Genomic DNA, 106,919 nt, shown 5'->3' with positions numbered 1-106,919 from the left:
GGTTTTGCTCACACAGAGATTTACGCAGGATTACATTTTCCACACAAGACCAGTGCATCCGCCACAGTGATCTGATTGGCTACAGACTGCTACATTCCAGGGAAGATGACTTTATCACTCCAGGAGGGGGGGCAGTGATCTACGGGGGTCTTATCTCTGGCGCCATTTGGTCTTATTTACAGGAAAAAAAAAAAAAGAAGCCGCAGCTGCGTGCTGCCTGACTCAGGTTGCATGGCCACATTCCTCTTAAGGCTCCAGATAATCTAAAGTTCCAACAGTTTTTTAAGTTCGAATTATTTACTTTCACAAAGCCAGGAAGCAAGACTTGAACTTCGTGCGGAGACGAGACTTCTGATGAGCACTGAACAACTCGTGAGGTCACGATGTAGAAGGCCAGGTGCTTGTTCTTGTGCTCAGTTGAACTGACAGTTCCTGCGTGCTCTTTACCTGCAGGCTCACCCAGGTAACAGGTACAGAAAGGCAGGAAAAGGAAAACTACCAGGGTAATAATTGAGACATATTGATAATGAGACGACTTTCCTATTAAATTGTCTATATTCCTGTCAGGTAGGCTGCAAAGGCACCGTGCTCAGGACACGCTGGAGGTGCCCAGTAACCCTGACACTCCCACGTCAGGGCCGCCTTGGAGCGCAGGCTGAAGTACTTATGCCAATTGTCTGATGATTAAGGAAAAACAAGCATCTGCACGCATCGATCTAGTGTATACTCGGAGCCATAGCTAAATGAACAGAGCACTTTTCCCTCAACAGTTCCTAATATTCAGAGACCCTTTTGATCCCCTTGCAGGCAGGAATGTAAATCTGATGCATGAAGGGAAGTCTCTGCATAATGGCAGCTTCCTAATCAGAACCCTAAAGGCTGACTGCAAGCATGAATTGTACTTTATCCAAGTATTATTATTATCTTTATCAAGGCTAAAAGGCTGCCTTTTTCAGGCATGGAATGAGGGTGAATGATCTATAAAAGCCACAGAAAGAACCGGGGCCAAGTGGGCTCCAGGATCCACACACCAGTGCAGTGGACAAGCCCACACCCGGTCCACAGCGATGCTAGGTTGGAATAATTTTAGCTGAAGGCGAGGAAGACATCATGAAACACCAAATATGTGCCAGCAATCATTACTCAATGTGTAGAACTTCCCTAGAAAGCTTGGGACCTGAGAACCTTATAGAAAGTTCTAGACACACAAATTTATATAATTTAAAATAACAAAAACTTGAATCCCCAATGAGATGTCCTCAATAATAAAATATACCTAGTTTATACAAAGATGAAAAATGTACATTTTGAATGGGATAGTCTACAATTTTTAGTTAGGACATTGTGATAACTTTAGGTATCCATCTGACCAGGTTAAGGGATACCAAAATAGCCATTAAAGCATTATTCCCGGGTGCTTCTGTGAGGGTTTCTCCGGAGATTAGCTTGAGAGTTGGTGGACTCAGTGGGCACCAGCCAGTAAAACGAGCCCAGATGGAAGGAAAAGGCAGAGAGGACCTACACCTGCTCCTGCTCCCGGAGCCACAACGCCTGGTTCTCCAGCTCCCGGAGACTGGACGGGCACCACCCTGTTCTCAGGCCTTCGGTCTTGGACTGATTTCTCAGCCTCCTCCACCGAGTGGCCAACTTCTCATAAATCCCTTCTCATCCTCCCTCTCCATAAAGCCTCTGAGCCCTGTCTCTGGAGAATCTGACACAGACACTGTCAGAGAAACGGGAGCACAGTCCTACCACTGACCCAGTGCCCAGGACAGCGTCGAACAGATGTCTGTTGTGAATTTTCACAATGTGTATATACTAGGAATTGTTGATAATCTGAATTCAATTCTTTTCAACAAGAGGCAAAATAAACAAAAGTAGTTCCATTACACCACAGGTTGTCCTGCAAGGAAGCAAATCATAGCTACTAGGTTATGTGTAATCCAACCTGTTCAACACCAAGAAAATTACTCAAATATTATAATGGAGTTAAAATGTATTTAATAGTTCTAAAACAAAAAATTCTTTGAAATGTAGGTCTCAATTTTAACATTACTAAATTGTTTATAAAAATTAACCCAGGTTTCTGCCTAAAGCCTATGTAAAGGGCTATTTCCTTTTACGATTTTATTTTGAAGATTTTTTTCCAAGACAGCTATTCCAGACTGCTTGTTTAACAGTCCAGGGAATGAGAAATCTTTACCATATTCCATTTATATCCACTAAAGTTTTACTAAAACCCTGGTAAAACACTGCCCCATCTGGGTGGGTGAAAGGTCCCTCAAGCAAGCTGGTGAGGTAAATAAGTTTGCCAAAAAGGTCAACTTTTCCAGATAAATTCCTTGCTCCTGAGTGTAAGGAAAAACTGACATGACCCGTTTTTCTCCCTCAAAGATAAAAATACCTCTGAAAGAAAAGTGGGAAGAATGAAGAAAATGAAAAGAAGTCTGACTTCCTAGAACTGTCTTGCTGAGAGAAGACACATAACAAAACGAGCACTTCAGGTTGTTTTAATAAACAAATTTGTCGACAGTTCCAAGGTACAACAGCAGCCAGTTCTGCAGGAAGGGGCAGCTCAGTCCTTCCTCAGGGGAACCGTCTCCTCCCGGGTGCCGTCTCTGGTCACAATGCAGATCCTGAGCGCGTCCCCGGTGTACACATCCCTCTCGGCCGCAGAAATGAAGACGTCTTTCACCAGCCGCATGGCTCTATCCAAGGACAGCGGGACGTGCTCCACATTCTGCATGTTCTTAAAACCAACCTGGTGGGGCAGGAAACCCAGTTGAGGAGTCACATGGCAGCACACACAAAGGAAGGTTCAAGTCCCCCCAAATACCCTCAAATGCCTGAGGATTCACAATCACATCAACACAAAATTAAAATTGAAACCCTTCCAGACCCTGCTGGATTACACACACCAGAAATCTGACGAGTTCCATGCAAAGTTCCACCTCTGAGGAACACATGCTCTAGAGCTAGAAGATGTGCTCTGACCAGGAAGCAGCCAGGAGGGCCCGGCACAGCCCCGAACAGAGTCTGCTCGGAGAAGGGCTTCAGCAGGGAGGATGCTGGGCAGGCAGGGACGAGCTGCAGCTGAAGCCCAGGCACCCAGAGCAGATGTGGGGTGGAGTCAGGAAGAGCACGTCACCGCAGGGAAAAGCAGGTCCGGGGGTAGCGTGGGATGACAGGAGACAGGCAAAGGGGTAGCGAGACAGGACACCCTTAGAAAAGTGAGGGAGGAACCAGGGAGGTGTGGAGGCAGAAAGGACAGCATCGTAATTCGGTGATGCAGGCCTGAGTCTAGCCAGCAGTAACGGAACACAGGGACAAACTAAAAATACAGTTGACCTTGGAACAACATGGATCTGAAATTCTCAGGTCCACTTATACAGGGGTTTTTTTTCCAATAAATATATAGGAAAACATTTTGGAAATTTGCAACTATTTGGAAAAACTCACAGTGTAGCCTAGAAATATTCAAAAAAATTAAGAAAAAGTCAGGTATGTCACGAATGCATAAAATATATGTACATACCAGTCTATTTTACCATTTACTACCATAGAACATGCACAAATTATAAAAAGTTAAAACTTATCAAAACTCCCACTTGCAGACCGTACGTGGCACTATTGGCAGTGGAGGGGACAGGAACAGCAGCACCAAAACATAACCGAAAGGACGACTGCCGCACGCTGTGCTGCCACAGTCACTCCACAGCCACCTGGGTTGCCAGCACGACGCAAATGCCACGAGATGCCTGTCATCTCCACGAGTCACTCACCTCTCCTGTCAACTGCTGCTACAGCAGAAAGTGATCTCTCTGGTTCTCACTATTTCCCATCATGTTTAGCACAGTACCATAAACTGTGAGTAACACCATGGGACCCCTACCCAGTGGTACTAGGGACTGGAAGTGCTTCTAAGAACCAGACAGAAGTCATGATCTTACAAGAAAAAGTTGAATTGCTTGATATGTACTATATACTGAGGCCTGCAGCTGTGGATGCCCATTTTAGATAATTCATCTTGTAAACAGACGACGTAAACTGTGTTGACAAATACAAGACAGCGCTGTAAATACAGCTTCTCTTATGATTTTTGTAACATTTTCCTTACGATTTTCCTAATAACATATTTTCTCTTACATCTTATTGTAAGATACAGTATATAATACATATAAGATACAACATATGTGTTAACTATTTATGTTATTGGTAACTTTTTAAGGAATCAAAGTTGTAAGTGGATTTTTGGCTGCTCATGGAGTCGGCAGCCCAATCCTGGCATTGTTCGAGGGTCAACTGTACACATAGGCAATAAAATACAAAATGAAGCAACATGGCAATGGTAAGGGGGAGATGACCTTCATCGTAAGGTGATACAGATGCCAAGAGGAGAACTGAACACACAGACCAATCACTGCAGACAAGAGAGCCTCAGTCACGAGGATACAGGAACAATCAGAGCCATGGAAGTAGGAGTGGACCCGCCAGAGAGCAGGCAGAGCACACACAGCGAGACGGGAAGGTGTGGATGGACAAGTCAGCAAGACAAACTCGGCAACAATTTATGAGAAAGCCTTTCTATCCATCTCTGCTCTCCTAAGCTATTGATGAGAATGTGGAAGAAGGCACTGCACACGAACACAACAACCTGGACACAGCGTATTACCTGGTTATCGAGCAGAGGCTGCAGCATGGCACTTGCTGAGCCTCCGGCCTTGAAGGAGTCTCTCTGGTAGGACCCCACTGGGTCAAAGCTGTACACAGCTCCCTTTCCTTAAAGAAGAAAACAGTCTTCATGAGGACGGCACCCTGATCATCATCCCAGAACGTGGCAAAAATAAACCCAGTCAAAAAGACACAAAACGGACCACCAACTTGGCTAAAGTTTCTTTCAGTCAATAGAACAGTCACTGCGGCACAGGTGACAGCTGGGACACGGTCGCTGTGGCACAAGTGACACCCAGCAGACAGCCTGGCTCCTCAGGGTTGCTCCACCACCTAGAGCTTGGAATGTGGTCAGAGGCAAGAGGTTCCACACCCTGTCACTCCTGACCACCAGAAACTTTAGGTTCTCTTTAAGCTAATGTCACTGATTACTGTCCTGTGTCCCCACAACATGTACGTGGTTTCACAGATGTACTGGCCAATGCTTACAGGACCTGTTGTGAGTTCTGACCAAACTCCTCATGACATTCCTAGAAAAACAAACTAGTGTAGTTTTGTACAGATTTGATAGTCATCAATACTATGAAAACCAATATATAATAAAAAAGGGATTTCAGAAAAACAAAAATGCCACATATGAAAGAACACCTTTGCCCAAAATGTAACTGTTGCTTTGCGCTACCAGAATTATAAAGAATCACTGCTTTTTTTCTATAAGAAAAACAGGATCTGAATTCACCCATTCTTAAAAGAGAACTGTGTGTAGCTGGGGAAATGGGTCTCTCAGACTTTCCTGAATTAAGTAATAATTATGCTGTTTTAAGAGCAGCAGAATCTATCAAAATGTAAAAGTACACACCTTATGACACAGTAATGATCTCACTTATGGAATAGAATTTGCCCTACAAAAATGTTTATGTAAACACATAAAGCAATATGAACAAAGAGCACATTTCTGTATTATATAAAAGAGCCAAAAATTACAAGCAACCCAAAATCCATGAGTGGAAAAGTGGCACACCTGCATGATGGAAAGCTAGGCAGAGTGAAAAGGTACGACAGCAAACCCAGGAACTAGTCTGCTCAGGTGCAAACCCTGCCTCCACCACACTGACTGTGAGGCCTGATGAGGTTGCTTTTTTCAGTTGTGAAATAAGAACAATATTTAATACAATCACCTCAGAGAGTTATAAAGTGATGTTAATTTGCATAAATAATTTCTGATACACCGAGCATGTTCCTTGTACGTTAGATGTGCACATTACTACTGTTTGGTAGCCTAGGAAGACGAAGACTTATATATACGTGGGGATTTGGGAACACATTCACAAAACAAAGTAAAATGAAGAGAGTGCTGTTATATGTACAGTACAACCCAATTTTTGTTTAAAAGCCTAAGAAAACTGTATATATGTTTGTATTAATATAAGCACAAAAATAGTACAGAGGCCAGGCACAGTGGCTCACACCTATAATCCCAGCACTTTGGGATGCTGAGGATGGAGGATTGTTTGAGGCCAGGAGTTTGAGATCAGCCTGGACAACATAATAAGACCCTGTCTCTACAAAAACGTCTGGATTGCTAAATAGCAAACTATAGTTCGTTATTTTGAGAGTGGGATTGGGGACAAGAAAAGAGAGGATTCATTTTACATGTTTCTGTATTATTTGAGTTTATTACAAATAATACATGTAACACTGCAATTTTTAAAAGGGCCTTTTAAAAACAACTGTGTTCTGGATGTGAAATATCATGAATCGTTCACAAGATATAACTTAAAAATGACATAACTTCTTATTTGAAATAAGGAAAAAATATACATATAACCGATTCTGAAAAGACATTACATGCCAGAACTGAAACACTGCAGTAGTTTCCCTGGGAGGTGTGAGACAGGGACAGTCTCCCTGCTATCCACAGGAAAACCGCCACTGTTAGTTTTGTGTCTTTCTTCTGCAGAATCATGTAGGATTGAATTCCCTGCTGAAGAAGGCAGCATCTGAGGTCACCTAAGAAAATCTGGGGAAGTATTTTTGCAAGCTTGGGACAAAAAACAGGATCACTGTGAGCAGTCCACTAGCCTCAACATACACAGACAGAAAGGGATCTAAGGTGTAAAGGAACCAATATCTTTCATGAGGCTGATAGGCCACAAGTAAAATAAGGCCCAAAGGCTTTACCCAAGGGTAGAACCAATCTTAGAAAATCACACACCAAAAAGAAAGAGTGGGATATGTTCAAGAATAGAATTTCAAAGACCTTCTAGAAAGAGCATGAGACACATTTGTAAAATCAGTGCAGAATAGCATAAATCTTGACTATCAATTGTTTTTCCTCATCAAGATAAATTTCAAAAAGCCTAATGATTTCAACATAAAAAATAAAATGAGACAAGTCTTATAAAGAAACACAGGTAAGCTTCGGATGGGGAAGGCTTTTCAAACAAGGTAAAAACTCAATACTATAAAGAAAACATTGACAGATTTGACTGTATGACACTCAGAAACTTCTGTATAGCAAAAGACAACCCCAAAAAGAGGCAAAGAACGTTCTTGGGGGACATCTATATACTCATGACAGAGGGCTGACACATCTGAATGTAGTTCTTGAAAATTTTAGAAAAAACTAAACTGCAAATAAAGAAATGAGCAAAAGTTAATATATGGGTCTTCTAAAGAAGAGATGAAAAAAGTCAATAAGTATATGAAAAGGTGCCCCCCCTCCCCAATATACATACATAAAGTAAAACAATAAAATATGGCCGGGCGTGGTGGCTCACACCTGCAATCCCAGCACTCTGGGAGGCCAAGGCAGGCAAATCGTTTGAGCTCAGGAGGTCAAGACCAGCCTGAGCAAGAGTGAGATCCCATCTCTACTAAAAAAATAGAAAGAAATTAGCTGGACAACTAAAAACATATATAGTAAAATTAGCCTGTAGTCCCAGCTATTTGGGAGGCTGAGGCAGGAGGATCGCTTGAGCCCAGGTGTTTGAGGTTGCTGTGAGCTAGGCTGACGCCATAGCACTCTAGCCTGGGCAACAGAGTGAGACTCTGTCTCAAAAACAAACAAACAAAACAAAAAATAAATAAATAAATAAAACATTTAATGGGCAAAGGTATGTTTACAATGTTGATTCTGACACCGGGAAGGTTAGATAATAAAAGAGGCACTAATGCCCCCTGCTGGTAGAGTGCATTGGTACACATCTCTGAAGGACAGGCCAATAATGATCAACAAAATGCAAAAGGAAAAAAAATCCTGACCCAATAATTCAATGACTAGGAATTTATTTCAGGAAGATATGCATAATTGGAGAAGTACACAAAATGTATGTATAAGGAAGTTCAACATATTATTTATATTAAGAAAACTGGAAATAACCTAAATTAATGCCCTTTAGAGAATTATGGTATAGCGACATACTGTCTCATTCAGCTATTAAAAATCATTATGGGCTAGGTACAATGACTCATGCCCGTAGCACCAGCACTTTGGGAGGCTGAGGTGGGAGGATTGCTTGAAGCCCAGAGTTTGACACCAGCCTGGGCAACATAGTGAGATCCTATCTCTAAAAAAATCAAATAAAAAAATCAGCTGGACGTGGTGGTGCACACCTGTAGTCCCAGCTACTCAGGAGGTTGAGCTTGAGCCCAGGAGTTCAGCGCTGCAGTGAGCTATGCTATGATGGTGTCATTGCACTATAGCCTGGGAGATACAATCAGTCCCTGTCTGGTAAAAAAAAAAATCATTATGCATATAGCTTAAAACTATCTCCATGACAATACAACCAAAGTACAGTGACAGAGAAACATATATACTGTCGTACTTACATAATAAAACTGCTTGAGTGTGTGTATAAGTGTGTACTTGTTTTCACTGCAGAGTAACTGAGACCACCATGACAGCGGCTAGGAGGTTAAAGACACAGAGGTTGGAGCAGAGAGGGGCTGACAATGAGGAACAGCTGTGGCCCCACAGCCCTGACATCTCGGGAAGGAGCACTGCTCTCCACTGACACAGAAGATAAAACATAGTCTCTCCAGACGTCAGCAGAGGCTCTGGATTGGGGGCCCAGGCTCAAGAGAAGTAAAGGGGGAACAAAGCACAAGAAACGGGAAGCTGACACACACAGAACAGAGACCTCGCCCTCCTCCTCCTCCTCCTCCTCTCCCTAGAAAGCTGCCAGTCATCCTCCCACAGCCCCACCCATCCCAAGCCAAAGAGTTAAGGAACTTTCATCAGAAGAGGATGCTGGTAGACACAGACACGCAACATACACCGTCACAATCAGATTGTGGTATATCACTCTCCAGTATGAATGGATAGGCAAAAATCTACAGAAATCTGAAGGAAGCCTCTAACACATAAGACAGAGGCCAAAAATAAACACACAAAATTTAAAAAGCAATCTGATGAAATGCACAGAACACAAGAGAACATTGAAGAAAGTACAAAAATATCTAACAAAAATATAATTAAAAAAAATAAAGCCAGAAAATAAGAAATAGTTGTTGGAAATTAATGATACCAGAAATATAAGCAATCCATGAAGTATGAAAACCTAGCTGAGGAGATCTTCATAAAGTAGAATAAGGCCAAGAGGTGGACAGCATGTGGGCACACAATAAACACAGGGTCAAGTGGTCACAGTCCAGGTGGCTGTGGAAAAGGTGGGGGGGGGAGGCAGAGAAAAGAGAAAAGGCCCCAGACAAGGAACGTCACTATGAAACTGCACACCAGGGTAAAGAAAAGATCTCAAAAGCCAAGGTAAAAGCAGAGTCTCGAAAAGGTTTCCTGATTACTTTCTTCAGAAATCTCTTCAGAAATAAATGCCCCCTGGGGGATGGGCATGCTTGAAGCTGACTCAAGGGGGTAGGGGGGACATGGGCAATATATATAACCTTAACGTTTGTACCCCTATAATATGCTGAAATAAAAAAAAAAAAAGAAAGAAAGAAATGCCTCCCAAATAAGGAAATAAGCTGAGAGGAAAGCATGGGGTCCAGCAATCAGGGAGTCAGAGCCAGGAGCAAGGCAAAGGGAACTCCTGCAGGGATGACCAAGGAGCCCAGGGTGGCAACTGGTCCCTCCTGTAGTAAGGGGCAGTGGAGCCCCCAGATGACCTGCATTCAGAGCATGAAAAGAAGTGATGGAAGGTTTAAAGAAGCCCAAGCCAATCAGAAAGAGAGTTACCTCCCAGTAAAACAAAACTATTGTATAACAAAGGAAATATCATAGTATACGATTATACTTGGCACAACAAACATCAATATTTACCTGGTTATAATAAAAACATTAAATACATGTTTTATCAAAAGTATGATGTGTTATGGGAGGACGCTAATGATCCATCATCTACCAGAACGGAAATCAACAGATATCCCAACAACAAACGATGGTATCTCAATAGATTGCAATATAAATACAGTATTCTGGAAATGGAGGTAAGTAACAGAAAATATAGGTAAAAGAGCTGAAAACTATCTTGGGCAATGGAAAAAGAAAACAGGATTGCTTCATTACCCACATAAATTCTTCTATAAAAGAACAATTAAAGCATACCAGATAAAGATTAGAAAGATGGTTGTAAAGATGTCTGAGACCACCACCAAAAGTACTGAAAATTAAAGAACAGGGCTCTGAAGTCAACGTACCCAAACCCAAATCTCAAATCTTTCCTGGATTAGTCTGACTCTCAGAAAAACTCAAAGGATGTTGTCTGGCCTGTGGAAATTCAATGGCAGCTATTTCTTCTGTTGCTAAAATCCGAATCTATGACTCGCGCATTCATGAAGGCATGTGTGAGTCCAAAGGCACATGCTGCATCCAGCATGCTAAGTGAGGCAAACTAACCTATGGCTAAAATTTAATTACCCAGATTAAAGGTAATTCATTTCTATTTACCATTTCTATACTTCATACCTTCTTAGTTTTCAAGTAAGGTTGAAAGCCTTAAAAAGAAATTATGTAGGCCTAATTTGCCTACTCCCAAACCATGGCAGGTAAAAGGATCAGAATGCTCCCAAGGCCCCACATCGGGTAGAGTTAAGAGTCAGAGAGAGAGAACAAAGAAAAAGCTCACGGGACCAAAAAGGACAGGAGTAAACACCTGGGCTGTAGGGAGCTGAGAACCACACAGCACTGTCCCTCAGTCCCCTGCTTTCTTTCTGTGTCAACTGAGAAGCACACAGTGCCATGACCACTCTATGACCCAGCCAGCTGCACGTTTCCCCCTGGAGGCCTGAATCCAGGCTAGGCCCTTGAACATTCCCAGGCACCAATAAAGCCATTCAAGTTGTTGCCTGAAAACACTGAGAGATTAACCCTGTTGCGAAACTAGCCCCAGGTCTGAACCAAATTCCTTAAACCTCCATACAAACTCCATAACCAGACCCTCTCATCGTGGACATGCTTAGGTAAAACATCTCTTTTCTTCACTGCCTGCCACGGGACTGCTGCAGCCTCTGCACGTAAGTTTCCCTAGAAAAGGCTTTGGATGGGTCACCCTGGCATTCAGTGCTTCCTTCTTTGGACCCCAACTACGCTTGGGGTAGCCCCTTGTGTGAACTCCCCTGCCACCACTTTAGGGGCAACTCCAGCCACAGGTTCAGCCAGACTGAACATAGAAAATGGACTTACTCCAATGATAGCCTGATCTAGATACTTCTGTAGCTTCTCATCACAAAGCACTACTCTATATGGTGGCACAGATCTGTCCTGGCAGACTGTACTTGGTTTCTGGAAGCAACCAAAAGCCAATCCAAATCAGAACTCATGGAAAACACTGGTGCCCATGTGGGTAACATAGCTTTGGATCAAAAACAGAATAGAAATGTCAGGTAACAAGACTAATTTTCTCAGGCATACCTGGTCTGATTCACAGAAAATCAAAGAGGTGTTTAAAAATGTTCTGAGCTGGACACGGCGCCAAGCCTATAGTCTTAGCTACTGGAGAGGCTGAGGCAGGAGGATGGCTTGAGCCCAGAAGTTTGGGGTTACAGTGAGCTACGATCAATCGTGCCACTGCACTCCAGCCTGGGCAACAGAGTGAGACTCTATCCTTAAAAAAACAAACCCTAATTACCTGACATCTCAGAGACCACTTTTAAGTAACTTCTTTAAGTGCATTTGTTAATAACTGTCAATACTCAGAATCATATTTAGGTCAAGTTTCTCAATGTCAGATTCCTTTCTGTAAGGTAAGAATGCTAATTATTTACTTCTAACTCATGCGAGATCCTGAAAAAATAGTAAAATAACTGGCTGCTCCACATTCACAATTAGAGCTTTAACACAGTATTGTTTTGTGCCTTTGGATACCATTTGTTTTCCTTTTAGCTTCGGTTTTTTCATCACTTTCATTATCAGAAAATGAAGTAGTTGCACTAGATGTCGTTTGTGGTTCTTTTCGACTCTAAATGGAAACTCCTATGTCTAGGAAATGCAAACATCCCCTCCCCCCAATTTTCCAGAAAGAAATCATTCTACCTTCTTCATCAAGTCCACCGATGATGTTGTAAACATAGTATGGAAAGAAGCGCCTTGAATACAGGATCGTAGACAGCATTGCAGCAATTGCCCCCGTGGTCATGGCCTTATTATTGGAATGTTTATACATCTGCAATTATTGGTAAAAACAACAGGCATGTAGAAGGCAGAATCTGTTATAAACTACAACGAACAACAGTATGAAGAATAAATGCACTAGCACTCTAGGAGGCCGAGGCGGATGGATTGCTCAAGGTCAGGAGTTCGAAACCAGCCTGAGCCAAGAGCGAGACCCCGTCTCTACTAAAAATAGAAATAAATTAATTGACCAACAAAAAATATATATACGAAAAATTAGCTGGGCACAGTGGTGCGTGCCTGTAGTCCCAGCTACTCAGGAGGCTGAGGAAGTAGGGTCGTTTGAGCCCAGGAGATTGAGGTTGCTGTGAGCTAGCTAGGCTGGTACCACAGCACTCACTCTAGCTGGGCAACAAAGTGAGACTCTGTCTCAAAAAACAAAAACAAAACAGAGTAAATGCAGCACTCTGGGAGGCCAAGGCGGGCAGATCACTCAAGGTCAGGAGTTAAAAACCAGCCTGAACAAGAGCGAGACCCTGTTTCTAGTAAAAATAGAAATTAATTGGCCAACTAAAAATATATAGAAAAAATTAGCTGCGTGGCACATGCCTGTAGTCCCAGCTACTCGGGAGGCTGAGGCAGGAGGATTGCTTGAGCCCAGGAGTTTGAGGTTGCTATGAACAGGGCTGAAGCCACGGCACTCTAGCTGGGGCAACAGAGTGAGACTCTGTCTCAAAAAAAAAAAAAAAAAAAAAAGAGAAGGAGAAAGGGGGAAAGCGGGAAGGGAAAGAAAAGATAAAAGTTATAAAAAAAATTCTTGGCCAGCATGGTGGCTCACACCTATAATCTCAGGACTTTGGGAGGCCAGGCAGGAGGATCATTATCTGAGGTCAGAAGTTCAAGAGCAGCTTGGGCAACATACTGAGACTCTACCTATACCAAAAAATAAATAAACAATAGCCAGGTATGGTGGCAGGAGCCTGTAGAGCTAGCTACCCAGAGGCTGAGCCAGGAGGATCACTTGAGCCCAGAAGTTAGAGGTACATCACTGCACTGTAGCCTGGGTGACGATGCAAGACACTGTCTCACCCCCAAACAAAAATATACTAATATCATTTCATTTCAAAACCAAGCACCAACATTTATTCACTTAAGCAATAATCTAGGAAAGAAAACATTTTAGGAATGGTGTGTATTATGTGGAACTCACTGTTCTTTGAATTATTACATAAATATGCCAATAAGTGGAAGTCATTAAATTTTCCAATGTAAGTAAATGTTCTAAAAAGATACCAACAATTGATAAATATGAAGTGAAATCATTTCTACACATTCAAAAAGCCAAGTGTCAGTTAAATAAACACATTACATACTCCAATGACTATGCCATCACCTGTGAGTGTAAACAATCTCAAGTGTTATTCACAACAGGCAAAAGACAGCACAACCACCTGATGACCCTTTGTGCAGGCTGAGAGGCCCGTCAGGTGATGGGTGTTAACGGTTTCTGTTTTGCCTTTTCCCCCTGGCTATTCCCTACTGTTCCTGCCTGTGCGTTCTGCCAACTAAGAGCACAACGCTGTAGGAAGGAAAGCTCAGCTGATGGCAAACCAAGCATCATTCTGTGGCCGCCTGCCACAGAAACTGGACTGCTCCATTTTTGAAGGAAGAATATCTTCAGAAGAACCCCATTCAGGCAACCTGTGCAAAGGTGGAGAACTCTTTGCATGGTGCAGAGATCTGAACAAATAGAATGTGCTGCAGTTTCACACTATGATACTTTAATGATCCCGCAGTGATGGCATTTCACCTGCTAACTTAGTACCTTTCCAATTATTCTGTGCAACAGTCATGCTGAAGGAGTAAAAGAATAAAAGAATCTCATGGAATTGCTGTAATGTTTTTTTAAATGTAGATAGGGTCTTGCTCTGTCACCCCAGCAAAAGTGCACTGGCATCTCTGTAGCTCACTGCAATCTCCAACTCCTGGGCTCAAGCCAATCTCCTGCCTCAGCTGGGACTATACATGCATGCCACCACACCCAGCTAATTTTTCAATTTTTTTGTAGAGACAGGGTCTCGCTGTTGCTCTGGCTGGTCTCAAACTCCTGACCCTCAAGTGGTCCTCCTGCCTCGGCCTCCCAAAGTGTTAGGATTACAGGTATAAGGCACTGTGCCTGGCCTGCTATTAATTTTCAATAAAGCAGTCATGTACAAAAGCATCTACCTTTAGTCTTGCTTCGATAATCTTTGTCAGGGTAAGACAGTCTCCATGAAAACCACTGCATCCAATGACTGTTTTGTCTGTTCTGTAAAAAGCACATTTCAGGAAAATGAGTTGGTTAGACAGTAAAGTAAAACATCTCTTGGGGGCAATTTTAAATTTAAAACTATTACCATACATTAGCCCGCTTTTAGGGCGGGCTGTGTGTGTGTGCGTGTATTCCTACATCTCACTCCTTACATCAAATGAATTATAGGCAGATCAAAATGCCAGGAAAAAGGGCAACAATGAATAGACTAAAGAAAACATGGGTCAATTTTTTACCATCTTGGGCTCAAAAAGGCAGATTTAAACATAACACAAACCAAAGGCCACACAGAAAAAAAATCTGACTACATAAAAAGTCAAAACTTACACAGAGAAAAATACTATGAACAGCTTTAAAAAACTAAGAAAATATATCTATGGCACATAAGATCAAAGTCTGATATTAATTTCCACAGTCTACAAAGAATTCCTACAAATAAGAAAAGCATTAACAACATAATGGAAAGATGGGTAATGTTCTACAGACAGACAAGCACAGAAAGAGACAGTCACCATAAACGTAAGAAAAGCACCTCCATGTCACTCAGAAATCCAAATCCAAACAAGAGACAACTTGAATCAACTAGACTGGCTATTAATACCTAACCAATGCTGGTGAGGTTGTGGAAAATGGGGACTTTCAGATACATGGAAACAGTATTAACTGATCTAACTTCTTAGATAGGCAATTTGGCAGTATGTAGTAAAAATGCAAACTCACATTACTTTCACTCAATAATTCTATTGCCAGAAATCCATCTCATCAATACACTTGTACAACTTTACAAAGGTAAGCTCTAGGATCACCTCTAATTATAAGACAACCTAAATGCCCACCAGTATGGAAGTGATTAAATTTTGGTGCATCCATACAAATTCAACCCTGTATCTCAAAAAATTAGTTCCTAAATCTTGATATCAATCTATGAGGAAACCTACCAATCTTGTCAAGAAGTATTTGACGGAGGTCACATGATAAACTCCTCCTTTCGGAAGCTTATGAATGACTCACAAACCACACCTGTCCTACCAGGGGAGTAGTAGATACCGGTGGGCCATCACTTGCATTCCCAGATCTACAGCACAGCCCACCTCTCGGCGCTGAGTTACAGACCTCCAGTTGCCTATAAGGCTTTACCACTTTTACTACCAAGATGGGCTAGCAATACCAACAGGGAAGGACAAAATCTTAGAACTTAAGATGCTTTTCCCAAATATCCAGATGCATCAAAGGAATGAGAGTTTTCATGCAAAGAATAAAGTCTCAAACGGGTGAGGAAGAGGCAGGCCTGGCTCCAGTCAGCCCCAAAGGACATGGGATGAAGGCTATATAGGTATTCGTTAATGTCATATGTTCCCTACATCCAAAGATGAGCAAAAGCCTATACAACATGGTATCCATAAAGTTATGTTTTTAAAGTTTATGTATGATAGAATATTTACAACTTTCAAATTATACAAGTTACCTTTTTCTCTTAGAAGAGAAAAAAAGGTATTATGGGACCATCATGAAATTAATGGAAAGGAGAAAAGGGCATCAAAATATGGAAACAGGCTGGGCGCGGTGGCTCACGCTTGTAATCCTAGCAATTTGGGAGGCCGAGGCGGGCGGATTGCTCAAGGTCAGGAGTTCGAAACCAGCCTGAGCGAGACCCCGTCTCTACCAAAAATAGAAAGAAATTAATTGACCAACTAAAAATATATATACAAAAAATTAGCCGGGCATGGTGGCGCATGCCTGTAGTCCCAGCTACTCGGGAGGCTGAGGCAGAAGGATTGCTGTGCCCCTGAGATTGAGGTTGCTGTGAGCTAGGCTAACACCACGGCACTCACTCTAGCCTGGGCAACAAAGTGAGACTCTGTCTCAAAAAAAAAAAAAAAAAAAAATGGAAACAGAAAGAAAGGATTTTAGGAAGATGAAGGCCAACTTCAGCTGGTTTTTAGGTGAAGACATGGGCCATCCCTGGAACCAGGAAAGACATAGCTGTCTTTCTTCACCTACTACCTACATACCACAAGGCCCTGTCCAAAGGGCCCGCACCTCATCAGTCCTACTCCTGTTACAATTCAGGTTATTAAACCTATTAGCACTTTTGTGACTAAACTAGGCATTAATGACCATTTATAAGCATTTCCAAAACTGTTAAATACAAACCACTGCTAATTTGAAATATGTACTGAGATTAATACAGGTATTTCTTATTTCAGTATATATGGCTTTACTTTCATGTTTTAGAAAAAATATGGCTAGCCGATTAAAAATGTGAGCTGTGGATGTAATTGCTTAGGATATATCTAAACTGAATGCTTCAGATAAAAAGGGGGGGTATAGATTTAAAAAAAAACATTTAATGGATTACTGGTGCTACAGTTTGAATGGGTGTCCTCTCCAAAACTCATGTTGAAATTTAATTGCCATTGTGATGGCAGTGAAAGGTCATGGATGCTTTGCCCTCCTAAATGGCCATTACCACAGGAGTGGGGTGGTCCCCTCTTGTTCAAGATCTCTCCCTCTCTTCTGCCCTTCCACCATGTGAAGACACAGCAAGAAAGCCCTCACCAGATGCCAGCCCTTTAATCCTGGGACTTCCTAGCCTCCAAAACTGCGAACCAATAAATTTCTGTTCATTCTATATTTTACTAAGTTTGTGGTATTATGTTACAGCAGCACAAAATGGATTAAGACAAATGGATAGAAGGATGAAAAGATGTGATAAAGTGATTATAGTGAAATGCTAATGATAAGATCTAGGTGATGGCAAAGGAGTGTTCACTGTGAAATTCTTTTATCTATTGTTGTATATTTGAAATTTTTTATGATAAAATGCTGGGGTGAAAACATTTACGTTATCATAAGCACTGCTAGTACCCAGATATAGCAAATATTAAGACTGCGCACTAAATTATTAGGAAATATTAACTTAGAAAATGGTTTTATAGCAAAAATGCAAGATAAGCTCCCAACAGGCACCCTAAAAGCGCATGAAACAAACTGTTTAGAATTGGATTGGCATCTCTTGCAGCATTAAGTCATCAGAAAGACATTGTGAAACGTGTACTTAGAAATGTTTACTTACAATTTGTAACATTTGGGGCTGTCTCGGGTATGAATTGAAAACCCTTCACTCAATCGAGTGTCAGAAGCAACAATTGAAAAATCTTCTCCAGCAATTGCCAATACAGTACTGTGGAAAAAGAGAAAGAAAAAAAAAAATAATTCTTCAGGAAGGCAATCCTCTCCCTCCAAATAAGAGAATGCTGCAGAGTAAGTATGCGGATGAAATATACTCAATATGAACAGGAACAGGATTCAAATGGAGGGGAAGGACTCCTGGCCACAAGTCATCCAGAAAAAAACATAAACCTATATCAGGGCAAAGGCTCCTTGGAAGGAGAAAACTGAAAAGGCACAGAATTATCATCAAAAAATTAAATACCTACCTGTGCAAAGTTCTGATAATACAGAACCATGTCTGTGCCCTTGAGGACTAAGTATAGACAGTCAGTGGTACAAGGAAAGATACACCCTTTTCTCAGGTCAAAGAAGAGATTGTTTTTTTTTTCTTTTTCATTTCTTTATATGGAAGTCCTTGTATAATGTCTAGTATTCAAGTATCTGTTGACAAGTGAACAAAGAACAAACTTTTCCCTGTGTGATTGTACAATTTATTAGCACTCACTGAAGAGGCTCACGGCATGAACTCCAAAAGCTGACTGCCTGGGTTCTAATTCTGGCTCTCCCACTTAGCACAGATGAGGCTGTGGGTAAGCTACTTCTCAAGGCCTCAATTTCCTTATATACAACAGAGATCTTAGCAGCAGCCACCTCATTAAGGTGTTGCAAGGATTAAATGAGTAAAGCCCTTCTAACAGTCCCTGGCATATAACTGGTCCTCTAATAAGCGTTAGCTATTATTTTTGTGACATTACAGTGTGATAACTGAGCACTTGGGCTCTGGAATTACCTGAACCAAAGGCTTACTTTTTTTTTTTTTTTTTTTAAGACAGAGTCTTGCTTTGTTGCCCAGGCTAGAGTGAGTGCCATGGCGTCAGCCTAGCTCACAGCAACCTCAAACTCCTGGGCTCAAGCAATACTACTGCCTCAGCCTCCTGAGTAGCTGGGACTACAGGCATGCGCCACCATGCCCGGCTAATTTTTTCTATATATATTAGCTGGCCAATTAATTTCTTTCTATTTTATAGTAGAGACGGGGTCTCGCTCTTGCTCAGGCTGGTTTCGAACTCCTGACCTTAAGCAATCCGCCCGCCTCGGCCTCCCAGAGTGCTAGGATTATAGGAGTGAGCCACCACGTCCAGCCAAAGGCTTACTTTTGACATTTAACTGCTGTGTGACCTTAGACAAATTCTCCAAGTTCAAGGTAATAACAGCAGTGCCTGTGTTATAAGGTGACTATGGGAATTAAATGACATATTCACACAAAGCACCAAGCACAGTGCCTCACAGAACCTAAGCACTCAGAAAATTTTAGTTACTACTTTTACCGAGATGGCATTTGTGCTAAAGCTCTGAAGCAGAAAAGGATGACATTCCAAGTAAATGAACAGAGGGCAAAGGGAAACAGGTAATAATTTAAATAGTGCAGTCTGGGCACAGTGGCTCACACCTGTAATCCTAGCACTCTGGGAGGCCAAGGAGGGAGGATCACTTAAGATCAGGACTTCGAAACCAGCCTGAGCAAGACCAAGACCCCATCTCTATTAAAAATAGAAAGAAATTAATTGGCCAACTAAAAATATATAGAAAAAAATTAGCCAGACATGGTGGCTCATGCCTGTAGTCCCAGCTACTCAGAAGATTGCTTGAGCCCAGGAGTTTGAGGTTGCTGTGAGCTAAGATGACACCACGGCACTCTAGCCAGGGCAACAGAGTGAGACCCTATCTCAAAAAAAAAAAAAAAAAGAATTTAAAAAAACCCAAACAGTACATTTAAGCAACTTATTCAGGTAGCCCTTTTTGTGTAAACAAGTAGAGGGACATAGCCTTATGTGATGTACAGGATTCCAACTGTAGAAGATCCTAAATGCCAAACTGAAGATTTTGGAATTTTAGCAAGGAACCATGAAGGTTATCTGAGCAATGAGAAAAGTTCCATTTGCAAAGTGGGGTTTTAAGAAGTCTACTCTGGGCTGGGCGTGGTGGCTCATGCCTGTAATCCTAGCACTCTGGGAAGCTGAGGCAGGAGGACTACTTGAGGTCAGGAGTTTAAGACCAGCCTGACAAGATCAAGACCCCGTCTCCACCAAAAATAGAAAAATTAGCCAGGTGCAGTGGCAAGTGCCTGTAGTAAGTACCTGCTACTCAGGAAGCTGAGGCAGAAGGATCCCTTGAGTCCAGGAGTTTGAGGTTGCAGTGAGCTATAATGACACCCACCCTGACAATGACATAATGTGAAATGGGATGAAAACACTATCCCAACAAGACTAACGCCATAGTAAGGAGCAGGATGAACAGGAAGAAACAGGTAAATTCAAAATCATCACAAACACACAAAATGGACACGGTTTTGTATCTATTCAAATGTGTTAGGAACTGGCAAAACCAATTATGACATTGAAGATTATAAATTTGGATGAGTTGAATGATGGCATAATTATAAGGAGTATTTTAAAGAATGAGATACATTGAGAGGAATTAGCTTGCTTTTTGTTTTGTTTACTATCTTGAGTAACAGTGAGAGCAGAAAATCCAGGTGGACATGTTTTACTGAAGCAGCTAGAATTGGGACTCATGAGAGGCAGAACTGAGGAAACAGATTTGGGAATTATCCTCCCAGGGATAAGACACGTGAGAATGCTGAGTGATAAACATGGAAGTGTTTACTTGGTGTTTAACTACATTTAAAAAATTAGAGGAGAAAAATGAAGAGAATTAAGCCTCATTTTGTGGAAACAAAGGCTGCCCAAGAGCCAGCTACAATAAATACATAAGAAAAAGAACAAAGATTGAAAAAAGGCAGCTTGATTGAACAATCAGAAAGTTGTGGCAAAAGCTGCTCAAGAGCCAGCTGCAATAAATAAGAAAAAGAACAAAGATTAAAAAAGGTAACTTGATTAAACAATCAGAAAATTGTAAGTAACTTTTAGGGCAGTAATGGTTTAAACTGGATTACAAGGGCTTAAAAAGTGAGTAATGAGTACTCAATACTGAACAGCTTAAAAATTCTTTTTTTTTTTTTTTTGAGACAGAGTCTCACTGTGTAGCCCTGGCTAGAGTGCAGTGGCGTCAGCATAGCTCACAGCAACCTCAAACTTCTGGGCTCAAGCAATCCTTCTGTCTCAGCCTCCCAAGTAGCTGGGACTACAGGCATATGCCACCATGCCCGGCTACCTTTTTCTATATATATTTTTAGTTGGCCAATTAATTTCTTTCTGTTTTTAGTAGAGACGGTGCCTCACTCTTGCTCAGGCTGGTTTTGAAGTCCTGACCTCGAGCGATCCGCCCGCCTCGGTCTCCCAGAGTGCTAGGATTACAGGTATGAACCACCACACCTGGCCTAAAAATTCTTATTAGGAACTGCCTTATGAAATGGGTCTAATAACCCACCTTATACTATACTTAATTAGCACAGGAAGTGTTAAGAACTGTAATGGAAAAGCACATAGACTCAGTGGAGAGACAGCTATGAATCAAAGGCCTGGCTCAATTGTATGTTAGCTTTGTGACCAGAACAGTTTAACTCCCTCCGAATAAGAGAGGGATTCAACATTTACCTATTATGAGGATTAAATACAACAATGGCATACATGTGTCTCTTGATTCTTTCCCAAAACTATGAAGATAAGGAAATTTAGGTTCAAGATGTTGATAGGTGCCCAAAGACCACACTGTCCTTTAGTGCCAGGACCAAGGCTACAATTGGTCTTTCATTCTCTAACATACTCCAAAATCTGCATTAAAATTTCAAATTTATAATGCCCTGATAAATATTTTTGGTTCTTAAAGAACCATCTGTTTGTTCAAATTGGGTGTGCATGTTGTTTTAATGTACAAAGTTTGATTGGTAAACTGTAACCACTACTTCAATTCATAGTTCTTCATTGTCAAGAGACTTAATCGGAGCATCTTTCTACAACCCTAATTCTTCAGTGTACTACCAAGCAAAAGCATCACTTAAGATAAAGCTAGTAATTAAGAAAAAAAGGCCATGCAAGAATACATGTATTAAAAGGTCCCTGAGTATTTTTTTTTCTGAGCTTAAGCTAAACGGTTTTCTTTTTTTTAAAGCACTGATCAACGAAATTAAGTCTGGCAAACCAATCCCACTTTACTTCTACTTGAAACAACAGAAAATAATCAAGTTGGTTGATCAGACGTTTCGGCTACAGACACAAGTATGCATTGAACACGGACCAAATAATCTTAACTTTTAATCTCAGATGCTAGACCTCTCCCCTCGCCTGCTGTGGCATAACATGTTTAGACGCTACGAAAAGGAAAACTACGTTTTTAAAGGTCTTCCACAGAGCAGAAGCTATGTTTCAATTTCTACTCTGCTGTCTCACTGCAGCAAGGAGCAGGCTGTCCACAGAAAGAGTGTTCTCAATGGCCCGGCTATAAGGCGATGCCCTAAAAACCAAGGCTGTACTCCAATCAGCAGGCGAACCCGAGCAAGGCGGGCAAGACGAGGGGAACACAACCGAGAGGGGACGGCACGGAGGCCCGAGGGGGACAGGGCAGCGCCTTTCCCGCCGTAACCCATCGGCTCAAGCAGAGAGGTGGGAGGGCGAAAGCGAAAGCAGCGGCTCCCAGGGACTTTTACCCTCCGTTGAAAGCGTAGGGCGAAAAGCGCAGTTGCAAAGAGCCCGCAGCGCTGTGCGGCTCCATCCACTGCATCCACTGGTCTCTGCCGGGACCCGAGTAAGCCGCTGCAGAGGACAGCATCGCGCAGCTGTGGTTGAGTCTCCTGCTGTCTCACGGCGAGATGGCGGCTCGGCCGGACGTGGCGCCACTTCCGGCTCCCCCCCCCGGCCTCTCTATCTCGCACTCGTCGTTGCTCCTGGAGGTCAGCGCCCCCGCCTGGCCGGTTGCTATCCAGAAAGCTGACAGAGATGCAAAGGGTTCTTTCCCTAAGAAAGCACTGATACTCCTGATGGACAAAAATTTTAAAGTTTGACCATACCAAAAATTGACAAAACTATTAGAGCCGCAGAAACTCTAGTACCCTATTGGTAGGAGTGTCAATTAGTACAACATTTTGAAAAGGAACTGGCATCATCTGGCAAAGTCGAACATGTACATACCTTATGACCCAGCAATTCCACCCGTGGGTTTATACTCTACCCAGAAGACATGCACGAGAATGTCCACAGAGCATTGTTATTAATGTACTCAAACTGGAAATGAGCCAAATGCCCACAAACAGCAGAAAGGATAAATTAATTCAGTTATAGTCATACAATGGAATATTCCATAGCAAAGAAAATTAACCAACTACAGCTAGCTAGGAGACACAGGGAGGCTACATCAACACGGATGAGTCTTATAAACATAAGGTTGAGCAAAAGAATACATACTACATAACTTAGGGGTATACAATGGCAATGGATAAGAATCCAAACTGTAAAATAACCTAAAGAGGGTTTATTCTGAGCCGAATATGTGCAACCATGGCCCAGAGAGCAACACCCAAGAAGACTTGAGCAAGTGGTCTCACTATTGCTGGGTCACAGTTGATTTTATACATTTCAGGGAGGCAGGAGTTACATGCAAAGTCATAAATCAATACATGGAAGGCTTACATTGGTTTGGCTCAAAAGGCAGAACATCTTGAACCAGGACATTACAGGTTATAGATGGGTTTAAAGATGCTTTGATCTGTAATCAGTTAAAGAAATGAACCTTTTTCTAAAAGCTTGGCATGTTTTAAGTCAAGGAAGTGTGTTAATCAGAGACAAGCCACCGGACATAGACTCAGACTCAAGTGATCTGCTAAGTAAATTGGTGACTTGCAGGGGTGGTTTAAGTTTTGCCTTGCACAGCCGTAGGCCACTTAATGAGTTCCAAAGGATAACTACAAGAAGGGCGGGGGGCATGATGAGGCATGGCTGACCTCCCTTCTCATGGCTATCAACTCAGTTTTAGGAGGGGCTCCATTCGGTCAGCAGGTGGGGACGAGCCTTAAGATTTTATGTTAGTTCACAGTACTTATTCAACTCTCTCCATAGGTTAACACAGTGCAAGATACTGTCCGGGATACAAAAAAGTATATAATATTTCTTATCCTTAAGAAGCTCACGGCCAGGCACAGTGGCTCACGCCTGTAATCCTAGCACTCTGGGAGGCCAAGGAAGGAGGATCGCACAAGGTCAGGAGTTCAAAACCAGCTTGAGCAAGAGTGAGACCCCCGTCTCTACCCAAAAAATAGAAAGAAATTAATTGGCCAACTAAAAATACATAGAAAAAAAATTAGCCGTGCATGGTGGTGCATGCCTGTAGTCCCAGCTACTCGGGAGACTCAGACAGAAGGATTGCTTGAGCCCAGGAGTTTGAGGTTGTTGTGAGCTAGGCTGACGCCAAGGCACTCTAGCCTGGGTGGGCAACAGAGTGAGACTGTGTCTCAAATAAAACCAAAAACGAACAGACAAAAAAGAAGCTCACAACCTCACTGATAATGCAAAATACAAATGAAACAAACAGCACAACACATGACTATGACTACATGAACCATAGAAGGGAGAGATCAAGGCTTGCTAGAGTCCAGTTAAGCACCAGGAAGCGGACCAAGAACTACAGATAGTGTCTGTGACGAAAGTGGCAACACTAACATAAATGAATCTATACACACAGGCCATTTGTTTTTGTTTTTTCTTTTCATTCTGCATGCTTGAAGATCGGCTAACAACATTCATTGCTAACATGATAAGGAATACTGGCTACCCCATGCCAGGCAGTGCTCATGCATTTACTTCATCAATCTCCCAACATCCCTAAGGTGTAAGCACTATTATTATTCTCATTCAATTTTACGGTAGAAACCGCAGCTGAATTGTCAGATAACTTGCCAAACCGCTGGTTGGTTAAAAAAAAAATCAATATTTAAAAATCATCGTCTCGCCTACGTCCTCAAAGAACCAATTAGAAAAGGCTATGGCAAGGCGGCCCCGCCCGGGAAATCCTGAAGAGCTAGGTCCCTGGTTTCCCATAATCCAAGCGCCTAGGGAAATACAGGAAGCGACTACGCGCCAACACTTCCTATGGCTGCGGCTTCAGGGCAGGCAACCTGCTGAAGCCCAATGCACAACTGGCGGAAGTGACATTATCAATATGCGCCAGGAGTTCAGTGGGGTCGGACAGGGTCGCCGTGGCGGGCGCCTGGGCCGCCTGCAGTTTAACTTCGCTTCCTCCCGCCAGTGGTGGTCTCGGTAGTGACTCCAGGTAACGACTCCTTTAGGTTTTCCTCTTTTCTGAGGCCCGAGGCAGAGGCGGCCACTGCAGCGCGGCCTGGAGGCGCTGACGGGCGGAGACGCGGAGTGGTCGCGCAGGCCCCGCGGGGAACGTTCCTCCGCTCGTGCGGCCGCCGCTGCGGCCTGTACCCGCTGCTGCGGCCTGTACCGGCGGTTGGGCCGCAGCTCCCGCCGGTGCCCTGCGCTGCTGCGGTTTGAAGGGGGCTTTCCGTCCTAGAAGTGTAGGGTCCAGGGCGCTTGGAGCGGCCGGGACAGGACAGTCTGGCGCATCCAAGACCCGGAGTTTCCCCTGCCTTGTCCTGCCACCTGCTTCTCCATGTTAGAAAGCAGATTCACCCAGGCCTGCACCCGCCTGTTTTGCTGCCAACAAGGGTAGTTTTATTATAAAGGTGTGCTTGCGACTTTTAAACATTTTGTCAAAAACCTGAGGCTTCTGGCACGGTAGCAGTGAAGACACACTTATTTACAAGGCCTCCATCTCTAGGCTCACATCAGTGTGGCTTTCCAAAACTCTAGGTAGGTTTTTCTGTGAAAGATTATGCTTCATTGAATTGTGCCGACAATAGAAGGCTATGCAGAGTGAATTTGATGCTTCAATTTCCAAGAGGTGAAGACACTCTGAAAACAACTCTCTTTTCTGAGGATAAGTTAGTTTGGTAATCACTGATGAGATTTTATGATATAGGTGAGGAAAGGTGGTCTGTGCCATTGGTGGGAGTGAGAAATGAGCTCAGAATAGCCTGACATAAGGCCCCGACTTGATGTAAACCCAGCCAGATTTCTTCTGTAGACTCAGAGTTTGCAAAAAGTTGTCTGGTGCCTCTAAAAGGTCTGATAAATCTTTAATCATAATTATGAATGCTTTATATTCTCCCCTCTTTATCTCTTGCTTCAACAATAGTAGTGACCCCTTAAATTGATCTTCCAGTTTTACTCCTCTCAAATTCACGTACAGTATTTCTAAATTAGATCTATTTGTGCTGCACTTTATTGCCTATGCAATAACATCTAAAACTCCTGATAATATAACCCCACCTGTATGTGCTGTCTCATCTCCTGCAGTTATCTTTCATATAATCATACTAAGCATGTCACTTGCATACTGCATGCTCTTTCAATCTTTGACTCTTTGTGCTTGATTTCTCTTTTTGCCTGAAGCTCTGATTTGTGAATTCCTACTCACCTTGTTAGACCCAAGTTAGCTGGATCTAACCTGCTTTGTGAAAACAGTCTTGTCTTCTCTTCAGAGTAGTTGGCCATTAGTCTATATTCTCTTAGTATGTGTGCATTCATACTACCATCACATACTATATGTAAGGCATGGTGCTAGGTCCCAAAGATATGTATTCTGTTTTCTTAAAGAGCTTAGCTTACGCCAGGTGCAGTGGCTCATGCCTGTAAACCTAGCACTCTGGGAGGCCAAGGTGGGCGGATCGCTCAAGTTCAGGAGGTCAAAACCAGCCCTAGCAAGAGCTAGACCCCATCTCTACTAAAAATAGAAATAAATTAATTGCCCAACTAAAGATATATAGAAAAAAATTAGCCGGGCAAGGTGGCACGTGCCTGTAGTCCCAGCTACGCAGGAGGCTGAGGCAGTAGGATCGCTTGAACCCAGGAGTTTGAGGTTGCTTTGAGCTAGGTTGATGCCATGGCACTCTAGCCTGGGCAACAGAATGAGACTCTGACTCAAAAAAAAAAAAAAAAAAAAAAAGAGCTTAGCTTAGTGCTTACCTGCTATTATAGCACTTACCTTGTTTCATAGTACTTATTTGCATACTCTTCAGTTGAACTCTTAGATGCCTTTTCATCTTCTTATCTGCATCACTTCTATTGTTATAGAATGTCAAATATAATTTTCTTATGTCTGTGATATATTTGCAGAAGCAGAGCTTTTCTTTTTTTTTTTTTTTGGTCTGTGTTTTAGTGATAAGTACATAGGATAGATAGTCTTTGAGGTCTTTTGCCCTCTCAGAATGATTTCTGATTCTTCCATTCATTCAGCAAATATCTGAGTACTATGTACTGGCACATGCTTGAAGTGTATCTGCATCTTTGGTCATATGACTTGTAACTTCAAGATCTGTAAATTATATGTGAAAGTATTTTATTAGGTTATAATAAATGTTTGAAGTGAAATCAATAATAGCTAATATCCGTCCTATACTTGCTATATAATAACTAGACACTGTTCTTGTTGTGTTAACTCAATCACTGATCCTATGTTGATTCAATCAGTTCTCGCAGCCACCCTGAGCAAGTATGGGTCTGTCTGAACTGAACAAAAGGTCTTTCAGCAGTCTCTTGGTTGTTTCAAGGGAAAGTAATTTCAGATGTGTACCCAGTAAAGAGATGGTGATTTAAGAAAAGCCTAATACAGACACAATTTGCATTGATATGTTCTAAAGAGGTAAGGTCGTTACATTTATAAAAATACAATGTTTTATTTATTGTGTATCTGTATGGCTTCTTTCACAGTCTTTCATGATAGCAGGAGTTCAAGAAATGATCACACTAAAGCATATTGGGTTCAATTCAATATTCATTAAAATTTATGCCCAAGACATAGTGGTGGCTATAAAATTGAATGGAATATTTAAAAACCTGAAATTGGCCTAATAGTACTGTGTATACAGAGCTTAATAAGTGCTCTGATATTACAGTTTGCTTAGGAATTCATTTTCTCTAGATGTTTTCCTGCAAAAGTTTTTAAAGCAGGTTGTGACACCTTAATTTTGAGTATTATCTGAGTATTTAATTTGAACATGTAACAAAACAATTTTTGTTTTTTTGGCAATTTTGCCTGAAATCACAGGAAACATAAAAGAAATAAAGCTTTAGGATTATAAGGTAAAAAGAAATGTATTCCAATATAGCTTCATTGATTTTCTTTTTTGTGTTTTGTGTAACTGAAACTTGCTTAAGATTGTACAGTTTACCTGGATTCTTACATTAAATTTAGACTTTTTTCAAAGCAGCATCCCTGTTTCTTGGTGTGTGAAGATAATCCAAGGAATTGAAAAAGCTACTGAGAAGAGTGTGCTGGAGATGCTGTAGGGAAAGACTGGATGCTGAGACAAGTTCCAGTCCAAGGGCTTTGGGTTTTCCAAGAAGAAACCTAACATCATGGATCAGAACAACAGCCTGCCACCTTATGCTCAGGGCTTGGCCTCCCCTCAGGTAATGCAGCAGCAGGGAGAGGAGAAGGAGGGCAGACACATCTGCACTGTGAGAGACAGTGTCAAAGGGAAGGAAGGGCGTTTAACAATTTATTATTGAAAATGATTTTATAGATTTTTTTTAAGTCTCCTTTATTTTGTTGAGAAGATCCATTAGTCTTTGAATAGGCAAGATAGTATTTTATTTGGGGGGTTAGTTTGGAAGCTAAATTTTATATTTGTCTATAAAACACTTAATCTTTCGATAAATGCAAGAATGTTCCAAATGATATATATGGTCTTTGATTTTGAAAAGCACCCTCACCAAATCATTTTCTAGTTTTATCTTTTCCATTTTATGTTTAAAGTTTTAAATCACAGATCTAATTTAAATTTTTTGATAACTTCTGAAATATAATTTATATACAATAAAAATACCCATTTTAAGTATATGTTTTAATATTCCTGTTTAAGTTATAGAACATTTCAGTTACTCAAAAAAGTCCCTTTTTAGCCCCTTTGCAGTCATTCTCATTCTACCCAGACACATCTGACCTGCGCTTCCACCAGGCAAGGCCCGCACCACTCAGCACCAGTCAGCCTAACTATTGTTCTCCTTGCTCTCCACAGGGTGCCATGACTCCTGGGATCCCCATCTTTAGTCCGATGATGCCTTATGGCACAGGACTGACCCCACAGCCTATTCAGAACACCAGTAGTCTGTCTATTTTAGAAGAGCAGCAAAGGCAGCAGCAGCAGCAACAGCAACAGCAACAGCAGCAGCAGCAGCAGCAGCAACAGCAGCAGCAGCAGGCTGCCCAGCAGTCCACGTCCCAACAGGCAGCGCAGGTGGCCTCGGGCCAGGCCCCCCAGATCTTCCACTCTCAGACTCTCACCACAGCACCCCTGCCGGGCACCACACCCCTGTACCCTTCCCCGGTGACGCCCATGACCCCCATCACACCCGCCACACCAGCCTCTGAGAGCTCTGGGATTGTGCCTCAGCTTCAGTGAGTACCTGGGGTGATGTCCTCTTGCCTGGACCTCAGGCAAGGCTCCGAGGGCTCCTCTGGAGCTGGGTTCCTGTGCTTTGTTTTCAGATGGGGCCATTTACTTAAGGGAGTGGCATCAGGGGTAGTTATGTAACAATATGCTTTCTCTCTCCCATGAGAGGGGAAGCAGGGCTGTCTCATGAATCAATGCTTTCAGTGAAAGACTCTCAGCATTTTCAGAACTGTCAATGCTGTTTATACCCTTGGACCAATAAGATTTATTCTGGATTTCATTACTGTTATGAATGTTTCATTACTGTTATGTATCTGATTTGCTAGGTCATGACATTATGTAGTCTCTTTGCCTTGTGATATTGTATGTCTTTATTTGCATCATCAGCGTGGGTCATAGTGGTTCTTAGTTTTCTTCATTTTTACCATGGGGGCTGCGTGTAAGTCTTTGAAGATCTGTGTCCTTCCCACAGGTGAAGATGGCTGTTCTTATCCTAAATGGGTTTTTCTACCTAAATGAAGTGGGTCCTGTATGTAACAGGGTAGTAGGGTAGGAAAAAATTTCTTCTTCTTGAAAAACACGCAAATATTTCCAGACATCAGTCAATGAAAAGTATATAGGTTTTACTTTTAGGGAGTTTATGACCAAAGTAAAAGGTTCTTTGCAATCATAGCATCGCCTCAGTTTTCTTGTACAGCCATCTCCTCCTTTTCTATTCCCTTCAGATCTGGCATTTCCCATTTGCTCATAATCATCTCATTAGCTATGTGGTTGTCATTGGTAAACCATCTCCTATCATCTTTGTAACTAAGTGATGTACAATCATGGATCTTGTTACCCTGAGACTTCCATCTTGCCTCCCCTGTTTTGTTTAACCCACACACACTATTTTAAAAGCAAAATAATTTCAGTTCTAATGATTTTAGAGAAATATGCACTTGTTAGTTCACCTTTGTCTGCACTGCTTCCAGTTGTCTTGTGTGCTCATCTGACTCCCAAGGATGTTTACGTTTGCACTTTACACTGCTTTTAATCAGTCTGGGTCAGGTGTTTTTTCCTTACCGGTACCTTAACTATTCCCATGAACCATCTGGTCAGCCACATTCCTGAGGGTCCACTATCTGCTAAGAACCCTACTGGGTGGTAATTCAGTAGGCTCTAAATATTATAGGCTTATGGATAATTAACATAAATATTTAATATTTAATGAAAATGTATAGGAATACCTTTAACAGTTATGTGAATAAATTTGTGATAGATACACCAAAATTTACTTGATACAATTCATAAGTGGGCAAATGCTGAAGGTAGGTGTGTCTACAAAAGAAATAGATGGTGTAGAAATGAAGACATTCACTAGGTTTATTGATTCAGTTGCTTTACAGCTGTGTATTAAGACTGCCATTCTCTTTTCAACAAAATTATGAGCCATCAGATTTTCAAAAGTATTGCACTTGGACAGTACAAGAAAAAGAACCAGCAGCAACAATGAGCCAAGAACCTATTGACCATGCGTGTGAAGTCTGGAGTCAGTATTCTCAGGATGGCGATATGCCAGGTCCACAAGTGACAGTTGATGAGCAGTTAATTTCATTCAAAGGGCAACTAGCCCATTTCAAGTATATATGCTTTCAAAACCAGAAAAATGTAGAATAAAAATTTGGGTTTAAATTTTTATTAAAATTCTTAATAAATTTGGTTTTCACCATATCTTTATTGTTTTATAAATTATTTATAAAATAATTTAAAAACACTAAAATATGAAAAGGGTCCATTGGACCCAGATGGCTAAAGATGGTATCTATTTATCCTGATTTACTGAGGGTTAATCAGAAGAAGCAGCAGGTTTTTTTCCTTTGCCAAAGATACTACTTTCTTTTTCTTCTGAAAGATACTTATTTTTAGAGGACTGCAGAAGTCTGTGCCTGCCAGTTTTCATTATAAATAGTGACTTAGGAGTAGGGTGCTGTGGAGAGGCACACTTTGAGGAGCTCCCAGGTGAGAGCTGAGCTTGTTTAAGAGAAGGCTGGGGACATGGTTCCCTCACTTAGGGGCCCTGTGCATCCTGAGCAAAAGTTGCACTACCACGAGGCCTCAGCTCATGTGTCTGAATGTGGGGATACTAGTAATTACTACCTCATGGTGTACTATAAGTATTAAGTGAGGCAGTTTGTGTAAGATGCTCCGTGTGGTGTGTGATACTTGTTGAACACTTAATGTCAGTAATTTGTAAAAATGAAAGCTTAGTGAACGAATCAGATTTTGAGGTAATCATCTAATGCCTCATGGTGTAAAACTTAAATAATTTAAATAATCATGTTTTCTTTTCAAATTTCTTGCAGAAATATTGTATCTACAGTGAATCTTGGTTGTAAACTTGACCTAAAGACCATTGCACTTCGTGCCCGAAATGCTGAATATAATCCCAAGGTCAGATCTGTTTTAATGTATTTCAAACTATATTATGAAAAAGGAATTTACTTCTGAAATTTACTTCCTAGATCAAAGAGTTTCTGTTATGCGTAAGTTTCTTGACACCAACAAAATGAGGATCTAAAGTAAAATGTGTATTGTTTTTTATCTTGGATATTTAGCAAATAGACCAATTTCATTCATTCAACTTGTATATTATCTACAATGCCTAGGAACATAGCAGTCCACAAGTTAAACAAAGTTTATAAATACATTGTAATGGGGATCATATGAAGTTTGAGAACAGATTCTATAGTATGATGCATTTATGATTTGAGAACTATAGGATAGATTGACATGGTATCTGGAATTTATCTCAAAATAATCCTGTGGGAGAATTGGAAAGGGAGCACATGGATAAAACAAGATTGACCAAGAGTTAATAATTTTTAAAGTTGGATAATAAGTACAGGACGTTTGTTATAATCCAGTTTTCTATCTTTGTATAGTTTCTAAGTTTTTTTTTACAATAAAAGATTAGGATAGAAAAAAACTGCACAAAATTTCTGATTTTACGATAGCAGCCTGAGTATGTATTAAAGGCTTTTGCACTTATACCAGCAGAAAAGTTTTTTTTTTTTAATAGACAACATTTGCATTGGGAAACAAGTGGACACTTTTAGAGGCCCAGTCAGAACCGAGGCATCTGAGTCTGAAGAAGGTCAGGTTGAAGAGCTCACCCTCCAGAAGACAGCCCCCCTGGTGGGGGCCATTTGTCAAAGAATTGCTCAGGCACATGCAAACTTTTGTACATGGGAAACCAATATTAAATTGATTTCATCTAACAAAGAAACAATAAGTTCTAATTAAGAAAAAGGGAAGAAAGCATAAGGAAAAACTAGGGACAGTTTTTAAAATCGTCTTTCATTTCTTGAGTAAGCTGCTGTCCCTGGCAGCTGGCAGAGAGGGTGGTCAGGCTTTTCTGCCCTGTGGCAGTTATTTCTGGAAACCTTGAGAATTTACCCAAGAGTCATGTGACAGGCTGCTCTGTATATGTCTGTAAGTGTCCGTGTTAAGGCCTCTTCCCTAGTTCTGCCCAGTTAACACCATTCCCTTACCACTGCATCTGAGTTCCCCCTTTTGGTTAAACTCTCAGTGCAGGTTGGCCATGGGGGCTTCACTCTTTCTCACGTAACTTCATTAGATGATGTTGTTTTGAGGTAATGGCTGTATAGGGGCATTTAAGTGCCTGGATATTGGACAGTAGAGGAGGAGAAAATAAGAATAGTTTCGAAGATCATAAGAAACGTGGAACCTGCTTCATTTTTAGTTTGCTCGAGGCTAACCAGGAGAATAATTAACAAGCATCATCTTGGGCACTTTTAGCTAACCAAAAATTTTTTTTAATTGATTGATTATTCTGCTTTTTTTTCTCTCTACAAAATATTTATCCAGGCATTAAAAAATGAATTAACCATTGTACAATTCTCACTAGGATGGCCAATAAATAATTGTGGATGATCCTGTTACCTGGGACTCTTTTAGCCAATACATTTATGATAGTTTGTTGGGCTTCTTAAGCTTGAGTTGCTTCATTTGCCTTGTGAGCTGTAGTCTAGTCACATATTTTAGTTTAGGAACTCCTAGCCAGGGTAGAAATTTTTGTACAAACTATTGAAATCCATGTTCTTATAATCTTTTTTGATAAGTTTCCATTTCAGTATCTTAATTGTATGTATTGCCTGAGATTTTTGTTTTGAAAGCTCGGGAAACTTGGATAACAAATTTAATAGTGGAACAAACAGCAAAATATTGTTAATATTAAGGGGAAGAAGTGAGAGAAAGAAGAGGCTATAAATAATAAGACTTAAGTCTGTTCTGTCTTGGGTCTTGATTCGAAGGTGTTGAGAGAAAGCTATATTTTCAGGAGTCATCACCTTCTGGAGGCCTTTTATTTTACTTCATTTATTTTTTAAGAGGTGGAGTCTTACTTCATCACCCAGGCTGGACTTAAACTCCTGAGCACAAGTGATCCTCCTGCCTCAGCCTCCCAGCTAGCTAGGACTGCAGGTGCAAACCACCGTGCCCGGCTTCCTGAAGGCCTTATAATGAGACTTGGCTTCTGTCTCCAGGCACAACTGATACCTGATTGGAGGATTCTGAGTACATGTAAACTGGGGAAGGAATCTGTATATCTGTATCCTGATGCCTGAAAATTGTATTTTAGTTATGAGCATCTGACAGGTTTTATTCTAGGCAGTTTTGAGGCTGACTTCCATGGATGGCTTTTCCATCAAACTGTCTGCTGCTGTATATTATATGGAGGTATGTGCAGTGGTGTGCTCTTTGGAAGTGTAGCTTGTAGCTATTGGGCATACAACACAGGACACATGACAGTATACAGGATGTTAGTTTGATGGCATTCGACGAGGTCAGGGTTTGACAGGTTGAGACTGTTAAGGAGCCAGGTCACTTCTCATACAGTGAGAATTTGTGGCTTTGAGGTGTTGTTCACCTTGTCCTTAGGGCAGGAGTAAGACTTTACACCAAGGAAAACAGCTCCTTCTAGAAAATGGACTGTTTTACCATTGGCCTTTTAACAAAGGAAAGCTTCAGTCAACCAGAAAAACTGTTTATAAACTATTACTAGGTAATCATTTGCCACATAACATGCCAGTCAACAATGGACTACATATATGATGGTGGTCACATAAGAGTTACAGCCATCGTGATGTCCTAGCTCAACACATTGCCTTTTCTACATTTAGATACACACATGCTGATAGCATTGCAACTGCCTACAGTCTTTGTTACAGGAACATGCTGTGCAGGTCTGTAGCCTAGGAGCAGTAGGCTGCACCACACAACCTAGGCATGTAGTAGGCCACGCCATCTAAGTTTGTATGCACGCAGCCTGTGATGTCCACAGTGATGAAATTGCCTAACAATGCATTTCTGAGAATGTTGTTAAGTGATGCATGACCTCATATCTAATGAAATCTAAGTGGGAGCCTAGAGCCCTGCCTTTTCCTGTCTTGTGATAATTTAAGGTAAGGCAATTCTTAGGAACCCTGTGAGTTTCTCAAGTAAAATTTTCCCACCAATATTTTTGTAAAGTCTGAATGTACCTATCTGTCTCTGTCATTTTTCTTGGTGGTGGTAGCTTTTTGTTGTGTATGTGTGTGTTTTCACATGCATAAGTATCAAATTTGAAGATGGTTTTGGATGAAACTAAGCCATTTTGAGATATTTATGGTAAAATAAAGAGAAAAGATGAAGACTAAGTTTCTCCTCCCTCAGCCCTGTAAAATATTATATATATTAACTTTGTAATATCAATGGTGGCAAAAGCTATTAAGTTATTTGCATGAGCCAGAAAAACTGCTTTTCTCCTAAGGGGTTTTAATCTTACAATTGGTATTTCCTTCAGAGTCTGATTTCCTCAAAATCATTGATTAATTTTTAATGTTTTAATTGGGGTAACCACAAAAAATAGAAAACTTTTCTATTTTCATAATAAAACGAACCCCAAAAGATTCTCTACTATTAATTCAGATATTTGTGTTTGAAAGTCTAATGAGATGACTATCTTAGAATGAGCTATTATAACAATGTCTATAACAATACTTAGAAGTCACACTATAACAATATACAGTATACCTTCATTATTGTAAGCATATGAGTCATTGAGTTACTCATATTAGGATTTATCATCAAAACAAAACAAGGGAAGCTTAGATTTATTTCGATAGGTTTTTTGTTAAAGGGAAAGGAATTAAAGTAGCTTGATTTAGATTGGAATAGTAAACAGTTACACGTGAAGAAGACAAAAGCATTTTATGTATGTGTAAGGATGGTGTTTGGCAGATATAGCAGGTAAGTAATTTGTATAAACATTAGCTGTGGGTTGAGAGGAATGTTAAATAATGGACTTGGGGGCATTTCTAAATCCCTAAAACATAACCTTATCTTTTACATATAAGTGAGAGAGATTTAGCATAGGTAGAAATGTACAAAGTCTGAGTTGCTATACTAACTAGTTAAGAAAGAAAATGGCTCATTTAGTTTTGAGATGTTCCATTCTATTTGATTGAGCTAATTGAAATATGGAGAAGATCAAATATGTGTAATCATTATAGAGGCCCTTCCTTTAAGAGAATAAATACCCAGTGGCTGGGCCGGGCGCGGTGGCTCACGCCTGTAATCCTAGCACTCTGGGAGGCCGAGGCGGGCCGGATTGCTCAAGGTCAGGTGTTCAAAACCAGCCTGAGCGAGACACCGTCTCTACCATAAAAATAGAAAGAAATTAATTGGCCAACTAATATATATAATATAAAAATCAGCCGGGCATGGTGGCGCATGCCTGTAGTCCCAGCTACTCGGGAGGCTGAGGCAGGAGGATCGCTTGAGCCCAGGAGTTTGAGGTTGCTGTGAGCTAGGCTGACGCCACGGCACTCACTCTAGCCTAGGCAAGAAAGCGAGACTCTGTCTCAAAAAAAAAAAAAAAAAAATACCCAGTGGCTATTTAGGTAACTGCAAAAGTATTTAGTGGTAAAAGAGATCTAACAGTTTCATTATTTTGAGAGTGAGAATTTAAGGAAGAAAAAAAAAGATTTGTCAGAATTCTTGAATCGTGGCCAAGCGTGCTGGCTCATGCCTGTAATCCTGGCACTGTGGGTGGCCAAGGCGGGTGGATTGTTTCAGCTCAGGAGTTTGAGACTAGCCTGAGCAAGAGTGAGACCATGTCTCTACTAACAATACAAAAAAATTAGCCAGACAACTAAAAATCTATATAGAAAAAAGTAGCTGGGCTTGGTGGCTCATGCCTGTAGTCTCAGCTACTCGGGAGGCTGAGGCAGGAGGATCTCTTGAGTCCAGGAGTTTGAGGTTGCTGTGAGCTGGGCTGACGCCATGGCACTTTAGCCAGGGCAACAGAGTGAGACTCTGTCTCAAAAAAAAACCAGAATTCTTGAATCTTTTTCATCATTTAAAGCTTTTTCCTTTGACTTATTTTTTTTTCTTCTTTTTTTTTTATTATTTTTTTTTCTCAACATCGCCACATGATATTACTTTCCTCTTTGACTTTGAAATGTAATATTGGCATATTAAATACAACAATGTGTATATCATGCAGTTTATTATCAGTTTATTATATTAATAAACTAGCAATTTCTTTAATAAGGAGACAGAATATATATTTCTCTTTGGCTATTTTACCTCAGGTAGTCTCAACCATTATTATTAGTTATTACCATTAGCCAAACAATTTGGTTTTGTTTCCTCCAGACGCAAGGAAAACTATTAGAAAGAAATGACCAGGAAATGTCTAGCTATCTGTCTATCAGAGCACATTATATTTCCTGTTTGTAATTATGTAAAATAGCAGAAATGAACATGTACATTAACAGCATCCAAATGCATTTCTATTTCCCTTACAGTCATCACACATGAAAATGAGAGCAAAGGATGAATAGAAACTGCTTAGTGACCACTGTTATTTCATTTATCTTAAATTGTCCAAATATTCCAAGATTTTGTAATATTTGTCTAAGATCTCAAAGGTAATTAAGGGTCTAGAAGTCACCATATAACTACTCGTAATGAGTCTGCATGGCATGTATTTATAGCTTTATAACACTCTTTCATCTATCATAATTTTGTTTAGTTAAATAGATAATTTTATAATTTTATGATCTTTAATGAAATGATATTAATTAGCCAATAAAAATAGTAGAAGTTGTTTAGGAAATTCAAAATAATTAGTCTTTTTTGAGACTTGTGTGAATTAGAATATACTGCTAACATTTTAGATGGTGGTAAAATCACAGAGTAGGTTTTAAACTAACATTGTTAAAGCAATCTAATTTGTCAGTCATCTTGATTAGAAATATTATATGGATTTTTTTCTTATGTCACTAAAGATCATATCTTAAATTTTTGCCTGTAATCTCAGCACTTTGGGGGAGGCCAAGGTGGGAGGATTGCTTGAGCCCAGGAGTTTAAGACCAGTCTGGGCAACATATCGAGACTCTGTCTCTACAAAAAATGTTTTTAAAAATTAGCTGTGCGTGGTGGTGTGCACCTGGACTCCTAGCTACCTGGAAGGTAGGAGGGTCGCTGAGGCAGGAGGATCGCTTGAGCCCAGGAGTTGGAGGCTGCAGTGAGGATGATGACGCCATTACACTCCAGCCTGGGTGACAGAGTGAGACCCTGTCTTAATTTTTTTTTAATGTTATTTGAAAGAATTTTTGCTTTTTATCATGTACCTAGTAACTGAAGCCATTAATTCAACCCACAGTTGAAATATTTTCCCCTTCAGTTACAGTTTGAATAAGAAAAAGTTTCTCAAAGAGCTGTTTCTGCTATTTTATGTTTCAAACATAAATAGGAAAAAAGTTAAAACTTTGATTTTTTTCCCCTTACTTTGCATTTTATGTATTTACTACATTAAGATTGTTTCTAGGCCGGGCGCTGTGGCTCACGCCTGTAATCCTAGCTCTTGGGAGGCCGAGGCGGGCGGATTGCTCAAGGTCAGGAGTTCAAAACCAGCCTGAGCAAGAGCGAGACCCCGTCTCTACTATAAATAGAAAGAAATCAATTGGCCAACTGATATATATATATAAAAAATTATAGAGATGTATTCCTAGGTTTGAATATAATTAAAAAAAAATAAAAAAAGAAAAATTAGCCGGGCATGGTGGCGCATGCCTGTAGTCCCAGCTACTCGGGAGGCTGAGGCAGAAGGATCGCTCGAGCCCAGGAGTTTGAGGTTGCTGTGAGCTAGGCTGACGCCACGGCACTCACTCTAGCCTGGACAACAAAGCGAGACTCTGTCTCAAAAAAAAAAAAAAAAAAAAAAAAAAAAAAAAGATTGTTTCTAAAGGCCAGTTGGAAGTAGGATTTTATTTCATTACATATTGATATACTTGTAATCTGATTTAATAATGCCCTCAGGTAGAAAAGGCTTATCAGTTTATTTGCCTAAAAATAATACAGAAAATGTATAGAGAAGCTGGTTATGATAAGCAGCAAATATAAGGCAGAAACAAAGGTAGGTGCTGGTTTTTATTGAGAATGTAATTAGAAAACCAAGTTTTACAAATGGGATTTATCTTGTCTTGCCGGAATGCTCATGAGAAGGCGTACACAGATCTCGATGTAACTTACTTCGTAGGTACAACTGTTATTTTCTCCTGCTCCCCACCCAGAGGAGTACCTGTTGTGCGTGATGGAAGTGAATCCCATACAGGAGGACAGGACAAGTTTTTTGATAGCTACGCACTAGGTCCTTCCCACTAGCTGTGATGTTCTTTGTTAATGTCTAATTCTAACAAAATTGAGCAGTTTGGCATGATCTCACTAATGATTCTCTCTGACCATTTTAGCGGTTTGCTGCTGTAATCATGAGAATAAGAGAGCCACGAACCACGGCGCTGATTTTCAGTTCTGGGAAAATGGTGTGCACAGGAGCCAAAAGGTAGCCGTAAGGAATTCATTCTCCTGGTCTGTGGGTTATGAAAGAAGAGGTGATATCTTATGGTTTGTAGGTTATTAGGCTAGCACTTTAACATTTTATTGTTGCTTTCTTATTAAAATGGTTGATTCTAATCTTTTTTTTTTTTTTTTTTTTTTTTTTGAGACAAAGTCTCACTCTGTTGCCTAGGCTAGAGTGCTGTGGCATCAGCCTAGCTCACAGCAACCTCAAACTCCTGGGTTCAAGTGATCCTTCTGCCTCAGCCTCCCAAGTAGGTGGGACTACAGGCACACACCACCATGCCTGGCTAATATTTTCTACATATGTTTTTAGTTGGCCAATTAATTTATTTCTATTTTTTAGTAGAGACAGGATCTTGCTCTTCCATAGGCTGGTTTCGAACTTCTGACCTTGAATGATCTGCCACCTCGGCCTCCCAGAGTGCTAGGATTACAGGCGTGAGCACTCTGGAGGGTTCAAATACCTAGCTGCAGTCAAAAACTAGGGAAAAGTTGGTAACCTTCGTTTCATAAATATTGACCAAACAAAAATAAAACTCTTTAAATAAAAGACGATTAAAATGTACTTGGAGGTGTCAACACATAGAGAGGCTGTGGCTGTTTTTACTTATTCTGAACTTTGAAATTGTCTTTTAAAGAACGGAATACCATTGGTGTGGACACTGGCTCCTGGTCTCTGATTTTTTTCAGAAGGCAGGACGTGGGTCTGTCCTCCTCCTTGGCTCCAACATGTAGTAGGAACAATTTAAGAGCCTTTGTATTTGCTTGTTTTCCCCTGGATGGAACATCAGAAACTTTTGGTTTATAAGTGGATGCCTGATGTTTCTGTTTTTTCCCAAAACAGGCTTTTCATGCAGCATTTAGCCCTCTTTGTCCCAGAGCATCTGCAGGCTGACTATTGTATATCTAGTTGGATGATTATTTTATCAAGATAAGAAACCACAAATAAATTAATTTTCCTGGTGGGGCAGCAGAAGGCACTGTATGTATATGTGCTTAATTCTTGTCCTTCCTGATCCTTTGCATGTGACTCTTGCATTCATAGCCTTATTGTTTGCCTTGTGCTTTTCTGACATAACCTTTAAGTCATGGTTTTATCCAGCAAATGACATAGGAATGGATAAAGGGAGACTTGATATAAAAGACAATAGAATTAGTGAATGCATTCTCTAATAATAAATCTCATTAATATTTTCCTGTCAAAATGAAGCCTGTTAGTTACATCTCAGTAGAAATGTATGAGTTAAAATATAAAAGCAGTAATGATGACATCACACTTCACATCCTTAAAAATCTAAGGCTATCAATAATTTGGTGAATTGAAGGGGTGATCATTCTGGTAGGCCTACAGTCTTCTGTCTAGGACACAGGAATACTTGATAGGCAGGGCACGAGGGCTCATACCTGTAAATCCTAGCACTCTGGGAGGCCGAGGCAGAAGGACAGCTTGAGCAAGAGTGAGACCCCATTTCTACTAAAAATAGAAAAATTAGCCAGGCGTCATGGCACACACCTACAGTCCCAGCTACTCAGAAGGCTGAGGTAGGAGGATTGCTTGAGACCTGGAGTTTGAGGTTGCTGTGAGCTAGGCTGATGCCATGGCACTCTACTCAGGGCAACAGGGTGAGACTCTGTCTCAAAAAAGGAATACTTGATAGTAAAATGGTTAATGTCATTTTTTTCTCTTATTGGAAGGGAGTTGACCAGTTTATGGTCTGTTTATTAATTTTCTAATTTGAACTTTTTATAAGTTATTTATCTAAATAATTATTTTAGCTGGGTTTGAGTATAAATAACTCATCTTTTTCCTTTCTCTAGTGAAGAACAGTCCAGACTAGCAGCAAGAAAATATGCCAGAGTTGTACAGAAGTTGGGTTTCCCAGCTAAGTTCTTAGACTTCAAGATTCAAAACATGGTGGGGAGCTGTGATGTGAAGTTCCCTATAAGGTTAGAAGGCCTTGTGCTCACCCACCAGCAGTTTAGTAGGTAAGTCTGAAATGTGTTACAGTTGCTTTTGGCAATAATTCATTGATGACCCATTTAAACATTGTTCAGGGCCGGGCGCGGTGGCTCAAGCCTGTAATCCTAGCACTGTGGGAGGCCGAGGCGGGCGGACTGCTCAAGGTCAGGAGTTTGAAACAAGCCTGAACAAGAGCGAGACCTCATCACTACTATAAATAGAAAGAAGTTAATTGGCCAACTAATATATATAGAAAAAATTACCTGGGCATGGTGGCGCATGTTTGTAGTCCCAGTTACTTGGGAGGCTGAGGCAGTAGGATTGCTTGAGCCCAGGAGTTTGAGGTTGCTGTGAGCTAGGCTGACGCCACGGCACTCACTCTAGCCTGGGCAACAAAGTGAGACTCTGTCTAAAATAAATAAATAAACAAACATTGTTCAGGATAAGACACATGTAAAATGTTGAACGTGTAGGAACAAATGATGTCATAGTCACATGTATTGTCTCATTTTCTTCCTTATGTCCCCGGTGGTGTTTATCACCCTCATCAGCTGGAATGAATGTGATTTCCCTTCTCTATGTTTTATCATTTTATTGGTCAATAAATATACTTTAAATGTGAGAATTGAACCGACAACCTCTCGTGTCAGTGTTTTACCCTGTTTGATTCTTCTTAGTTTATAGCAGATCTACCAGCAAAGTGTAAAGTTGAGCAGTAGGAACATTCTTTCCGGTTATCTCCCTGCTACTTGCAGGTGGAGACTCGGGGCAGATCCCCACCTACCACGCAGCCTCATGCCACTGCCCTCTCATGCTGTCTGCCCATGCAGTGCCCCCTGGTGCCCTCTCTGCCTGGGCCTGCGCTCATGCTATTGGGATGCCTGGCCCACTCGTCTCACTTTCCACCTAGGAGGCTCCCACTGGAGTTTCAGGTGTCCACCGATGCCACTCTTCCTCAGTGAAGCCTGTCCGATTCCCTAGGCCAAACACACACCGTCGTCAGCCTCTCCAGACTGACAACAATGAGAGCACTAGGGCTGGAGTGAACAGACCAGTAGTCATTCGGTCAGACAGTTTAATGGGGATAGGTTCATTCTCAGGTGAGTCTCTGGTGTACCACTTTGGTTAAATTACCCAGCCACAATTGACAGCTAGAGAATATTTCAGTTTAAGGAGGTGGAATATGATTAAAAGGTAAACAGTCACTATCAGATCTTAGAAATATTATTAGTCTAAGTCGTTATACCTAAACTTGTCCATAATGAATCTTGACAAGGATCAGAAACTGCAGAACATAAATACAAAGCTCTTATTCTTATGTCAGAAAATTCAGATTCTGCAGAAACGGGGTAAGGTGAGAGCACAAACAGCTCCTGTCGACTAGCTGATCAAGTGTCAACTATGAGTTGGTCTCATTTGCTTTATATATTTTCTTCTTTTATGCAGTTTGAAGAACTGTACTTTACCTAGTGATTAGTTTGTTTATTTAGCATTTTCCCCTCATACAGGTCCTCATTTTATCTAAAAGCATGGGAAGCTCTTAATTTCTAAACTGTTTTTGCCATTTTCCTTCTAGTTATGAGCCAGAGTTATTTCCTGGTTTAATCTACAGAATGATCAAACCCAGAATTGTTCTCCTTATTTTTGTTTCTGGAAAAGTTGTATTAACAGGTAAGTTATAACAGAAAGTAGCATCTTAAAGTTGGAAAGAATGTCAAGTATGGCATTTTCTCAGTGCTGGAAGGAGGTCTCAGAGTTGGATGGTGGGCTGGCTTCTCATACAAAGGCCTCCCAGCCTGACACTCTGGTGAGAAACGTGCCCCTGGAGGGCCAGCTTGAGAGCAGGGACAGTGAAGGGAGGACGGTGTCTTGGTTGGGATTAGTCCCCTGAAGCTGTGGGATTCTTCAGTACTGTCGTGGGACAGCAGGGACGACTCAGAAGAGCTTAGCTGAAGGCAGCAGTCCAGAGTAGGACCAGGGGTTCTGCTGTCCCTGTCAGACCAGGGAGAGGCTGTGAGGACGTGCCCGTCTTGCAGAGCTGACCTGTAGAGTGGGAGGCTGGAGCCACCTGGTGCAGTGCTTTTGTACTTAAAAAATCCATTTTAAGAAAACAGTGTTTAAAAAAGAAAAACAGGATTGTGACAAGGGGTGCCACCATTAATGTTTTAGTGCCTGTGTCTGTTAGTTTGGGTATGGAGAGAATTGTGCTTGCAGCTTTGTTTAAGGGTAATAATTTTGCCTTAATATGTTTAGAAACGCCATTTCAGACTCACATCTCCACTCCAACTTGTCTTTGTAGGTGCTAAAGTCAGAGCAGAAATTTATGAAGCATTTGAAAACATCTACCCCATTCTAAAGGGATTCAGGAAGACAACATAATGGCTGTCATGGCCCCTGCCTCCCCCACCCGCTTGTTGTTTTAAACAGATACGTTCTGGTACCTTAATGTGGTAACGTCGTGAGAAGGTGGACATGCGGTTGCAGGTGGCAGCACCAGGTGATGTCCTTCCGTACGGCCCTGCCGCAGGATGCCAAGAGGGTGTCTCTTGTGCACTGAGAACACCGCGCAGGCCACCGAGCGCACCGGCTGCTGTGCTGCTGTGCGGGCGGTGCTGCCGTTTATTTATATTAGATTCTAGACACTGCTGTTGACAAGTTGGTTTAAGGGACAAAACTGCAAGTGTTAAAGCCACCTCTACAATTTATTGGACTTAATTTTTTCCCCCATAAACCACAGTTTTTATATTTCTATCAGAAAAGTAAAAATCTTTTTTAAAAGTGTTGTTTTTCTAATTTCTAACTCCTAGGGGTTATTTCTGTGCCAGACACATTCCTCCTTCCAGTATTGCAGGACAGAGTAGATGTATTAATGAAAACAAATGGCTGTACATATTTTTCTTTCTTCAGAGTACTCTGTACAATAAATGCAGTTTATAAAAGTGCTAGATTGTTATAAATGAGACCTTGTAAGAGTCATGTGATCATACTGTTTAAAAAAAGTTGTATTTTAGATACAATGCCTGAAACCATTTTGGTGTGTGTTTGCTTGTTGTTTGCTTCAGTCACCGTTTATAAAAATGGAAGAACTATCTGAGATCTCACAGTTGCTCCAGAAACAGGTATTCATTGCCTTCCCTTTGGAACACCTGTTTCCCAGGTACTTTGCATGTAGCGCTGGAATCCTCACGGAGCTGCAGGCGCTGTTCCTCCGTGAAGGGACTTGCCTGAGGTTACTGGCCAGTAAGGGACCGAAATGGGTGCTGTCCAGGCGGCCAGCACTCTGGTGTAGCGTTTTTGGTGCAAGTTTTTTTTTTTTGTTTGCTGTTTTCCTCATGGCATGTCAGGTGGACATTTGTAGGTTCTTAGGCTTCATTGTTAGGATTTTGTTGTTACTGTCATAAAAGTAAATTTTCAGTACGTTACAGGTATATAATCAGAAAGGGGAGGTCTTTCCTTCCTCTCCCTTCCACCTGTTAACCCAAGGTAACCACCAGATTAGTGCATATCTTCCAAGCCCTGTTCAGTGCAAATTCTATCCTCTGGGCTTGCTTTTGATCCCATTTTTTGGAAAAATTACTAAAGAATATATTGTTTTACAGCTTTCCCTTTTTTTATTCAGTATATCATAAATGTATTAGTATTTCCATGATTGGGAATTAAGGTTTTCTTATATACCTTCATTTATTGAACCATTCTCTTAATTATGTTCATATATGTTATCTTCAGTTTTTCACTATTATGAACAGTACTGCAGGGAACAGCCTTGTATGTGTACTTTTGTGGATAAGTACTGATATTTCTGTAGTAAACTTTTCTAGAAGATGAATTGCTGTATTAAAGACAATTTATACATTCTAAGTTTTGATAGGTTGGTAACCACACTGCAGTCCAAAGAGAAGGGTATACAGAGTGCTCTGTTCTTGCATTTCCCAGTCAGTAGTGATGCCAGCAATGTGTGAATTTGGAAAGACATTCCAGTGTTATCTCTACCCCAGAAAGAAGTGTCTTTTCATTTATGTAGGTCCATGTGTGTATATTATCAGTAAAGTTTTATATTTTTTTCATACAATGCTTTTACATTTTGTAAAAGTTAATTCCTACGTATATTATGGTTTCTGTTTTATTAATGGAACTTTTTCATGAATTTTCACTTTAAAATTTATTGTTGTTTGTCTTATTACCAGTTTACTGAACTCATTACTGTTGATTTAGTTGATTGTATTGAAAGTTCTGGCATGTAATCATCTGTAAATAGTAATTTTTTTTTCATTTCCAGTATTTCTTTCTCTTATCTCAGTGGGTAGGACTTTAATGTGTGTAACTTTTTGAAAATATTTCCTTCAACTTTGAGTTGTAAAATGCAGCACATACAGGCAATCTAGCAAATGTATGACTCAAAGGCAGACCCCCTTGTAGCATCACCAGGTCAAGAAATAGAACTTACTGCCCCAGAAGCCCCTTGTACCACCGGCCAGCCACACCTCACTTTCCCCAAACAGGAACCAGCGTCCCAACCTTTGTAGTCATTAGCTAAACACTAATATAGGTTAGTCTTCCATTTAAAGGTAATTGGTGTTTTTATGTGTTTTAATCTTTAAGTTCCCCTCCATCTCTTTTCCTTCAAATTTGCAGGCCATTGAGTGGGTGGAGCTTCTCAGAGTCTGGGTTTTGCTAGTTACAAACTCATGGTACAGTTCAGTGTCCTTCTATTCTGTTTTCCTGCAAATTGGCAGCTGGTATGCAGTTGCGAGATCTATTAATTCATTAGTGAGTTGCAAAATAATGAAATATTAATTCTTTTTTCACTTATTAGAATACTTTTATAAAGTGATGCACTTCATCATAGCAGGATAAAAGTTTGCTTCTTTCCCTAATTCAAATTCAGAACTACAGGATTTTTATTTAACCAATTTTATATCATATATACTTTTACACTAAGAATCCTTAATTTATTTATTTATTTATTTATTTTTTTTTTTTTTTGCGACAGAGTCTCACTTTGTTGTCCAGGCTAGAGTGAGTGCCGTGGCGTCAGCCTAGCTCACAGCAACCTCAAACTCCTGGGCTTGAGTGATCCTTCTGCCTCAGCCTCCCGAGTAGCTGGGACTACAGGCATGTGCCACCATGCCCGGCTAATTTTTTTATATATATATCAGTAGGCCAATTAATTTCTTTCTATTTATAGTAGAGACGGGGTCTCGCTCTTGCTCAGGCTGGTTTTGAACTCCTGACCTTGAGCAATCCACCCGCCTTGGCCTCCCAAGAGCTAGGATTACAGGCGTGAGCCACAGCGCCCGGCCCTTAATTTATTTTTTATTTCTTAGATCACTGCAATATGTAGAGAATCCTTAATTTTTAAGAACATAGGGGATAAATTAGAATATCCCATAATTACTAACTTAATCTATATTATATGTGCAACATTCTTAAGAGTGACAAAATACTACCACCAATATGATTTGCCAAAAACATTTAAACATCAGTTTTTTGCTATGATCTCTGAAATTGTCAAAGAGTGAGACCAGCACTCAGTATTGGAAGGGGAGAGAGACCTGACTGTTGCTCTCTACGATAGAGGAGCTGCTCTGGCTGAGCAGTGTCTGAGCCCAGCAGACCCTACACTGTGCAGGGGGAGCGCAAGGACTGGCCATCCACGTCTGTGCACCTGTGGCTGTGTGGGTGAGACTTGATTTGATTGTCTTGTGGTTTTCAATGTGTCTTGACATTTCTAGAGGCAAGTGAGTTGCTTAATGTATTTTTGATGTTGTATTATTTATAGTATAGTTGCCTTTTTTTTTTTAACAGTTGCCAAGTTGGTGCTGATTGGGACCAGCCTGTCTCTCTTTTGATACCACCTGTTCCAAGCAGAAAGGCCCCGTGAACTTGCAGTCATCTCTAGAGGCTGACTGGACACACTGACAGCTTGGCTGAGTGCTCCAATAAGCCCAGGGCATCCTGTGATGTCCCCATAACAGCTTTTACCATAGAAAGACCCTAGGCCAGGCGCGGTGGCTCACGGCTGTAATCCTAGCACTCTGGGAGGGTGAGGTGGGCAGATTGCTCGAGGTCAGGAGTTCAAAACCTGCCTGAGCAAGAGCGAGACCCCGTCTCTACTATTAATAGAAAGAAATTAATTGGCCAACTAATATATATACAAAAAATGAGCCGGGCATGGTGGCACATGCCTGTAGTCCCAGCTACTAGGGAGGCTGAGGCAGCAGGATTGCTCGAGCCCAGGAGATTGAGGTTGCTGTGAGCTAGGCTGATGCCATGGCAACAAAGCAAGACTGTCTCAAAAAAAAAAAAAGAAAGACCCTAAAGTCTTTGCTCTAAAAGCCCTCATTGGGCAGAATGTACACATTCTGACTACAAGGAATTATTCGTAATTTAGGACACAAAGGCCCCACTAGTCCAGTTTTCAAGCCACTGTGCTTCCCACTGAGCGTTGTGACCAACTCTTGCCACTAAATGGTGATGAAAACTCCCTCCAGTAGCCACAGCCTGCGACATACCATAGTTATGGGTGACTCCCATTGACAGCCACCTGAGGCTCAAAACTAATGCCATTCTCTAATTAAAAAGTAGCCAAGGGAATTCCATACTGCACTTACCCATAGGGTGCTATGTGTAACTATATACACATCGCTACTAATATAAATTATAAATATATACACATACATAGTCCTAGACTAATAGGCCAGGACTTTATGATACACAAGTATAGTGAAATAGCCAAGTAGCCAATGACTTTAGAAAGTGATGTTACCTTTGAAAAGAAAAGAGGATTTATGGTGGCAATGCATTTCAGAGTTAACAGGAACGTTTTATGGGGGAATGTGAGTCCATTCCCCCATAAAATAAGCATAAGACAGTTACCAGAATGAACTATCATCCCTGGTGTTCAGAGAACTGGGAATTATCAGTTGTGAAGGTAGGGCTGGAAGGAACCTTAGGTCGGAAGCATAAAGTTAGGAGCCTCTTACTTAAACAGAATGTCCCACACTGCACAGCTGATGCAAGGCCTGCCTTCCCTCCCTGGGCTGCTGCCAGGGCCAGCTCCTTCCTCTGGTTACATCCCACAGCCCCTGAAGGAGGGAAGGGAAGATGGCCTCTTGCCGCTCAGTCTCTCATCTGTAAGCAGGGCCACAGACTAACCAACTGTGAGTTAGAACCTCTTCAAATTCAGGTTTATGACCACAAAGCCACCATTTTTCCTGATACTGCCAAGTGTGGTACTGCTCCTTCAGAATTATCTTGTTCAGACCCACCAGCCTAGTGAAGTGTAGTATTTTTCTCACGTTCTGGGCTTCCGGTGAGTATGAGAGTATGGGACAACCAGCTGATGATTAGACAACAGTATGTTGGGGTTTCACCTATTTTTCTTTGTTTTAATTTTGCAGACTTAGAGGGGGAAGTGCTCTAAAGAGTGGTTTGACTTAACTTGGTACATAACCCATTTTTATTATAGAAATGCACATATAAGTAAAAAGATCATTTTACTTATTTCCACCATTCACAGATAACCAGTTCACACTTAGTCTCTTTCCCAGATTTCTGTGCACATATACATGTATAAATATGTTTACAAAAATATGGTAATATCATGAATACCACCCATAGTGGCGTCTAATGTGAATTTAGATCTGTACCTTGTTTGCTGTCCACATAAGTGTGTATCATCGAGACTGTATAGCCTTCCACTGCAGAACACCAACATTTAATTCCCTGTTGTTGGACATTTGTGTGTTAATATTTAGACACTATAAACAATACCTCAAGCAACAGCTCTGTATCTCTTGTGCCTCTATTTCTGGTATAATTATTCCCTTAGGATAAAGTCCTAGAAATGGAATTGCAAGGTATAAGATGCCTTTAAGGTGTGTCTGCTACATCCTGCTTCCACACAAATTCCTCTGTGTAGCTAGTCCCCAGGCTGCAGCTCTCGGCACAGGTGAACACAGCCAGGATGCCCCAGTCCACACTGGTGCCCAGTCTATCGGCCTTCAGGTAATTGAGCAGTTGAGGCATGACCTGGAAGGAAAGTGACAAAGTTAGAATGCTGCTTCAGGGCAGGAAGCACCATCTGCTTTCAATAGACTTTCTCGGCCAGGGTGATTATTGGGATCCTGGCCCTTCAATCTTCATACTACACAACAGGATTATAGACACTATACAGTTAACATATTTAATAATCTAAAAACATTTTACAACTTCAAAGCCCCTCTCTACTTCATCTAGCCTTCTGGTTAGTATGTCTTTTCCATTTCAGAAAGAAGTTCACAAGTGGCTGTTAAACTTTTATTACTAATATCTATTACTAATATGCCACAAAATAGTCCTGAAGCTTCTACTTGGGCAAGTCTTATTTTGTATCATACAAAACCTGAATAGCAAATATTGTGACTCTGACTCAAGAAACCCTAACCCTAACTTCTAGTAATGAATATAGAAGGGCATCTGCTGACATTTGTATAGACTAGAAAGGGATTTCTCTGAAGTGAAGTAGTCTACTCTGAAAGCACAAAGCAGCAAAATTGCCACCATGGTGTGAAACTGCTCTATACAAATCCTGTCACCTCATCCTGGGCTCCAAAAGCTTTGGCACTAAAAAGTAAACAGTTTTGGCTATGATCCTCATGATTCCTTTTTTTTTTAATCCAAAGAAACAAACATTACCTACAACTTTGTAAGGTTAGTGAAGTCGCAGCTCAAGAGCATTTCCACTAAATGTGGAAAGTCCACCAAAGTCCCCAAATAGACTTTATGCTAACAACTCCTTTGTAAAAAACACCTTAATGCTTATATCCATTGTTTTAACAAATCCACAAATCAAGATTAAACAGTAAAGGCTCTAAAATATCCTCTCACAAAGTATGAAGGCAAAGACTTTAATTAAAAGTAACCACACTGGAGGCAGAGGGCTATGCAGTGCCTCAATCTAAATCCTCATCACAACATCCTCATCACAACAATCAGTCTACATAGCCTGAAAACTAGGGAACTGACAGACACCAGAAAAAGAAAGCTAAAGAGGCCGGGCGCTGTGGCTCACGCCTGTAATCCTAGCTCTTGGGAGGCCGAGGCGGGCGGATTGCTCAAGGTCAGGAGTTCAAAACCAGCCTGAGCAAGAGCGAGACCCCGTCTCTACTATAAATAGAAAGAAATTAATTGGCCAACTGATATATATACAAAAAATTAGCCGGGCATGGTGGCGCATGCCTGTAGTCCCAGCTACCCGGGAGGCTGAGGCAGAAGGATCACTCGAGCCCAGGAGTTTGAGGTTGCTGTGAGCTAGGCTGACGCCACGGCACTCACTCTAGCCTGGGCAACAAAGCGAGACTCTGTCTCAAAAAAAAAAAAAAGAAAGCTAAAGAGACAGATAACTACCAGAAAAAGCAGTGAATGACAATTCCCTCCAGGGATACTCCCCAAGGTTGGAGAGAAAACTGATTTCCATTGCAGGACACCTTCCATGCTGCCTGTTGACCCGTGTGCATGTGTTACTTTGGTAAAGTGTTTAATGTTTAAAACATAAATCATGGTGACTACACGCAAAACAGTCCTTTTCTAAGGTCATACCTGGAATTCAAATATCCTCTTGGCACCACAGGGACAAGCTGGAATATCCTTTTCTTGAGGGATATTTTCACCAGAAATCCAGATGGGAGCAAGACCTCTGCCATATCTGAGAATCTAAAATCAACAAGGATCATGTCAAAACTGTAAGCACCTTACCCAAGTTTCCATTGATGGCATGCTGAAGATCATGCAGAGAAACCCCACACGTGTTCCCACACCTGATGGAACACTGAGCTGAAAGGCATCTCAGTTCTATCAGTGAACACCACTGATGCCGTCTCAGTTTCTCAAAGTGACTCAGAGGGTATCAAAATTACATTTCCTACATGATACTTGTTACTACCTAACATTAGACTCTTACTCCTATGACTATATGGCAAAGGGACCAAGAATAAGCCCAGGCTTCCTATCACCAGGTTCTGCATCCAAAATGCTGCCCAGAATCTGCTCACCTATAAGGAAACTTAGTTAAAAATTAAAAGGGACAAATGCCCAGTAAAACATGGTATTTTGACAAATATTACAAACAAGGGTAAATTTCATTGTAATAAGCTTGGTATTAATGACTGAGGGGTTTTCTTGTATTTTGTTAAAAAGCATATGCATTGCTAAATACTGCCTTCTTAGTGTTTGGGACCTGGATCTAGTCTTCCTAGAAGCCCCCGGATATTTATTTAATCCCAGTGAGTGGTTTATGTAGCTGAGTTTTCTTTAGTGATTTATTTATTTTTTTATTTTTTTTTTGAGACAGAGTCTCGCTTTGTTGTCCAGGCTAGAATGAGTGCCGTGGCGTCAGCCTAGCTCACAGCAACCTCAAAGTCCTGGGCTCGAGCGATCCTTCTGCCTCAGCCTCCCGAGTAGCTGGGACTACAGGCATGCGCCACCATGCCCGGCTAATTTTTTATATATATATCAGTTGGCCAATTAATTTCTTTCTATTTATAGTAGAGACGGGGTCTCGCTCTTGCTCAGGCTGGTTTTGAACTCCTGACCTCTAGCAATCCGCCTGCCTCGGCCTCCCCGAGAGCTAGGATTACAGGCGTGAGCCACCGCACCCGGCCTCTTTAGTGATTTATACTTATGGTAAGGGAAGTTAATGTGAATAATGTTAGCACGTCATGTTGGTTTTACTAGCCAAAGGTACCTATTGGAAAATGGGCAAAAATAACTTTTTTTTGTTGTTTTTTGGTCAATGATGTCAAAGCTCTGTGTATCTCAGGCAACATTTCATTCATCTCCTATCCGAGTTACTTCTTCTCATAAAACATGGCCTAAAAAGAATACTGTGGGGAGGTATGAGTTCTACTTTACCTGTTCTGGTTCAAGGGCTATTTGAGTTTTAAACTTCTGGAAAATTTTATCTTCCTTGGATTCATGTTTTGCCATGGAATCTAGTTCTTCCTCCAGTGCTTCACCTGAAAAATCAACATAACTATTACGGAAAACGTAATAGTCCCCACAACTTGCCAATTCACACATGCTAAGAAAACCCAGTTTTATAATAATCAGATGGCTTTTCCTACGTATTCATTAAACTTGGATCATCTGAATTTCCAGGTACTCCATGCAGTATTATTTAGGCTCCCATTCAGCAGTTTGCCTTAAAGCTTCAGAAGAACAGAGTGGCCAAGTCAAGGGCGTAGGACTGTGCCCAGCACATCACAGGACACCCAACGGAACGCGAGCCCTTCTTATCACTCCTGCCTGAAGCTGCTGGACTCTTAGTTCAAGTCTCTCCATGTCTCACATATTCCTTTTCCCAGCTAGTACACGCATTCACCTGCTCATCAAATGTTCATTTCCATCTCCACCTTAACTCTTGGAATTCCCGCCACCCTGGGCCACTGCTGTCCCCAATGGGCCAGTGTTTCCCAGTACAACCTTTTGTCTTTGTAACATTGATCAAAATATAACTCTGATAGACTCTGAGTCAGAGAAGCTGAAATAGCTGCTTTGATGGCCTGGGGAAGGCATTCATGGTGCTCACTGGCACCTGCCAGGTCGGATGGCAGAGAAATAAAATGCCTCAGGATCCTGTTCCATCACGTGTATGAGCAGTTTCAGTGCAACCTTCAGGGCTGTGTAAACGCCGTTCCCTCAGGCCATACAGCCTCCTGCCAACCTTTCTCCTGGGAACTCAAACTCAAGTCTCAGGACACAGCTACCTCCAGGAAGGATTTTTCTTTTTCTTTTGGAAAATTCTGAGCATATATGATAGAAATACTATAATGAACCTCCATGTACCAATTAGCTTCACCACTATCATTTCAAGTCCAGTGTTTCTTGTCTCCACCACTTCCCCCATCTCAGTTACTCTGAAGTAAATCCCAGGTCACTTCATCTGTCAATAATTCAGGTATGTAGCCCTAAAAGACAAACTTTCCCTTTATTTACCAATTTTCAAAATAATGAGTTTGTTCCCCAGCATCCTACAAAGATGATCAGCAATGTTTTTGGTTTTTTTTTATCATTTTAAACTCATTAAATATATTTGATATATTTTAATCCACTACAGTTAGTAGAACACCCTTGAGGATGTTCAAATTATCCATCTTTTGCCAATAAGAACCTTTCGCATTGGTTCTTGAGTTCTTCTGACATGACCCTATTAACCTTTGATAGCTTCTTAGATCTCTGGTATGACCATGTTCCAATGTTATTTGAACATTTCCTGACCTAGTTCTCGAACCACCACCTCCCCAAAGAGCTTGGAGTTCCATTTAGAGAGAAATGGCATTCAGACACCACCATCTGGGCACCAGGGATACCTACTGCTACTGAGCTGGCCATTATTTCTATGCCTTTATAGTGGATTAAATACATCACAAGTTCATAACTGCTAATTCCAATATAAAGTCAGACCTACAGGCTTGTACTTAATTTCATCCATCAACATCCACTTTTCTGCCGCACCCAACACCTCAGTTCTCAGTAACTCTTTTGCTTAGCACCCAGTACACACACAACTACCTCAAAGTAACAACAGCAACATTCTAGCAATAAGTTTACTGAAAATACCCATTTTTTTTCAGTTCTTTTCATTCTTGGGGTATATTACACTAAGGATGTACTGTTCTATATTTTAAAGTCATTTAGAAGAGTTTTTGTGTGGTTATAAAACTAATTCAATACAATTTCACTTACTTTTGATAATTCAGGACTGCTTTTTAAAACACAATTTTACTCTATAACCATACAAAACACACACATGGTTCCACAGTCACATCCATATAAACAAGGCATAGTCAAAGTCTCATCCCTCCTACTCTATGCTCTCTCTTCTCCTATAGGTGAGCATTTTCATTATTTAACCTTTTTAAAAACAACAATGTACACACATGAAGATGCACACACGGCTGCTGCCAGGCAATTTTTAGTGATGTCACACATCTTCCCATGGCACCCGTATTACTAGTCATCACAAGGACTTTAACTTCCCCAAGTATCATCTGGGCTCCTCCATAAGACTATGAGTGTCGTTGCTTTCTGTTGTGTCTCCCTGATCAAGCACTGTCAGGCATGAAACAGATTCTCAAATATGTGTTTTGGAACACATGACTGTTATGAACTACAAACCAGTAAGTCAACATTTTCATTGAGATTCTATAAATCTAATTTTGTGGTAGTTGTGTGTATAGCTCTAGTTCTAGAGTAAGCAAGATCTAGGCTCAAACTTGAATTGTTAAACTTAACAGTTATGTGCTCAAAGCAAGTTATACTCCGAACCTCAATTTTCTCACCTGCATTATGGGGCAGAGTTTCTGACTTATTGGGCTGTTGTCAGGATTTTAATGAGCTAATGCACAAACAGCCCTTAAACAGCATAAAGTAAGTGCTGGATAAATGTTGGCTACTATTATAAAAGAAGTCTTTTAAGTATTTGGTCAGCATAGGCACTATCCTAAAGTATGAACTCTAGGTAAAGTGACAAAATCAAACTGTTGATTGAGTTGAAAGAGAAACTTTATTTACTTTATTTATTTATTTTCAGACAGAGTCTCGCTTTGTTGCCCAGGCTAGAGTGAGTGCCATGGCATCAGCCTAGCTTACAGCAACCTCAAACTCCTGGGCTCAAGCAATCCTGCTGCCTCAGCCTCCCGAGTAACTGGGACTACAGGCATGCGCCACCATGCCCAGCTAATTTTTTCTATATATATTAGTTGGCCAATTAATTTCTTTCTATTTATAGTAGAGACGGGGTCTCGCTCTTGCTCAGGCTGGTTTTGAACTCCTGACCTCGAGCAATCCACCTGCCTCGCCCTCCCAGAGTGCTAGGATTACAGGCGTGAGCCACTGCGCCTGGCCAAAAGAGAAACTTTTAAAGGGCCCCTGCTGCATGCCAAACACCATGCTAGGCATTCACTCGCCCGAGCTGAGAAACAGACCTGAGACCCAGAGGAACTCCCCACGTTCCCAGCGTCTTGTGCAGCCCGACCCTCGGGACCATCTGGATTCCTCCTCTAGTCTTTGCAAGAAGCGAGGTCCAGGAACTATGTTTTCACCTGAGGCAATATCTGAAAACTACAGGTTACAGCCTCCAAAGTGAGAATCCTTTCCTCTCAGTCCCTCTCATGTCAACATACTCAGCCCTTTCTCCCAAGCATTGTGTTTAATCACTTGGGGAATGAAGTCCTGAAACTGCTTACTCATGCTGCCCACAATCTCTGTAGCATCTTCCTTTTCCACAACTTCAGGCTTTATCTCATCTTCTGTTTCTATTACAATTTCAAATTCCGGAAAAAGGAAGTTGTGGTCTGGAATTGCATGGTCCAAATGATCTAAAACAAAAAAAGTTATTAGCATCATTAGTAATAATTTAGATGTGAAGATAGTCTGATAGTTTTCTATTTCTGAAGTATTATATTCCATACAGCAACAGTTTTTCCTTTTTTTTTTTTTGAGACAGAGTCTCGCTTTGTTGCCCAGGCTAGAGTGAGTGAGCTAGGCATCAGCAACCTCAAACTCCTGGGCTCAAGCAATCCTGCTGCCTCAGCTTCCCGAGTAGCTGGGACTACAGGCATGCGCCACCATGCCCGCCTAATTTTTTCTATATATATTAGTTGCCCAATTAATTTCTTTCTACTTATAGTAGAGATGGGTCTCACTCTTGCTCAGGCTGGTTTCGAACTCCTGACCTCTAGCAATCTGCCCGCCTCGGCCTCCCAGAGTGCTAGGATTATAGGTGTGAGCCACTGCACCAGGCCCCTATTATTATTAATACATACAGTTCTGGCACTTTAAAATGGCATCAAATTAAATGCCTATATTAAGGCAAGGCTGGCAGCATAACTGGGTGAATAAGACCTCACAGCCTCACTTTTATAAAGATATTCATGCTGCCAGTTAGGAAACTTTCAAAATGTATTATATCTTTTCTAATTTTAACTTTAAAGTTAACCTGGACGTAAAATGTTTGGGTTGACAGAGTTATGAAACTGAGCTGCAACTAAGAAAGACGATCAGATGATGACTTACCCGGCTGTGAACACGCCTGCTTGTGTCCTGATCTCCAGTCAAGAGCCTGATGCACCTTACCGCAGTAATGTGCCTTGTGGCACTGAGAGCATGTTTTGGGGCCTAAGCAGCCACAAACCCTGCAGAGAAGAGCGCCAGACTTAAGCTTGAGACACACAGATTCTCCTGTTTCTGGGGGAGGATTCTCAGAAGGTGGCTCATATGAGTAAAAGTCATTTTTCCTGGGTAGCTGATTCCTAAAAACTAAGAAAGAATGAAGAGAAAAACTATAAATACCTTTAGTAAAATGGCAATTCAAATATTTGAGACTCTACTTCACATTAGACTGAAAAGACACCCATTTAAAAAAAAAAGTGAAAAATGAAAGTTTTTGCTTTCAGGCAGCTTATTTTCCGGAAGGGAGAAAAGCTTTTCAAATCCAGAAACTAGATTCTGTCTGGGACACAGAACTGAACTGGCTCCAAGACCTGGTTCCAGGTAATCAAACAAGAACAATTGTTAAGACAGACTGCAAAAAATATAAAAACGCCACTGGGACATATCTTTCTGAAAAATAATTTCTATTATCTGACTATACCAACCAAACCTAGTGCCAACTGATTCATCAAAACGCTGGAGGTTACGAAGGAGCGTGGGCATCGTTAGGAGCTTATTCAGTGACAACGAGGGCACCCCCGCAAGGACCCCGCAGAAGGTGCTCCCGGGGACCGCGGGGCGGAAGGCGGCAGCTGTGCTTACCGCCGTCCGCCCTCACCTGCCCGGGAATTCCAGCTCCGCGCGCCCCCAGCGTACATCAGGCAGCACCGCCCCCGCCGGCCCGGGCGCACCTCGCAGGCCGGCGCAGCACGGCGGCTCCCGGCAGCAGAAGAGGAAGAGGCCGCGGTGGAAGGCGTCGGCACGGCCCGGCAGCGGCGCGTACACCTGCAGCAGGAAGGCGAGCGGACGGCCGCACCGCGCGCAGGCCAGGTCCCCGGGCCCCGGCAGCCCGGCCTCGCCCAGCCACGCTGGCCGCCCGCCCACCTTACTCGGGAACTGGTCGCTGCGCAACCGCCACGGCGGCGCCTCCTCGGCGAAGCCGAGCTCCACTCGCGAGGCCAGCGCGGCCATGGAGCCGTAGCTCACCGCCCGGCCGGAACGCGGAAGTCGCCACCGGAAGGGAGGGCGGGAGGCGAACAAGGCGTCGATGAGAAGCGATTGGAGGACGGGGTGAGGGGGCGGGACAAAGGGCCCGGCATGGTCCCGGCCCTGGCGTCTCTACGTCCGGTCCGCGCCATGTGCCTCCCCGGGGCGGGCGACTGCTAGGGAGAGCCGAGTGGGGCTGTCCCCTCAGACCAGCCGGGGATCCTGTCCCCGGGCTTGGGACACCCGGGTGCCGGGTGGCGCTGTGCGAGGAGTAGGCGGTGGGAGGCGACGGGGCGGTAGGGCGGGTAAACCGAGGCCCGTCCGCGGGCCGCGGGCGGGGCTGCCAGACAGCACAGGGGCAGGGGCAGGGTTAGGACGCGGGCTGGAGAGGAGCAGGTGCCTCGCCGTTTTTCGGGTCTCCGGGGCCTCATCCCGCGGCGGGAGGGGGATGTTGCTGCCCACCCACTTTCATGTGCCCGGTGGCCAAGAAACTGAGTCAGCAGGTTTTCTGGCTGAGAAAGCCTTTTTATTCCGTGCACCCTAGCGGGAGACGGGAGAAATTTCTCACATCCGCCTCCCTGCGAATTCGGGAGACAGAGCTTTTTAGGACAGTTTGGCAGGCAAGGAATTAGGCAATTAGGTTTGTTAATTAGGGCAAAATTATAGAGAAGTAGAAGTCATCTTGTGTTGTTTTAGTCCCTGGGGTCACAATTCCAGTTGTGTCAGTTTCTTGGTGTGGGTTAATCAATCCAATGGAATGCTGAGCCTGGAAGATACTTTAAAAACTACCTTTAGGTTTTGAAAAGGTGATGCCATCTATGGAAAAAGTTAAGAATCTTTATGGGCACCAGCTATGAGAGAAGTTAAGAATATTTATGTCCACCAGCCGCGTGGCCCTGGAGTGGCAATTACAGGGGGACAGTTACTAATTATTTTTAGCTAGGCCTGTGCATTATTTCATGATTTATGAAAAATAAGCATACAACAATTTAGGAACAGAATTTTGGCATATGTAAGGGTTATCAGTGTGTTCCTTGAATTATCTTTTTCCCAAAAGTGTTGGGGACAAAGTTATTTAGTATTGTCCCACTTATATGCCACCTATTAATGGTTTAACTGGGTGGAAAAACTGTCTGGCTTATGCTGTATGATTTAAGGAGTACTTTGGAACCTAATTGAAATACTTTTCAACATTGAGTAAAATGTTGGTCAGTTTTGTCAGGACCATCCTCCAGGATATTTTAATTACTTAGGTATCAAAAGCACCTTGTCAGATGCTGTGACTGGGCTGGTGGTTCTGCAGCAGAGGCCAACAAGTAGTTATGCACAGACTTCAGCAAAATCAAAATACATAGACTTGGCCTAAAGACCATAAGCAGTAAAAGCCGTTACTTTGAAATTTTCTTCAAATTTATTCTTCAAAATTAAAGGCTTGATTTTCCTAAGCTAACGTTCTATTTGAGCCACTGAAATGGTGAAAGATGCTATTTTGATAAAAGGACGACTGTGTACTCTTTCCCCTTTGTGTTGGTGCATTTGCCTTTATTTGGAATCACAAGAGATAGTGAGAGACATACTTGGAGAGCTTAATTCAGAAATCATTTTGTCTTGCTTGTGTAGAAATCAAAGGAATTTAAGGAATTCCTTACCATGGTTCTTGTCTTGCACCCGGTTATCGAAGGTCTGTTTCACCGACCAAGCTGCTTGCAGGGGTGTTGAGCCCTCTGGGAGGAGGGCACCCTAAAGGCTTCATCCCCTGGAAAAGTCCCACCCTCAACGCCGTCCCCTTGGGGATTCAGTTTCCAGCACATGAACTTGGGGAAGCACATTCAAACCACACCAGGACCCCATGGCGTAACACAAAGATTAGAATAGTTTTAAGTAAAGCTTATTTGCTTCTCCAGGAGGTGAGGGGTTTGGCATAAAGGCCAGAAAGAAGTGCCGGCCCCTGAGGCTAAGGGGCTGAGAGTCTGTATGGGAAAGAAAAGGAAATAAAAAGGTGATTGTTGCCAGCTGATAGCAGAAAATGGCTTTATCTGTTTTCCCCCTTTTTTCTCTTCTCTGTGAGTCTGGCTTATCGGGCTGCCGAAAGCTGGTGCAGAAGCATCAAACTCCTATCTGTTCAGATTGTTAACAGAAAAAAGCCAAATTATTGATAAAGGCCATATGGGGGGAGGGGGGAAAGGGCATTTATTGAAACCTTAAAATCTGTACCCCCATCATATGCCGAAATAAAAAAAAAAAGCCAAATTCTGTAAAGTAATTTTAAAGAGATTTACTCTGAGCCAAATTTGATGACCATGACCCAGAGCCATGCCCAGGAAGCCTTGAGCAAGTGGACTCACTATGGTTGGATTACAGTTTGGTTTTTTGTTTTTGTTTTTTGAGACAGAGTCTCACTCTGTTGCCTGGGCTAGAGTGTCATGGCGTCAGCCTCCCTCACAGCAACCTCAAACTCCTCGACTCAAGTGATCCTCCTGCCTCAGCCTCCCAAGTAGCTGGAACTACAAGCATGCGCCACCATGCCCGGCTAATTTTTTCTATATATTTTTAGTTGGCCAATTCATTTCTTTCTAATTTTTTGGTAGAGAAGGGGTCTCACTCACGCTGGTTTAGAACTCATTACCTTGAGCGATCTGCCCGCCTCGGCCTCCCAGAGTGCTAGGCGTGAGCAACAGTGCACAGCCTACAGTTTGGTTTTATACATTTCAGGGAGACAGGGGTTACAGGGAAAGTCATAAATCAGTATGTGGGAGGCATACCTTGGTTTGGCCCAAAAAGGTGGGCCATCTCGAAGCAGGGGGTGTAAGGCTGGTGGCCGGCCCTTCCCTTCCCAAGATCAAAAAAGAAAAGGCTCATGAGACCAGACCCACCAAGGACGACTGCCCCAATGAAAACTACCACTCCTGGATAAGAAAGTTTTGGCTCCTGGATTCCACAAATACTGCCAGCCCCTCTTATTTCTCAATGACCACCAAAGGTTTCCCCAGCTCTTCCCGCCAAAAGTTGCCTGGCCCAAATGGTATAAAAGGCCTCACCCACTTCAAACAGAGGCGACTTCTGGGGCCCACCCTCTCTTGGGACCCCAGAACCTCATCCAGGAGCGCTAAATAAAGCCTCGTTGTTTGGCCCCACTCTTTCTCTGCATCTGTTTCTTTCGCTGCCGAAAAAACATGACATGGGGCTTACAGGTTGTAGGTGAGTTTAAAGATCCTTTGGCTCATAAGTGGTTAAAGACCTGATGCTTTTTCTAAAGGCTTGGAATGTTTTAACATAAGGAGCTGTTTATCAGAGACAAGCCACTGGACATAGATTTGTTGTGTAAATTGAGGACCTGCAGGTTTGTCTTGCATACCCTTAGGCCTGTTAAAGGGTTACAAAGGATGCCCCAGAAGAGGGAGTCGGGCATGATGAGGCTTGTCTCACCTCCTTCCTCCTGGCAGGCAATTTAGATTTAGGATATTCCTTTGGCCACAAGGGGGTCCATTCAGTCAGCCAGTGTGGGGGTTTGGGCCTTAAAATTTTATTTTAGTTCACAAGATCTTCTCAAGTGCTCTGAAGACAAACTTCACAGGTGGCTAGTCTTAGAGACAGTGGGTTAAGCCCTAGATGGTCAATTGAAGAGGGGCTGCTATGCTTCCATCTTTCCCTTCAAAGGGGCAATTATGTTTTCTCTTTTTTTGTTAATTTTTGTCCGTTTGTTTATTGGCAAGGCTGTCTGTCCTATCACATAGTAATCAGGTATTTAGGATGTACCATGTGCGCTTTCCACGTTCCTCGTTCAGTCCTTGGAACCACAGCGGCGGGTTTTACCCATCAGCCTCACTTTACCCGGACATTCAGTTCGGTGTCTGAGGGGCGCCCAAGATCACACGGAGGAGCTGGGAGTCCAGCCATGGTGCGCAGTCCCACGGCAGATAACCGGCCCTGACATTCCCGCAACTGCCCGAGGTCTCCTCTCTACGCACCCTAGAGCCTGGGGGCGGGGCGGGGGCGGCAAGAATTGGGAAGCGGGCGGAGCTGCCGTTGCCATGGCTGTGACCTCGGGTGTGGGGAGTAAGCCGGGCCACTGACCCGTGGGCGCGCGCACGCACGCACACGCAAACATACAACATGCGCGCGCGCGCACAGCCGCTCCCCTCAGACCCCCGGCAGGCGCGGTTGAGCTAAAGGGGCGGGAGCGTCAGACCCGAGGGAGCCGCGCCTCCAACGTCCTAAGGAGCGCTGCGGACCCCGGCCGCCCGCCCCTGCCCGGGCGGGAGGGAGGTGAGCGCGGCGGCAGGGGAGGACCCCGAGCTCGGCCCCGGCCGCACCCCCTTCCGGGCGCTGACGGGCTCTGCGCGGCCTGTGGGGCTCGGCGGGGCGCGGCCGGACAGGCGTTGGGCGACCGGGTGGGGCGGGGACGGCGGCGGGAAGACTTCGGAAACGGAATGCTCGTTGGGCGTTGCGGTACCTGGCCTCGCGCCGGGCGCGGGGCAGGCGAGGGCGGCGGTTAACGGGCGCTCGGGCGAAGCCGGGCCGAGAGTGCACAGGTCCGCGCCGGGCGTGGTGTGCGCACGTTGCCAGGCCGCGTTTGAGGTTGGTTCTTTATGCTTCTCGCAGGAGCAGACGATAGCAAAGCTCCTGGGGAGAGGGAGCTGCTTGCACTGTGCGTGGTTCCCGTGCGTGCAGGAGGTAGGTTCTTCTTGCGCACACACCTCACACAACACTGAGTGTGTGCCAGTGGGCTTTAAAAACAATAAATACAGAACTCTGAAGCCCTGAAACTAGGTACTGTTAGTCTGACGAGTTTCAGGTGTCAGGCTTCGTGCTCCCTGGGAGGAAGAAAGAAGGACGCCGAAGTACTTGACGTGCCAGCTGTCACTGCGGGCCAGGAATCGCATTGACCCAGAGCCACCGCCGGTTTGGAGCCTCCCTGAGAGTCACGTAGAGGGCCGATTGTGAATAACCGGCGCTTTTGTTGGCTTTTTGCCTTTTAACCTTTCCACTATCGTAATGTATGCGTGTATGCTACTGCTTACCAAATGTTAGAATGAATTATTCGTAGTTAAACTCTCCACTTTGAAATGATCTGGCACTAAGTCTGACATACTTTCTTTTTTTAATGTTTGAAAGTTGTTTGGAAATTTCAAATATAATGGCTTCAAACTGATAGGCATTTTTTGAGTGTAAATCTAGCATAAAATATACCAAGTGGGTAATATATTTTAAAATTTAAATCTCATTCTAGAAAATGTCCTGGTTTGCAAAAGGTACAGGATCAGGACAGCTGAGGAAATGGCAAGAGTCTGCAGCGATGGGCAAGAGAACAGCCTGTGAATGACCTGGCAGCCTCAGCACCTGCAAACTTGCTTCTGTCCTAAGCATTTCTGATATGTGGGTGCTTTTTGTGTTGATAACGGATCTTTGGCTATTTGTCATTTTCAAAAAATTCAACAGAGGATCCTCACTTTGAAATTGCATCCTCGTGGCCTGTAGCCAGGGAGGGTAGGAAAGGTTTTCAGTACAAGATGTATGGGTAGGTTAGTCAGTTTGGGATCTTGTTAGTTCTGTACAGCCACTTTTGTACCTGGTTCTGTGTGTGAGGTCCTTTTACATCTTGCTCTGATTGGCCATTGCTGACTTATGTCTGTATACAATCCTATAATGGGGTACTTAACCTAAAACAAACCTAAAATTATTTCCTGTAATATATAAATACAATTTATGTTTTTCTTTCTTCCTTTTTTTAAAGGGAATAGAATTGGAACAATCAGCATTTACACAGCATATCCCCCTTCTTTTGGTCTTTTGGACCTTGGTGGCATCATGGAGGTCCTATGTTCATGGAGATGAACAGTCTTGAACAGTTTACTCCAGGTGATAAACACATGTGGGAAAGTAATTTGAGGTATGCATATCTTGATTTTTTTTTTCTCTTCCCACTTCTGTTTACATGGCAAGAACATATCTTGATTTTTTTTTTTTTTTTTTTTTTGAGTCAGAACCTCACTCAGTTGCCCGAGCTAGAATGCTGTGGCCTCAGCCTAGCTCACAGCAACCTCAAACTCCTGGGCTCAAGCGAGCTTCCTGCATCAGCCTCCCGAGTAGCTGGGACTACAGGCATGCCCCACTGTGCCCGGCTAATTTTTTAAATGTATTTTTAGTTGGCCAATTAATTTCTTTCTATTTTTAGTAGAGACGGGGTCTTGCTCTTGCTCAGGCTGGTTTGGAACTCCTGACCTTGTGGGATCCACCCGCCTTGGCCTCTTAGAGTGCTAGGATTACAGGCGTGAGCCACCTCGACCAGCCTAAAGAGCACTTCTTAAGCATGTCTGTAATTAAATAAATTGTGTGGATCAAATTATGTATTGACAGGTTTAATTTCTATCCAGTGCTCTCTCCCTCTTTCTCCTTTTAATGATTGTCAGCAGTTAGCCTCTAGCTACATGCACTGTATCCAGCTTAATGCATGATAGAGTGGTCCATGGTGGTAGTGGTGGTTTTCTAGTGTTTTATCTGATGGAGAGAAGAAATAATAACTATCTGAGATCTTTCTTTTTTTTTTTTTTTTTTTTTTTTTTTCTCAAGAGTGAGCAAGATGAATGTCTGAGATCTTTCTGTTCCCTTAGTATTTATTAAACATTGTTTGAACATTTGTTTTCAATCTGCTACATATAAGGCAAATGATACTTTAAAAATTCTTGAGACTGTTTAAGAAGTTATGTTCCCCACAGATGTTAGTACTCGGAAGGAATAGGGAAAAGGTAGAGAGGTTGTAGGTATTAGTTTATATTGTATAAAGTAAAGCAGTTTTACTATAAAACATGTTAAATTAATCATCTTATACCTTCTCCCTAGGATTATAGCCATGTGATTTAGTTAGCCCTTCTCACTGTAAAGAGTCAAGAGTTGTGAATTGCCAGGAGAGTCCTAAGTGTATCTTTAATCAGGTTATTGCTTAGAACATATTAGATGACTATTAGGAAGATAAGCAGTTTTCACACTGATGATCATTTTTAGTGGTTACATTTTATAAGTACCAAATTTTATAAGGTGGGAGAGAACAGATGCCACAGCTATAGGTGGGGGAAAGATTTTCAGACAAAAAGTCATTGTTAAGAAAATTCAAGGTTGGCTGGGCGGTGGCTTATGCCTGTAATCCTAGCACTCTGGGAAGCCCAGGTGGGAGGATTGTTTGAGCTTAGGAGTTTAAGACCAGCCTGAGCAAGAGCAAGACCCCATCTCTACTAAAAATAGAAAGAAATTCGCTGGACAACTAAAAATATATAGAAAAAATTAGCTGGGCATGGTGGCTCATGCCTGTAGTCCCAGCTACTTGGGTGGCTGAGGCAGTAGGATCGCTTGAGACCAGGAGTTGGAGGTTGCTGTGAGCTAAGCTGATGCCATGGCACTCTAGCCCAGGCAACAGAGTAAGACTCTGTCTCACAAAAAAAAAAAAAAAAGAAAAAAAATTCAAGGTTAGCAATCTTCAACAAAATTAGTGATACCAGTTACATTCTGTTATCTTCCGGCACTGAACCAGTTTTGAATATTCTGTGGCCATAAATACACTAGTATTTGTCCAGCCAGGATAAGTTTAGAAAATGTGATTATTTAAATTATAGTTTTAACTCTAGTGAAAAAGTTGATAATTTATCTTCCTTTTTATATTATAAATTTTTGTCATTAATTTTGAAGACCTAGTACTATATGCTTAGTTCCCATAAGATTTATAATGGAATGACTTTATGTAGGTGTACTTTTTTTTATCTTTTATACAGTATTTTTACTGTTCCTTTTTCTATGTTTAGGTATACAAATGCTTACAATTGTCTACAATATTCACTACAGTAATATATTGTACAGTTTGTATCCCAGGAGCAACAGGCTGTACCATATAGCCTAGGTGTGTAGTGAGCTATACCACCTAGGCTTGTGTAAGTACACTCTATGATGTTCACACAGTGATGAAATTGCCTAATGACACATTTCTCAGAATGCATCCACATTGTAAGTGACACATGACTGTATGTAAAAGTATTTAGTAATGCCTGGCAAAACATAAATGTTCAATAAATATTAATTTCTTTCCTTTCTATGAAATCCCACAATCATGAATGTAACCATGTTGAAGCTTAACATGTTCTCATATGGCTTCCTAAAACTGAATGTTGTTATTTATCAAACATTTCCCTGGATAAATACTTAATGAGCTTCTGCAGTGTTGCTTTTAGTAGTGGAGGGGTGTGTTAGCCCAGCTGAGTCAAATCCTGGTGAGAGTCCATATTGTGTCACTTGACTTTTTTCATCTGTTTTTATAGTAAATAGTTTTTAGTTTTTTTCATAGAGCATCCCTCCCCTAAATTTTTTACTCCTCTTTTATAATAAGTAGTGTGTTCTACTTTAGTTTTCCTGTGGGGATGACTTGTTTAATAGATTTGGGGACTCATTGTGTTGCTGTTGTAGAATCTCACAAAGGCACTTTTGTGGCAGCCTCTTTTGGTTTTCAAGGACATGACTATTTCACCTCTGGAATGTGATTCTCTACCTTGGTGCAAATGTTAATAAGTTAAATGTATATCAAATAAGAATTTTAATTCAGCTCATCATATGTTTATGTATTTAAATTTAAGAGTCAAATTGATATAATTGGTTACATTACTCATTTGCTTTGATTTGAGATGCCAAGTGATTGAAAACAATTTTAATTTAGAAGTGAATTACCTTGCTTATTTGAATGTATTATTTTTGCATAATTTGAACTAATTTAATGTGCAGTTTTTCTTTTAAATGATGTCTGCTGAGATACTCAAAGCCACATGATTAGTGGAGTCATCCTGAGTATTTCTCTGTTGCATAGGGTTGGAAAATATTAAAATACAACTTGTGAAGCAGACAGAGTCACAAGCTTGATCCTTTCTCCATTAATATATATTTTTCTGTTTTGTTTTGTTCTTACCTCATTCTGGGCTGCTTTGGGTTTTCCAGAGGTATCACACTTTGCATTCGGCAATGGGGTGCCCTCGTTTTTCACTCTGTCCTGATTCTGTGCCATTTTCACTGGATGTTTGGCTCACCTCTCAGTTCTGCAAAGGAAAAGAACTTGGTTATTCACTTGGTGAGTCATGGTGAGACTCCCAGGGCAATGCTCTTGATTGGGACTGAGGTTCCTTCAGCAAATGTTGCTTTTTTTTTTTTTTTTTTTTGAGACAGAGTCTCACTGTGTTTCCCGGGCTAGGGTGCCATGGTGTCAGCCTAGCTCACAGCAACCTCAAACTCCTGGACTTAAGCAATCCTTTGGTCTCAGCCTCCCGAGTAGCTGGGACTACAGGCACGTGCCACCATGCCCAGCTAATTTTTTATGCATATATTTTTAATTGGCCAATTTATTTCTTTCTATTTTTAGTAGAGACAGGGTCTCGCTCTTGCTCAGGCTGGTTTCGAACTCCTGACCTTGAGCGATCTACCCACCTCGGCCTCCCAAAGTGCTAGGATTACAGGCGTGAGCCACCATGCCCGGCCAAATGTTGCATTTTGATGATGCATTTTAATGAGCTTTTAAAAAAAAATTTGGACACCATACTACCTAGCTGGAGTGGCTAGAACCTGTAATGCTAATGTTTTCAGTCTTCAGGTCCTGGGTTATGAAATGATTCTGGTAACTGTGACAAGCACTTATGAAGCAATGAAACAGACAGTATTAGAATATATTGCCTATAATAAAGGTAATTAAAGTGGCATAAAATTTTTGTATTTTGTGTGTGTGTAACTGCTTTATGATAAAAAATTATATCTATTTTGTGAGTTGCTGTCCATAGAGTTTGAAAGCCACTGCCTTGGATTTAAAGCTGTATGATGCAATCTAATGATATGGCAGTTTGAAATGACAGTATGTTTGAAATATAAGTGTAGATAGCTTTTAGTTACATATTTTAGAGGAACTGGCAGGTTGCTTTTGTGACTGAGAAGCCAAACTCTCATCATGATAGGGCATTTCCCAAAGAGCCAAGACCTAGTTAACCCCATGCCATTGGGGTTTGTAGGAACCCAAATACTGTGTCTCTGAGAGGGTCTGAGGCAAAAGGTCACTCACCAAAAGGTATTGCTGCTGCCTACCAAGGTTGTCTGTTGGCAGTACTGTGTCTTACCCAGCCAGATAAGAAGCGCCCAGTTTTCCCAAGGTCTTGGTCTGCCAGGATGATGGCATCACACTTCTTCCCCATTAGTAGGACCTGTACTTTGCTTGGATGGCTGGGAAATTCAAATCCTTAGCTTTCCTCTTTGTCAGAGAACCTCCCCTTTCTTTCCCACTGGGTCTCAGGAAGATGGGAGGCAATGTGAAAGGTTATTTCTGTTGTATTCATACCATGTGAGTCTGTGCTTTTGTGTAAAGGCCTACTCATTTAGAGGAAAGTTCCATCCCTAGAGTTAGAAAATTAATCCTTAGAGTAATGCAGCATCACACTTTGAATCTGCTAATGACCTTTGGAGAGATGGCCCATGTGTCTCCCATTGATAGATGCCCTTTTGAGAGGATATGTGATATCCTCACCAGGACTTGACTCAGCTGGACTAATACACTTCAGGACCAAAAGAATCCTTAGGGCAGGACGTGACCCCTCACTTTTCTGACTCCTTTTTTTTTTTTTTTTTTTTTTTGAGACAGAGTCTCGCTTGTTGCCCAGGCTAGAGTGAGTGCCGTGGCGTCAGCCTAGCTCACAGCAACCTCAAACTCCTGGGCTCAAGCAATCTTTCTGCCTCCGCCTCCCAAGTAGCTGGGACTACAGGCATGTGCCACCATGCCCGGCTAATTTTATATATATATATTTTAGTTGGCCAATTAATTTCTTTCTATTTATAGTAGAGACGGGGTCTCACTCTTGCTCAGGCTGGTTTCAAACTCCTGACCTCGAGCAGTCCGCCCGCCCCGGCCTCCCAGAGTGCTAGGATTACAGGCGTGAGCCACCGCGCCCGGCCACTTTTCTGACTCTTGCCAATTGAAGTTCCCCCAACTTCTACTAATTTTGCGATCTACTTTCTTTTCCATTAAAATATCTCCCTATTGAACTCAGTAGTAGAATTTGCCATGTTGTGTCACTTGACTTTTTTCATCTGCTTATAGTAAATAGTTTTTTTCATAGAGTAGCCCTCACCTAAATTTTTTACTCTTTTATATTGCATTTGTTTTGACCTTGTTATTGCTGAAAATGGACTAAACTCCTTCATCCCTGCTCCTCCCATCCCCTGCCTCCCAGTCTCCATCAACCTTTTCCTATTATCCAGGTTTTTAAATAGGCACTCAAGGTGGCAGTCAACAAAGATTGAATCTTTACATTTTTTTTTTACACAAAACATTTTCAAGAATAGCTATAACCTCTTTTTTAAGGACCCTTTAAAGGAATAAGGAAGCAAGGTAGGTAGATTTGTTAACAACATTAGAATTTCATGCTAAAATATTTTCTACAGTTCAAAACATGGCATAAGGCTTATTTAAGGGGAAAGGCCTTCTTATAAGTTGTCTTGCAAAGTCTTAGGTTATTCTTGAGAGCAGTGTTATGGAGAGGAGGTGGGACCCAATTTTTCCCCAGTGCTTAGTTTAAATGAGAAAAGTAAGTGGTCTCCCAAAGCGCTAGAATCGGTTTTTCCCTGAGCCTCTCCTTGGTTGTAAATTCTTACAATCACAGAATATAAAGGAGAAAGAAACTTGGTGCTTATTCTACTTGTCTTATTTTACATAGTAGGAAATTGAGGCTCAGGGATAGGAGGTCATTAAGATCATCCAATTATTTAGCCGATTACTTGAGTAGAGTGGTTTTAGAAGGGATGCAGAAAAGTAGAAGTATTGGAGAGGCATTTAGGAATTGTAATCGTTGTCCCTGAATTCATGGTGGGCTGAGGGAGAGGGAAGATTCCAGGATGCTGCTTGGGCCTGTAGCTTTAGTGTCCGTGCAAATGAGAGACGTTTGTTTTGAAGGAGAACATAGGAGGAAAAGCGTATCTGCAGAGAAAGATTGTGAGTTTAGTCTCCAAGTGCTGCATATCAGGTACCTTTGTGAATCCAAGACAAGGCATTACAATTGAATATACACGGGAGGAAAACCATGAGAGTCTTGAGTCTTGAAAGTTGCATAAAGAGAGTATTTCCAAGAGGAAGTTATCATCCACAGCCTCTGTGAAGCCAATGAAGATAAGGGTGGAAGTATGTCCATTTGGCTTAGCTATCAGGAAGTTGGTGGTGACCTTGGGAAGTGGCATTTCAGTAAAGTTTGAGGCTGAAGGCCAGACTACAGCGAGCTGAGCAGTGAGTGGGAGGTTAGTGAGGAAGTAGACACAGGGAATGTAAATAACTGTCAAAAAGTTTGGGACAGTCAAGGGGAATAGAGAAGTAGGGTAACACCTGCAGGAGAAGATGGAGAGGGATGATTTTATTTGATATGGGAGAGAGCTGGGCATGTTTAAGTGCTGATGGTAAAGGGCCAGTTTTTCCACTGAAGTCTTTTTTCTGGCTTGTGCCTTCTGTCTAAAGGTCTGTGCAGTTCCTAGAAGTCGTGGAGCAGATCTTTTGGGAGCATCAGAGTTATCTTTTGCTGATCCGTTATCAGCTAACTCTACTATTTTTTTATTTTTTGTGTGTGAGATAGAGTCTGTCTCTCCCCATCTCCCCCCCATGCCCCAGGGTAGAGTACAGTGGTGTCATCGTAGCTCACAGCAACCTCAAACTCCCCAGCTCAGGCGATCCTGCCTCAGCCTCCTGAGTAGCTGGGACTATAGGCACCACCATGATGTTTGGCTAATTTTTTTTCTATTTTTAGTAGAGATAGGGTCTCACTCTTGCTCAGAGCTGGTCTGGAACTCCTGAACTCAGGTGATCCTCCCGCCTTGGCCTTCCAGAGTGCTAGGATTACAGGCTTGAGCCACTATGCCCAGCCGTCATTATCAGCTAACTCTTGACCACCAGGTCTTGTTATCAACCTACAGGCCTACCTTCCTCTTGGACTATTTCCTGCCTGCTCATAATCACATTAGAAGAAAAGCATCTCTCCAATTTGTTAGTGGTGTTAAAGAGAGCAAAACCAATTTTCCCTTAGTTCAAATCGGCCTATATGTGAGTTCAAACCGGGAAATTAACATTTTAGACCAGTTTTTTGTAAAAGATTTGCATAAATTATTATTTATGATGAATATGAATTACATATTTGGTAACTGGCTCTGATTTACTTTACTATTATTTATTGATTACCTACTATGTATCAGATACCTAGCATGAAACATCAAGAGACCTAAAAGTCTTGATTTTTAAGTATTTGATATTTTGAAGGTAAATTTCTGGGATTTTGATGCTTTTCTACATTTTTGGTTTAGTAGTCTCTGCTATGTCAAAACAATGTTCTTTAAGTTAAGCTAAAACTCTTTTTATGGATACCCTACATCCACATTCCCTTTCTACTTCTAAAATGGGCCTTGCTGTGAGATTGTTAGTAGAAAAAAGGGTCCTACTACTTCCTGTTGAAAATTGAAGGAAAGTTGACCCAGCTTAGCCCAAATTAGCCCCTTGGGATCTCTCACCAAGGGTATGACATCCTGAGGGAGGGATGCACACAATCCCAGGGGTGGTTGAGAATCATCCTGGTCATGGCAGCAGTGCTGGGTGTCCATGCCACTGACCTGACCAGACCGCTCCTGGGGGCTGGCCTTGGCTGTCTGGCCTCTCTCAGTTTCTTCTCTCCATTGAGCATGCTTCTTGTTGCTTCACTGAGCTCTCTAAGACCCTTCCAAGAACTTTTCTGCTTAGATTAGCTTGAGACAGTTTAGGTTGTTTGCCATCAAGAACTCTGACAGATTCAGAAAGTCACCATGGAATAATAAAGCAACTAACAGAAACATTTATTTTCAGCTAACATTTGTGAACTGTAGGTATTATGTGAAATGCTTTCAATAAATGGTGTCACCAAATCCTCAAAACAGCAGGGTGATGCAGGCATATGGGTCTGTTTTTTCAAGAATCACCTCAAGGGCCTCCTCTTCTGTGAAGGCTTTTCTGACCTCTGGCAGATAGACTTGATTCTTCCTTTGTGTCCATTCTGTGTTCTATACGGGAGAGAATTGTGTGTGTGTATATGTATATATATATAATATAGATGACATATAATCATAAAGATGAATAATATATAAGAATGTAATATAGTATGTAATACACAATAAAATATATATACATATTAAGTATATATGTAATTTTTATTTCCTTACCACTTATTATGCTCTTACTATGTGTGTCAGATACTACGCTTAGCAGTTTACTCACATTATACCATTCACACTAGAACTCTATAAATTAGATTTATTATCTACTTTACAAAAGAGGAAGTGAGAACAAGAAAGATTATGTAATTATTTCAAGATGTATCTGTGAGTCACAGAGTTGTGATTTGAACACACTTTGTGTTGGTTGGTTTTGAAAATCCAGTACATCTTCTGTTAACACTCTTATGCTGCCTGCCCTCTGACACTACACTTCTGTGGGCGATGCTTCCCTCTCAGACTGGACTGAGGCAGAGCCTGCATTGTACTTGTCTTTCCCCCGCCTCAGTTGCCTAGGAGGAAAGTAAATCTGTCACTTCACTCCTGCCACTTCACCCATTCCTGTGTCCACAGCAGCCTTCACTAGTCAACCAATGATTATACTTTGTCCCCATGTGACATCTGAAGAATCCATCTCCCCTGTTCTGTAGGAAGTCACTCCTGAGTGGTTAGAGATAAACCCTATTAGCCATTCCTGGCCTAGAACAATGCCTCTCATGCAGATGTGCTCAGTAAATTGTGTGTTGCTACTTTCTCCATTTTACAGATGGAGAAATAACGATGATGGCAGAAGTAAATGAAAAGCCATTTGCCTGCAGATGTCAGGGCCCACTTCATTGGTTTTTTGTGAGGATTAGTTGAGTCAACCTGCATAAGTTTCTTCAAATGGTGTCTTGGCACAGGTAAGTTAGCTATTTTTATTACCACTACTCAAAACACACAGGTTTACTTAACACACAGGTTGTATCCGAGAGAGGTAAATCCACTGAGACAGAATGGATGTTGGTGAGTGTCAGGCTGGGGGAGGGAGCCTTTGGTTCTCAAAATAAAGTGCTCTTTTTCACATTAATATGTTGCTTTAGAAATTGGGAAAACGCCTTCCTCACTGGAGGATACTTGTGTAATTGTGTGGAGCAGATGGAGAAGCGTTTGGCACCTTAGGAAAACAAGTGAATTGTTAAAGTCGTCCTCCATAGTTTAACAAGCAGTTTATGACAACAGTGGACTGTAAACAATAGGAACTTATTGTATGCTTAGTAACCTGTTCCTGTATATAGTAAACATGACTCAAGGGGAGGGATGGGCCAGAAGGGAGCACCTGAAGGTTCACAGAAACTTCTCATCCTGCACCTTGGGTCCGTCTTTACTGACTGCAGAGGAAACTCAAAGACTTGAGAATTGGGTCTATTAGAAGCAGAGTAACCTTATTCGCTTGTAAGCAGCTCCACTGCACTGGTGACACCCACTAGTCTAGGCTAAGTAGACCTTAGTTTAGGGTACAGTGGGAAAATCCTGGTCAGAACAAATACCTCCGATCTTCCACTGATGGTCTCTGCAGTTTGCTTTATTAATAACTCTGTAAATGTGTTGTAGCAACAACCCAGTTCATAAACAGAGCCACCTCATCACTCATTAATAAACAGGAAGATATTAATAAACAGCTTCCTCTTTAAGGCAACTTAACATAAGAATTTAGCTAAGAACAAGAATTGCAGTAGATATCTAATAATAGGAGCTCACTCTTCTTCAGTTTCCATTTGTAGTATTTGCCTTTTGAGATCTTGTTTTGGTGATTATTTTCTATCATATATTTATCCATATTTATTTTAGGCTAATAAAATTTTGTTTAAATATAATACATCTTCTACATTTCTAAGGCTGATTTTATTGATCTGAAGTTAATTTTTTTTCCTTGAGGAAGGTAATTCCATTTTTTTTGCCAAAGACTCAATGGAAAAATTCTGTGTTCTACACAATTCTATCAGTCTTCAGTAATTTTAATATTCTATATATTATAATTCCATTTGCCATAATTCTGAAATTGAAATATTTTATATGTGCTACATATTTGCCATTTGCCAGGGGCAGTGAGCTCTTTACTTATTTCTGCTCTGTGCCTAGCATTGCCCGGGCTTCCCCACTTGCTGGTGCCATCCAAGTCTCAAGCAAGAGAAGCTCAGCTCCAACTCTTTCTGGGCTCAGGCAAACACTCCTTCTGCATTTCCCCAGCTGGCCTGGGTGTGCTTACGGCTCCCGCCATCTCTGTTGGTTTGATATTTCTTGTCCTGCCCACCTCTTCTAAACAGCCTCTTCATTGAACTCTCTTCAGTTACTCTCTTTGAGCTATTGAGTTTCTTACAGGCCTGAAGACTGATGCATGATTTAAGTGTAGAAATATGCTCACAGAAAGTATATTGAAGATACACATATGACACTTCGCATTCATAGAGTAAGTTTATTAAGTACACTGAATTCAGTAGGGTACAATTGGGAAACAGCTTTTTTCTTCACATTAAAAATGTAACGTAAAACTTTTAAAAATGTTTTCACAACTAACTTAAAATGATGTACTTTTGGACTTTTCTTCCTAACTTCTTGAAAATAGCTTCGGTACGGCCATTTGAGGATATTATTAAAGAGTGGTGTTTTCAGGTATTAGGAAGCCCAGTTCAGTCTAAAGTAAACCTTCCATCCTGTGTACAACTTAAAAGTTTCCTATAAGCTCTCCACCCTCTGCCTAGCTCAATCCTGACCCAAAGCTTGAGAATCAGCAGTGGGAAAGATGAGCAGTATCTGCTCGTTTACTCTTCTTCCCCTATTCATCCCAAACTCCTAGATTGTTGCTCTTGGTATATATCTACTTGGAAAATAAGATACCAGCCCCGCCCCCTTTCTGACAAGCACCGGCACTCTGAGTTACTTGAAAGTCTTCCTTGGTTGACTAAGGGTGGGTGAGACCATCCCTGTCTCATCTCCACATATAAATTTACTTCTGTAGAACTTACTTTCTAACAAATCTCTACTTTTCTCTCACAGAATGCTGGGGAGGTGAGCAAATGGATAATTTTGTCTTCCTCTGAAAAATTCCTGAGAGGGCTGTGTAATGCCTCTGTGGGAGGACATTGTCACCTGTGTCAACAGCTTTGAGGCTTAGCTAAACTTATGAGAGGTAGGGAAATGTCTGATCATATATCCTATTGTGTTTGCATATATTAAAAGGCATATCAAGAGAATAAAAACAGGATTATAAGTGGAAGGAAAGTGAAAAAAAAAGATTATTTAGAAAATGGAATGAGAAAAATCAGGGGAAGTAGAGAGAGAAGATAAGACTACTAACATAGATATTCTGAAATTCTTGCTAATGTCTTGCCTTGCATTAATTCACTCTCAACTACACTTGCCCGTGGATGCTAAAACATGATATTTTATTTGAAAATAATCTAATGTAGTAAAGTAAGTGATAACTTTAAAATGAGGAAAAGACATTTAGAAACACTTTACTAAATAGCTAAAAGTTATTTTTTTAATTATAGCCGATATTGAAATTCTACCACCCATTTTCAGTTCCCTTGAGTGATAACCATGATATTTAGGAGGGCTAGACCTAATTTTCAGATCCAGAGGAGGACTCTGATTGCTCTAAACCACTTGGAATAATCCCTTTTCCTTGTCATAGTGATTGATACAGATTTAAGTCAATCAGAATGATACTTCCCTAGTTATATAAATTGGATCAGGGATAGTCCAATCAGCGTGAAGCCTGGAACTTTCATATGGTGGTTCTAAACACTGTCCTTGGCCTTTGCTCTGCCATTGGATATGATTGAGGACCCACCATAACTGCTGCTAGCAGTCATTTTATGAGGCCAGCCAAAGAACAAAGCCACCATTTTAGAGGCAGGCAATACTTAAAGAATTGCAGAAAAAATTATGCCCGGACTTAGACCACACCATGCCTGATGACATTCCATAGATAATGTGGACTTGAGTATACGTGTGACCCTTAGGGTGTAAATGTCCGGGTACAAGCAGAAATTCCGGATAGTATTTCAGACTTTTGAGATCTCAGTCAAGACCTCCACAGAGTCAAGGGGGGCTCAGATAATATCTGAGTTCCAGATGAAACACAGAGAAAATTTCACTGAGGCAAATATATGAGATGAAGAAAGGGCGAAGCTAGAAAATAGGATGGCAGGGGAGGGCAGAGGGATCTACTGGGATGGAGGGTGGGGGAGGAACCCCTTTGTGACTCTCCTGTGCTCTGTGATGCAGGCAGGACTGTGGCCAATCACGGGCACCCTCAAGGCTGAGTTGCTTCAGGCAGCCCTGCTATTCCAACAATGGAGAATAGTCTGCTTTCTGAACAACCATACTGATCCATGGCTGAGCTTCAGCTCAGCTTTCTCTGATACTGAACCCAAATTCACCTTTCTGAGTGGTTTGGGGTTCTTTCTGTACCTGTGTTACCAACCCTCTGGAAAAATAAAGACATCCAAAAGGTAAGGAACACCCAAAAGGGATGCTTTGCGGTTGGTTCCCATTCTCACATCTCTAATTGAGTCTGGTTGGCTTAGAGAGTGATGGAACCTCACTCTTCTAGAGTAAGGGGTTGGACAGGGCAAAGGCGAGTAGGATGAAGTTTCCACCTTAGGTTCACAGGCTAACTGGGTGTGGTGGAGAGTTCCAGAATAAAAACCCCAAACGCGGTGATTCTGTGCTTCTGGATTGGCATATTTAGATATGGGTTCTCTAAATGAGAACAGTCTCTCCTGACACTTGATTGTCAGTTTCCATGTTAGGTGTCACTTGACCAAGCCTTCCTTCCTGGAGAGCAATATTGAGGGCTTCTGAGCTCTGTCTCCAGGATACAGGGTCCTCTGAGGGAGCAGGTGTGACTTCTAGCTTGATTTTTGGTGGACACAGACTTTTGATTCTGTGTCCCAGCCTCTCATTTTTTTCTTTTTGTTCTCCCATCAAGGCAGAGCCAAGAGGAGAAGGAAAGGTGGGATACTGAGAGGTAGGGTTATGCCTATTTGACCTGAGAGCTCCAAAAGGGAGCCTTCCTGTCCTTCCATGAGGCCCCAGGTCCATGACCTCTGAGGATGTCATTTGCTAGACACAGTCTTTCTGGGAAACAGAGCTCTCAGAGGAGGGCTCATGGGAAGGCAGTCAAACCTGAGACTTATGAGAGTCCCTGCTCTTCCCATCTGTGGGCATGAAGCAGTGATGGACCTGGGAAACGGGTGTCCCCCAATGGGTGGCCATGGGAGACAACAAGGAAGGACTACCAGTCAGCTTGGAGTCAGCACTTCTGTCTCCTGACTTTGTATTGGTACTTTGACTTCTTCAGTGCTAAGATTCCAGTTGAGGTAACCACTGATGTCTGTGCTTCATGTGGTGGTTTTGAGCAGCATGTGGGAGAATGTGTGTGAAAGTACTTTATAAATGAAAGCATATACACTTGTGAACCTTGTTAATATTATTGTTGGCCATTTGACCTTGTCTGCTGATCAGAGTTTAATATGCCAAGGGTCTCCTATAAAGGGACTCCTGTATGATTCCTGTGCTCCTGCCTTCTTTATATATATAATCTACTCTCCTGGTTTCCCAGGTTGGACAATTTGCCACAGAGAAGCAGAAGTGGGAAAGAAGCTGCTTTCTGCTCTGATAGGGTGATGAATCTTTCCCCTTCTTTCCTGGTACCTTCTGAAAAGCATGTTCTATGCAATTCAGGGATTCGGTGCACCCTGCCATAGTCATGGGAGGGGGTGGCCATAGGAATGGGTTTGTGAGTGAAGGCCTTGGGGGAAGGCTAGAGAGTGTATAGTGAATTCGTGGGTGGGGGCAAGGTGGAAGTGGGTAGCAGGCTTCAAGTGGCCCCACCCTGGCTAGGCAAGCAGGCACCTCTTTCCTTGTTCTGGTCCTGGCTGCAGCTTTGTACTTCCTGTCTTCTGTAGCCCCCTGGGCCAGCACCATGACACCATCTACATTCGTCAGCCATCATGTCCAGACCCTGTCTTTGAGATGTGTAACAGAATAACTGCTGAAGACAAGCCACTGCAATCCCGGGAGTCCCTGGAAGATGCTGCTCCCTTGGTGTCCCTTTTCATTTCTACCATTTCCTTGAGAGAGTCATTCGCTCTGTCCTCCATGCTCTCAGCAAGCCCTCCAGAAGAATTAATTCCAGCACCCCTGCCCGAGCCTTCTCCATCTCCACCTTCCATTTTCTTACCTGACCTGATGATCCCCTCACCTGATGTACCTCACCACTGGGTGACTCTCAGCCGGCAGAGCCTGTTCCTCCTTGGGATTCCAAGTTCCCAGTGAACCCTTCTCCACCCTAACCATTTTCCTTTTCCCCTCTCCCACCACATCACACTCAGGGATCAGACCCTGTTCTCCAACCAGAGGTTGCTTTCTCTCTGAACACCACCATGGCATTTGACCCCAGCCTTTACCAAGGCGTCAACCCCTTACCAAATTTATACCTCACCATGGATCCCACTGATGTCCATGCGCATCATCATGCACCGCCAACCCTCTCTACTTTGCTACCCCAGATGGCACTTTAGCTGTGATTCAATCTAAATCTATTTTCACCTTTTGAAGCTTGTTCTAGAGATGTTTTCTCCAGGTAGCACTGATGAATTGTCCACTTATGTCCCAACAATCAGAGACATTGACCCTCCAAGCCTTGTGGGTTCATAATTCTGGCGGCAGCAGCATCATGCCCAGGACTTGTTCCCCTCCAACTTGGCACCATGTGATTCCAAGCAAGGGCTTCTTACTACTCTTCTGAGGCTTCATTTTCAGGAGGCCCTGCATCTGTTTTCCTTTCCCTGCCCAACTATGATGTTCTGGCACTCTTGGAGAGACAGGTTAAAAAGGGGAGATTTCCTGATTTGGAAGAAAAAGAAAACGACATTTTTTTCCCAAAGCAACTCAGGCCAGACTACCACCTAAATTCTTCAGGGAGAATGTTAGTACCGGTTGCCAATCAGCATGACTCAGCAGTTTCCCTTCTTTTTTCGGACCAGCAAAGGCAAACCAGAGGAGCAGCATGTGCATCAGCGGCCCCTATATTCTGAGACCTTTGAGGATGATTTGGAGCAAAAATATATCCAGGTCTTCTGGCATCACCTATCTCAGTATGGCAAGTCCCTGCACTCTGTCGTCCTTATCCCAGGTGTCTGTTCCTCAACATTTGTGTCCTTCAGTAGAATCCCAAATACTTTCATAGCCGAAGAATCCCCAGTACTTAACCATCCCTAACTTCTGTCCTTGCCTCAAACCTTTCCCTAATCTCAGTCCCTAACCCTCACTCAAGTCCAGTGTCAGGTGCAGTTTCAATCCCCAGTCCCAAACTTGTCACCTGGTCCTCTAGCCCAGATTAAGATCTGTGGAGTATGTTTACATAAACCCCAGAATGGGGCACGATATCTTATGCCATCTGAAATTCACCACCTGGAATGGGATGTGTTGCAGAAAGAACAGGAAATGGTGTGGAGTTTATCCTCGGTGATCAAGAAATCTCAGGAAGACTTGTCCTTCAGTTTCCAACCTTATATTAGCCAATCATCCAAATTTTATGTTCCAGTCGCTATCCTTCCTAGAGATTTTTTCCTCAGCAGTGAGCTTCACAAGAAAATAGGGCACAACCTTCAAAGGAGGCTTGTCAAACAGTGATGAGGCTTGCCATGCTGCATCCTTGGGTCTCTGTCTCTGCTAAATCCTCAGAGAAAAATTCCTAAGACATCTGAGTCCATGTGCCGTCATACACTCTCATAGATTTCTTTGTTTCAAGGTCACAGCAGCAAAGAGCTAGAGAATTTTGGATTAAGTCAATCAAGAAGCTTGGAAAGGAGATGCATGGATTTGCTCCCAGTTAAGGATGCAAGAAAGAATCAGGGACTTAGCCTGGATAATGGCCTAAAAGATCATCTGTTGAGTGACCCAGAAAGATCCTCCGATCAGGGTCTGGGGCCTAACTCTGAAAGACCTAGAAAGTTACATGGTGAGTCTATTGGGGAATAATTCAAGGGCCTCAAGTGTGAGCCTAGGTCAGAAATAACTGGAACATGCCCAGACAATACAACTGAGCAAAAAATTTGAGAAAATGAATGAGCGTAAGATTTCTAGGACTGTGCGTAATTCATGGCATTCTATCAAACAGTACCTCTTCCTGAGAAATCCCACAGGCAAATAAAACATGAAAATGTGTCACAATTGTCTTGTGACCACTGCTGGAATACTTCCCAGGAAATTTTCTTTATTGGCTCCAGCAAGTAAGAGATCTTGGAGGCCCATAATAACAGTTTTCATATGAGCATGATGTGGGGATTTCCCCAAGGTCCATGAATCCATACAAATCTTTAACTTGAAAGAGATCTTATCCAACTTTTTTGTCATTTCCAATGCTGCCTTTTCAACCAACCTTATCTCTAGGGTAGATTAGAAAGGTAGGATCTACAAGCCCCTTAGAAGAAGCTTTAAGCTTTTTATGAACAAAATGTGGAGAAAACAATTTCTGAAGTGGGATCTCCATGTCCTAAGAAGCAGCTCTTTAGCTTCTCATGAAGTAAATGTGGGAACAACTAATTATGAAGATGGGATTGTCAAGCTCTAGGAGGAGCTGTATAACTTTTCATGAAGAAAATGTGGGAATGACAAATTCCGAAGGTGAAATTTCCAAGCCTTCTAGGAGGTGCTATATAGCTTTTGGGGAAGATGTGGGAAAAACAATTTCCAAAGGTGGGATCTCCGTGCCTGAAGAAGAAGCTCTGTAGCTTTTCTTGAAGAAAATCTGGGAACAACAAATTCCACTGGTGGGGTCTTCAGGCCGACAGAAGAAGCTTCTATAGCTTTTCATGAAGTAAATGTGGGAACAACAAACTCCAAAGATGGGATCTCCAAGCCTCCTAGAAGAGGCTCTGAAGTCTATCATGAAAGAAATGTGTGAAAAACAAATTCCAAAGGGGAGATCTCCAAGCGTCCTAGAAGAAACCTATAGAGCTTCATAAGTTTTCATGAAGAAAATGTGGGAACAACAAATTCTGAAGGTGTGATTACCAAGCCCCCGTAGAATAAGTTCTGTAGCTGTTCATGAAGAAAATGGAAGAACAAATTTGAAAGGTGAGAACTCCAAGGCCCCTAAAAGAAGTGCTAAAGCTTTTCATGAAGAAAATTTGGGAACAACAAATTTTGAAGGTGAGCTCTCTAAGCCCCCAGAAGAAACCGTGTCTTTTCATGAAGAAAACGTGGGAGGGAACAACAAATTCCCATGTTGGGATATCCAAGCACCCTAGGAAAAGCTCTAAAGCTTTTCATGAAGAAATCATGCTAAAAACAAATCCTGAAGTTTGGATCACCAAGCCCCTAGAAGAAGGTCTATTGATTTTTATGAAGACAATTTGCGAACAACAAATTTTGAACGTACCATCTCCAAGCCCCATGTTAGACAATGTATAGCTTTTTTTCTGAAGAAAGTATAACACTAACTTCTGACAGTGGGATTTTCAAGCCCCCTAAGAAGAAGCTCTATAGCTTTTCATGAAGAAAATGTGCAAACAAAAAATTCCAGAAGTGGGCTCTCCAAGCTGCCTAGTAGAATCTCTAACACTTTTCATGAAGAAAATATAGGAACAATAAAGTCCAAAGGTGTGATCTTGAATTATACTAGAAGATCTAAAGATTTTCAATAAGAAAATGTACAAACAGCAAATTCCAAAGGTGGGCTCTCCATGTTCCCTAAAATAATCTCTGTAAGTGTCCATAAAGAAAGTGTGGGTACAAAAAATTTCAAAGGTGGCATTTTCAAGCCCACTAGAAGAAGCTCTGTAGCTATTCATGAGGAAAATGTGGGAATAAAAAATTCTGAAGGCGGTATCTCCAAGCCCCCTAGAAGCAGCTCTAAAGCTTTTCATGAAGAAAATGTGGGAGGGAACAACAAATTACGAAAATGGGATCTCTCAGCCCCGTAGAAGAAGCTCTAAAGCTTTTCAGTAAGAAAATATGTGAACAAACACTGCTGAAGGTGGGATCTCCTAGCATTTTTGAAGAAACTATATAGCTTTTCATGAAGAAAATGCAGGAAGAACACATTCTGTTGCTGAGGTGGCCAGGCCTCCTAGAAGACACTAAAGAGCTTTTCTTGAAGAAAATGTGGGAACATAAAATTCCAAAGGTGGGATCTCCAGGCCCCCTAGAAGAAGTTCTAAAGGTTTTCCTGAAGAAAATATTGGAATAACAAATTCTGAAGGTGGGATCTCCAAGCCCACTGGTAGAAGCTTTGTACATTTTCATGAAGAAAATGTGCAAACTGCTAATTCTGAAGGTGGGACCTCCAAGCCTTCTAGAAGAACCTATAGCTTTTCATGAAAATGTGAGAACAAAAAGTTGTGAAGGTGAGATCTCCAAGCCCCCTAGAAGAAGATTTACATATTTTCAAGAAGAAAATGCAAGCAACAAATTCTGATATTGGGATGTCCTGGCACCCAGTAGAAGCTCTAAAACTTTTTGTGAAGAACAACAAATTCCCATGGTAAGATCTCCAAGCCTCCTAGGAGAAATCTTAAAGCTTGTCATGGAGGAAATGTGTGAAAAGCAAATTTCAAATTTGAGACCTCCAAGCCTCTTAGAAGCTGCTCTATGGTTTTCATGAAAAAATCTGGGAAGAACAAATTCCAAAGGTAGGATCTCCAAGCTCCAAGAAGCCCTAAACCTTTTCTTTTTTTCTTTTCTTTTTTTTTTGAGTCAACGTTAGTGAGAACCTAAACCTTTTCATGAAGAAAATGTGGAAACAACATATTCCTATTGTAGGATTTCTGAGCCCACTAAAAAGTTTTATAGCTTTTGATAAAGGTTGAAACAACAAATTTCAAAAATGGGGCTTCCAAGCCTCCTAGAAGAATCTCTATAGCTTTTTATCGAGAAAATAGGGGAATAACAAATTCTGAAGGTGCGATCTCCAAGCCCTGTAAAAATAGCTCTATAGCTTTTCGTGAAGAAAATATGTAAGTAACAAAATCCAAATGTGGGATCTCCATGACTTCCAGAAACTGTATAGCTTTTCATGAAGATAATGTGGGAACAACAAATTCTGAAGGTGGCCTCTCCAATCCTCCAGAAGAAAAGCTGTAAAGCTTTTCATGAAGAAAATATAGGAGCAACAAATGCCAAAGTTGGGACCTCCAAACCCACCAGAAGAAGATCTGTTGATTTCTGTGAAGAGAAAATGAGTGAACAACAAATTCCAAAGGTGGTATCTCCAAGCTCCCCAGAAGAAGAAGCATTAAAGCTTTTCATGAAGAAAGTGTGGGAACAACAGATTCCAAAGGTGGCATATCCAAGCCCCCTAGAAGCTTCTCATAAAAAAATAATGCAGGAACAACAAATTCCAAAATAGGATCTCCCAGCCGCCTTGAAGAAGCTCTATAGCTTTTCATAAAGAAAATGCGGGACCAACAAATTCCAAAGGTGACATATCCAAGCCCCCTAGAAGCTTTTCACTAAAAAAAAAAAAAAAAAAAAAAAAAAAAAAAATGCAGGAACAACAAATTCCAAAATGGGATCTCCCAGCTGCCTTGAAGAAGCTCTAGAGCTTTTCATGAAGAAAATATGGGAGCAACAAATTCCAAAGATGTCATCTCCAAGCCTTCTGAAAGAAGCTCTAAATCTTTTCATGAACATAAGTTTGGAATAACAAATTCAGTTCTCAGACTTGATTATCCCCCTCTGCCTCCTCACCTATGGGCAAAGGTGGACAGTGAATCCTAATACAATCTCTCTCTGATACCACCCATGAATCTACAGGAAATGCCCAGACAATTGAGGAAGGCAGACTAACTTTTCTGCCTTCCCTCACAGATGCATAGACAAGACATTAGAGGAAATGCATGGGAGCAAATCTTCCCTAACCCTGTCACTGAAGGGACAGCCTCCTTCTGAAAATCATAAAGTGAGTGATTCGCTTTTGGCACTGGTTTTCTAAACCTAGAATAAAACACAAGGGGCAAGAAAATGCTTTGGAAAAGGACATCTCCCTATTGTGTCAAGAGTATTTCCCATCCATGCCCCACAGGGAGCCTGTGCCCCATCCAAGCCCCATCTGCAGGCATCAAGTTGGCCGGGTGTCTCTGGCCACCCCTACCACTGCTGAAAACACTGTGTCTCTATGATTTAGAAAATGCTTCCCATGCATTTCCAGAGAGGAAAATTCACTGCCCCCAAAATAATAATGATTCTCATTGAGAATCAATATATTCCTCAATAAATGTTCTAATAAAGGTGGTGTCTTTTCTGTGTGCTGTGTTGGGGCATAGGTTTTGGGTAATCTAGAGTTTGTGCTTACTAGGGAGAAGTAGAAGTTAGTTCAGCTCTTCCTGATTGCCTATTTTGCTTCCAAAAGTTGACCAGTCCACTAGAGCTCTTTTATTTCTTTTTTTTTTCTTTCAGCATATTATGGGGGTACAAATGTTAAGGTTACATATATTTCCCTTGCCCCCCTCCCCCTTGAGTCCATCAAGCGTGTCCATCCCCCAGATGGTGTGCATCACACTGATTATGTATGTGTGTGTGTGTGTGTGTGTGTGTGTATATATATATATATATATCCATCCCCTCCTCCACCCTCCCACCTGCCCGTCCACTGGAGCTCTTGTTGAGGAATGGATATAATGTGCCCCCCAAACCTCCTTCCCTGCCTGATGAAGTTTGAGAAGATGGGCTATTTTTCCTACCTCTTAACTTTGCCGTAATGACCTTATATTGCAGCCCATACCTTCCCTCTCATTAGCTGTTTCATATCCTTTAGAGTAGTAAAGAAGATAGGTCTTCCATATCTCAAGAGAAGGTCAAAGATACACATATATTTAAGAAAATAGTGGCTTAACCATTTCTAAGGAAAAGTCAGTGACTAGAGGATCACACAGATCGGGGAGTGTTTGGGGTGTTATTGCTGCAGTTGATACTGGGCTGGTTGGGGGAAAGTCTTAGGAACAGGGTCGATGCTGCCTAAGGATCCATCATGTGGAGCATGCTCAGGTGTTGGGGAAACACACCTTGACCTGATAGTGTGGTTTCCTTACTGTAAAGTCACCTTGGGGAAGTGGTTCCCTTCCCTGGACATTTCTGTGGGTTGCCAGGATTGATGACATTTGCAGAGCAAAAGGATCACCTACCTGTCAATAGCAGGAATGTTGACCAGGCAGCCACTTACCTCCCAAGTAAAATAAATCTGAGACCAAGAGAAAGATGCCTTAGAGTGAATGGGAAAGTAAGAAAATAAAATGAAGATGGGAAAGAAGCTCTGGCTGGTGGACAAAGGTGTTCATGCCCCATTCCGCCCTGGTCATGCCCCTGTCCTCTCTACTTCCCAGTCTGATCAGGCACCACATCCTTGAGGCTGATCAGGGCACTGCAAGCCTTACTGATGGCATTTAGCAGAAGTGTACCTGGGGCTGTTATTTGGGTACTAAAGCAACATCGACAGGGTTGTTGTCATGCATGGCAGCCCCCTCTTTAGGGAAGGTGACCTCAGTGCCTTCCATCTATACTTGATGACATGCAAGATCTTGCTCTTAGTCTGTACACATATTGGGATGGAGGGGCACCTTTGATCTTCATGGGCTTGGAGGTATGGTAGATAGCCCCAGGATACCTGCAGCTGTGAGTCTTGGACTATGTATGTACCAGTTTACAGATATTTAGGGGCTCACCATGGACCTTTACAGAATATTTTTTGGGCAAGACTGGGCACCATTAAAACAGGGGTGTGGAGAGAAAGCAACTCCACTAGTACAGACTGGGACTGGACTAAAAAATGGGGTGAGTTTCCTAGAGAGTACTTGAAATAGTTTTTCAAGAAAAAAATTTGTGAATGCTGGGTGTCAAAAAAAATCAACAAAAAACAGATGTCCACTACAGCCTTCTTCCTCTCCTTCTATTTTACTGTCCAGAGTTAGGCCATTGATGCTGCAGTGTCTGAAGCTACAGTTGTGGAAAGAATCCAGAGCCTGGGGAGGCAGTGGGAAGGACAAAATGTGGGATGGGGCCAAGGGTGAGGAACTTGTAGAGGTGGAGAATCAGTGGAGGACCCCAACATCTGTGTGAATAGATGAGCCAATAACCTGGCCTTTCAATTCCTGTATCTTCCCACCTTAGGTCCTTTACCTCCATTCCAGCTCAGTTACTACCACATCTGAAACTTTTCATCAGGAACACCTCTGACATCTGTAATAATGCAGCTTGACATTCTACCCTTTGTCCTCATCCCTCTATTCCTCCAGCATGTGCCCTCAATTTGTCATTTTTTCAACTCCAGATCATTGTTTCTACTTATTTATCAATTCAAGTTCTTGTCTTCATTTCCTCCCTTGTCAAGGCAGATTTCATGGTCTATCAGGTAACCAATATTTTAAAAGCTCCACTTCAAATAGGCCTCAACAAGTCCGCTTTCCTTCTTCCTATTTGGAGAAATCTCATCTCTCTACCCTTTCCAGAAATGCTTTCCTCTAAGTGACTGATCACTATTGGATGAAATCTCACAAATCTACTGGTACTATGATAAAATTCATGGTCAACCCCAGTACTACTTAGAAATAATTCACTCTGTCATTCCAAAAATAATTGTTCAGTGCTTACTAACAGTAAACAAATAGAGCTTAGGTCACTTTTTAAAGTCTGCTCTCCCATCCATGCTACTCAAATCTATGTCAAAGTCAAATCTTCTGCACTTTGCTCAAACTTAGGCCATCCCCACTTGCTTAGCAGTTGTGCTGGACTCAACATTTCACAGAGGAACTAGAAGCCAATAGACAGGAATTTTTCACCAAAAACTTGAAAAATCTGTATCTCCCCTTTCTTTATTCCTGTTACAAAGAGATTTCTTTTTAAGGTTTCTATCCTCAAAGGAATTACACTTCCTGAAATGTCTTTACAGAGAGCTAAAATCTAGTCTTGATGGACTGACCCACCCTAGCCAGCTATCTTTATTGCCCCCTCCTCTCTTCTCATGAGGCACTCAACATCTTTTTTTTTTTTTTTTTTTTGAGACAGAGTCTCGCTTTGTTGCCCAGGCTAGAGTGAGTGCCGTGGCATCAGCCTGGCTCACAGCAACCTCAAACTCCTGGGCTCAAGCGATCCTGCTGCCTCAGCCTCCCGAGTAGCTGGGATTACAGGCATGCGCCACCATGCCCAGCTAATTTTTTCTATATATATTAGTTGGCCAATTAATTTCTTTCTATTTATAGTAGAGATGGGGTCTCACTCTTGCTCAGGCTGGTTTTGAACTCTTGACCTCGAGCAATCCGCCCGCCTCGGCCTCCCAGAGTGCTAGGATTACAGGTGTGAGCCACCGCACCCAGCCAATTTTTAAAATCTTTTTATTACAAAAATTGTTAGACATGCACAAGAGCAGAGAGAACAATATAACTCCCCATATACCTACCTTTCATCTTTCACAATTACCACACACGATGCACCCCACTTTTACACTACAATTAAAGTATAAAAGTCCATTTAAAAACTTTTGCCATCTATCACTTAGAAGATATGCTATATACCCTCTTTCAGTGCTCTCATATTGCTTTGAAATGTATCACATGAGGATCAGACTTAATCACAACAGATGCACACGGCATCAGTGACTGAAACACATTTAGCTTTACGGGTTTGGGCAATCAGTTCTGCTTCGCCTTGTAGTTAACCCTGAGGAATTGTCTGCGTTTCTCCCTCCCCACTCCATACAAGCAGTAATCTTCACAGGACAAACTCAGTGCATAATATTGCAGTCCCTTAATCACAAAGTAAGCATAACATGAAAATAATACAGAAGTAGAAAAGTTCACATGTTGATAAATACTTAAGTTTATTATATAAATGCTTTCAAATATTTAAAAGAAAAAACATTTTTCTGTCAAATTTATTATTGTGTTTCCAATTAAATACAGTATATCAAACATACTTGTTTGTCTCCTTTCCTTCCCCAATGCCATTAAAAGGAAGGATTATATGAAAAGATGCTCAACATCATTAATCATCAGGGAAATACAAATCAAAACCACTATGAGATACTACTTAACACCCACTAGGATCGGTAGAATAAAAAGATAAGTGTTTGGGAGAATGTGGAGAAGTTGGAAGCTTCATACACTGCTGATGGGAATGTAAAATGGTGTGGCTGTTTTGTAAAACAGTCTGGCAGTTCCTCAGATGTTAAACAGTGTTGGCACATAACCCAGCAATTCCTCTCCTAGGTATATACCCGAGAGATAAACACATATCCACAGAAACTTGCACATAAATGTTCATAGCAGCATTATTCATAATAGTAAAAATGACCCAAATGTCCAACTGATGAATGGATAACAAAATGTGGTCTTATCCATACAATGGAATATTATTCAGCCATAAAAGAATAAAGTAATTCCTCTTTAACAGCAGAAGAAAAGAAAATTTTTGAAATATTTTTTTAAGAAAGTAAACTTTAAAAAATTTTTTTAATTAAAAAAATTAAAGTATTAATACATGCTATAACATGGATGAACTTTGAAAACATGCTATGTTAAATAAGCCTGAAGCAAATGACCACATATAAATCCATTCTTAGGAAATGTTCAGAATGGAGAAATCGACAGTGACAGAAAATAGGTAAGTGATTGTTTATGGCTGGGGGAATAAGGAGCAGAAGCAGTATAAATAGTATGGGGTTTTCTTTTTGAAGTCATGAAAATGTCATAAAATTGATTGTGGTGATGGATGCACAACTCTGATATACTGAAAATTACTGAATTATACATTCTAAATGGGTGAGGTGTGTGGTATGTGAACAACATTTCAATAAAACTAAAAAAGTGAAGGATTTAAAGAGAATAAGTGCTTGAGGATGACAAGGACAGGAGAGGATACAACAGAAGAGGCCAACACATTCTTGGAAGATGGAAACCCAGGTATCAGACTCAGCAAAGCAGGTAAAGCACCTGCAACCCTGTTCACACCATGAAACCCCGGAAGACAATGGTACAGTGTGTTACTTGCTATAAATATGGTTCTTTGAAATTTGGTCCTTTTTTGTTTTACATTCTGTGTGATTTTTAAAAATTGGGAGGGGTGCTCTTTTCCAGTATTTTGTAAGACTCTGTTGAATGTCAGCATGCTTCAAATGTGGAAAGAGGATCCGAGGTTCTTGCCTGGGACAGAACCTGAGACCATTGCTGTAAAGTTGGCATCACACACTACTGGGGTCTGGGTGGGGCAACTGTGAGAATCAAAGCCAAAAATCTCAAAAGTTATGTAAAACTCAAGACAATCTAGTCAATGGTCCATTTTTATAATGTATTAATTTGAAAGTGATTAAACTGGTAGAAAAGTTGCATGGATGGTAAACAACAGTGTACCTTTTACCTGTTGTTAACATTTTTACCCATTCGAGATCTTGGACTTGGACTTGGATTCTGACTCTTACTAGAAGAGCAGTCCGGGCCTACTTATTTATTTACCTCAAGGTCTTTGAGGTGTCTTGTGTGCCATGAGGGTCCCTTGTCTCCCTCAGAGCATTGTGTAAGGAGCAACAGAAGATGTTTATGTAAAAGCACTTTGAAAAGTATAAAGAACCAGTACCTATCTCATGGGTTTGTTGTGAAGGTTAAATGAATTAACATTTACCTGATACCTGACATATAGGAATTGTTCAATTTATGTTAATTATTACTGTTATCCTGAATTTCACCTTTAAACCCATAGTCATATTTTATACACCATAAAATGACATTTCACCTTGGAAAAATTAGAAGATATATATATATAGGAACATTAAATTCAACTTTACAAGTAGATACATTAAAAACCATTTGACATTTGTAAATCACTTTCCCTCTAACTCATTTATTTTATACTTTGGCATAAAGTAATGCTATACTCAGAAACTATAAACATTTAGCATGGATTCTTATTAAAAGAGAAGCCTCTGGATTTTATTTGTACTTTGCTTGTTTCTATGACTAACAGTATTTTTATTAGCTGATTCTGGGTTCTGAGCAACATCTTCTCATGCGCTTCTCAGTATTTCCATGGGGGGCAGAGCAACACCATTAAATTAACACTATGTAGTCTTGTTGAGCTGTCGCGATGCTGAATCCACGGGCCTTTACCTTACTGGATTCTGCAGTCTAACGTGAAACTCTGTGAGTGCTCTTTTGGAAGTTGTGCTTATTAAATTTACAAGTCCTCTGAGCACTTTGTGTAGCAGTGTGTGTGTGTGTGTGTGTGTGTGTGTGTGTGTGTGTGTGTGTGTGTTTGACATAATCAGGACAACTTAATGTTCACCCTGTAAAACTGCCTTTCGTTTTGTCTGATGCATTCCTCTGAGGAAGGTGAGAGAACCCTAGCTTCATCCTTGAGACAATCAATGGTCTTGCTGTTGTGACTCAGAGGTGTCCCTTGAGAAACCAACAGCTTGATTCTGCTGCTGGTCTTTGCACTCCTCAGGTATAGAAGTGAACTTACGAAAGGATGTATACAAGGCTTGAACATTCTTGTCCTTTATACAGGGATCTAGACATCTTGTCAAAGGTATTGCTGCAACCTGACTTCTAGACTGGTCTATAGGTGTGCACTGGGAAACTAAAAAATAGTGTATATATATATAGTAAATTAGGATACATAGGCAAAATGCCCAAATTACTATTTAGCAGTAAACCTAATTGCATACTACAAAAATTTTTTGAAATATACCATTTACCTTACGACCTTGTTCCATAAAGCCTAGGACCTTCACTGACATCAGTATTTTTTCTATGACTTGATTAATGCCAAAAACCAAGAAAGCCTTTCTAACCCCTAAGAACAGCAAGATACTGTTTTTTTTTGGGGGGGGGGGCGTTGGGGGGGGTTGCATGTTTAAGGTCTTGTTTGGCAGGCCTGCATACATATCAACAAGTGTTTGTTTAATACTATGTATTAAACACTCTACCAACATGGAGTATTTCAAACTAGGAAAGAAGGTAGATTTTTACAAATATACAGTTTGGTTGGGAGTTAAGATATAGGAGGTAAGTGTCATGGCCCATTTACAGGACGGAGGATGAACACAGAACACAAAACAAAAATGCAGAACACAAAGAAAAATGCAGACACACAGTTGAGTAGTAATATACTGGGTCAGTTTTATTTTTATACTCTAAAAAATTAAAGTTAGTTCCTTGTATGTAACCACTCAGGCATTTCAGCAATGGCCATAAATTCCGGAATGTGTAGCCTTAGGGAACCAGATATCCCCTGGCTCAGAATTTCCAGGTGGTTGCTCTAGATGCCAGGCATAGATCATGAACCGAGATTAGCAAGGATGGGCAAGGCAATCCATGGGGCATTTCTCATCCCCAGCTTCTCTTAGGGTGACCCCCAGCATCTGTGCATGGCTTAGGTCGCCCCTCCCTTGAGGGGTCTTACCCGTCATTGACTTACCAGCCATCTTATGGGGGTCAAGCAGCAATCACAGGAACAATATGTTTATCATGTGGCCTCCAGACCCCCATTGCTGTGAGGCTAGGAAGCTCTTGCTTACTTGCAGCTCAGGTCCTTTGTTATGACTCTAGGCAACAGCCTTGTTTATCACAAGGACCTTGTCTGAAGCACATTGCTTTTAAACGCTCTGGGCAGAACACATACATTACTCATTAAATTTAATTCTTGAACTAGGAAAATACATGTCAGTCCCCTACAGGTAAGACCTATAGATATTGAAGAGCTATTAGCATCGTACATTTTTACCACTGCAAATGGATAAAGGACCAAGGTTTTCCAGTTTCAAAATTTTGATTCTATATTAGAGGATAAAGAAAAAGAATAAAAAAACAGATGCTATATTTTACGGCACAACTCTAAGTACTAGTTTGAAAGATTAGATGTTGATATTTGGGTTCCAAAATTGTTACTAATGATTAATTAAAAGGAAGACTTTTAAAGGGAAGACTTAAAAATCTTTTTCCTTCCTTTTTGGAAAAAAACCCACAATCAGAGTTTTTCTACCTTCTTTGGGCTTTTTACTATTTTCTCAACAATAGTTACCTAAGATAAAAATTGAGCATTGTAAACTGTTCTTAATGCCTATTTTAGGTATGTTAATTATCTTAAAATCCATCCTTCATTTGAATTCAATCAGCAAGTATCTTGGGAACCACCTACCATGTGCAAGGCATAGGGAATGAAAAGACAAATAAGAATAAGCACTTAATGTTCTACATTATACATGCTGACTTTATTATATTTATTGTGATTTCTAAAGGAAAGTACTAGTTGTGGAATATGCTCTGTCTACTCTTCTCTCCCTTGGGATAACAAAAACATGGGGAATGATTTTCTTGTGTGTCCACATGAAAGAGCCACAATATCTGTGACTTCTCAGAAGCCAGCGGCTGTTCATGGACCATAGTCTCAATATTGGCACCATCCTTCTCTACACAAATGGCTTCCAAATCCACAAAACTAGCTTTGAACACTTCTGAATTTCAGTCATAAATCTCCAACCACTTTTGGGAATGCGCTTGTATACTCTGTTCACCTCAGTTGAACTTCCCCATAAACTGTCATCCTCATCCCCCCTCCTCTGCCAAAGGTGTTTGTAACGGTGAATACCATCATTGTGTTCACCTAGGGTTGAAACTTTAGCATTCTCTTAGACTTCCCTCTTCCTTCTATATCATGATCAGTCACCAAAGCCTGTAAATTCACACTTTATAACATCTCTTATATTAGAATCTTCCTTTTGACTTCTGAAGTCATTATTCTAAGTTTAAGTCCTTATCATCTATCTCTTACTTCCTCACCTCCAGACTCTGTCCTATCTAGCCACAGGATAGACTCTGTCCTATCTAGCCATATTAGTCTACTTATATCTCTAAAGACTTTTCCACTTCAAAGATACTATTGTTATTTGTGTTGTGCAATGCTAATTGATATTTTAAAAGATTTTTACTCAACAAATGAAAAATTGTATATGTTTATTATGTACAACATGCTGTTTTGAAATATGTATGTATTGTAGAATGGCTAACTTGAGCTAATTAACATGCATTTCCTCACATACTTATGATTTTTTTTGATGGTGAGAACATAAAATCTGCTCTCTTAGCAATTTTCAATTTTCAAGACTACAATGCATTGTTATTAATTATAGTCACCAAGTTTTACAAGAGATGTCTTGAACTTATTCTTCCTATCCAACTGAAATTTTACATTTTTTTTTTACCAACCTCTCCCCACCATTCTCTTTTCCCAGCCCTTGGTAACCATCATTTTACCTTCTGTTTTTATGAGTTAAACTTTTTTTAGATTCCACATATAAGTGAGATCACATGGTGTTAGTCTTTTTGTGCCTGGCTTATTTCACTTAGCATAATGTCCTCCAGGGTCTTCCATGTTGTCACAAATGAGAGGATTGCCTTCTTTTTAAAGGCTGAATAGTATTTCATTGTGTTTATTTACCACATTTTCTTTATCCATTCATCTTTTGATGGACATTTAGATTGATTCCATATCTTGGCTATTGTAAATAATGCTACAATAAACATGGGAATGCAGATGTATCTCTTTAACATATTGATTTCATTTTCTTTGGATATATACCCAGAAATGGGATTGCTGTATCATATGATAGTTCTATTTTTACTTTTTAAATTTTTGAGAAACCCCAGTTCAGAGATATAATGCCCTTTTTCTTCTACTCAAGAACATTAGAACTTCTTTGTTACTTAGAAGATTAAGCCCAAATTTGCATTCAACAGTCTGGTTCTAACATGCATACACACTGCTGTCTTCTATTACACTTTTATCAGGACCTTCTGCAGCAGGTTTAGCAGTATATTCAGAGTTTACTACTCTTCCATACCTTGTTTACCTGCTCTGATTTCTTTCTTGTATCCATGTGTTTATCACCTATTCAAGTTAAGCCATGGTTATCATTTTTTCTTGTCTTCTCCATCTGCAGTGATCTCTCTATTGGGTGAATCAACAGCAATGTCTATTCTTGTATATGGCCTTGTTGCATGTGTGATATTTATAATTCTCCGTTAAATGGAGGCTGCCCATTATTCTCTATATCCCTTCCCTAATGCATATAAAACAGCTCTTGGTATTTATTTGTTGACCAGCCAACTGAATGAATGATTTAATAAATGAAGAATGAATGAAGAGCTGGGCCAAGCTGACTTGGACTTAAAGTTCTCTGTATGATTTTGACCACTTAAAACTTCAAGAATGGAATTATATTCTTCTCAAATGCTTACATTAGACTGTAATCAAATCATGAAGAAGAGATCATCCATCCCTCTGGAAGAAATTCTGGGCTTGAGAAGTCAGGAAATTTCTGCTGGAGTGCCAAAGGGCACCTGTAGTCCTAGATCCTTATGAATCTCAAGTCTCTGAATATTTTGTGAAGACTGTAGGAAATTTGCAGAGAGATAAAAGAGTTCAGGATTTGCCTTTGTCTGGAAGAAATGTAAAATCAAAGGTTAAAGTCCTTGATCTTCTTCCCAGACTTTTGGGAAATGTCTCTACCTTGGCGACACTAAGCAATGCTTTGTGTCAGGTCAGGAAGTTTTGACAGATATCCACTGGCCTGCACTGGACCTGTGCCTTGCAGCTGTCAGCTGCAGTGCGGGATGCAGTGTTCTTAGAGGGGTTTAATGGCATGGCATGATTATCATGGGTTTCAGAGCTAAGAGTTTATCTGCCCATATTGGCACACAAAAAAGTCTACAGAGTACTTAAAGGATCTATTGAATAAGTTCCTATGGGCAATGAGACTGAGAAGAAAACTGATTAACTAACTCTATATTCTCTATATTGACAATATTATGCATCATTTAGGTGTGTGTGTGTGTATATATATATATATATACACACACATACATATATATGTGTGTGTATGTATATATGCACACACACACACACCCAATGTCTTCTGTTTTCTCCCACAGATCCACCTTGTACTTTGTTAGGATATTTATCCATAGTATTATTATACAAAGTTTGTTACTTGTCTCCAAGGCCATATTAGAACAAGGACAAGTGGTTTGAGGAGAAGGAAAGGGAGGTTTATTCATTTGATGGCAAATGAAAAGGTTGTCAGACTCCTGTCTTAAAGTACCAACATCTTCTCTATGAGCTGAAATACAGAGATTTTAAAGGGAGGGTTTTCAGTTTTAGGCTATTGTGGTTTAGCCATAGTTGTGGTGCTGATCTATCTCATCTCTGGCAAAGATAATCTCATGACCTCCACCTGGACAATTCCACTGGGCTGTCTCTTGTGGCACATGAAAATAAAGAATACTGGCCTCTGGCAGGGATGTAGGCTTTAATTCCCAAAGAGAGAGAGAGGGAGTGTGTGTGTGTGTGTCAGGGGTGAGTGTTTTAAAGAGACAGCTTGTAAAACATTTTACCCTTTTTTAGGCCTCTGTTATGGTATAACAGGGTCCCCAAGCCCTCTGGCTTCCAGTAGGATTTGACCAACACCCAACTGGGAATAAAGAAAAAAAAAGTGAGGTTAGTCTGATTATTCTCCTGGTCTCTTCTCTGCAAGGGCTGTTTTACTCAACTAATAACCTTGCTTATATGACTCTTTCTCTTTTTGGGTTCTAGTACCCTTTACCTCCCCTTGTGTCTTTTATCCAGGTTTGATAACAGCTCTGATACTTCTAGCCGGGGTTCCTGCAGTTCTTATTTCCCTATACTTGTATGTTTGCTTTAAGATAAACCTTGAAGCTCTAGATCACCAGGATTGGACAGATTCTTTCAGCTAAATCACTGTCCATGATGCCTTCTTTTGCTTTGTGTAGAGTATAACACCATGCACTGGTTACCAATGCCAGGGGAGGACACCAACTACGTGGAGGATAACAAAGGTTATCACAATGCCAGCCACCAGGAATAGAAATCCAAACAATTCTGCCCACTGCAATTTGGTATTGGAGTCGCCAAGGACAATACAACATAGTAAAGCACTGGATGGAAAAACATTTTTATTCACATAAAGAAGGGACAGAGCAAGACAGCTCCAATAGTGTGCATTGCAATTCTCAATTGCAAAGATGTGGAAACAACCCAAGTGTCCATCAGTTTATGAGTAGATTAATAAAATGTGCTATATGTATACCATGGAATATTACTCAGCCATGAAAATGGTGAACTATTACCTTTGTAACAACCTGGATGGAACTGGAGATCATCCTCCTAAGTGAAGTATTGCAAGAATGGAAAAACAAATACCACATGCACTCACTATTAAATTAAAACTCAGTGATCAACATTCATGTGTACATATGCTAGTAAAATTCGATGGAAATTAAGCAGGTAGGAGCAGGGAGGAGGTAATGGGTAAATTCACACCTAATGGGTACAATACACACTATCTGGGTGACGGACACACTTATAACTTTGACGCAAACTGTACAAAAGTAAATCATGTAACCCAAACGTTTGTAACCCAGTAATATTTTGAGGAAAAAGTGTTCATTGGTTCCCATGGCTAGCAGGTTCCCCAGCAGCCAATGCAGGGCAATTGGCCTACATGTGCCTTTCCTGTGCTGTAGTAGAAGGACCCCTGGCCCCTCCCCCACGGACTCTGAAACACTGAAAGCTGGAGGCACGCCTGAAGGCCATTGACATACATGCTTAAGCAGAACAAAGGAGCATACATTGAACTTGAGACAGCAAAAGATATTCCCACATGAAGCAATATGCCTGGCATAGGCTGTGTGGGCTCCGTCTCTTGGTAAGGAAGTGTCCCAGCCCAGGCACATTCTTATGTGGATGAGTGGGAGTTGAGACATCCTTTATCAATACTTTATTTTTGGCTTCCATAGATTTCTTACTTCATTGTCACCTCAGTAACTAATTTAACATGGTGATTGCTATGTATTATTTAGCTTTTATAGTCAGTTCATTTGGGAGAGTTCTTAGGATACTAATCAACAAGCTTCATTCTTATAACTTACCCAGAACATCTTGCTCATGGGATGGGCACAAGACACAGGCCGAGACTATCTTAGTATCTAGTCCCTCTGGACCCAGTGATTGGTCCAGACTGAGCATGAGCCCTGAGTGGGGGCAGAGTCTTTCCCCAGGATTCTTTTAACTGCAGTCAACAGAGGAAGGGGATTTTTTCATCTCATTGGTTTTTAGGTGTGAAAATGTGATAACAGAATTTCTGGCATCTGTTTTATCCCCCCTGCTATGGGGCAAAATCCTGTTTGCTATGGGAGAGTTTGAAGCCAAGAAGAGATCAGTAAAAATGAGAGATAGGTTGAGAAAGAGAGACAGAGACAGAGAAGAAGTGAAGAGAAGAGAGGAGGGGAGAGGAGAAGAGAGAAGAGAAGAGAGAAGAGAAAAGAGGAGTACTTGGTGGCATCTAGTCTCTAGTTCCAATCTCTAAGATCCTGGAAGCTGCATGAGTTATTGTAGCTCCTTGATTCTGTGACAAAGCCAAATATCCTTCCAGTAAATTCTTTTTTTTTCTTAATTTAGTATAAGTTTTTATGCTTAATTTAGTATAAGTATAATATAGCACTTGTGACCAAAGTGTGCTAATATACTCCCTCTTTTTCTTTTTCTCTGGATCTGTGTAATATTATAAACACTTGATGTTTTCATTAATATCAAGAATCCCCCTTTTTTTACATGACCATGCTTTAACAAGTATAATTAAATTTTTTCTTTATGTATGCATGGAAATACCCAGTAAAAATGAGTAAATCTCTAAGAGGTGGCTTTGAGTTCAGGTTTACATACTATCTTCATGTGCAACAAAGAAAGAATGGGTGCTGCAGGGGGTCAGTAGTGGGGAGAGAACCAGGACAAGCAAGGTAAATGAGAGAAAGATTTGTTGTCCAGACTTACGTGGTGCTTTGTCCATTGATAAGAATCTCTCATGGTATAGTCATCCTTCTCTTTTTGGTATGAAAGAGAGACATCTCTACAAATGGAGGTAGGTTTCTTTTATAGATGTAAATTTCCCTTACAAAAAGGTAAATTTTACCATTTTGAGAGCGTCTCCTGTGTCTGTAGTTTCTTAAAATAATCAGCTCAAAATAATCCTCATGCTGGGTTGGGCATGGTGGCTCATGCCCAAAATCCCAACACTTTGGGAGGCTAAGGCAGTAGGCTCACTTGAGGCCAGAAGTTCTAGACTAGCCTGGGCAATATAGCAAGAACCTGTCCACACACACACACACACAAAATGTGTTGGGTGTGGTGGTGCATGCCTGTAGTCCCAGCCACTTGGGAAGCTGAGGATTGCTCCAGCCTGGGAGTTCAAGGTGGCAGTGAGTTGCGATCGTGACACTGCACTCAGCCTGGGTGACTGTACAAGACCCTATCTCAAAAAAAAAAAAAAAAAAAAGAAGTATATTTTGGGGTGGTCTACTGTGGTCTTCTACACTCATATTTTGGTGTGGCATATTTTTGTCTCCTATGTTGTGTTTGAAAGGGATTGTACCATTATGCACTCTACCAGCAATGAATGAGAGTTCCTGTGTTTGCCTCCAGCAATGGTTTGTCATCTTTTTAGAGTTTAGCAATTTAAAAAGGTGTACTGTTGTGTCCTGTTTGTAGGACGGAGGATAAACACAGAACACAAAAAGACACACAGACACACGCAAAGATGGTTACAAGACTGCAGTCCAGAGTGCACCAGTCGTTCTATTTTTATACCCCCAAAATCAAAGTTAGTTCCTTGTACGTGCCCACCCAGGCATGGCAGCGATAGCCATACATTCTGGAACACGTAGCCTAAGGACACAGATGTTTCCTGACTCAAGTTTTCCAGGCAGTTGCTTGAGGCACCAGGCGATCGTGTGGGGGCGCTCGCTGTGGCATGTGAGCGCTGTGGGGGCGCTCGCTGTGGCATGTGAGCGCGCAGGGCTGATGTGTCCCCCGGACAGCAAGGGGAGGAGCGCTCATCCTGCCCTGTGACTAGATCACAGACCCAGATTAGCAAGGTTAGGCAAGGCTGCCACTGGGGGCATTTTTCATCCCCAGTTTCTCTTAGGCCAATCCCTTACAGCTGTGCCTGGCTTAGGTCACCCCTCCCTTGAGGTGTCTTACCCATCATTAACTAACCAGCCATCTTATGGGACTAACCAGCTATCAAAAGAACAATGTGTTTATTGTGTGGCCTCCAGGCCTCGCCTCCACTTATTGTGGGGCTGGGCAGCTCTTGCCTCAATGCAGAAACTCAGGTCTATTGTTATGCCTCTAGGCAGCAACTGTGTTTGTCACAAGGGCCTTGTCCGGAACACATTACTTTCAAACACTCTGGGCAGAGCACATACACTACTCACTAAATTTAATTCTTAAACTAGGAAAATATATGTCAGTCCCCTACAGTGTACTGTGCTCATTGTTCTTGTAATGTGCTATTCCCTAATGATATATAATGTTGGACATCTTTTTGTATGATCATTTGCCATCTGTGTATCTTTGTTGAGGTATCTGTTCAGTTCTTTACTCATTTTTAATTGGTTTACTTGTCTTCTTATTGGTTTTCAAATGTTCTTAGTATATTTTTTATATAAATTCTTCTTTAGATATGTATTTTCCAAATATTTCCTGTAAGCCTGATGCTTGTGATTTTATTCTCTGAACATGGTCTTTCACAGAGTATACATTTTTAATGTTATAACATCCATGGAATTATTTTTTTACCGTGGATCAGCTTTTGGTGTGTTAAAAGTCATCACCAAATCCAAGGTCACCTTGAATATTTTCTAGAATCTTTATAGTTTTGCATTTTAAGTCTGAGGACTATTTTGAGTGAATTTTTTGTGGCAGATGTAAAGTTTATGTCTACACTTATTTGATCACATATAGTTTCCACTTAATTCTTCCCTCCCTCACCCTTTTCCTAAAAGACACAGGGTGGCAAGCCCCATCTCACTTTGAATTTCCAGACCCTGGCACTAAATACTCTCACCTCAGAATCTGACTGGTTCCACAGCGTGGCCAGGAGGGGGCGCTCGCTGTGGCATGTGAGCGTGCAGGGCTGATGTGCCCCCCGGACAGCAAGGGGAGGAGCGCGCATCTTGCCCTGTGACTTAAAGCCCTGTGAGACAGGAGGCATGGCCACCCCGCCCTATGTAAGACGGGGTAGGCAGGGCCGCCACGCTTTGTGGAACTGGCTGGGGTCGACGCATCCCTGCGTGAGGCGGGGTGCCGCTGCAGCGCAAGTGTGAGATGGCGTGGTACTGCTGCGCATGTGCGAGATGGGGCTCGACTGCCCTGCGTGCCAGTGGGAAGGGTGGGACCACAGTGTGTACACGAGGTGGGGCGTCACTGTGGCCCGCGTGAGCAGGTGCCGTGCTGCCTTGGAAATGCAAAAATGGTGGCTGCCACCCTGAATGAGTGAAAATGGCTGCCACCACTGGCATGCATGTGCAAAACTGGCTACGACTGCCTTATGCTCATGCTCAAAAATGGCTGCCGGAGCCGCCGCTGCCGGGCATGCCCAAAATCGCCGCTGCCAATGCACATGCGCAAAATGGCAACCGCCACTAACACACATGCACAAAATGGCCACCAACGCCAACACACGTGCGCAAATTGGCTACCTCTATCAACTCACATGCACAAAATGGCTACCACCACCAATGCACATGCACAAAATAGCCGTTGCCACCAACGCCTATGTGCAAAATGGCCACCATGACTACTGAGCATGCGCAAAATGGCCGTCGACACAACGGGACATGCACAAAATGGCCACCACCACCAATGCGCATGTGCAAAATGGCGACCGTGACTACTGAGGATGCGTAAAATGACTGCCACCACAATAGGACATGCACAAAATGGCCACTGCCACCAACGCACATGTGCAAAATGGCCGCTGCAACTACCGAGCATGTGCAAAATGGCCACCACCTCAACAGGTCATGCGCAAAATGGCCACCGGGACCACTGAGCATGTGCAAAATGGCCGCCGCCACAATGACACATGCGCAAAGTGGCCATCACCACCAAGGTACATGCACAAAATAGCCACCGCCACTGCAGTACATATGTGAGAATTGCCTCCGCCTCCATTGTGCATGCCCAAAATGGCCACTAACACCAACATGCATGCGCAAAATGGCCACAGCAACAACTGGGCAGGTGCAAAATGGCCACCGCCACTGCAGCACATATGGAAAATGGTCTCCGCCCCTGCTGTGGATGCGCAAAATGGCCACCACCACCAGGCATGTGCAAAATGGCCGCCAGCACCCCTGGCAATGCACAAAATGGCCGCCGCCACTGAAGCACATGTGGGACAATGATCATGACCTCCATTGCGTATGTGCAAAATGGCTGTCACACCACTGGACTGGAGCAAAAATGGCCGCTGCCACCACAGTGCATGCGCAAGAATGATTGCCACAGCCATGAAAATGGCTGCCACACCACTAAACGACCCCAAACGCTACACATGGACTAAAATGGCAGCTGCAGCCACCAATATAGCTGCCGCAGCCATGAATATAGCAGTCGTCGCCATGGATGTACCAACATGGCCACCACAGCCACAAAAATGGCTGTTGCACCTTCAAAAATTGGCCCTGCCATCTCAGATGCATGAAAATGGCCGCCACATCCGTCAAAATTGCCTCTGGATTTGCTAAAATGCCCCCCTTTCACGGGCATGAGCCAATATGGCCGCTACAGAAGACAATATGGCTGCTAGAGAAGCCAATATGGCTGCCACAGCCACCAAAATTGGCACAGCCACTGCGGATGCGCCAAAATGGCCACCACAGTCGGCAATATCGCTGCAACTGTTGCAAAATTGGCCCACACCACTGCGCATGCTCCAAAATGGCCGCCATGACCATGAAAATGTCCACCGCACCTTCAGAAATGGTCCCCATCATTAAGTATTCACCAAAAGGGCCACCAGAGCCACAAAAACGGAGCCCAGTTGCTGTGCATATGCCAAGAAAGCTTCCACAGCTGCCAAAATGGCCGCTGGATTTACAGAATTGGTCCCCACCACTGGGCATGTGAAAAAAGCCAATATGGCCACCACAGAAACCAACATGGCCACCGCAGCTGCCAAAATGGCCAGAGCACTCCCAATATTGCAATACCCGTCATGCATGTGCCAAAATGACTGCCGCAGCTTTGAAAATGGCCACCGCATTTTTTAAAATGGTCCCTGGGGCTGCGCATGCATCAAAATGGCTGCCACAGCCACGAAAATGGCCACTGGAGGTCTTAAAATGGTCCCTGAGATGCGCATGCACCAGAATGGCTGCTACAGCCGCCAAAATGGAATCCAAAAATGCCTAAAATGTCCCCCACAGATGCGCACGCGCCAAAATGTCCACCGAAGCTTCGAAAATTGCCCCCATAAATGCACAAGTGCCAAATGCTTTCTGCAGCTGCCAAAATGGCCACTGCAACTTTAAAACTGGCCCCAGCCACAGTGCAAGTGCCAATATGGTTACCACAGCTGTGAAAATGGTGATAGCTCCTGTGCATGCACCAAAATGGCCATTGCATGCCCAAAAATGGCTACCGGAGCTCTGAAAATGGCCCCCAATGCGCATGCACCATAATTGCTGCGTCAATTCCGAAAATGTCCCTAACGGCCATGCATGTTCCAAAATTGCCTGCATCACCACGAATGCTCCAAAATGACTGCCACAGCCGTAATAATGCCCCAGTGACTATGCAGGTGCCAAAATGTCCTCCGCATCCCCGAAAATGTCCCGCGCCATCTCACATAAGCACAAACGGCTGCTGCAGCTCCAAAAATGGCCCCATTCACCGTGCATGCGCCAAAACGGCCACGGAAAATGCCAAAATGGCCACCACAGCTCGAAAAATGGCCGTCGTCACCATACACGGGTTAAAATGGCCTTTTCATGCACCAAAATTACCACCGCTGCTCCACAAGCACTTCAATCGCTGTCCCAACTCCAAAAACAACCTTTGGAGCTCTGAAAATTGCCCCAACTGCCGAGCCTGAGCCAAAACGGCTGTGGAAGTCGGCACAAAGTCTGTCACAATACCAGAAATGGAGGCAGCCACCATGAATGCACCAAAATGACCATGGCAGCTCTGAAAATGCTTCACATCACTAAGCAGGCAACAAAATGGCCACTGCAGTTACGAAACTGGCCCCCGCATCCGCGAATACAACAAAATGGCCATCTAAGGTGAGAAAATGGCCACTGCTCGCGTCCATAAACAAAAATCGTCATTGCCAGTGCAAAAATTTCCACCAAAAAAATGAAAATGTTCTGGCTATTGGGTTAGGGTAAGGATTAGGGTCAGGGTCAGGGTTTACGGTTAGGGTCAGGGTCAGGGTCAGGGCTAGGGCTAGGATTAGGATTAGGGGCAGGGTTAGGGGCAGGGGCAGGGTGAGGGTTAGGGTTAGGGTTCGGGGGTTAGGGTTATGATTAGGGTTAGAGTTCGGGTTAGCGTTAGGGTTAGGGTTAGGGTTCAGTGAGGGTTTGGGGTAGGGTTAGGGTTCGGGTTCGGGTTCGGGTTAGGGTCATGGTCATGGTCAGGGTCAGGGTCAGGGTTAGGGTCAGGGTTAGGGTCAGGGTTGTTATGGTTAGGGTGAGGGTTAGGGTTAGGGTTAGGGTTTAGGGTTAGGGTTAGGGTTAGGGTTAGGGTTCGGGTTCGGGTTAGGTTTAGGGTTCGGTTTAGGGTTCGGGTTAGGTTTAGGGTTAGGGTTAGGATTAGCCTGGGTCTGTCCGTTCACTCTTGCACCCCCAGTGCCTGGCACAGTGCCTGGTACAGTCGATGTCCGTAAATATGTGGTGGTTGGACACAAGGCAAATGGATAGTGGACGAAGGGAGGGATGAAGATCCAATACTCAGGGCATGCACATGCCAGACTCTACGAGGGATGAAGCACTGGTTGCCATGTAGAGGTGTGGTGTTAGAGGCTGAAAAAGCCTCTTTTGCCTCCAAACTCCAAAGCCATCGGAGGCGAGAGTGGCACCAAGGAGATCCTGGCTCCCTGGAGTCTGAGGTTGGGTCTTCGGCTTTACAACTCCGCCACGTAGTGGCTGACAGGTGCATCTGCAAGGGGAGACGGCAGCCACCTAGCAAGAGGGTGTCTAAGAAACAAGGAACCGCTTTGAGAGAGCTTCCTGATGCTCATACCCAACTGTTCTGCACCAAGCGTTTTAATCCCAACAGTTATCACGTCTTCCTGGAAAGCTTATCAAAATGGAAATATGCTCCTTTAGAAAAATAAGCAGGGTTTAGGAAATTATCCTCTAAGTTACTAATGATTACCCTACAACAATAATTTCGGTGTCGACTTTAAGGGCTTAGGTACATGGCATCTATTGGTACCAAGTGATAATTCTAAGTGTAAAAGGTGAGCATGTCACCTTAGAGCCAAAATCATCAATGAAACGAGCATGTTCAACATTTTCTTAAAAATGTGCAAATACACAACTCCTGTTTTGTTTGCTAGGTAGCTGCTAGCCACGTTGTGTGACCCTGGGGCCCTGACATGGCCATCTCTTTCCATCTTTGTGATGTCCTGTTTCCTCACTGGGTTGTGCAAAAGTAGAGGGGAATGAAGCAGGGAGAGGGGACAGAGGAGTTGAAGAACCGCCAGGACTTAGAGTCGGAGAGGCCCAGGCGGTTACGGCGACATCTCTTCCTCCTCCTGTCACTGTGAGCAGGTCACTTAACCTCACAGAGACTCATTTTTGCTGATCTATAAAGTGAGGACTAGTAACATCACATATAAGGGTACTGGCATCCCCATTTTACAGATGAGGAAATGACTCAAAGTAAGGAAGTCACTTCTATATCTGGAGTTGGACAGATAGAAAGTGCCAGAACCAGTACTCACACCCTAGTCTCCAAAATGGCCAAAGGTTGAATCCATAACAGCATGGCAAATAAATGAGTGCATCCATGAATAAATGGCCGGTGCATCCTGGTGGAGACAGCACGCCCTTTCAGCCCGTCTAAATGTCAGCCTCAGCCCCCTTCACGGATGCCCGAGTGCCCTCTGCCTCCAAAGCTAACCCGGCAACACAGGTTGTTTTAATTTTATCCTGAAGTTAGCATCAGTTCAGCAAGAGGTGAAAGAATCTCTCTCCAAATAGATCCCAAAATCTGCGAAATACTTTGAGGTCTCCAGATGAAAGGACTTCTTGAAACACTCTATCCATGGATGAATGTCAGATTCTTTGTCTTTTTAGCTTGCCAGCCAAACAAAACTAAAATAAAAAGCTCTGGCAGGGCGCAGTGGCTCACTCCTGTAATCCTAGCTCTCTGGGAGGCCGAGGCGGGCGGATTGCTCGAGGTCAGGAGTTCGAAACCAGCCTGAGCAAGAGCGAGACCCCATCTCTACAATAAATAGAAAGAAATTATATTGACCAACTAATATATAGAGAAAAAGTTATCCGGGCATGGTGGCGCATGCCTGTAGTCCCAGCTACTTGGGAGGCTGAGGCAGGAGGATCGCTTGAGCCCAGGAGTTTGAGGTTGCTGTGAGCTAGGCTGACGCCACGGCACTCACTCTAGCCTGGGCAACAAAGCGAGACTCTGTCTCAAAAAACTAAAAAAACAAAATAAATAAAAAGCTCTGTTCTTTGATTTCTCATCCACAGGACCCAGATATTTCAGATCCTATTTATCTTACCTCCATTTCTACATTTTCTGCTATTTCTTGTACTTGCTCTTTTTGCTTATTTGAAGTCATTCATAGTACATTTTAAATCATTTAAATCAGCAATGAAATGTGGTAGATGCAGTTTTCGAGCCCAGATGCCCTTTTTTTGGAAATCTATTAGAATGCAAAGTAGAAATAATGTGCGAATTGACATAATCTGCTCTCCACACACAAGGTATAAATGTGCTCTTTCTGGAACACATTACACATAAAATGCTCTCTGGCTCCCGTGGTTCCTGGGCTCACTGATTCATACCTTCATCTATTCTTTCACTCATTCGCCAGATATTTATGAGGGCCTACTATGCACTTGGCTGTGGAACAGACCCTGGGAACCCCAAGATGAGTGAGACCCAGAGGCAGCACAGGGTAGCACGAGTTTGGAATCAAACAAACATAGGTTTTTCATCCTGGCGTTACCATTTTCCAAGTCGTGAGACCTTAGCAGGGTACTTGCCCTCTCCGGGGCTTGTAGAATAGAGATTGAGTGCTGAAGCATTTAAACGTAACCTGTGCGTGGTGCTGAACTAACCACAGGCAGAAACATAACGAGCTGCGTAAGGTGAGCATGGCCTCTGTCCTCGAGGAGCTCGGATCTAGTGCGGATCATAGGCGTGCGCCGTAGACATGCTCTTACGGCCAGAGTGAGGATGCGGTGTACAAAGTACTGTGAGGATGTAGAGGGTAACCAACTCCACCTAGGCGGCTGGGGAAGGGCTCAAGAGGAGAAAGCACCATTTGTTAGATAGGCTCACCAGGAAGGGAAGAGGATGTGGCATTTCAGAAATAGGAAGATGTTTATTATTGTTGCAATGTAGGCATGTGGGAGGAAGGGTAAGAGAAGAGACTGGGTTGTAAGGTTAGAATCACACAAAAGGGCCTTTGATAGCACACAAAGGAGGGTGCAATGTAGACCAAGGGGTGGAAAGTATTTGGGCCTCTCTCCTCCCCACCCTTACCCCACCCATAAAACTCTAATGGGAACCTGAATGGGAATTACTTTCCCATGAACGGAGAAAGAAAGTCTTAGCATAAGTAAGTTGTAAGTTTGCTCCAATTGAAACCAAGAAATATTATCAAGTTTCCCACCTGTGTCTTGCATTTATCTTCTTCCTCTTTATATAAGCACCCTTGTCTCATAGGCTTTGATTATGTAATATTTCATATGTAGCAATGGCAGAGAATAATACAATAATCTGATACCTACCACCCAGCTTTGTCAGACCCTAACATATACAGTATTTGCTTCAGTTTTGTTTAAGTAAAACATAGATTCTGTTGCTACCCCCAATAGACCACATGTGACTCAAGGCCCTTCCCTGACTTCCCCACAGCGAATCACTATGAAGAATTGGGTGTTTATCACTTCGTGTTGTGTGTCTATGCATTTACTAATTTGTGCGTCAATAAACAATATATAATGTTTTGCATATTTCAAAATATAACATTAAATATTTCAAGAAACATGGTTCAATTTTTTATATAACTTTAAAAATATTCACATTTATCTGCCTTCTGTTGTTTTAATAGTGTTCTATCTTCTTTTATTCCCTCTGCTAATTGAGAGACTACAAATTATATATCTATTCTTTTAGTGGCTACTGTTACATTTTTTAATTACACAATTAACTTGTTTTCCTAACAATATCAGCAGTTAACATTTTATCCTCCTCCTGGCCATAGCAGAACTCCGTCAGTTAGTCAGGTCATAACCAGGAGGCAGGAGCCACGCAGCATTTTCAAAGGAGACATTTATTATGAACAGATACTAACAACACTTGGGGAGCAGTGTAATGAGGGGTGGCTAGCAGCAGGTAGCGAATGGTAAGGGATATTTGAATCACAGATGTAAGGGGCAGTCACGTCTCCTGGGGCACCGGTGGAGCACCCAGAAACGAAGCACGTCTGGACGTGACTGCCACCCACCAGTGGGTCAGAGCTCACTGGGGAGATGGCAGGGGCGCTCCAGACCGCCACCCACCAGTGGGTCAGAGCTCACTGGAGAGA

The 106,919-nt window shown here is 42.1% G+C and overlaps 3 protein-coding genes and 1 long non-coding RNA gene across 9 annotated transcripts; 2 read left to right on the top strand and 2 right to left on the bottom strand.

Annotated features, from left to right (window-relative positions):
* Positions 1-2,494: 2,494 nt before the first annotated feature.
* Positions 2,495-22,523, bottom strand: PSMB1 (proteasome 20S subunit beta 1). Its single transcript, XM_012782547.3, has 6 exons — positions 22,330-22,523; positions 17,626-17,733; positions 14,465-14,546; positions 12,161-12,290; positions 4,673-4,779; positions 2,495-2,761 (listed from the first exon to the last, which is right to left on the bottom strand). The coding sequence occupies exons 1-6, from the start codon at positions 22,449-22,451 to the stop codon at positions 2,576-2,578; spliced, it is 735 nt and encodes a 244-aa protein (XP_012638001.2). The 5' UTR covers positions 22,452-22,523; the 3' UTR covers positions 2,495-2,575.
* A 2,287-nt stretch (positions 22,524-24,810) lies between these two features.
* Positions 24,811-44,027, top strand: TBP (TATA-box binding protein). Of its 4 annotated transcripts, none has more exons than XM_012782549.2 (8): positions 24,811-24,944; positions 27,949-28,150; positions 28,759-29,138; positions 31,476-31,563; positions 38,931-39,022; positions 40,858-41,025; positions 42,576-42,670; positions 43,299-44,027. In XM_012782549.2, the coding sequence occupies exons 2-8, from the start codon at positions 28,097-28,099 to the stop codon at positions 43,376-43,378; spliced, it is 957 nt and encodes a 318-aa protein (XP_012638003.2). In that variant the 5' UTR covers positions 24,811-24,944; positions 27,949-28,096; the 3' UTR covers positions 43,379-44,027. The 4 variants fall into 4 exon arrangements, with proteins under 4 accessions (XP_012638003.2, XP_012638005.2, XP_012638002.2 ...); XM_012782551.2 differs by having other exon boundaries at positions 27,946-28,150; XM_012782548.2 differs by lacking the exon at positions 24,811-24,944 and adding an exon at positions 24,971-25,489.
* A 4,413-nt stretch (positions 44,028-48,440) lies between these two features.
* On the bottom strand, positions 48,441-57,204 carry PDCD2 (programmed cell death 2). Of its 2 annotated transcripts, none has more exons than XM_076002764.1 (6): positions 56,881-57,204; positions 56,054-56,296; positions 55,162-55,356; positions 51,890-51,993; positions 50,579-50,692; positions 48,441-49,030 (listed from the first exon to the last, which is right to left on the bottom strand). In XM_076002764.1, exons 1-6 carry the CDS (start codon positions 57,158-57,160, stop codon positions 48,872-48,874), a joined length of 1,095 nt encoding a protein of 364 aa, XP_075858879.1. In that variant the 5' UTR covers positions 57,161-57,204; the 3' UTR covers positions 48,441-48,871. The 2 variants fall into 2 exon arrangements, with proteins under 2 accessions (XP_075858879.1, XP_012638006.1); XM_012782552.3 differs by having other exon boundaries at positions 55,225-55,356.
* Positions 57,205-60,671: 3,467 nt separating this feature from the next.
* LOC105881082 (uncharacterized) lies at positions 60,672-83,520 on the top strand. Of its 2 annotated transcripts, XR_012919232.1 has the most exons (12): positions 60,672-61,441; positions 61,778-61,849; positions 62,406-62,551; positions 62,910-63,065; positions 64,969-65,094; positions 66,785-66,882; positions 72,003-72,138; positions 73,598-73,685; positions 74,273-74,405; positions 75,509-75,735; positions 76,848-76,908; positions 77,194-83,520. It is a non-coding gene; the product is annotated as an uncharacterized LOC105881082 (long non-coding RNA). The 2 variants fall into 2 exon arrangements; XR_012919231.1 differs by lacking the exons at positions 64,969-65,094; positions 66,785-66,882; positions 73,598-73,685.
* The last annotated feature ends 23,399 nt before the right edge of the window (positions 83,521-106,919 follow it).

This window comes from Microcebus murinus, chromosome 5 (assembly GCF_040939455.1).
Source record: "Microcebus murinus isolate Inina chromosome 5, M.murinus_Inina_mat1.0, whole genome shotgun sequence".
Lineage (NCBI taxonomy): Eukaryota > Metazoa > Chordata > Mammalia > Primates > Cheirogaleidae > Microcebus > Microcebus murinus.
The sequence above is the reverse complement of the archived record's forward strand: the minus strand, read 5'-3'. Positions and strand labels throughout refer to the sequence as shown.

Excerpts from the sequence above, each read along its gene's own strand:
- PSMB1 (XM_012782547.3), bottom strand. The coding sequence starts at position 22,451 with ATGCTGTCCTCTGCAGCGGCTTACTCGGGTCCCGGCAGAGACCAGTGG. Across the intron at positions 17,734-22,329 it reads CCCTACGCTTTCAACGGAGG|TACTGTATTGGCAATTGCTG; the intron begins GTAAAAGTCCCT and ends CTTTTTCCACAG. Across the intron at positions 12,291-14,464 it reads TTATCGAAGCAAGACTAAAG|ATGTATAAACATTCCAATAA; the intron begins GTAGATGCTTTT and ends CAATAATTGCAG.
- TBP (XM_012782549.2), top strand. The coding sequence starts at position 28,097 with ATGGATCAGAACAACAGCCTGCCACCTTATGCTCAGGGCTTGGCCTCC. Across the intron at positions 29,139-31,475 it reads GGGATTGTGCCTCAGCTTCA|AAATATTGTATCTACAGTGA; the intron begins GTGAGTACCTGG and ends AATTTCTTGCAG. Across the intron at positions 41,026-42,575 it reads ACCCACCAGCAGTTTAGTAG|TTATGAGCCAGAGTTATTTC; the intron begins GTAAGTCTGAAA and ends TTTTCCTTCTAG.
- PDCD2 (XM_076002764.1), bottom strand. The coding sequence starts at position 57,160 with ATGGCCGCGCTGGCCTCGCGAGTGGAGCTCGGCTTCGCCGAGGAGGCG. Across the intron at positions 56,297-56,880 it reads GTGCTGCGCCGGCCTGCGAG|TTTTTAGGAATCAGCTACCC; the intron begins GTGCGCCCGGGC and ends ATTCTTTCTTAG. Across the intron at positions 51,994-55,161 it reads TGCTTGGGAGAAAGGGCTGA|GTGAAGCACTGGAGGAAGAA; the intron begins GTATGTTGACAT and ends TTGATTTTTCAG.